Consider the following 144179-nt stretch of genomic DNA (forward strand, 5'->3'; position numbering starts at 1 on the left):
GAATTAGAAGTAGTGGTTTTGCTACAACAAAACCAGTGAAATATGCCTTCATTTCACATTGTCTAGGACAACTTCAAGCAGATAATCCCAATCTTGGAATATCTTTTCATAATGATTACTCGAGGTGACCCTGCTAACAAGAACCTGCTATAAATTAGAACTATTAAGTTGCATGTTTTCAACATGTTCTAGATGAAGATATTATAGTTGTGAAAGATATATAGTCTTAACATGAAATAATTTAAGTAAATAATAGCTGGGGGGGAAAGCCAAGTCCGTATCACCGCCATGTTCCTTGGGACCTTCCATAATAGCTCTTGAGTCTGATCTCATTTGCTCAATGGCATAGAATGTAAAAGAGATTGGGGTCTCACCACATCTTTTTATTCCATAGTCAACTGTGAATCAAAGTAGAGAAAGTAATGACACACAGTTGTCAAATTCCAGGAAGGAGAAGGCACTTGAACTATATTGAACAAATAACTATATTGGTCTTATTAGTCCACTGGGCAAGATCCTGTAAATCAACAGACATTGAGCAAAATAAAATAGATACCTGTTCTCACCTTCATTCTGCCTATAATATGTAGCCTGAAATCCTACACCAGATTATTTAGGATTAGGGCCCATTGAAGTCCATGAACTTATTTCTGTAAGTCAATTAATTGGATATATTAATATTGTTATTTAAAAATGCCCTAATGTAAGAACTTACAGTTTACCCAGGTAGAAGGTAGGCATCTCTTAGACAAGATATTCTCTTCTGTCTCTCATACAAGAGAATGTCTCCTTTATTATGCTACAGCACATTTATATATAAAGATCACAGAACAAAGTTTCTTTTTCAAAATACTGCTCTTCCTGAATGCCAAAATACATTTATTAAAATGCTTGCAACAATTCTATGGCCTCTGGAACAGTTCTCCCCTCTTCTTGCTTGCATGGCTTGGAAATCCAACAGTTGACAAGCCTTCCCAAAAGGACTTGATGTGGTTAAGCAGGGGATACATAGGAGGAGCTTTAGGTACAAAGGATATAAGCCCTTTGCCCCAGACTGGCCAAAAATATAGGACTGTTTTAGAACTGATCTACTCTTATCCTACTATTGCTTGCAGAAGAAGAAGTATGTAGTAGTAGTAGTAGTAGTAGTAGTAATAATGCCAAATCCAGTCTAAACATCTGGCTGACTGTGACCAACAATAGTAATAGTAATAATAATAAACATCTGCCTATCCCAGGCCCTTGGGAAGGACTTAATAGGTGGATAAAAATGCCAAATCCAGTCTAAACATCTGGCTGGCTGTGCAACCAACCGTAATAATAGGATAGGAATTGCACTGAATATTATCTTTCCTGGATAAGTGAGCCAAGCAGAGGGTAGAGTTTGCCAGTCACAGATAATTTGTTCTAACTTTTATGCAGTTCTAATACTGTTTACTTTAGCAGAATCTACTACTTGGTAACTATGCCAGACTACACCAAGTTTTTTACTTAGTAGTAGAAGCCCCCAAGTTTTAATAAGATTTTAAAGAATGACTGATAGATTGTGTCTTCTGTTCACTAAACACTAATCTGTGGTTGTCAGTCATGTAAGAGCATATAATGGATTTCCTAATTAAGGCTTGTTTTACTCATTTAAATTAGATTTAGCAGGCTTTGGGTCAAGCTATAAACAAAGTACTAATATAAAATAATGTTATTCAAATAAATCTTAACATTTTGCATAATCTAGGAACTGAACATCATAAACATCATCATCTTCATTCAGAAGAAAAAACAGGAGAAAGAGGTCTAAAGTAAGACTTTGGATTCGGTATAAACTCATTAAGAGTACAAAATATAGCCCTTTCTCATATTCATAAACAACAACTCACAATCATTGAAACAGAGTTCCAGAAATAGTCAATTCCTTTTAGCACATCAATTAGCAGAGAGAGCTGTCGCTCTCTTTTGTTTTCTCGGTTCTGGTATCTTTATGAAGCTGTTGACCTTTATCTTCAGTTATCTTGCCTTGATCCATAACTTTAGGCATTTGTTCTTTGGTTTTCTTCGGATTCAATAGTACCATGAATTCAGCTTGTTTTTCTGCATCAACAACCTTGTTTTTAATCCCTGCATTGCTGGATGGCCTAAAAGGCAAATGAAAAAAATAATAGTAATAAGGTTACCACATTTTAGTTGTGAATTTTTTTAATATAAAGATCAATCAGTTGGTTCCAGTCTTAACATGTGTTTGATATACTACCACAGTTTATGAGTCTTTATTTATTTATTTACCAGATTTGGCCTTCTCATACAACTTTCATCTAACTTGCCAAACTGAACAGAATGTTAACACCATCTCAAACATTTATTAACACAATATAAGAAATGATCGTTTAGTGTCAGGATGCAATATTACAGCAAAGTTTCACCATTCAATAGCTAGCTTTTCGTCATGTACATAAATCAGTGAATACAACCAACCATCTTAGTGGTCATTTTTTCCTAGCACCTAACAAAGATACTACAAGTCTGCCTATGAATTTCCGCTTAATAAAACATAAGTAGGTAGTATGCAAATATACAGAAGTTGGCAGCAGTACTGGTTATAATGTGAATTTAAAGATGGCTGGACTAGAATTGGTGGTATTCAGTTAGTTGCCATTTGTCCTGGTGCTCCAGCCAAATTTAATGTAAATCATTCATATTCCTTTATGAAGTTAGCTCCTCTGAAGACTTTATTATGCCAACTGATTATAAATAAACTCCCATCAGTATTTGATATAGGAAAATGATAAAATAATTTTTGAAAAAACAGTAAATAGAAGTAAAATTTTGGAACGCACACATTATCTAACAAGTCGATAACCAAATAATGAGAAGTTAACAATCTCTTACTGAAAAGAAAACATTTACTTTTAAACAGATTTTTGTTTTACCCCCATGGCTAAACTACCTTAGTGATGAATTATAGTATTAAGGATGCATTTCTATATACACTTATCTGAGTGTTCCAGATTACAGGAGATAAAAGTGACAACTTTTTAATTTGCAGCCCACCTTCAGAGTCAACCTTCTTCAGTGGATTTTAATAAATGGGAAATTTAATGGTTCTTCATTTAAAGACATGAAGGTCTTCCTTTTTATTTATTTTAAGAGGGGAGGGGCCATTAGCTGGTATATGGCTGAAATATTTAGCTGTTGACTATTGCCTCTATCTCTGTCTCTTTTTTGGTGCAATAGTTTTATTTATTTATTTAAAATATTTTCATGCCACTTCATTTATTTCTTTTTTCAGAAGAAACATCTCTATGTATCAACTTAAACAAATATAAAGATGGTTTCATGACTGTTTAGCACTTTAGCACATTAAAAGCTATTATATTTGACTATTATTAAAATGACATTTTAATTAGCTGAGAGATCTATATAATAAAAAATGAACAATCATATTTAAAGAATTTAGAACCCTTATTTTAAGAGAACCCAAATCTTGGATATGGCAGCAATCATATTCAGAATTTTATGTAAATTGTATATAAATAGTTTCCAGATTAACTTGAAGCCAACATCATGTAAGAAGTTTTTCACATACAGTGTGAAGCTGTTTGGGACATTTATGTGCACTTCCATAATTTAAGCTGCCATTCCTCTATTGAAGAAATTAAATGCAATTTCCAGAACAAAGCATGAAGTATTTTAGTGGCAGTTATCATATATAAAGCCAGCTCAATGTATGCTGAAAATTTTCCCTATGTAAATACGTTACATCTATATTAACCTTACCTGTCCTGTATGTAATTTTATAGAAACACACTTATATTCATACGATAGATGCAAACACTAAATAAATACATAAACCACAGAAGTTCATTGGACTATTATGACATTTTGGGCAGAAGTGTATAAGGTAATGGAACTGGATGGAACACATAAAAAGAAGGGACAGTGTTAGGAATATAATGTAGATCCTTATTCTTTCTCTAACCTCAATGGTCCAAGAATCCGTTATAATTCTGATAATGATGGTGTTAAATGTCAGAGTAAGACATCAGTCATTCATATCATGAATGAGAATGAAGGAAGATCAACCTGCTATATATTGCTGAGACTGACTGACCAGGCTGGGAGACCAGACCTCAGGGACTGCTTCCATCCATATCAAACTACCTGTCCATTAAGATCTGCTTTGGAGGCCATTCCCAGGATCCAACCAGTCAGGCAACTGATGGCGCAAGGCATTCGTCTGTTGGGACAACCAACTGAAACTTTCTTTCCAGAAAAAATGCCTGTCTGCTAACTTTTGATGCCATGTGTGAATGTTTATTTTCCTAGGTTTGTTAGCTTGCTTTCTATAGTTTGAATATTATCTGCTTTGGTGACTGTTTCAGCTGTGTTACTGTTGTGAACTTTAAATGTATTGTTTATTGTCTGTTCTGTCTTGCAAGGTGGTCTGAGAATTCTTCTTAAACAGAATACTTAATAGCCAAATACATCCTGGCTTGCAGACATGTAAGCATTATTTGCCTAAGCCTATGGCAAAATTGTAACTATAGCAAGCATCATTAAAACACCAACTAATTTGCAATTCTATTTTGAGATCCAAACAGAGATTATTTGGCCATTTTATGGGCTACATTATATAATACAGTAGTAAAGTGCAAACACTGAAAGTACAAGGATTTTTGGCAGTTGTTCCAGAAGCCAGGTAGAATAAAAATGATGCATTTTTATTTGCTTAGAACAATAAAACCTTGCAGTCTGTTAAGTGAAGTCCTGTTGTCTTCCATGAAGAATTCTATCTTACAGGGCCATGTTTCTTCAATAAAAATGAGAATGTTATGAACAGCAAAAATGTTGCTTCTCTTCTGTAATATTCATAATCCAAACTATATACCCTGCCATCTAACACTGGAGCGTGAGGCTAATTAGTTCAGAAACTGGCCTCTGACAGGTCCAGTTAGCATTTCCAGTCTGTAATTTTTCAGACCCAAATTGTGTGGAGCATTCAGCCTTGTTTTTTGTTTTCTCCTGAAAATGGAAAGGGAAATATGTTTAACGTTCTGGTGAATGAAAGTTTGGAAATGACATGACGACAAGGCAGTTATTTTAGAAAATGCTACCTCCAAAATGCTGATTGCCCCAACACTATCAAAATGGACAAAGCCATAAATGCCAAGGTCCTTTTTATTTCACTTTGGAGGTAACTATCTTTCAAATCTCAACAGCTGGACTATTTAACACAATCGAGTGAATCAGAGTCTAATTCTTCACTGGGCTCTCCATGGGAGGCCTGCATTAGTGGATGGCAGTCATCCAACAGCTGACACACAGCCAAAGTCTGTGAAGCCTCTGTCATTTAAAATAAAAATGGATAACGGAACAATCATATTTATCACCTTCAAGGACAGGAAAACGGGAGATAAAAGTCTGTCAATAGAACACAGTTTAATGGCAAACTCCAGTGATTAAGAAGTTGTTTGTTCCAGCACAAAATCAGAAATTGCCACTCAGGGTTTCTTCAGTGCTTCTTCCTCACAAATACATATATTTTACAAAACTGCTGTTATTTATTGAAGTAATAATATTGTTAAAAATCATAAAATCTGCCCAAGGACTTTACTGCTGTTTTATTACACTGTATCTTGAACTGAAATTTGGCAGAGTTATTGTTGTTGTGCAAAATAGATTTTCGAATTCTGTAACAGAGCAACAAAGCACAACTACCCTATGAAGCCTTATTACAATGAATACAAATTGAACAAGACTGGATCAGGGCGAGTTTCAGTCAGTTCTTAATTCTTTCCATAATAGTCTCAGTGGTGTTAAACTGCACTGTGCTGCTCCAGATTAAGTATTGGGCCAAATTAAAATGATTGTTGTTATGTTAAAAAAGCTACTTGTATAAGCTATTTTTACTGGGAAACCAAGGGAAAGGGAAACGATGAATTCTCTTTCAATCTGCTGCACTCTATTGCTATGAATGATCACACAGGCAACTCTACTGACCATGTATTCACTGTCGCGGTAAGTAAAGTCCTGCTGCCTTTAAAGAGTCAAACTGTTACTTCTTTAACAGTTAGGTACTGTCCTTCTTCTTGGCAGTAGTAGGATCTGTGGTTCCCTTGCTTTTGTCCTCGCTCTGAGAGTGCCAAAACAGGCACTGTCTTCAGTCACTGCCACCAGGGAAAAGGAGCTTTGCTTTCTGTTTCTGGATTCCAGCAGGATACAGGGATATAGGGTACCCAGATTCCTTCATGAAGATAACACTGGAATGAAGCCTCATTTCCGTCATCTCCAATATGCCTAACCCAACAGACTATTACTAACTGTAAGCTCTGGGATAATTCAAATGGTGACCAGGCAGCCACAAATCTCATCCTTCCCATCCCAGTGATGCCATGCTTGTTCCAAGTAACTATGTCTGCATACCACTGATGCACCACATTATATAAATCACATACTGAACAGCCATGCCAATGGCTCCCGCTGTGCTAAGAGCTGGATGACAACCTAACCCTAGCCCTGGAAGGAGACACCAGCATCAGAGTGCTTGTTCATTACCTTCGCTTGAGGAAATAGTCCTGTGAATTCTTATTCCAAGGTTACTTGGACAAGAAAGCACAGAGGTATGTCTCTGACATCGCCCAGTTTTAAAGCTGCTTTCTGCTGTAGCCAAAAGCATTCACTTCTTTTGCAGTCCGAAGGGCGGCAGGTTTTTAAAAAAGAAGATTCTAAACTTCCAGGACATCCTGTTGTATCTTTCTAATTTGTGGTTAAGCCTAATGGTCCATGTGGAGACCGCAGATGGAAAACCTTTGTAGTTGTGTCTCTCAGACTGGCCTGTTTCCTGCAGTGTCAGTAGATAATTCAGTAGTGCTAAGATTACAGCTGAGGGAAGGAGAGAAAATCCTTTAATTGTATAAAATCATCAGATTAAGCCTTACCCTGTATGTCGTTTACTCTGTTAACTGAGTCCTCCACTATATGGAATTGTTTACTAAGTCCTGAGAAAAAAGGAACAAGAGGAAGATACTCTTCTTCCATTTTTGAAAAATGCCACAAACTGTCTTAAGTTATTCCAAATAAAATAATCGTTGTTAATGCTTATTTTTTATTGTGCTAATTTTTCCCCAGTAACCACCCTGTGTGATTGGCTGGGCTGAGACATAAGAGTTAGTCCAAAATATCCAAAGAACTTTCATGGCTGTGGGTAGATTTCAGAGATGAGACTCCTTTATTAAATCTTTCAACTTAGTCTCCACTCACTCCTGTTTTCTTTTAGTCTTTCTGTCCCAAACTGCCTCCTCTGCAGATAGGAATCATCACTGAAACCAAGTTCAGTAGCGTGACCATTTTCATGGACCAATGCAGCTATGACTGCTTTTTAAGAAGCTGAGATAACCTGTAACATTTTGACACATTTGGTACATGAGTGAATATTTAAGTGTATTCACTTTTCTCTTCAAACTGAAGGAGTATTTTAGAATATGCTTTTTACAAACAAAAATAATCACAATCAGTGTCCTCGAAGGCCACTAAAATAGTACAGAAGCATTATGCAGACCTTGGCAGGAATTGCAGATGATATGGCAAAAGATTTCTTCATGCCTGTTGCTTACAAAGCAGCAGACCGTTTCTGTCTCATAGTTCTATTAAGAAGGAAGTCAACTTAATTGCCAGATCTGGTAGACACCTGGGGTGGAACATGAACAATTCCCCTTTGGTCTGTTTAGAGATTTCCATAGAATGAGAATGCACAGAGTGCTTATTTCAGTTCAACACTGCACATTTTCAATCCTCTCTGCTACCCTGCCCATAGTACAGCAGAATCTGGTGGAATTTCAACACTCTTGGTTTTTTTTACCCTTTATATGTTTCTACCTTGTATCAATGCCATAGAGACACCCTCTCCCCACAAAGGATCAAGTATTCAAGGGGTTCACTCATCTTCCTTTTAAAACACCAGAGAGAAGATTCCATAGCTTCATGGTGACGCCTCTATTGTTTTTGGAACAAGGCTTACTCCTTGTCCTTTCTGCAAGCAGCAAATGGCTTATTACCATGGGAATAATAAAGAAGGATGTTCATCATCAGCCCTTCTGAAATGACTGCATGTTGCTATTCAATCCCATGCTCTACGATAGTAATCCTATCACTTTTATTGGATTTAAGTCTGCATAAGGGCAGAAGACTGCCATTAAATCTGGCTAGTCCTTGCATTACCTTTTGCTATACATTGCATCACACTGAATTAGAAAAGCCCTATATATTGTGTTTCCATGTGTTTTAGTAAATGCATAGTTGTTTTGTTCTTTTTTTGTTTGGTTTTAAAGAGCAGCTGTTGTAATGTAGGATGGGACTCTGGCTCATGGGGTGGGGTCCTTCTTTCCATCTGCCAACTCATCTTTAATGTAAAACAACTACCAAAAAAAAGAAGGGGGGGGAATCATACAACATGAAGACCTCAGTGTAGGGCAATGTTTTGTTGAACAATCTGCTGCGAAGCCTGACTCAAATTTTGTTAAAAAGGAAATTCTATCCTATTGTGGGAAAGGGTTTCCTCTTATACATTATAACAAGCTTTTGAAGTGCCACAGAATAATGTATATTTATTGCACATCAGCTCTGCCAAAACAGAAACATTATAGTTTAATGGAACCTCCCTGCCTATTTGTATGAGAAAGCAACAGCTCACGAAAACAACCTTCTCTGTTTAACAAACTACAAAATACGTTAAAGTGATCATATCTCCTTTTTCTCATGTTCATATTGTGAAACATTTTAGAAGCAACATTTTTCTCTGCCCTAAGCAGCTTGCACATTGAATTAGCCACCTTCCTTCAGGGAACACTACTGAGGTTCAGATGCAAACAGTCACAGATCCTTAGGTGATCTGAAAACATAGCCAAAGCTATTTTTTTTTAAATGGAACTCCTTGATTTAATGACAATGACAAAGGGATCTTTACTGTTAAATTATTTGCTTTAAAAGTTAACACAGATATTATTATGTGTAATTTGTATAATGTTACGGGGTACTGATGTTTTATGCTGGTGCTTGCTTTATATCAAACTGGCATAAATCCACAACCTGTTGCAAATCTTCAAACACTGAAGAGTATGATGAGCATTACATATTAAGATTCTAGGAATCTGTGGACCTTTGAGGAGTCATTCATATTATGATCCACCATATAAAAGTAAAGAAATACAAGGAGTTGTTCTGGTGACACACCATTCCTTATCAGCAATTACACTGCATGATTTAAAAGGAATACTCTCCCTAGCCCTGTCACCTGAGATGCTTTCACTGGAAATGTAGGAACTTGAAATTTTTCACATGCAAAATAAATTCTGGGAACTCTCTATGGTCCCTTCTATGGTCATCACTATGGTCATCCCTGAGCAGCACACCTAATTGTCCTGGAAGTGGGGAACTGATGGCAGCACATTCCGGCTTCATGCATCCAAAAGGAGACCATGGATCCCTGGGAATCCTTGTCTCTCATAAAATCCTTGCCTCTCATAAAAAAAAACATCATGCCAGGAGAGTGACTAAGCTGGGCCCTTATTAAAGAAGGAAAATCTGCAAGAAACTTGCTTTACTCAGACCTCCCAGAATGAACCTTCAGAGCCTATTAAGCAGACTTTGGAACTAGAGAGCTGAAGAGCAGAACACTCTGGTGTTATTTATTGTCCAAAGGAGCAATAGCTACAAATTCTTATTCAATCAAGAGCTCCTGATCCAAAATATCAGGGCAACTTCACTACAAACAATGCTAGCATGTGGCTTACAGCTCCTTTCTGCCCTTGAAGGACCAATCTATCTCTTTCTCTACTTCCTGTCTCTTGTATCATGCATTTTTGGATTGTGATCCTAAAGGCAAGCCTTTCTTTGGTTCTTGATTTAAGTGGCCAGCTTTAGGAGGTAACAATTGTATGTAAAGGAGGCAAGCAATTCAGAAAATAAAAAACAGCGGAAATCAGTTTGGATAGACATTACCTAATGGATTTTTGCCATAATAATTTCATTTTAATTTATATGGAACAAAGGTTCAGCGTAAGAGCTTTTGTAATATTTCAGAAACCACTACAGGTTCAGGTGTAAACTTAGACATTTATACAATTGTTGAGTATGATTAGGCAACCCCAACATTATAATGTTGTCATCTCAAAGGGTATGGATTATGACATTTTTTTGTGTAATTTTTGGAAAGCAGTTAAACCCAAAAGGTTTTTTTTTTGGCTGCTGCTGAATAGGCAGGCTGTATAATAAACAAAACATCATGTCTGCTTTTACTGCATCTAACAACTATGACAGTCAACACAAGATCCTTTTCATGGTCAATTCACCACGCATTCTGGGAGACCTTGGGTCTACAATTATTTCATTTCCTCCCTTACAAATTTAATTTCCACTTAGTTTCTTAGAATAAAGATAGACAAAAAAGGTAGCAAGGGTAGCAGAATCTACTGATTAACATTATCCATTCAAAGAGATGGAAATCCACAGATGAACAATGCTGTAGTTCATAGGAAACAAAACTCAACTCGGATCAGAACTAAATTACCTTTTATATGGTTCAAAAACTGGTTAAAAATGCAACCATGTCAAATTAAAGAAATTTAATCAGAAAGCTAAAAAAGTACAGGAAATCTTTTATCAGAGGGTGCTGGTGATCAGAATGGGAGATTTTCTTTTAACACATAAATTTAGAGGCAAATAAAACCTTAAAGGCAAGAGACAGAGGAAATAACTCTCTTTTCTACAAATGATAAAAGCATTAGTAGGGAATAAAGCAGTGCACATAAATAGAAGTGAATTGAATTTCCACTTCATTTGTTGAGGTCTACCCCTTTGAACTATGAGATGCAGGCCTTGGAGAATAGGTGTTCCTTTTTCCACTGATAAAGCAGGAAATCAGAGGTTTAATTAACCATTATTAGGACATTTTGCTGATCTGATTTGTCTCACCTATTTCTTTTTTTCTCTCAGTAATAAACTGCCTGACATCCTGGAAAAAGGACCAAATGAAAACCTGAGAAGAGTTTCTTAAAAGCTGTGAATTGTTATAAAACAAACTGACCCTCAACCGGATCTATCCAAAGTATGTATTTCTGAAAAGGGATTAACTCTTTGATGATAAATCAGCACTTTGAAAGAAAATGTACAGTCAGGTAATACCTTGTCCACCCATACTAAGGATTTATTCAGTTAAACAGATGGAGGCTTCAAAGTATTGGATCCCAACAACTTCAGCTAGCTCAACCGCCTGAATCACACTGATTAAGAGTTGTTTCAACAGCTGCCTCTTAAACTGAGAAAATATTCATCTTTTTGGCAAATGTATTCTGTGCTGCCACCGATGAGATAATACTGCTAGTAAATGTCTCATTTCCATTAGAGTCATTGTATTATTTAGGGTAAGCAACCTACCATGGGCTGGGGGTGGGGATCAGTATCCTGGTAACTACAGTTGCAACTTTTCTTTCAAAGTCCTATATCTTTGATAATGACAAAAATGGTAAAGCTGAAAACCAGGTACAAACAGAAGATTTGATGATGATTTGGGGCCATTTCAACGTCCCATTTCTGGGGTTGGATACAGCTCAGAAATTCATGGCTGCTATGATGACCATGGGCATATACCAGGTCATTACAAGCTCAATCCACATATCTGGCTACATACTGGATCTTGTCTTCACATTGGGGCAGACATGACTTGGTTCTGGGGGATTTTTCTATCAGTCTCATATTGTGGACTGATCACTTTCTTGTGATAATGGGTTAATTGGAGCCACCACCCTCCACAGTGAGGTGGGACCAGGAAAGCCTACCTCAGAGCCTGATGGATTCACAAGGTTTTCAAATGGCATCAGCCCTTCGAGGTAGGCAAGGTCAAGAAATTGGCAAGGCAAGGCAAGATTCCAGGAATGCTCTTTATTCTTGTAGGGTAGAATAAAAGAACCTTGAAAGCTTGTCAGACTTTCTCTCTGCCCCATCTTATACCAAACAAAATCAAAGAGAATTTATTTTTACTTTCTTTCTCACACTTTCCTCTTTCTCAGGACTGAGTAATCTTTTCTGAAAATCCCCCCTTAAAATTTTGCTCATAACTTCCTCATTCCCAAGGCCAGGTCTACATATTTTTTACAAATGGTGCTTGAGGATTTTCCCATGCAGGTGTCTTGTTATCCTCTGAAATACAGAGCAACAATAGAGCCTGATAAGATCGCCCTGAAGCAGTCCCCCTCTGCCCACCAATCCCAGCCCCTTGGTTTTCTGGGAAGCCCTGGGAAATGAAGTGGGTGACAAGGTACCTGGAGAGATGCTAATGGGAAACGACCAGAGAGAAGTATGAGCTCATATCTGGGCTCATATCTGAGCCTACTCTGTAGTGATAAAGCAGTGCTTCCTTGTCCTTACTGCATCTGTGGAATATTGGTCAGTTATACTCTTTTGAGAGTCTAGAACTCAGTTAGGGAAGGACAGGCTGGAATTAGTGTAAGTTGTAATTGGCTGGCTGAGTATTTTATGGATAAAAGCATTTTCATTCACTCTAAGCTGAAGCCAGATGGACAGAACTTTTGAGGGAAGAGAGATTCCATTAGCTGTAAAAGAGGTGTGGGTCCACAACACCATTTAAGAAACCAGCTTTGCATCCAATGGAAATGGATAACTGTCATCCTATTTCCAACCTTCCCTTTGAAGAAGATTGCTGGGAAGGTGGGCAGGGATGTAATTACAGAATATTCTGGAGGATACAGATTATCTGGACCCATGGCTGTCAGGATTCAGTCCCAGACAAAGGCTGGAAACCACACTGGTCACTCTTATGGATGACTTGTGGAGAAACCTGACTTGGCAAAGTATGTTCATTCTTGTCTTCCTAGATGTCTTCACTGTTTTTGATACTGTTGACTATAGTATTCTTCTGGCCCACCTGCAAGGATTAGGAGTTGGAAGCACCTTGTTATAGTGGCTTTGTTTCTTCCTGAGTGCATGGGTTCAGTTGGTAGTAGCAGGGGAGTGGCTGACCTCATGGGTGCTTTGTTATAGGATTCCTCAGAGCTCCATCCCTTACCTACCCTGTTTAACATCTACCTGAAGCACTGGGAAAGGTCATCCACCAGTTTGGAATTAGCTATCACCAATATGATAATGTTACCCAGTAATATACAGTATCTCCACTCCAGACCAAATGGAATATGTAATACAAGTTTTGACCCATGCCTAGAGACTGGCTTGCCTAGGATCTAGATGAAGAGAAACAGGCTGAGACTTCACCCAAGCAAGATGAAGTGGCTGTTAATTCAGAAGCTTACTGATTATTCAATGGTACCACTTTGACTCTTGTGTGATTGTGCTTCCCCAAGAGAGAGCAAGCCCGCTACTAACTTGGAGGTCCTCCTGGACTCATAACTGCTGCTGGAAAAGCAGGTAGAAAGAGTGGCCAGGAGAACCTTTGCTCATCTTTGGCTGGTGCACCAGTTGTAGCCTTACTTGGAACAGAATGCTCTGAGGATATTCACTCAAGCTCTCATTTAGATTATTGTAATTCATTGTACATGGGACTGCCCTTGAAGACCATCAGAAATGTCAGCTGGTACAAAATGCAGCAGCATATGTGCTTACTGGTTAGTCTCAATACTGCCATATTACACCTTTGCTGTTGAAGCTACATTGGCTGCTAGTGAGTTTTCAAGTGCAATTCAAGGTGGTAGATGCTACCTTTAAAGCCTTATATGGCTTGGATCTAAGAGATGCTTTTCTAACACAGCTATACCCATCTGACCCAGACAGTCAGAGAGTGCCTGCTGAGGTACTCTCCTACCATGATTTATGTTGGGAAAAGTTCAATGGCTGGCATTTTCTGTGGGGTATCCCCTCTTTTGGACCAGCTTGCTCTCCAAGGTGAGAAGGGCCCTGACTCCCATGGCTTTCTGGAAGCTGGCAAAAACCTGGCTCTAGTCCTTTGGGGATTGACCAGCACCAGTAATAGTTGTTTTAATCATATTGTATTGTTTATTTTATACAATTGTATTACTGCTTTTATCATTTATATACCACCTACAGTCTGTCAAGATGGGGTGGCAGATAACTCTCAATCAATCCATCAGTCAAAACACTGATCTTAAAGGAAGTGTTGCACATTTTCAGGAAACAGTGCTAATATTTAGATCCGTTGGGTTAAATAACAAGTTGGGTAACATATAGCTCCACTAGTTGTACTGAAGTGAAATCTAATAGTTATATCAAAGTAAAATTTAAACCATGCTAGGTTGACACTAACAGCAATCTGGAAGAGTGTAAGAACAAAATTATATTTGATATCTTTGCACTGAACATACAGAGAGAGAGAGAAAAAAAGAAAACAGCATTTTTTAAAAAAATGGGAAAAAATTAATAGGGTTTGAAGCTGACATGGAAATGAAAATTAATTCCTTTCTTCTTTGATGCAGAAAATTCCTTTTCTGAATTTTGCCATTTGTTTGGTTGGAATTTCACACTGATATTAATAGGGAATTTCATACAATGACAGAGTATGCTTCTTTCATGCTTGCTAGAATCCTAGTGATTATTAGATCCCCAGCTGGTATTTTTTTTTTTTTTAATCTGCACTCAGTCGTTACCGACTCTGCAGTGACTGCTTGGACGAGTCCTTGCAGTTTTCAAGGCAAGGTGTTTCGGAAGTGGTTTGCCAGAGCCTCCTTCCTAGAGCAGAGCCCAGCTGGCGAGCGCAGGAGGCGGGGTTTCCATTGCTTTGCGCCCTTTTTGGGCGCGCGCGGTTTTTCGCGCTTACCGGCAACTGCTGCCGACTCCTTTTGCAAGGCACCGCCAGCATTTTTCCTCCCACCGGAGTGAGAGTACCCATTTATCTACTCACATGAGTTTTCGAACTATTGGGTTGACAGGAACTGGGGAGGTAACAGGAGCTCACCCTGTTAATGCGAAGGCTGGACTCGAACCGCTGAAGCGTCGACCATTTCTGGCTGGCAACTTTCAGCATCATTAAGCCGCTACACCACCGCGTCCCCCCAGCTGGTATAAGATACCTCTATATTAGAGGCCCAGAAAAGAACTGATACAAAACTCTAGAGAGTGACTACTTGAAGCCAGGCAACATATCTAAGATATGTTAGATAATATATGCCAATGATCTTGGAACAAAATTAATTTTTCAAAATAAATGGAACAATTATATGTAGTCTTTAAGAGGAGCTGTTGAGTATGTATTTCTGGAATTAGCTTAATATTTGGAATGTTCCCTACTATGTAAATAGTGAAGCTATGCATACTCATTTTTATTTACTTGGTAAAAGTCTTGTAATCCATAAAGAATAGTTATCAACAAAAGGAGCATCACACAAAATAAATACAAAATCAACAATTATGAAATTTTTGAAAGTTTCAAGTGCACAGAAAGTTTCAAGTGCACAGGTTCATGTCATCACTGTAATATACATGCAGACCATTATGAATTTTCATTGCCTAGAATAAGACAAGGGTTCCAAAAACTTCTAAAATCTGGTACAAATAAAATAGTTCAGAAACTATGAAGTATGTAGCATTTGGAGGCATCAACCAAAGTTACTACTTACTGAGTGGCAATCGCAGAACTTGTGCTTTTGACCATTTTATGACCCTGTTCATCCAGCCCTGAAGATTTGGTACTGAAGTCTGCTGCTAAATATTTTTTAGTCAGTTCAATGGAACCCAACACTGGCATAGATTTGGATTCAGAAGTAGCCAAAGTTCCAGTTGGATCTGAAATGAAAAAGAGTCCGGCATTTGTATTACATGTTGTTGGTATAGCTCAAATCTCTAAATACCTGTAATGCTTACATTGGGCATACAAATGCAGATCATTTATATCATTTGCAGAATTCAGATCTCCTGCTAATATACCTTTAGCCTCAGGAATAAGATAATTAATTCAACTACATAATTTACTAATTTTTGCCAAGTCTCTCGGATACACTATATAAATATTGTGGAGAGAGGAACATGCTTATTATCAAATAGAGCTGTTTCCCCAAAGTTAGAGTGATGACCATGGCTAAAGACTCAGAGTCTGGTTAAGCAGATACTTTGAAGTTTACCTACAACCAGTATCCTTTGATACTTTTTGGTCCCTACTTTTATCAACAGATACTACTTTTTAAGAGTGGCCAATGCAACTCAAATCAATGGGCCTCAAAGACCACGTTTTCTACAACAACATTTTATCAATCTGAACCACATACTTTAGGAAATATTGTTATTTGTATGAAAAAATAAGTGGTGCTGTATCAAAAAATGTCCTGAAAAAAGATTTGTTTACTTTTCTTGTAGACCAACATCCATCCAACATGCCATTTTCACTTCCCCTTTCATATTTGCATTATTTGGATATGCACAGTAATGGACCAGGGGCATGGGGGGGGGGGTTGCACTTACATCTATTATCTGAAAAAAATAGAAAACTTATTTCCTGACTACTTACCTACTTCATTTTTTTTATTTGCCATCTTTCAGAACAACATCCTCCTAAGGTGGCTTATAGAAACAACAAAAAAACTATAGAATACAACAGTTCTGCACAGCAATTTGCATAAATCAAATCAGAAGCAAATAACACCCCAGCACCACCAATTATTCATTTCAAATTCCAGTTCTAGTATTGCTTAAGTTAAAGCAAATAGAAACCCAAAGGTGTTAAGGTCTGCTTAAAAGCTAATGAAGCCAATAATACTGGAAAGGCCATGATCACATTGATTGATAACTCCTTGTGGGAAAATGAAAGAAGGAGTGCAACATTGCTGTTCCTGCTTGATCTCTCAGCAGCTTTCAATATAACTGATCGTGTATTCTCCTAGACCATCTCTGGGAGCTGGGGACTAGGGGCATGGTACTACAGTAGCTCCACTCCTATTTACACGGATGGTCTCAGAAAGTAGTACTAGATAGCTGTGCCTTTACACTCTGGCAGCTATGCTGCAGAGTGCCACAAGACATTATTTTGTCTCCAACATAATTTAAAATCTACATCAAACCATTGGGAGCAGTCATTGGAGATCTTGAAGCCATGTGTCATTAATATCTGAATCAGGAGAGATTGTGCATATTCTGAACCACTGTTTAGATGCAGCAATAGGGTAGATGAGGGCCAAAAAACTAATAATGTATCCTGACACGGGTAAGTCAGTGGCTCCTGAGTTTGGAAACTGGGAGTTTACTTGTTCTAAATGGGGTGCACTTGGAATCATAATTGTCACTGGAGATCCAAATGAGCTCTGTGGCTAGTAGTGCCTACTGCCAGCTTTGGCTGGTACACCAACTACACCTTTTCCTGACCAGAGGTAGTCTAGCTACAATTATTCTTGTACTGATAACCTCATGTTTAAATTACTGTAATGTACTCTGTACATACCTTATGCTTATACCTTATTCCTGGTTGAAAATGGTGCAAAATGTGGTCACCAGGCTGGTGAATGGGGCACCTGGCCCTGAAGACGTTACACCTTTGTTGAAGAAACTGCACCGGCTAACAACTAGCTACTAAGCCTGGTTCAATATTTTGATTAGGACATGTAGTGGGACCAGGACACCAAACAGACTGCCTATCCCAGTAGATACACAGCCTTGGTTGAGGATCCTGCTATCTGTGCTGTGAGCTTCTGAATGCCATCTGATGGCTTGTTATTAGCAGCCCTTTTCTGGAGTGCTGCTCTTTTCTTCTTCCTCTGAAATTTAAGAAGTGCTTTCCATGCTATGTTTAGGCACCTTTGAAAACTTAACCTCTCTCCAGGCCTCCCTAGTACAAATGTGGAGATTTTTTTTCCTTCTTTTCCTCCACACTTTAATGAACATATTTAGTTGAATATTGGTTTTATATTGCACTAAGTACTGTTCTATTATTTATTTTACTTCTCTTTGTATTATAAACCGCCTCAAGATATTTCAGGATAAAGATGTATTAATTAAATAATGAAAGCACAGTAAGGATACACGTGAAGGAATTTCACTGATCTTTTATTCAATAGCAGCCAATCTGACAGTATTTGATGCTAAATTTACAAAAAAGGCTTTTGAAGAGCATCTCAAGGTGAGGCACATTTGTATGGCTGCAAACAGCCCTTCAAATAACCTGCCCCAAATGATTTAGGACTAAGTTGTTTTAGAAGTCATCTTTCTAAATGTCACAAAATGTATTGATGTGCAGGCCATACTGACATCAGTTTGCTATTATGAATATGATATCCAAGTGTTAATGTATGCGCTCATCTTAGGAACTGAAAAAGGTCATATTAGTTGAAAAAGTCACAGCAGCTTTCATGTCAATGTCTAAATACTGGAGCAAGAGCTTGCTTAATTCGATGGTTTACTAACCAACACTTTGATGTTAAGAGTGCAGCTATTATGAGAACATGAATCAGCTGGAAATGTGATCAGAGCTCTGCCAGATAATGAGGACTTGAATATTCAAGTTTCACAAGAAAGTCACATGGATCTTTGGAACAGCACTGAAAATGTAACATACTTCAGTTGCAGGTTCTGAAAACATCTCCATTACTTACTGCTACTATCTTGATCAGTTGTCACTTTTCTGAGCCTCAAAATTCGTTCTAATTCTGTTTCATCACTGTATGTGTCAAGGGATTTTAAACTTCTTGAACTTGCAGATGTATTCAAAGTCTCCTGTAACAAAATATGTCAGTGAAAAATGACCAATATGAGAATCAAGAGAACTTACTGGTGATCTTAAATAAACCCCACACCATCCATTTCTAAGAAAGAATTAATTGTTGATGGCTTAGGTGTTAAGCAGCTTTAAAAAGGACTTCTTGTCTGAGAGATACCAAGATTCATGATTCCTTCTATATGCACACAAATTAATTAATTAATTAATTAAACAAACAAACAAACAAATAAACAAATAAATAAATGTCTACCAGTCTCAGAATTCAGAAGCATGATCAGCCATTGATGGCTAGGGATTATGGAAATTGATGTCCAAAACACAGATGCCACTAATTAAAAAATGAACAGGGTATAGATGGCCAAGCATCCCTCCTGAAACTTACATTTCTGACTAGTTGCAAACTGAGAATAACTCCACTGTTGACAATTTCTCTGCCCCATCTCACTCAACTTTTCAAGCTCTAGTGAGGTACAGTATGGTTTTCAAACCCTATCCCTCCTTACTCCAAATTTCTTCCAATATTATAGACCATGGTATGATGGCAGCACAAAATAAAACACCTTACACATATGCAGTTTGGATTATGCCTACATTCTGTCGAAAATGACTATGAAAGAAAATGAAAACACAGGATATAATTCTTAAAATTGGCACATCTTTAAAGACTTAAGGAAAACAGCATTTAATTCCCAATGTTTCCTCCAATTAAGTTAAATCCTGCATTTTGTTAGTTCTTTGAATTTAACAGAGCAGTCATATTATTAGCAAATCAGTCCTTGCTATTGTGCTCATGCTACAGATCTAGTAGCAAAGCAAATAACGTAAGCTGTTTTACATTGAGCTTGAAATGGAACAAATTAATATCACTTTGTTTACCACAATTATACAGAGGCCAACATAAAATGCATAATTAGCACAGTAACAACATACATATAAGTATTTTGCTTTATGTCCCCCAATCCTATTCTTCCCATCTCACTGTGCTAATGACTAGGCTTGTGAGCATGTTAGAAGTTGGTTTTATAAAGTGCTCTTTTTAGTTCCAGTACAGAAAAGATGTACAAGGAGCAGTTTGTATCTTATTATAGCTAGTACTGAGATGCTTATTCAATCTACAAGCTGAGGTCTTTACATGGAAAAGGGATACCAGGTTGTCTCTGTAAAAGCCCCACAGAAACTGATGAAATTAAGAGACACCCACAGATCTTCTGACGTCTGTTTGCATCTTTTTTTTACATATGCCAAATATAATCAAGGTTTTACAGGGGAAAAAAAATCACAGTTGGCCTCCCTGCCTCTCTCCACCCCATCTCCACCCCTACCCTGCCAGACCCCAGTCCAATTTACCAGTATTCCTTTTAGCTCTTTCATTGCATTTTCACAGGGTTTGGCCACTTCTTGCTGTAATTAAAAACAAAACACTTGTCTAGATAATCTGATTTTGCAGATGCTGAATAAAATATTCAAGAGTCAGCAAGAAATAAATCACATCTGTGGAGATAAAAATAAAAGTAGGATTCCACAAGGAAGTTCTTATTTTGAAGTATAAGATTTTGGACTACAGCAGTTGGATCTTAAGTGAATCTTAATAGTATAAAGTTGGGAAGGAAGGCAGGAAGGCAGGAAAGGGGAAAAAGGCAGGTAGACAGGTAGGCAGGCTTTTTTATTATATGTCTGTAATATTTCTGGTAAAAAAAAAGAATGTTCTAATAGCTTGTTCAAGTATGACTATATTTAACTGTAATAATACAGAATGAATCACAATGCTGGTGGTTTCCACTCTCCCCGAAACATAACAAAACTTTTCTTCACAGCCAGCCTATGGGGCAGGTGAAGAGGTTCTGAGACAGGTGAGTGACAGAATCCACAATTGTTTAAAAAGTAATATCTATACAGTTTCTAATAATAATAGTAGCCATAGATTGTTTCACTAGGCCTCCAACTGTCCATCTAGATCTCCTATTTAAATAACTGAACTCATTTTAATCATACACATATTTTCACTATACATTGCTTACTCTATATGTGCTAGGAGCTGGTCCAGCTACCAGAATCAGGACTTTGTATTCCGAGTACTAGAATCTTATTCATATCTAAGGATTCTCATATCAGAAAAGGGAAGCACATGAATCAGCTGATGCATTCTTAGTATTTTGAATATGGATGACCGTGGGATCAGGGCAGATAGGATATTAATAACAAGAAACATACAGTTATAAGAATAGTCAATTTCTATAGAAGTAACCCCCTCCCTCATTTTTTATGTAGATTATTAACTACCAACCTTTGTCCTAAAACGGTTGGTCTGATTAACAGGCCTAAGGTGAACTCCTTTTTTAATTCTATCCATCATTTCTTCCACAGCTTGTCTCTTCAGATCTGTTACTTCTCCTGTTCCCAAAATAAAGTAAAAATAAAATCAGCAAATGTGTGTACATGCAGAAAAGGTTGTGTCATGCATCATTACAAGCTGAGTTCTTTGAATACAGCTAGAGGTGGAGAATATTTCTCAGTGGTCTGAATGGACTGACCAAATCACATTAAAGAAGGCCTGTACCAATGATTCTCACTATCTAGATACAGAGTGCAGCAAAAAAAGAAAGTTAGGTGTGTGAAATATAACATAAGTGCTGTGCGGAAGGAGTTCTCTGCTACTGGATTTTGATTACAGGTAGTCCCCAGTTTAAGAATGAATTCTGCTCCCAAGGTCTGTCTGTCCTTAAGTTAAATTTGAATGTAAGCTGGAACAGTATTATTGTATAATACTGTAAAAGTAGTACTGTGTAATTAACTCAAACCATTGTGTATTTAACTCGAAATATTGTGTATTTAACTCAAATTTTGCTACAGTAGACTCTGTTCTTAACTATGTTTCATACCTAAACCAGGTGCTCTTAACCTGGGGACTATCTGTAATTAAGTGCCATCAAGTAATTAAGTGCCATTTAGCAACCACACAAATCTTCTCCAGGATGATCTGTCCCCGACCTGGCACTTCAGGTCTTTCAACAGCATATCCATCACTGGTGTAATGGAGTCCATCCACCTTGCTGCTGGTCCTCTTCTTTTTTATTATTTATTATTAAATTTATATGCTACCCATCTCCCCCTTCTTTTCTTTCCTTCCACTTTTCCCAGCATTATAAACTTCTCAAAAGAACTAGGACTTGGCATAACATAAGTTATGACTTAAGTCAGACTTCTGAATTAGTTTGTTCTATGATCCTTTTATTTGTTCTCTTAGCGACCCATGATATTCTCAGAAGTCTTCTCCAATACCAAAGTTCAAAAGTATGAATACTGTTTTGTCCTGCTTTTTCAAAGTCCAACTTTTGCTTCCATAGAGTGTCACAAGAAAAACTATTGTTTCCACAATTCTGATCTTGGTTGAGTATCGTTTCCAAGGCCTTCATTGCTACCTTACCAAGTGCTAGCCTATGGCATATTTCTTGACTGCTGTTTCCTTTATTGTTGATAAAAGGCAGAAGTTATCCATTGCTTCAATATCTTTATTGTACGTTTAATACTGATTGCTGCATGGGTTGTCATTAATTTCATCTTTATATTTAATCATAGTCTATATTTTTCACTGTGGTTTTGACATGTTAAGTCTGGAGAGCAGAGATACTGCTCCCTTTGGAGAAGCAGCAGATGCTTTCGACCCTGACTGTCTACACAAAGAAGTGGTAACTCAAAATGATACAGAAATCTAAATGCTCTTTGGGAATCCTAGGTAAATAATTATATCATTTCTTAGGAAACAGGTGCTTGAATCTAATTAGTGAAAGAGAAGAATTTCATTCAATCAGGAATAGAAGTAGACAGACAAAAGTATCAAAATCTTTTGCTCCTGGCAACTTCCAGTGTTTCCCAAAACAAAATACAAAACAAAAATGGAACCCCTGGAGCCAAGACTTCAGAGTGGTATCTAGCAAAATACAAGATTACAAACTACAAAAATACAGAGAATTGACATACCATCTCTCCTTCCCACTTTTTACCACTCTGTGGCTCCCCTTGCTCTTTCTTTATCCTTTTCAGAACCCTGTCTACACTGTCTTCCATCCTCCCTCTCTTCCCCATGGCCTTTCTTAATCTGTAGCACACCTTTTACATCCATCACATCTCTTTCCTGTCCTGCCTATTTAAAGGCCTGCAGCTCTCCAATCAGAACGGAAGTTGGGATATATAATCAAGGCTTGGTAAAAAAAACTATTAGCATAATGAAGAGTGGCACAGAGATTGTTTTCTAAGGCAAGAAAACTGGTGTGAAGACTAGACAGCCTGGCAGACACACCAGGCCTCTAGGATTGCATGTTGTTCTGTTGTGGATCCCACAATAGGAGCGCTTCTAATTTGTAATTCTATGGTCTGCCATAACACAATTGCACAGAAAGAAAGATGTTTGGAATCTGATGCTGTGATTACCTGATTGTTTATCACAAGGAATCAGTCTGAAGAAATCAGCAGGTAGAAGCAAGGTTACGCATACTGATCAAGCACAGAAACTCAGCTTGAGTATATTAGATAGGCTGTGCCTCCCAGCAGAATCTGCCCCCTTGGGATTTAGAAATGTTGTATTTTACATTTTTGGGACCACCACCACAATTATTCATAGCAAAACCCCCTGCTTGTTTGTGTTGGCTTTCAGTGAATAGGAATGTTCTTAAAATTGGTTTTATTTTATTTAAAGTGCCTAGAAGGCACAATATTGTGCAACTGCTGTGACAGAATGATTCATTTTAAATACACTATACCTGATTGTTGCTGAGACGCCTTTTCTTTTTTGGCCAGATTGCTGTTTGGATGAGACTTCTTACGAATCATTGACATCAGAGACCTTTCAGAAAGAGAAGATGGAGACAGTCACACAGCTTTCTCTTGAACATGACCCCAGTACTTACAAAAAGAGTTTTTTGGATCTTAGCCACCTATAGTCCCGCCATCACTAGAACATAAATACTTCTGGGATTGGGGCCTATTTCTATGACATGCATTGGTGAAAAGAACTGGCATTAGCCAACAAACAGCTAGTGCTTTTATTGATGAGTGTTCAAACATTGCCAGGTTGAGACAGAAATGTCACACCTCCTAAAAATACAGCCTGTGTATTATTTATTTTGCTCTTGCTGTTGACAAGGCATAGTGCAAAACACTCAAGATCTGAATATTAAAAAGGTAACATGGCACAGTGACATGTGTGACAAAATAAAGCTTTCTCACACAATAAAAAATTGAAGGGTTAGAATGTTAACGTGACACATTACTCTCCAGAGAATAATGTTACCCAGCAGGATACCTCTATAACGTCCCCTCCTTTCTACAGTATGTGTTTGTTGGAACAGGCCTACTGGTAAACAAACAAAATGAGAATGGAAAATAAAGCCCTCACAGTATCTATGCTTGCCATTCAGTCTACAAAGCATGATATTAATTTTAAACAGGCACTGCCAAGTCAATATTTAATCAAATATGAGGTGTTTGTTGTAATTTCTTTTCTTTTTTTTTAAAGGCTTTTAAAAGGGGGAAAACATTATTATTAAGTATGTGAACCAGGTTCTCTTGAGTATCATTCAAAATGTTGAATAACAAGTGAATGATGAATACATAAATCCAGAAGTTTTGAAACAATCCGAGCTGCCTGCAACATTGAGAGGATAAGTAGACTTTAGAACTGTGAGAACTCCTCCAAAGTATAAAAGTTAAATAGTGTGATGGTGTCATGCTGCTTAAATTGAAATAGACCAGCATTTTGGTTTTTTACATTAAACAATCAGGAAAGTTATGTTCTAACCATATCTTATCCTGCAAGCCAGGACAATAGCACAATATCTGTTACGTATATACTGGATAATATAATGGATGTTTCTAGTATTTAGAAAGCAACCTATGACCATTAAAGTTGCTAGAATAATGCTGGTCTGTAGCCATTGTCAATTCCATCTATAGAAATCCTTGCTGTAAAACCTTCCTGAAGTGATTTGGCTCATCTTTGACTTTTCTCCTATCTCCCCTGTTTTTAGTGTCTTGGGTACATATGACAGTTGACTGCATTTATGATTGCCTTATGTGAAGGGAGAACACTGTTACTTCCACTTCATCAACTATGTCTTGCTTAGGTTAGTATCAAATCATGGATAGCTGATCATCTTCTATGTTCTGAGGAAGAAAGTTGTCAGCAAGAAGAGTCAGGAATTTCCATACTGGACAGAGTTTGCTTCCAAATTTATGTCAAGATAATTAGTTACCCATCACTACTACTGCATGCTTCTTTAAATAAGAACTATAAACACATTCACACCTGCTTCTTGGTAGGTTGGTCAATAGTTGGCACCAACAGTAGCACTACTATCATTTGTCTCTTCACTTTTTTTTAACCTATACAGTATGTTCTCTATAGTGTTGCCAAATTCAGTCACTTGGATTTTGTTCAGGTGTGGTTACTTTTAACATACAGTGCTACTCTTACATTCTTCTATTGCATCTCTATTTTTCAATCACAGGTGTCTTCCCACTAGATGTCTACTACACCTATGACATTTGCCTTCTATACTCAAGCTGTATGATGACCAGACAGCAACAGTTGCAGTGACATATGGAGCAACTAAATGATTCAAAATTGGGAGTGTGCCAAAGTTGTACATAGTTTATTTATTTACCATAAATGCAAAATGGATTATGAAAAATGCTGTAATAGAAGAAATAGAAACTGGAATTAAAGTTGTCAGAAGAAACATCAACAATATGTTGATGATACCACAATGTGGATGGAAATGAGGAAGACTTAAGGAATCTCTTACAGAATGTAAAAGAAAACAGTGAAAAGGTTAATCTGCTGCTCAATTTTTTTAAAACTAAAATTACATCAATGGGCAATGCCAACTCAGTGTCAATTGGTAGAAGGGAAACTGAAATAGTAGCAGACTTTATGTTCCTAGGTTTAAAAAGGCTTGGTGACTGTAGCCATAAAATAAAGTAATGTCTGCTACTTAGAAAAAAGACTATTACAAATTTAGACAAGATATTAAAGAGCAGAGACATCACACTGACTATAACGGTACATGTTGTCAGGGCTATGGTTTTCCCAGTTGTAACATATATCTGTGAAAGCTGGATTATCAGAAAAGCTGAACAAAGAAAAAATGATGCCTTTGAATTGTGGTGCTGGAGAAAATTGTTGAAAATATCATAGACTGCAAGAAAAACCAGATGAAGTAAAAACAGACTACTCATTGGGAGCACTAATAATGAAACTACAGCTTAAATATTTTGGACACCTAATGCTAAGACAAGAGTCTTTGCAGGAAGTATTGGTGCTTGGAAAAATCACAGGCAATTGAAAAAAGGCCTACCAAAGACAAGGAGATTAGAAACTATCACTGACATAAGTATGAGATTGTCAAAACTCGAAGAAGCAGTTAACAGAAAAATCTGGGGAAATGACTGGGCCACAAAGAATTCAAAGTGACTGAATTACAGGGCAACTCAAGCTCGCTTTGCTTATTTCCAATACTCTACACATTAGTGTTAGATATTGAATAAGAGGAATTCTGCGAGCCAATTTTTTTAAACTGATTTTTCATTGAATCGTTGATTAACTCCTATTATAGTAACTCTCTCACTTCCTTCTTAAACATACAAGGCTTTATCTGAGACTCTTTCTTCAGAGTTTTCATCTTTAACCACCCCAGAATTCAGTTTAAAGACATCCTATCAAGTTTGCCATGCTTCAGCCAAGCACATTTTTACCACTTTTATAAGGAACAATCCTATTTTGTTCTGTCAAATTCTTGATCCATGCTCCTAGCATGGGAACATCCCTTCTGTTCTTTTTTCCTGCTCAGTACAGCAAAGAATTTATTGAAAAGACATGGTTTACCAGCAAACATTTCTCTGGCCACAAGATGCTGGTCCCAAAAGCTAAGCACCTGCTTCCATTGAAAGAATCCAATCCACAAAACCCCAGAATTTGCTGGTGGTACCACTGCTTGGTGAAATTTGAAGGCTGGTGGTATGGGAGAGAAGCTATCACTTGGAAAGAGAGGCTGTCTTTAACAGCCCAACCCAGCAAAAAGCCTTGGTTCTGGAGAAAGAAGAAAGCCCAAAAGACTATATCCTCTAGACAGCTAAGCACATTTTTCAAAATTTCTTTTTGGGATTCACACTTCTTTTCTCAATCCTTCGAAGTACTAGTGTTACAAGATGTGTTCCCCCCTCCCCCGAATATGTATTTCTAGGAGTAAGATAGCCAAGTTGCCAAGTTGTAGAGCATTCAAGTGGATCTTTTCCCATAAAAGTGTCTTTTACCACCATGGCTGGGTGATGGCCTGCTTCACTTCACCACAGATGGATCAAATAAGCATCGCTGACTTTCTTGGGCACCAGCAGGTAATGCTAGTCAAGCTGCCCCACTGTCTGGACTTCAGATGTGGATTACCAGAAGAAAAGTTTGTTCATTGCAACCTTCTGAATGATCATTCAATGAATGATCATTCAATGTTATCTATTAGGGTGGCAATAAAAACCATTGTCTGCCTGCTGTATGGAACTGCTGCTAGGATGACTTCCAAGTGTTTGGTAAATCAGTGCAGCTCTGTTCTAGCACCTAGAAAACTTCATCTAGGAGGAAGAACTTGATGTTTTGAAAACTGAAGGTGCTGAAACTCCCAACGTGATCAGCCAAGGGGCCAGCAATGAAAACCTGGGTCTTCCAAGAAAATTCCAGGGCTTAGGAAACCAAATCCATTCCACTGAAAATGCTGCAATCCTTTAAACCAAAGGCTCCCCAAAGACTCGGAACTGCTCAGCAATCTGTTGGTCCAGTTCTCTTGCACAAGGGAGAAGATGCCAAAAAAATATTCAGAAAATTTATCCAGGATTGTCAGCTGTTTGCCACATTATTTTGGCATAGCCTATGCAGCATGGGTAGGATACCAGCCTCCTGTACCAGAATAGGTCTTGACAGACCTAGTTATCCTACCTGCACTGCCAACCAGGTGCTAATCCTAAAATGCAGAAACTGGCTTTTGCCAAAGTGAGAGACATAACAGCAATGTTTCAAGCTGCTAGGATGAAGGAAAGTGAGGAAGAACAATCAATCATACGATGCCCCACTCTGCTCTTCAGGGATTCACCATCCTGTACCCTGTTTTATAATGTCTCTTTTTGTTCTCCTTACTTTGAATTTTGCCTAGAAATGGATTGCTGCTAATCAAGTTATTTTAAAAACTCAGAAACACCAGAGATGAGATGTTACCACATGCTTCAATACTTTATTTGGGGGCTCTTCCTCATTTCATGGCTCTAATCTGCCCTATTCACCCTGCTACACCCATTTATTTTTTTTTATGTACATAGACAAAAACAAGACAAACATCTCACCTAGTTTGGTTGTATCTGAACTTTTCTTTCTAATTACTGTAGCGCAGTGTAATTTCTGTCTAAATATTGTAATTTAAAGGGGAGTAGACAGCTATGGCCTCCAGAATCATAGGCAGTTCCCAAACTGATTGTTTATGAGTCCTTGGACCTGCCTACTAAAAGTTAGGCATGGGATTGTTAAAAATATTGAGGCAAAAAACACATGAAAGCTGTAGTGTAGGTCTTAAAAAGATAATGGGGCAGAAAGAGAAGAGAAAAGAAGAGTACTCCTCCAAAAAACTACATAAAAAATGGAGATCCTAGTCTTGCTCTTTGTTTGATGTGGCTCCACCCTGTTTTGCAAGCTCCTGTCCATTGAGGGCCTCAGCTTCACAAAGAGACCACCAAGTGGATGCCCACCCCAGGTTTAGAGAAAGATAAGCCTTTGATCCACCTTCTCCTGCTCTGAACATGAGAGACATTTAACTGCAAGATTGTCACTGGCCATCTCAGCTTGCCTAATGAAGACCTGAAAGGGTTTGTTTTTTTTTAAATGTGCCATGAAAAATCTTGTTATATGAGGTTTCAGAAGCAACTGTAACTACATAGTGTGGTCTAAATTAAAATACCTTTAATTTATATTCACTGAATGATATAAAATGTATCCTTTAAAAGGCCATGCTTTGCCATTTTTAATTTTATAATTTGCAATTGTATTATTGATTTGATTTCTGAAATGGCAGTCCTAGTAAAAGGCTCAGCTGATAGCCACTTGATCTGGGCACAGAAAAATTCAAAAGAGACTAAAAGTAGAGACACAATATCAGCATTAACCTTGGAAGAATTAAAGGACATGGTTTTTGTGTGAAATAAAAAGGCTTGAATATTAAGTACATGAAAATCCAGACTGATTTAAGAAGCAGAAAGAGGTACATAAAAGAACTGTTAAATAAGAAGTATCTATTAGTAGATGGCTGAAGAGGTTGAAAAGCAAGGGCAAGACTGAACCCTGAAGGAAACTGATGGGAAAATAACTTGGTTCTTTCACTTAAATCTATATACAGTGTTTATTAAAACCAAGCACTTATCAAGCTAGCACTGAAACACTTTTTCAACTTCTGTTTTGTTACCATATATGACATGGGAGGTCATGTCAAATCTTCATTAACTATAATAATACAGTGTTACTCAACAGGATTGAGATAAAATCCTACTTTTACTGCATTTTCATCGCAGAAGATGCACAGAATTGTTTCTTCTAGGTATTTTTTCTCTTGTATAGGTACGTACCTCAAAAACCGGTATCATCTTTTAAAATAATAGCTTTGCTTACAATTATATAGGTGACCATGCCCCCCAAACTTAGCAGTTTATTACTTTAACTGCAGTCCTAATAAGCGTGATCTCACTCCATCTCACTATTATGGTATTCTCTTAGTAGCAGGAAAACTATAATTGGCTTGTTGTCAACAAAACTAACTTCGTCTGTGGTGAAATAATTCTTGACTGATTGTGTTCTATGAAATCTTAATCTATCATTCAAACCTAGGCCACATTATCATTCCAATGTTTTTGGACTATAATTGCTACCATTTCTGAATATTGGCCACGCTGGCTGGTTTTTATAGTTTGTAGTCAAAAACATATAGGACAGAGGTAGCTCATTTTTGTTGTTATTGTTGCTATATATATTCTCTCGAGCCCTAATTTTGGGGGGAAACACATTTGGTAAGGCTGACTCAAGCTAAGGATGGGCTCAGAGTCAAAAGTGGGAGAGATACCAGTTCTCTTTCTGACATCCTTTTTAAAAATGTTCTCATACCCCTTTTGTCCTTCCCTCATTCTTTTGATATCCCCTTTTCTTTGTCCCAAGCCAGTTTTCTCTTTTATCAGATTGAACTGGCACACTGTGGAGAGCTAACGATTTGGCCAAGGTCACCAGAAATTAAGCACTTGATTGCCTGTCGTGTACCATCACCTTGCCTCAAACTCACTGAAAGCCACATTACATGTGAAACTTATAATCTTGTTATTCTTCTTACACTTAGAATTACCATAAGGAGCATTTACTTATGTCTAAGCAACATGTTTATATTGCAATATGTATGGTACTTACTTTATTGGATTTGGAGGAGGTGGAAGTGGAGGTGGTAGAGGTGGAGGTGGAGGTGGTACTGGATTTTCTGACTGATATATTCGTTTTTCAAGCTCATCAACTGTATAGAGAGAGAACTGAATCCTCACCTAAGGTGCTTTTATACATACATATTTTAAAATGGTAAGTACAAAGGTTTGGTAAAATAAAATAATTTTTTATCAAATAAAATCATCTGCTAATCAATGAGCTAATTGATGTTAAGACTGGGCAGCATTTTTTTTTTTTACTGAGCATCTCTACAAATTAGAGTGCCAAAGGTTTTCCATTACCTTATGCTTTTACACGATCTGTGTATATAGACATAATCCTGGAGAAGATACAACTCACCCACTCTAATAAACTGAAGAAAGATGCTGTGTGAAGCCTCTACTTGCTCTGAAGCACTTTGAATCCAAAGCACAGCACAGACTTAGTATCAGGAAACCTCCATGTTATTTTTTTGTAATTGTTTCACCTTCTGCTAAACCATACTGCTGAATTTAGAGATAATTCTAGATCATCTGATAGGATGATATACAGATAAACAGAAGCAACAGCTTTGATTCTTACAATGAAACATCTTAGTACTGATTTATTGATTTTGTGTACTCATATTTTATAAGACTCTGCTTCAGTAGACATAACAGTACTTAAAAAAAAACTCTTAAGAATCATTACTAGGTTCTTTCTACCCAGTTTTTGATTTGCTAAACAGTCACTATTTTTAGTATTCAGATCATAACTGAATTGAGAAGTCATTAAGAAATGCCATCATGTTGCAATATAGTCAGTACACATACTCAAATAATTTATTTCATGTCCTACAGTGGTCCCTGGGTGAGTCTCCTTGACAATTTCCATAGGTTTTCCACTAACCTTACAAGCCTGTGATTAATTTAACACACATCACTACAGTTTTAGGACCTTACACAAAGGCATTTGTATGTTTTTCTTTTGACATTTTCCATCCACATAATCCAGCTGCTTTAGGATAGTTAAACAGTACTTCCCCTGCTGGTAACTGTATTTTGAATTTATTAAGAAATGGCAATCTTAGATAAAGAGTAGTAAATTACAGTTTTTAGCACTTAATAGGTACGATGCTGTAAGCTGGTCAGGCACCATCCTGGTAAATAATTCTTTGGTAACAACTAAATCACAGTAGTTGATTTATACTGTATGTAGTCTAAGTGGTTTTTTCAGTGCTTCTGCTGTCTTGTTTTAGCCTATATACTGGACAAATAATAGCCAGCAACTCAGACAGCTTCAACAGTTAGATAGTGAGGGGTAAATGTTTAGCCTGATGTGCAGGGAATTAGCCACACAGTTCCCATGGATTTTAGCCATTAACACCCATGGGAGTTGCAAAGCTAATTTCTTCTGCATAGCCTTTGACAAAGCATTTACTTTTTAAAATGTCAGTCACATGAAGGCTCATAAAACAAGAGGAACAAAACCTTCACATCCATAGGAATTGTTGCTTTTCGACTGTGAAGTTCTAAATATTAATTTTAAAAAATATATTCATAATTTCCAGGGATAGAACATCATTCTGTAGTTTTTAAACCTCTTCCTGGCTTTCACTTCTGGAGTGTTCCAACTTAGGTAGCTACAGAAATGTCCTCTTTCGCTGGATGCTACCACAAATCACAATTCTATGTCAAAACATATACAAGGTCAAAACCAGGTGAATTGCACTTCAATTCCACTGAAATTAAAGGACTTGGTCATTTGTAATTTAAATCTCATTGATTTCAGTGGGAGCAAAATGCAATTAATTTAATCTGGTTAAATATCAGCCATGTACCAAAATTTACTGAAGATTCTTGATGTTTTCATTGCAAATGTAGCTTGACAATTGCCATTATGTTACAGACTGCACGTTATGAAATAACACAAAAAGTTAATGTTACGCACAAACATCTTAACTTCTGTTAAGAATGTGTTAATAATATTAGGAACATCATCAACATGTTAGAATTATTTATTTAGCTTACCTGAATGCTTTAAGTTCTTAATTTGTTCTTCAGCACTCTGACACTTCTCCTCTAATTCTTTTTTTTCTTCTTCTAGAAGTTCTAGCTGTTGTTTAAGGGACTTGATTTCTTTATGCAAAATTTCATTAGATAATTGTTCCTCTAATTCTTTAACCTAATATTGACAAATGTAAAACTACAATGAATATCTAACATATTATCTAAGCACTCCTCAAAACTCAGTATCTGATTTTTGACATAGAATTCAATGGTGTAGTACTGTATTAGTATTAAAGGAATATACTAGAAATGGGGTATATCCATGTATTCAAAACCATGTATACAGTTTTTAATTCTATCAGTGGAATAGTCAAGATTATTTTCCCTTCTACCACTAGCACCTTGGTTCTCCCAAACATGTCCCAGATCTCAAAATCCTCTAGAGATTTGGGGGCAAGGAATAAAACTGCAAGAGAGGAAAGAAAAGTCAAACTGCATGCACTGTGGAAAGACAAGCCAATATATTGTTGTTTAGAAACACTTCTTATTTAAACAAAAGACTACCATTTGGAATTCTTTGGGAAGTACTAGCTAACTTCTGTTATGGAGCTTATAAGTTCCCAGAGTGATAAAGATTTAAGAGTGGTTATGTAAACATCACTTGCAAACTTTTTTCTTATCAATGAAAAGATCTGGCAGTTCACAGAAAGCGAGTTTAAAAAAAGAAAAGAAGGCTGCACCCTAACTTCCTTTGAGGATATATTTGCTTTATAGGGAAAACAGTTCAGATGCTAGAATTCTTGTTACCCATTTTTCCTCTCAACAAACCTTGCTAAAGAGACTATGAGAATTATGCTTGGAAAAGAATAATTTTCAATTTTAAGCAGGAGCCAAAAGTCTGACATTTTAATTTGAACCTACTAGTTATAGTGACTCTAGGCAATTGGTTCCTAGTTTTATATTAAAGCATGTTAATTTCCTTGAGTAACTGCCAGTTGCTAAATGATTGAATCCATTCATTTTTAGAATATTATTATTTATTTATTATTTATTAAATCAATTTATTTAGCCGCCCATCTCACCACAGGTGACTCTGGGTGGCATACAACAAAGCTAAAAACAGTAAAATACATTAAAAAGATATAAAACAAATAAAATAGAGAATAAAAGGAAGTTAAAAATAAGGGAGCCACCTCACATTCCCCAGTCCCTTAGGGTCCCCAGACCTGCTGTCAGAACCAGGTCTTAAGGGACCTCCGGGAGCTCAACAATGACGAGGCCAACCTCACTTCAGGGGGGAGAAGATTCCACAGCACAGGCACCACAGCAGAAAAGTCCCGCTGCCTGGGGCCTGCCAGATGTAGCTCCCTAGGTGACAGAACCCGTAACATGCCCTCTCTGCTGGATCTGGTAAGACAGGCAGATGGAATCAGGGGGAGGCGGTCCCTCAGATAACTTGGCCCTATGCCATGAAGGGCTTTAAAGGTCAACACCAGCACCTCGAATTGGACCAGGAAACAAACTGGTAACCAATGCAGCTCACCAAGCAGAGGTATAACGTGTGTTCTACTAGAAACACACATAACTGCTCATGCTGCTGCATTTTGCTCCAGCTGAAGTTTATAGAATATAGTCTAATGTTGGCACAAATGGACCATCACAGTATAGGACAAACAATTTAAACATCTCCCTGAATTCAGCATATGAATAGAGATGGTTTTAAGAATCTAATGAGGATTCTGGGAGACCACCTGGGAGACTAGTCTATCTGGCATACTTCTTTCTTTAGTAGGATTTGATCCTTCAGTTTAAAATAGTGTTCAAACTAAGCAACGTCTCTTCTGAACCAAAATGTGGTTTTGCAAGTACTTTAAATAGTAAACTGTATAGATGCACAATAGTAAGCATACCCCAAACACCCTGGGATTATGTCCTGCCATGTGTTTAACATACCAGCATTCAAAACAAGAGGTTTACTCAGTTCATGGAAGGCCATGATTTACAGTGAGCAAGCTGCACTCATTCACTTATTGTGAAGGCTTGATGAAGAAATATTTGAATTCCAAAGCAACAGGGGAGCTTCCGGTGGGAAATTATGATGCGGTGATGCTCTCCAAAGGCGCAGAGAGCCACCAAGCTGAGAATGCCAGCTCGGAGGTGATGTCAGGCCCAGCCCAAGAACAACAGGCAAACAAATTCAGTTCTTTATTGCTTGTACCATATAGACAGAATCTTGCCAGACTAAATCTGTACTATGTTAACCTAATAGACTGTAAGAGAATCTAGGGAGTAGCTATCTTAAGTATCTTTTTCCACATTCCTGCTCTGGACTATGTTGCCTCTTGTCTCCTCCTTTTCCTTCCTGGAATGTGCTTCCTCCTTCCTGAGAACCTGGGTCTCTACTGCATTCCGTCACACCATCTCCTCCTTCATAGAGATTCCATCATGTAATCTCCCTGGATCAAAGGGAAATTATGAGATAAACCATGTGCGCTCCGGACAGTAGTTCCTTCTAAGTAAACAGCAGAAATGGAAACGTTTTTGTAGCCGGCTTGGGAGTTGAGCTGCAAGGAGGCCTGGAATTCTATCTATGCTCCTAACTACAGTGGAGACAATATGGACATTAAAGCCCTACTTTCTCCACTTCTTAATCAATTCGGGAAGTAATTAATTACAGATGAAGAGATATTTCCTCTGCGGCAAAGATAAGACTCCTTGCGGTGAGTTAAACCTTCTTTCGAGATTACAAAAAAAAACAAGAAAGAGAGACTTTGATTTAAAGATTCAAGAACTCTTTGCAAAAAGCTGAATTAAAAGAAGATGTAAGAAAGTTTTAAAACGGATGAGGGTACAGTCTTTTTTCCAATTTTTATTTTTATCATTTTTAATTTTGACAAAAGTGCTAGTAATTTTCACTAAGCCAGTTAAAGGAACCAGTCCAGTGTGGGAATGTTTGTTGTTTATTTTTAAAGACTGTATGTAATTGGCAGAATTTACATAACAAAAGATAAGGTAATGAACCAGACTATGATGTTTAGTTACCATGGAGATGTGATGACTGTTGTGGCTAAAGCTATCAAGAGCTATTAAAATGAAAAGGGAAAAAAAAAAAGAGAGGCTTGTTTTTTTTTTATTTTGCCTGCTTGAGACATCTTCACTTTGGATTAAAAATGGCTACTAGAAAAAATGGCTACTGGTAAGAAAGGGCAGGATGGGCTTGCTAGTGAAAGACCCAATCTCCTCTTTCCTTTGCATCTTGTAAAAATGTATTAAAAAAAAAGAATTCCAAAGCAACAGAAACTTTAATGCTTAATCTTAACCCTGTATCTTTGGGAAAAGGACTTTTTTTTTTATTATACGAAACACTCAACTTTCTAAGTAACATTCTACCTGTGTAAGATGTGTTCAGCATGATCCAATATATATCATCGGGAGATTTACTGCACTAAAATATTAAATGGCTGAGGCGGGGGCAGGCTTTCTTACCTTCTGCTGGTGTTGCAATCTCTCTTCCTCCAGCATTTGAGTCAGCTTAGCATTTTCATCTACAGCTTTTGAAAGCTGCTCATCAGGGGTGGAATTTTGCTGCAGCAGCTGACTTTGCCGTTTCAACTTATTTTGTTCAATAAACATCTACCAAACACAACCACACAAAATGTGAATCAGATTATTTGATAAATTGCAGTTATCTGAGCAGACCATATGGAAACTTCAGTTTCTTTTTGGAGCAACCTAGAAGTCCACATATGTCAGGCATCAGGAGACTGCTCTTATCATTTCATCCACTGCTTTGAAAATATCTCAAATGATCAAATGAATGTGGAATAGAGACAAGATCTAGAATAGCACCAGAAAGAAATGGGGCAAATACACTTGTCCTTCATTTCCTTGCATTTCTTGCATCAGATTTGTCAATGTGATGTATTCTATTGAAACACTGAAAAACCAGGTGAAGGAATCAAAAAGATTTCAAGGCACTGGAATTTCATTTACCCAAAGTATCTAAGGAAATTTAGAATATATGGAAATAATTAGATTACTGTGTTGGGATATTAGATACAAGGTTGCACAGAAAGAACTTTGGGCAATCAAATATATATTTGAGTGCCCCAAACTCTTTCTATATAAGAAGAATTGGGCCTCACACTGTAGGGCTTCAAAATTAATTAACAGCTTACATCCAAAAGATGTTGCCTGCATTTTAAGAAGTCTTACAACAACAAAATGTGTTGGTTTTGCTCAATGTGGTTTCACCATATATCTTGTTAATGAACAATGTATGTTAGATAATATAAACTTACTACAAATTATCAGGAAATGAAGCAATTATACTTAATATGTTAGACACATACTATACTGTATAACTATTGCCTGCTTTGTGTAAGACAGGGATCTTTTGTTTTTTACAGCTTCCCCAGTCTGACCAGGTGATTGCATATATAGTCCAACATATCTCAAGGGCACCATGTTGGACTATGCTGCTTTACTAAAAGAAAAAATAATTATTTTTAAATTACTGAAAATTGATCCAGAAAGTGGTTAAAAAAGAAATATATTTTAAGATTACTGCATCAGAAATAAAATGCCCATTATTTCTGGTCCCATGTTGCTTATTTACCAGATAAAATAATAGTCACAGCAGGTTCACTGATTCTTACCATCCCTCAATACTATGTCATTAAAAAAATCAGATACTTGTATATGTATTTATTTATACAAAAAAATCTATGTATCCCTTTGAACAATGCTCCATATACTTTCCAATCTCCTGTTTCTAGGTGGGGAAAAACAGAAGTGAATAGTAAACTTTGGCTCTTGTACTAGTCTACTTAACAGATATTTCATTGTGGTCAACATGGACCATACCAATTGCTTAAAGAAGTTGGATGAATTCCAAGCAGTAGATGCATAGCTTGCTTTTCTCTCACATTCTTAGAGGGCAATGTAACTGAAGCAAGACCAAATCTTATCTTAAATCTGATGAGGAGAGGAGGGAGGGGACAGGAGGGGAGGGAAAAGGAAAGGAGAGGAACATGAGAATAACCTGCAGTGAACAGAACTGTGCAGCACAAGAAAAGCTATTAAGACAAATAAGTGCAGAAAAGCACAGGTACACAATTCAGACTCACAAACTCTAAGGAACATTATATGCATATATGCATTCTTTCAAACAGTTTTAGACAATGTATTCTCCACTAAAACGTTCTCACATACACAAAAACACACAAATACAAAAAACATGCATACACAAAAATATATAAGGTTAGATCAAATAATGTGCATGCTGCATTCCTGCTTCTTTTCAAGTAATTTGTTTTTGTTTATTTAAGCAAGGATAGACAAGTTTGTTGGCTGAGGGTGATTCTTTTTTCTTTTGGGGTGTGTGGGTGGGAATGATGCAAAGTAGAACAAAGCAGTGTTATGCTCTGATTTTCCACTTTTTCTCAGTCTAGTGGAGGGGGGGCGGTGAAGCTGTTGTTGGCTGCTGGGGGTGGAGGATGTAGAAATATGATAACAAACCAAATCTAGGGCTTATTACCAGTTTTACTATTTCTCACATCAAAATGATGGGAAACTGCTCCCTCAGTTTTCAGCATGGCACTCCAGAGTCTGAAGAAAAAGAGGTGGGCAGATATGAAGGTTTATTGAAACTATTCTATTTTTTACCATTTCCAAATTCCTCTCATTGGAGCTAGATTCAAACTCAGTAAGGAAGACACAGGTATGCTAAACAAATTATCTTTGAATAAAAGTGCAACCAAGGAGTCATACCTGGAGTTTCCAACGAAGTATTTTACTCACAAATCTATCCCTATTTTCTCCAGGGTTTCTTGATATCAGCAATTTAATTATTTTCTGAGATTTTTTTTTTCACTCTTGCTATCTAACGCAAATTCCCGTACCTAGCTGATCTTGGCTGATCCTGAGAAGCTAAACAAGGTCAGACCAGTTAGTACTTGGATGACAGACCATCAGAAAACTGGTAGTGTCGCCAGGAAAACTTCCTGAGCATGTCCATGAAGTCACCAGGAGTGAACCTCAACTTGAAGAAAATTTTCTTTTATTGTTAAATCAGTGGGGGTCAGGCAGTCTGGCTAATCAATTGCAAATCACCCAGAGATTTATTAGTGGGCCCCAATTTAGTGGCTGTCCTAAGGTTTGTCTAGACCTGTACTGAGATATATCATTCCTTGCCTGGCTGATTGCACAAAGCTCATGGCCAGTTATAATTTTGACTGCAGCCTTCGTGACCCTTTCCCTTCCCAAATCTCATGACCACATTCTTTTATATCCTTCCTGGCAAAGTATCTTAAAAACCCATGATAAGTCGTGAAAATATTTCAAAAATTGAAAATCTCTTAGCTGATCAGTGTTTACTAATAGTAAACTCTCCTTTCCTTGACCCGGGGGAAAATCAGCAGCAGTTATTGGAAGTCAATTTCATGAACTAGTTATCATCAATAACCTTCGAGCAATGCTTCCAAACATTAACTGATTATTTGAATTAGGACAGGTTATTAGGAGAACTGAAACAGATAACCTATTACATTAGTTTCCCTGAAAATAGTTTAAAATATTAGATTGCTTTACCACTGTTATCTACCTTGGCCTTTTCCTCCGATAAGCTAAATTTTCCATTATGCTTGGCAGGTGACAGATTTAAGATTCTAAAGGTTAAATCTGTTTCCTAACCTCATCAATTCCTGCATATTACAGCTGAAGCTCTGGAATGTTACATTAATTATAGTTACATAGCAGAGGTTTTTTTTTCAAATGCAGACTAGCCTACACATAAGAACCTTTCTGTAAGTGCAGGTTTTTCTGTCCATTTAGAAAGATATTACATATTAATGGACCAGCTATTACAAAGTAACCCAAAAACCATTAATGTATCTAAATGAAGAGTTATTGTGGAGCTTATTATTAATACAGCCCATTGATATCTCCAAATCAATAGCATGCAATCTTATGAAAGGAGCAAGATTCCTATACAAGGAGGTCATGGCTGTCTGGAATTATAAGCATTTTTCTTTATAATTATAAAAAGCAGATAACAGCATTTGACCTTTCTGCATGCAAATGTTCCCTGTGGGATTTTAAACACAGTGTCTGCCAAGTATTTACTCAGGAACCTATAATGAAAAGGGCACTGTAAGTAACCAAGTTAAATATAGTCATTGTATTTTAAAACTAACCGTATTCACATAGTATGTATGGAATCTTTATTGTTACACATATAGAGAAAATTTGACTGAAATGACAGGTAAAGAAGCAAATCCTTTCTACCTTCACCTTTCTACTCCCACTCTCAGATTTCATCAGACAGTGTCCTTATTGTTTTAAGTTACACAGCCACACAGGACAGCAATTTACTCTTTATATTAAAGAAAAGTTACATTGCCAGGATATGTCATATGTGACCATCAACACAGGCCACTGATTTTCAAATAGTGTACAAATATGGATATTCACAAATACAGTATTTTCTTGTTTTCCTCCATCACTGTTAGAATGGAGGAATGAATGCCAGAGCTTATTCTTCCTTAATCCCCAAAAAATAAACACATTAAAAAAATAGTTTCACCATAAGCATAAAACAAAGTCAGTGACATTTGGATACATTTGCAGGCTTGAACAATACTGTATTTCTGCTTCCAGATGAGAATCTATAGTGGACTAGATGTCCCTGAAGAGCGGGGACATCATCGCAGCAGAGATTGGTGACCAGAAAGCTAATTCTGGCAGGCGCTATCTTTCCAGATAAAGAAGAGATTGTGAGATCTCCCACTTGCACTCCAGACAGCTGCTCCTCATAAGTAGACTGCAGGAACTAACGTTTTTGCAGTCAACTTGTGAGTTGAGTGGCTGGAAGTCAAGGGATTTCAGTCATGCCCACAGCCGTGATGCAGCCTATATGGACACAAAGTTTGAACAAGTCTCCTGCTTCTTAAATACTTTTGGATGTAAATAATTTACAGCTAAACAGAGATTGTCTGAGCAGTAGAATAACAGAATTCCACTTGGTGAGTCAACATTCTTTCTGGATTAAAAAGGAAAAAAAGTTTTAAAGATTTAAAAACTTTTGGCAAAAAGCTTAACAAGGAATAGATGTAAGAAAGTTTAAAACTGATAAAGGGGACAGGTTTTTTAAAAATATATTTTTTTTTGGTGAAAGTGCTTTTGAATAAATTGGAATTAAAACAGACAAATGAACCAGACCATCATGGGAATGTTTTTTGTTTACTATTAAAGAGTGCAGACAATTGGTAGATTTTACAAAACAAAAGCTAAAGGTAATATGAGCCAGACTGTGATGCTGACTGTAACTGTGGAATGACATTTAAGATGAAAGTATTAAGGGCACAGGAAGACAGAACAGAAAAAGTTTGAAATGGAATTGTACAAATGATGTACATGTAATTACTAAAATATATAAACTTCTATTGAATTTTGAAACAGAAGAACAAGTGAAAGAAAGTAAGATAAAGTGGGCTAAAAATGTTGGTTATAATATGCAGATGGAACAATGGGAAAATTTGTGCTTGAAAGGACTGAAACTTACACTACATTATAATTGTAAAAATAATTTTTACAAAATGATGTACCGTTATGTCACCAGAGAAATTATTTAGAATGTATAAAGGCACTTCAAATGCATGTTGGGAACATGACAAACAAAAAGGGACATTTTATCATGCCTGGTGGACATGTAAAAAAGCTAGAAAATTTTGGATTCAACTACTATACATACTGTAGACTGATTCAGAGGATTTTAAAGATTAATATACAACTGAGACCAGAGTCTTTCTTTTGGGACTGACGGCCAAACAGTGGGGAAAACGTCATGGAACTTTGTTTTGTATATGATAACTGCAGCAAGATTATTGTATGCACAAAGATGGAAAGATTCAGCAATACTTACAATGGAGGAATGGTTGGTAATGACGATGGAGCTCACTGAGATGGCTAAATTGACTTCTTTGATCAGAGAAAAGACAATATCTACATTTATTACTGACTGGAAACCCCTTATGGACTTTTGCAGAAAACAGAAAAAAAATGAACTTATGATTTATTGTTTTGATGATTTGACAGGATAGATTATAGAAAAAAGAGAGACATGTTGTAACTTTAGAGAAAGAGGTAAATTTATAACTGTAATTATAACTGCTGTAAAGAAGATTGGAAGCCATTTCCTTGTATCTTTTTTCTTTCTTTTCTATTTTTCTTCTACCTTTTTTTCCTTTCTTTTTCTTTTTGCATTTTAGCTTCCTTTTTTATTTCTTCCTTTTCCTTTTTTCTTCTTACTCTATTTTAGTTTGTATTGATTTTTACCCTTTTCAATAAAATTATATTAAAAAATAACAATACTGTATTTCTAAGGTTCTGGTACCACTTGCCTGTGTCGACGGGCAGGGAGGCAAATGATGAAATATGAGCGATGACACAAACTCTTTTTGTATGTAAGGGATGGAGCTTGAGTTGTGATATCACAGCATGTTTCATCATTCTGACAAAATCGTGGTTTGGAATAAGGCAATAATTAATGCCACTGATATGATTACTCCTAAATGTTCTCAATACAGTCATCATTCAATCAAGTCCTTTACATTACAAGGAGCTGAGGGGACAGAAAATTAGGATGATTAAAGCATAAGTACTAACAAGACTAGAAATGATTACAGTATAAACATACGTAACTACCAACCTGGAAGGAGTTTTACTTCTAATGCAAGCCTATAAACATTTAAATAAATAAATAAATACAATTAAAGAGGTATGCTTCAATTCTTGGAGAGCTACTATTAATATGATTTTTCAAAAAAAATAACCCTGAACTATATTTACTAACAATTTCTATCAGTATAAAGTGGTATTGTATGTACCATGGAGATATATTTTAAAGTCTTTATTTTGCTATAGCCACGCATATTAGTATAACAGAACTTCAAACAATGTAGTATATATTTTTAGAACTGAAATTAACCTGTCAGTTAACAAAACTGTAACTGTACTATCATCCAATATCTACTTTCCCAAAAAACAAAAAGGAAGCCAAACTATCACTTAAGGTCCAAAGCTGTGTTTAGCTTCTGCTATGATGAAATTTTACTGAGCATTGCTAGTGATGCAGAAATTCAATTCAATTTAAAAATTTTGAAAAACAATTTTATATTGATGTAAACAGAGCAAATACATTTTCAAATAAAAAAAGCAAGTGCTTCTATGATTTTGTTTAAGTGAGAGTTCATCTTTCTATAGTTAAATCTTCTACTATACCACATCATAAACCATGATCATGGTATTTATGAGTTGGCTGCTTTTCCATGGTCTGTTATGGTCAAAATTCTCCCAACTTTATAAATATATCTATTTTCCGCTGGATATTTATTTCCAAATAATTTACATTAATTTACAGGAATAGGAGTTAGGAATAATGAAATGCTGGAGAGTTTCTTGATATTTAAACCAGCTGGTGAGTTATTCAAGTTCAACCCAGCCCAGAAGCAAAATCTGATTACGTCAACACTGTTGATTTTTCTCTTTGTGAGGTATTTCATAGAAGTACTCATTCTACTGAAACTGATTCCATCTGAATGCAGATGATGTAATCATGAGGAAACTATATCTTTCAATAGGATAAAACAGCATTTCTAAGGTTAAAGGTCAATGAGAAATCAAGAAGTATGGCAGGATGAATGTAGTCCATGTTCCTGTGTGATGACTTCAATTCTATGGATCATTAGAGTACTGTAAACCACTTCAAACATTTTGGCACAAGAAACACTGGTATTTCAATTTATGAATAAATTATTGTCCATAATTAATGACCAAATGAGGAACTAAGGCACTTATTTGCCTGCCTAGCAGTCTTTCTGAGAATATACATTATTTAATGATAAAAAACAATCTAATGGAGAACTGAGTTAATTTATGAGTAAAAGAGCCAATCTAAATATAATACAGTATTTGCCACGTATGTAACCCTGGTATGAGCCCCGTCATTCTAAAAAGTAGCTTCACACACTGGCAGACAAGTTACATTTGACATTACAACACTGGCATTCAGCACACAAAGCTGGATATTGTATACTGTTAAGGAAGTATTTCCACCAAAAAGTCAGAGAAATATGGTCAAGGCCAAATTAAATAGATAGAAACTCCCCAAGTAACCATAAGAACAATCTCAATAAAATAAACAGCCGTTTACTGCAGAACTGAAGAGTTTTCACCTAAAGAGAACTTTGAAGCATGGTTTTTATTAACTTATTACTAAATCTATTTTTGTACTGCTACATAGGCTGTCTATATGAAGCATCCATTTATAAAACAGAATTAAAGAGAAAAGAGCTGAAACTGAAAAAGCCATTGTTTCTTTGGAATATTTTAAAAATATTTGCTATGGTCCATTCTCTGATCAGAAAAAGCTATGAACTTGCATACCTCTTGTGCAAAGGATTCTGCCCTCTTTCGTAAGTTTTTTTCCAGCTCAAAGTTGACTTGGAGTTCTTCATATTCTTCTACTGCTAGTACAGACACTATTTGAAACAAAAAGGAGGGGGAGGAAGAGGAATCAAGAGATAGTAGCAGCAGCAGTGGTGAAATCAAACACAACCATGAAATATGCCATGAAACAAGATTATCTAAACTGTAGCAATATGGCTGGAAGGAAGATATTTTCCTCCTTTCTACTACGGCGTTTGAAATGTTGTAAATAATTATATAAGTAACTAGACATATGTACTGAAGTGGAATGGGGGGTTTACTTCAGTGGGGATACCTCTGCTAGAAGGAAGGAGGGACATTCTTTGAATGACAGCACAATGTTCTCTTCAAAGTTAGAAAGCGAGACGGAAAAATGTTGAAAAATTACTGTAGAAATAAGTTATGATCTTGAAAAAAAGATTGTGTGAACAATGGGTACCATAGTATTACTTTCTGTACCTACATGTATACACATCTTCCACTTTACCTTAAAGAAAAAACACTTTAAATTCCTCTGAGATAGACGGAAGTCTGATGACTTTGATCCAGTGATGTCAGAGGCACCCAATAATAGATACCTAAAACAGTAAAAGAAGTGGCCAATTCTGGGCTCATCCACATTACCCCCTTCCTCCAGTGCCAAGATGGTCTGCTTACCATTTCTGGAGGAGAAGATCTCACAACATAGGCTTGATCTTGGGGCCAGCCTGCCACTATGGCCAAATCAAAGAGATTCAGCAGGAAACTACTGTTTTCCATTGGAAAATGGAACATGATGCCCTGTAGACAATATTCTATGTCACATGGAGGAGATGTCTGAGGGCAGTTGGTGACCTACAGGACTCGAACTGGCTCACTGCAAGATCTTCTCCCATTCAGCTTCAGGGATCTGTACTTGGGTTGCCATTTTTTCTTTGGCTGCTGGAGAGACCAGTACCTCTACAGCAATCGGTGCTTTTTGTTTTGTCATGAGAATTTCAACCTTCCACGAGGTTGGTATTCCAATTTGTGGCAGTATTACTAATACTACTACTGAAGTAACATTAAAAATAACCCCACAATCTGCTCTAGATCTGGCTTCTACATTTGTGTTCTTCCTACTTCTTCTCCTTGCAACAGTGCTGCCTCTGACACTTCTCTCAGCAACCACTCCAATTATTCACATAAGCCACACTGCCTGCCAGATACCAGCCAACCCAAGAGATGGCTGCTATCTAGACACCACAAGCCATTGATGAAGCCCCTGGGTCTAAAAAAGAACAGGGTAGCAGTGGGAAAGGTGGTGACAGCTACAGTAGCATGACATGGATAGCCAGGAAGCGAACAGGAGCACTTCTGGACACCCTGTACTGAGGAAGAGCAATGCCTTCCAGTTTTGGTAAAATCCCTGCCCTTAAACCATGCCTGAGGAATATGCCTAGTACGTACTGGGGAAAGTAACCCTACTGGCCTGGTGTCTGAAATACAATAAAAAGAGCCACTGTGGAGGTAGTAATTTCTCCCACCTCAACATTGCCAGGAGTGTGGGGAACAGCCCATTATCTGCAGTCCTGTCTGTGTTTTTACATCTCTGTCATTTAAATAGACCAGACTTTGATATCCAGACAAAGCTTTTCATGTATCCATGATTTTGGGCTTGTTTTTGTTACACTACTCATGTGCAAAATGGTGGCTAGAGCTTTGTGCATGCATAAAAACTATTTTTTAAGGTTAGGTTGTCTGCACAATGTACCTTTATTTGTTCCTCATTCTTGCTCTGTTATAGTGGATTTTGCCAGTTCAACCCAGTTGTGAGGCTGACGCAGTTGGAGATGGAGATTTTTATCCCACTCATGCCAAGTGGTTCACACTAGCTTCTCTGCTCTGTATGGCTCTTTCCCAATGTTGGGAGTGGGGAGAAAGGCTTCCTGGTTGCACCTCTGGATACTGGTGCTGCAGGAGAAGCACTGATGGCTCATTTCAAAGAAGGCCAGTGGCCACAAGGAATCTCATGAGCAGGCTGACCAACAAGATCAGCCATGACCAAAAAAGAGAAGGAGGAATAAATACAAGTACATTGTGCAGATGACCACTGTGGAAGGAAGAAGGAGGAAGTGCTAATAAGAAGAGGAGGTTAACCATAGGCTCTGGAACCCAACCCTTCAACTCCCACAAACTCAATGCCTTGTTATTTGTAGTTTTGCTATCCACTGTTTTGTGTTGGAATGGAACCTTTGTGAAAAATTAGGGCACCTGTATACATGATTGAACAGGAAAATCACCTTTTATTTCTCTTTTGGCTGGAAGAATAAAGTCTCCTGTCCTCTGGATTTATTGTGAAGTTTGCAAAACAATGGCATTTGCTATTAATTCTGAACACTTTTGGAATTACAACTATTCTAAAATCATTAAATGTTAACACAGCCTTATTTAAGCCTAGTGGGTTAATGTGTATATAGTTTTAGTTAAATCTTTAACTATGGATTCAGTAACCTGAAATACTAGTTTTCATAATCATGAATTCAGATTAGATTTCCCACTTCAGTTATAAATAAGTAATGATGGCATGAGTGAATGGGGGGTAGAATATTTTATGATCTAACTGCCAAGATTATAAATATATCAAGATCTTCAAAGAACATCAACAAGCAATTAACTCACTAAATCATCTTAACCTTTGTAGTTTTGATTCTTACACTTCTTGAGTAAGTTCCCATAGTTTAATTTGACTGACTTGGGCAGGGGGTAGGATTAGAAGACCTCCAAGGTTCTTCTAACCCTATGATTCTATGACTTAGATTCTTACAGCTTCTACATGTAAGTATGCTTCATTAGGCTAGGGTCTAGAAGATTATTGTCTCCCCCAACCTAACATGTGGCAGCAGGCTCCATGCAATCACCAGAAGTGAAAGGTGATGACACCTATGTAACTATACTGTACATTGTATCATCCAATGTGGGAATATAGAAACTTTTGCAGTGATAAAACAGAGTTTCTTCCAGGCAATCAGATATGGGAACTTTTGTAAATTGGCACTATTCTCTTTTAGACTGTCCTGTCACACAAATACTGCAGCATCACAGTTCACTTTAGATGTACACCTAAAAATGTGATGTATGTGCACAGGATAGCCAGGAGCTCCTCAGTTATACAGTTCCATCTAAATCAGTACTACTGTTGCCAAAAATCTATGAACAGGTATGGGAGAAAAGAAACAATCTTGCCACTATCCTCCAATGCTAAATCCACAGTTGGAACTGATTGGAGGATCTGGGAAAAAAGAAGCATATGGGCTGGTCAGCAATGCAGATCCTTCTGGACCTTGGTTTCTATCGACTGTGAATTCCATGTAGATCCTACACCCTTTACATTCCTGTCCCTTTTCTTGCTTCTCATATATAAATGTACACTGGCCTTCTTGGATTTGATTATATCTTGTGACTGTCCAGTATGTGAATCTGTCCTAAAGTCCTGTGCTAAACTTACTCTTTCGGTCTTGAGTATGCAAACTCACTCAGAGCAGGTTGTCTCTAACAGATGAGATACAAAAGATGTAGTCGTAATTTCATATTGGTTATTGTTTGTATGACATCATGGAACCACAAACTAGTGAATTACATTTTCGTTTAGCCATGTGTGCAAACCCAGGCCAAGTGATTAGTTTACAGTTTGGTATGTTGCATGAACCCAGAAAATTGTGCTCCCATATTTATACTAAATATGGCTAAGTGTGTTGTATGAACATAGCCATTATTAAATTTGAGTCCTATACTGATAGGACTATTTGAGGATGGGGAGAATTGCAAAGTACATTCAGAGTGGCAGTGCCTTCTGGAAAGTGTGACTATTGCAGAACTCTAAGCAAGAGCAGTTTTTAAACTGTATCTCAAGGCATGCCCTTGCACAATACCAATTTAATAATTTTAAACATATGAAAGTGCATCTTTTCTGTGGCATTCATAAGAAAGCAGAAAACGGAAGGACGCAATCTTCATCTTCTAGTTAAGAGAGGCTAAATCTGGTGAGATGTTGCCTGGATTTTCTGACTGACTCTGATCAACCTCTTATACATCTTCTGTAATGTAAGGATGATTTGTCAGTTTTACGGTTACAGTGCTTATTACAATCTCCACAAGAATGTGGCAGTAACTGTCACTATTAATCTTTGTCTCAGCCATAAATCTAGAAATCCTGATCAAGTGGATCAAAACTTGATTAGTACTCATCTCACAACTAGTAGCTTCCAGGATCAGATAGTAGGAATGTGGAAATTTGCAATAATAGATCTAAACTTTATAGGCTGTTCACAGGTACAGATTTTGACAGAGTTTCCATTAAAAGCCTAAGATATGCTTTGGCTAGTAGAATCTGTGAAATATTGTCCCCGTTCTAGATTTCTGTTATCTCTCTGTCTGTTCATCTCATCAGTACAACACAGCTATCAAAGTATTACCATTAAGAGTTCTTGAGAAGACAAAAAGCATACACACATACTTCGATTACATTTTTCCAACACTTTCTGATGTTTGTGAACTTCTGCTGCTAGAACTGCATTTTCTTCCTTTACTTTGTTTACCTGAGGAAAAAAAAAGAGAAAGAAATAACAAGAGATTATTGGAGAAACCAAAACACTAATAATGCTGCTATGAACACTGCATGAAGTTTTGCTTCAAATCTATCTAGCGTCCAATCCAATTATCAATTTTAAGCTAATAACTGCAAACATGGAGTGTATCAATATTTTTAATTGTTTCATTGATGTGCTAGTTTTTGTGCAAAGTTGCAAGCAACTGCTGGTTTTCCAGCTAAAGATGCAATCTGAAACAAGCTTTTCCCATTTACTTCCTAATATCTTTGGTCAAGATTATAGCCAAAATGGCATTAAAACAGTTAGAATGCTTTAAATGCTATAGTAAATGGAACTTGCCTTGAGAGGTAGCAATTAAATACTTTGCAGCTCATGCAGAGCAAAGCCCTTGCTTATGAAGAATTAGATTTAGCTAGCAAGACAGCTTGCAAAGGGACAGGATATTATTAAGATGTATAGTTAAAAATTCTTGCTTTAGCTTTGACTAGCATAATACAGTAGCACCATATATTATGATTCTACCATAAAAATCGCAGCCTCCAATTCCAGCAACTGAGAATAATCCATTCCCTCACATGGTGAACGGTTATAATCAAAAACTAGATAGAATAGCCCTGACCATTCTCAACTATCTTGCTACAATACTTACTTCTGCTACTCCTTCTGCAAATTTGCTCTTCAGGTTTTCCAGCTCAATGACAACAGTCTTCTTCTCCTCTTGAAGTGAGATAATTTGATCTCGCAGATCTTCATTTTCAAGAATGGCAGCCAGAGTTCATTTTTCATTTTGAAACAAAAAGAAACATGGTAAGTGCAGAAAAGCTGAAGAGCAAAGCATTGACTGTCTCTTGAATTATTAAGAAAGGTTTCACATGTCGATGCTCTCACAAGCTGTATTGGTTAGCTAGCCCTTTAGTTTGAGTTTCATTATGGAGATTTCCCAATTTGAAAGGGATTGTATATTATCAACTCAGTTATACAAGGTATCTCTCAATTTTAGAGTCAATTTCTTTCTAAGGAAGACATAAATTATTTGCTTATTTTGCAGTTCTACTAGCTGTTATCTCAAGTTCTATTATTCTCTGTTTCCATCAAGTGTCATCTAAATAATAAAGTAGGAAACCATAACTAGAAATCACTACCTAGAGAGATTAGCATTCAAAATTAAGACACACAAAAGTAAAAAGTTATATGCCATTTAGCACTACAAAATAATATTAAGGTACTACATTTTAATACAATTAAGATTTAAATACTCCCAGTTCATATAACCCTGTCAACGACATATAGTTAGGATAAAAGCATATAAATGTTTCAGAAAAAAAATTAAAAATCAGTATAAAACCCACAAAAACTATACTATTCAAGCAAGCAGCAAAACTAAACAGAAATAGTTTTAAAACTCTCATTTTAAAAACCTGGACTAGTTTCAAATTAATCAAGTATAATCAGAAGTATCAGAAACTTGCGTTAGCTTTGACTAGCATAATACAGTAGCACCATATATTATGATTCTACCATAAAAATCGCAGCCTCCAATTCCAGCAACTGAGAATAATCCATTCCCTCACATGGTGAATGGTTATAATCAAAAACTAGGTAGAAAAGCCCTGACCATTCTCAACTATCTTGCTACAATACTTACTTCTGCTCCTCAATAATTTAATACAATAATAATTTAATAGTAGAGAGGAAGAGAAAAAAGGAAGTGGGTATCAGTCTTCCTAGAGTTCCTGAATAGATACCAATACATAGCTTAATTCAGCATGCTATGAACTCTTTGTAAACCTCTTCCTTAAATGCATTGTTTGACATACTACATACTGCCCCCAATATCATAATCACCATTTGATGGAAGACTGCCCTACAAAAAGCAGGACATAATCTGAAACTATGAGTCTCTGGATGAGGTTTGGTTTAAGTCAGTAAACTGATTTGAGTGGATTTATGCTTCCAGCTGAATTGCAGAGATGATGCTAAACTATTCAACCTGAGTCAATTGGAGTCCCCCCCCCCCCGAATTACAGTGTGATCCAGCCATCCTTCAGCCAAAACAATGCCATCACAAATTCTGCTGTCCCACTGCTAAGCACTATTATATTTTTGCTGCTTCTGTTTCAGTTCAATGGCCAATGGTCTCATTTTGATTTGTGAGTTTGCAACTTATTCTAGGGAAGCTGCTGTCCTGTTTCAACATATGACTTCCACTAATTAGGCCTCTGCAGCAGGAATAGGCAGGCGCCATCTTCAGAATGCAACACTGTCTAATGTTTGAATTTTTTTTTTAGGCTGGTTTGCCTATCTGTCCACACACCATGTGTGTGCTGGAGGTGAAGCTGGAGGTTTCATCAAAATGTTGAAATGTGCATTGTGACATTACAATACACATTTCGACATGCTGATGAAACAAGCTCTGCCTGTTAAGTATTTGCATGCAATACTTAATGCAATTACAAAAAGGGGTGGAGTTTCGTCATCCCCCTACTGAACCCCTGTGGATGCCCATGTCTCACACCTTATCTCCCAAGCTAAAATAATATGAGATCCCATGAAATCATGGGAAGACATCAGGGTAGAAATAACCTTAGAGGGGAGTGAGGGAGACACTGTCACAAATAAGCAAGTAGCTACTGTATGTCCTGTAGAGCAGGAGAATGGAAACTAGCTACTGGACAACCAGGGTTCTTTATGGGGAGTGAGGCAACTGAAACTGGGGACCAAAGAACAAAGGCCAAGTTCAACATCTGCCATCATTTTTTGGACATTACAGTGAGGAAAAGATGTGCTCTTGATAAGTGCAGGCAACAATGCATATAACTGGTATAATAAGATGTATATACAGTACACTTCTCATAATATAATAGCCTTATCTTTCTGGTAGCCTTCAGCTGTACTGGGGTTCACCTGCCATCATTCCTAGAGAGCAGAGCAACTGCCCATGCTGATGAGGGATTAGAGGGGTTGAAATCCAACACATTTGGAACCCTTAGGTCAGTGTTGTCCAAACTTGGCCACTTTAAGATGAGTGGACTTCAACTCCCAGAATTCCCCAGCCAGCATGGCTGGCTGGGGAATTCTGGGAGTTGAAGTCCACTCATCTTAAAGTGGCCAAGTTTGGACAACACTACCTTAGGTTAAAGAATGGTACCCATTACAAGGAAACTGAATCTTCACATTTACTTTCTGAAATGACAACCCCATTATAGTCTTCAGAAAAACACTCACCTTTTATCATCTGTTGGCACTGCATTGAGTCACAGGCCCCAGGGCTACCTTCTGTGTCTGTAGATGATTCTTCATCATCAATGTTAATTTCTTCAGTCATGATGTCTGGCCCCAGTTTTGCCATATACAACATGCTGATTCTTTTCAGAGTCTTGTTCTCTTTGTTTAGCTACAAAACGTCAAGTATTTATGTTGTTGCTATGATTTCCTTATACATTTTTTCCTTCTTTAGGAAAATAAATGTCAGTTGCTATAAGGTCACCAATGAGTTTAGCTGATGAGAACAAAATTAATGGATTTTTCATTAGCCACACTTAAATTGTGGAACTCCTTGTGCTAGAAGGATTACTGACATCTTTTAGTATGACATGTTAGTGATTGTGATCTATAAAACCTCTTTATTTAAAGAAGTATGCTTCATTGTATCTGATACAATTTTATCTCCTTGATATATTTTATTTTATGGTTGTATTTTAGTGCTGGCTGCCCTAAATGATGCATAGGCCGCAAAAGAGAAAGGTACAAAGCTTCATAGAAATAAAATAGGGATAGCATTCCTTGAGACATCAGTTGGGATGTTAATAGAGCATGTATAGGCACTTTTTCAGGTTAAGATTCAACCCTGGCTTTTGTCTTGCATTTGAGGAACATGGATGATGCTGTAAAAATATTAAATGTTATTTATTTACTTCAAATTTAAGCTTAATTAAAACACCATGAATATCATATTAATTGTATCATTTATTTATTTAATCATTTCCTCCTATCTTATTAAAAAAAATAATTCAGCACAACTTTTAGAGGAATTCTGAGGGCTGCATTCAAGATTTAGAAGTTGTATACCTCCATAATACATAAAGCATAAAACATGGCTCCTGAAAGTCAGCTTCAAACATATGAAGGCTAGTATTTGGTTATATCCAAGGATACCTTTCTTCAAACTAAAAGAGCTTCTTCTGGAGAAAGACAATCTTTGGATGTAATTTAACCATTTTTTTTTCCCAGTTGTGACTTCTCCTGTTAGGGAAGAAAGGGTTTAGTTGGAGGTACCTAGGATCATCAGCTTGGCCATGAATATATGAGCAGTTAATATAAGCCATAGGCACCCCAATCTCCCAGCTTGATAAGAAGGTGGATAAATGTCTGTGTTCATCCCAAGTCTTCTCCTGTAGCTGCCTCCATTGCTGTGTGCAGCCCACATTTCTCAGTCTCAAATGCTAGCATATATCAAACAGAGATTAAAGGAGGGTTTTAGCTACACTAACAGCTGTGGTCATTTTTCCCCCTCTTTATTCAAACATATACATAGGCAACCCAGCTCAGATTGTGTCCCAAACTAAGTCTCAATCCTATTTAGGAGCCCTTCATCTGTAATTGACATTGGCAAGAAAGTATTTTGGTTGATCCAAAAAAAGCAGATCCCGCACATGTGGGAAAAACACTAGGAGGAAAAAAACCTGTTGAAAGGAGTTGGAAGCTAAGACGCTCTGGAAGAAGGAAAAGAGACGCTTGGAAACCTTGGCTTCCAACGGCTTCTGCGTGCAGTAATTTGGACAGTTCCCAAAAAATACTTAGTGGCAGTTTCTATTACAATGTGACATTCAGCTGATCAGCAGAAATCTCTTGGTTTAAACTAAATGGTCAGAACAAGTCCCAATCTATTTATCAATTTCAGCACCTCATTTGTATCTGCAGCTATAATACAAACACAAAAATTTATTTTAGAAAGTAGACATTACCAATACGATCCATGAGAAATGAAATGATTTGAACATGGAAATGTTTAACTTGCAAGAGAAATGGGTTAAAAAGGCCAACCTCTTTTTTGCCTTTAGGATATCTTGTTAGCTGTTACTTCTAAAGATATGGGGAGGGAGGACACGATATAGCTATAATTGTGAACTCTTCCCTCTCCCCGTAATTTGAGCATTTCTGGAGATCCAGGGACTACACAATAGCCCTTCCCTTCTGTAAATACACGCCATGACTTTAATCATCCATGCATATACTGTGGCTTTCATTTTGGAAATCCATAGAGTTCTAAACTTTGTACTATCAGGCTTCAATCTCAGATGGAAGCTTTTACACATAGGTCAATGCTTTTAGTTATACATATTTAATTATATCCAATGATACATGATCATCAAGTTCATATAGTGAGTTCTATACTTTAATGGATTAAGTTACAGCTCCACATAGGTAGGCACTTTCTCATCCTTCTCCTGAAATGGCACAACAGATAATGTAATTTAAAATTTTGCTCCTTGCTTCAATATATAGAAAGAAAAAAGGATACAAAAAAAGGAACAACAAAATCGAAGAGGAAGAAAAAGGAAATGGGACAAAGGCTTATAATGCATATAAATAACAGCTCCATTTCTAATTACCTTGGCCACACAGAGTAATATTGATCAGTTTTTTTCATCACGTCAATAGAAACTCAGTTCATAAGCCAAAAGACAACACATATCAACAATCCAAGATTGTAAATTGGAATAACGCTGTCTTTCCGATGCAAAAGAATAATAATTTTTGCTCTGACCATACTCAATAGATATGAGTATAAATAGTTCTTCATACAATAATAGATTCCAAATTCTGGGAATAACATTCAGAATCATATTCACACCTTTAAACTATTAATTTTTCCAAAACTATATTAACTAGCTTACAAAATAAATGAGCCTAAAGTATGGCTCCATTACAGGGAGAAAAATGATAATTACCCCAAAGAAAAATTAACTGAAGGGTCCTCTGTGTTGTAAAATTGGAAGGACATGGGTCACAGCCCACTGCAAAGTGGAACATGTAGGTGAACATAGATGCCAGCATTCTGTTTCAACAAGAGCTATACTGTCACTGGATTTGAAACAAAAACATTTTTAAAATACAGGTTAGAAATGCAGGCAGCAAGTTTTTAAAACTAAGAGCAGGCCTTAAAGTTAGATGTTTAAATTACTTCTACACTGTTTGAAACCTAGCCAAGTTCTCACTTCAAATGTAGTTTACTGCTTTAATTAAAGCAGGTATAGATGCTCTGATTCTCTGATTTTATTTTTTTAAAATAGCTTTTAAGAAAGCAAGACAAGGGGAAAAAGAAAGACCTGCAAAAAAGAAGCGGGAAAAATCCATTTTGAGAGAAGTACAGTACAACATAGAATAGAATGGCAAAGTGAAATCATCGAACTTATTTCCACACTCTCCAATCCCTTTGTTTCTTTCATTTCTGCCCTTGAATGTCCAGTTTCATTAATGAAAGGATATTGTTAGAAGGTAGTTATGATTACTGATCACTGGTAGTACTAGTGGTTATATATACACAAGCTCAAAGATGAATGAATGAATGAATGAATGAATGAATGAATGAATGAATGAATGAATGAACAGAAACTGAGAATGTTAACCCAATCTCTTGCACATCAGCATTTGATACCATTAGAATTTCAATGGTCCCATGATGTTCTGAAATATGAGACTCAAGGAGACACATTACACACCAGTTTATCTAGCCTTCAAATCAGGGTAGCACTGAGAGCCAAAACTGAAAAGGGAGCAACACACTCCGTATAAGCATGTATAATGATCCCGCAGCTTGGTGGGAAGAAGGTCATAACTGGAATGACATACAAAAATAATACCTCTGGCCCTTGCCATGAATAATTTTGCATTACAGAATGCACAACTAGCAACTTCTGTTACTAAGAAATAAACAAAAACAAAGAGAAGATCCAGAAAGTTAAAAATATTACTCCCCTTCTCCAAAACTACATGAATGATTATAAATCATCTTGAGGAAGTAAGAAATAAACTGCTCCAAGAGATGTCCTATTGGATACTGGTATGATTTCACCAAAGTGAAGTGTGGCCTGGTTTATGTTTAAAGAAGAGCCAGAGTTTGTTTGTTTGTTTTCACAATTCTAACTCATCAGGACCAAGCCAGTACATTGATGGATGCTGTCCGATCATGTATTGATGTATTTATTTATATATTTGATTGATAGATTGATATGGTCAACTTTGAACCAGTACATTGGTGCATGCTGTCCAATCATGTATTTATTTATTTATTTACTTGATATAGATATAGACATATAGCTATAGCTACAGATGATACAGATATAGATAGTCAGCTTTGTTACACCAGTCAAACAGGATGGTACCAATGTCTTACTTTAGTGTGTGTCATTCCATAAAAAAAATGGAAAGAAAAGATCCATAAATTCATGCTCTTACTGAGCTGTTCTCATCTTATAAATCCTTATGTATCGTTATGCAAACAATCAAGTAAATATCTCTAGAAAGTACATTATTAATGCATCCACATTAAAAAAAAATACTGTTGTGGAATTTCTGCCATATTTGAAGTAGTAGTTTGGGTAGGGGGAAAATTCACAAATGCACACATACACACACACTGTCATGGACCAGCCAACATTGCTAATGAAATTTGGTTCAAAATTGCTTCAATCCATTTTCTGATGATGAAGTGGTTGGAATGTGTTTTTCACAACTAAAAAAAAAAAAAAAACCTCAAAGTGATAAAAACATTCTTTAATAATAATAATGCACTTCTGATGAGATGGAATATAGAAAATTATATATTTGGCAAATTCATCAACCCAGATGCAATCAACAGAGCAGTGCAGGTCACCTTTTGCTTGCTCTGTAGTTTGCTTTCATAAACAATCACCTGAAATGTAATACTCTGCCTGACTTTTCCATTTGATTCAGACCCTGAAAAGCTCATTATTCTTTTATGTCACAGACACTCGGTGTACTTCTAAACGTGTTTATCCGTTAACCCAGATGCACAAAATACAAGGAGAAAAGGTGCCAAGGAATATGAATGAATATATATATATCACAAATTACTTCTTTGAGGGAGTACTTCTCAAATTTTAAAGGAAACCTTTAAAACCAAGTTAGGAAAAAAGTTCTATATTTCAGGAGACTGCACATATTTGTAAAATAACAATTTTCTGTTGTCCTTATATCTTCTTCTCACTTCCCAGATCCAAGCATTATATTTCAGGGCCATTTCCAATAGAAAAGATTGTCACAGAAAACATTTACAAGTAGCCACATGAGATAATAGCACTTCTATATTTGGCCAAATTTCATTTACCAGTATGTGTGTATATATTTATGTGTATGTATATATGTGCGTGTGTGTCTGTGTCTGTGTACTGGTAAATGAAATATATATATATATATATATATATATGAAATATACATATATATATGTATGTATGTATGCATACAGCAAAATGAAAGTATTTTTCATCCTAACATGCTAATTTATATATATGAAACACATAATGAACTATTCTCCATGGAAGAATTTTATCATGGACAATAAGAGTATAGCCAACAACACCAAAAAGTGGAGGATGCTGAATGCATCTACATGTTCAATGTATTGACAGTATTTTGCACAACCCCCAGTGAGCAGATATGCTATACTAAACGATCCATCTTTACTCAGGAGAAAAACCCACATACTGTTTAAGAGGATTTCTGCTAAGTAATGCACAGGTGTATCTGCATTTAGTGACACTACCCCCAAAATAAGCCTGGTTAGAATTGTAGCCTCATTCCCTGAAGTAGATGTCATAGCTTCTCCAGTGTGCAGGTAGACAAGAAGGTATTGGCAAAGCTATTGTGTGATCTGAGTCCATTCTAACCATCCTGCTACCCTAAGACTATGACTTCTGAACAGAGAACATACAAAATTGCTTCTTACCTTAGTAGCCAGAGCTTCTGCGCTTTCACGACATGTCTTTTCAATCTCAAGATGGTTCTGTATACAGCTGACTTCCTCAATAACCATGTGAGAAACTAGAGAATTAGGGGAAAACCTATGATTCGTACAGTTTCATATGAGTCAAACCTTCCCCTTATATTGCTATTCAGAAGATCATCCTATGATTATGAATATCTTCTTAGACTATCACATAATGTTTCAGCATGTATATAATTGCTTTTCATATATCACAGACACTACCATATCAAACATAATAAATTATACATTCAGGAGATTATGAAAATAAAAAACCCTAAAAACTAAAACCTAAGGATAAAGGTGATGGACAGCATTTCCTACATCTACATATCTGGAGAAACAAAATTAACCCTGATCCTGTAACTATTTCTTCAAAATGAAAGTTCATTAAAAAGGAAGGAGCAAGAAAGATTACAGCTTAAAATTCTGAGGAGAAACTATTCAACATTAACCCTCTTCCTAATTTCTTTTCCCCCCCTATTCCCATGCTCTTGGCTCCCACTCAGGAAAACCTCCCCAGTGCTCTAGTCACACAAAGGTACACCTTGATGTGCCACTTCATGCATCTGATGAGGTGAGCTGTTGCTCATGAAAGTGTATGCCTTTTGATAAAATTTATTACCCTGAACAGGTGCTACCAGACTCCTGATTTTCCTTTATTATCTGGGGTTTTTTTTAAGTTGGTATACTATTTCTTTTCCCTTTCTTTTATTTTTGAACACATCTGAAGAAGACATTTTGGTTCCTTTTAACATCCTTCCCCAATTACATCTCATTCTGAGATTTGGCCTTTCTGACACAATCTCTGCAATTCCAGGCTATCCCTACAGTATGTGCTCTTCCTTAGTGAGATCACTCTTTGTACTCCTGGATGTTTGCTTTTATTTTCAAATCTTCACTAAGGTTTCCATGCTGCCACACTGACTTCTTTTTTTTATCTTTCATTTCACTATGGGAGTTTATTTTACACCAATGTACTTGTGGCAGAAAAAAGAAAATTGCCAAGAAGACTGTAACCCATCCTTGGTCTGTTTCATCCAAGATTTCTTCCACTGACTCTTTAGACCCTGTCCTTCCTTGTTCATCATTCTCTACTCTCTATTAACCCAAAAGGCTGACCAGCTTCTGCTATCAGGAAGAGGACACTTAGGAGCAATTGAGTCATTTCTATATTCCAAAGATCTCTCAGATGCCTATGCAAAAGCGTTAACTCCTCCATTTCTTAGGCCTCATTAAATCCTCATAAAATTTAAATACTCTAACTCTGGAACCACCAGAATTTAGATCTGTCAAAAGATCTATTGTGGAATTTATCCCTATAAATTGGCTCTTGGAACGCTTTATCCATCCTGTATATAGTATATCCCTAAACAGGTTTAAACCTTGGGAGGAAACTTCTCCATATAGAGTGACTATTTTTGTCCCTTCTTCACCAACCCAAATGTAATTCTTTTTGATAGGCAAAAATCTACAGCTACAGGTCAGTCTTGCTGCCCCAACATGTCATCCAGATTATATTATTTAAACATTATTCTGTCATTTACACTGTTAGAGAGAAATTTTCTTGCAGCAGGGGTGCAAAAAATGCAGCCCAAATACAACTGTAGCCTGCTAACATCTCTTCTGCAGCATCAAAGCATCCCAAGAGTGCTCTCTCTTTCTGACCTCTTTTAAATGTGGTCAGGGGAAAACAGGACATTGTTTAGCCTTGTACAGATTTCAGACTCCTATTTTACCCTTTAAAACTCCTGTACCACTTCCCCCCCAAAGATATCCTGATTCTGCCTACTTTTAGAGTGTGGTCCTTAGCAAACTAGGTCAAGCCTAAGTAATCTCTTGGGCCATTGGAAGTTGCACATGCCTACCTGGCATGTTCAAAATCAAGTCCTTTACAGCTCCATAGGTATGGAGTAGTGCTGAAAACTGTGCCTTAAAAGCAACACAAGAGCAATGACACGCTCCGTAATTATTATTTATGCTTTGAGTTCTGTGAGCTTCTGGCACTGTACCATGACAGAGATGAAAGCAAACAGACTTAACCCAAGGAGATATACTGAGATACTGTGCATTGTGCTCCAGCTAGGCCTGGAGCACTGCCACATGGCAGTAGCTTCTTGGGTAGAAAAGGTAAAACCAAAACTGGCCAGGGAAATTCTCTATGCTGGGATCATGTAATCAAAGAATGCAGAGGCAAAAGAATTGGCACAAGCACCCATACTTTAAGAGGCTTATCTTCTATTAGGTCAGCCCAGGCCATCCATTTCTGCTGTGTGCCATGAGCCAAGAACAGGAATAAGCAATGTGTGCCATGCAGAGATACTGTCAGCAAATGGAAAGAGTGTAGAAAACATGAAAAGATGCCCCAAGTAGTCTGTGCTGCATGTTGCAAAGGAAAAATAACAGTCACCAGCCAACTTGCTTCAGACCACAATCATATACAGTTACTTGGGAGTAAAATTCTATTAAGTCATTGTAATTTACTTGAATGGACTCAGCTGCATATAGGCATAAAGGAAACTATTGCCTCTGAACTGAGAGTACGAGTGATCACTTAAGCTCAGAAAGTAAAGTGCTTTACTACACTTGACTACCATATTATTTTTAAGGTATATGTATAAAATATTTTACATTTAAAACTGAACACATAAAGCATACACCTGGCAAATATGTAGTGCAATCAGAACTAGTTATTTCTGTTTCACATACATGCAACATAAATATACTATGAAAAACACTAGGAACAGAAAAAGAATTGATTGTTCACGTGGCATATTGTTCTTACATATAAACCAATGACCAAAAAAAATTAAATGCACCCTAGTTGTTTTATCCAAGCAGCTTTGTTATTTCCTATAGTTAGCTGAGATTTTTTTTAAAAAAAATGTCCTATAAAGTTCTGAGAATAGCAGAAATAGAAAATTAACTAAACGCAAATGAAACATAAGGTTCTTTAAAAAAAAATCTATCTCCTAGAGATAACTCATGGTTCATTTAAGATTAGTTAACCTGCAATTATGATTAAATTTCCAAAGGGGAAAAATCTTTAAAAATTAAATAGAAAGAAAAAAAAGATACTACTTTGTAAGACTGTCCCAAGTTCTTCCTAGGTTGATATTAAAATTCATAAAGCAGCACTAAGTGGCCAGAACCCTCTCCAACCTCAACATTTTTTCAGGGGTAATAATAATATGCAGCAAATGCAGGCCAACCAAAAACCACTTAACTAATTAGTAGTTGCAGTCACCGAGAAAACATGAATCAACACTGTTATTACAAGTGGCACATTTGAGTGGCATCTAATTATGACTTGATGAGCGTGATACTTGCATTATCAACATTACTCCCGCATCCCATCAGGGACTAAAAGCCGCTGATGGCATTGACTGCAAGAAACTCCCACTCAATGGCACTGCAGCACCCAACAATCTCCTTGGCAGGGGCACCCTCACTAAATGGCACGTTAAGCGTAATTACTGGCCGACATTGTAAATAAACAGGATTGGAAGTGAAAATTGTACCAAGTGCATAAGACACAATCTGACACATTGGAAGTGGCAGCCTTAATTGAGAGTTTCTTTGACTGTTCAAGATCATTTCAACCGCATTTCTCGGAGGACAGTGATTATAACTGTGGAGACAGACGGCATAATGGTATCAGCACTGCTGACAGAGCAGTGAATTAAATTGTATCTGCTGTTGTGTGAAAGCCTTGATGAGAAGTACAGATCCTTAGTGGTCTTATCATTATCACACAATGGTCATGTTGTCATCAACCTTTCTGGCTCCAATTGAAAAGAAATGATTGTGTGGTGAAGCGTCCCCCTCCCCTTCCCCCACCTTCTATCTCTTGTGCTGAATAGAACCAATTTTCAGAGAGCTATGAAATCACGCTATAGGGCCTAAAATGCAGCTGCTTGGCATACAAACTGGGCCCCATTAAACAGGAATCAGGCACAATATGTGTTTATGCCGAGAGAACAAATAGAAGCTGAGCACAGGCCAAGTTTATTCACAGACACAAAGCCCATGTAGCTCTTCATCAATATAATTGCCTTTTATATTGTCATTTAAATAATGGGCTCCATTATTGCTGTAAAATCCTAATATTCCTGGCATTTATTGCTATGTTTACAAGATATGTCCTTTTTTTTTTTAAAGGAAGGTAGAAAAAAAAAAGAATCAGAAAAAAAGTGAAAAGGAAGATAAAAGAAACCTATGAGATTTTACAAAAGCAAATACTACTTTTGAATTTTAAGTCTAAGCTACTTGACATTTCCTGACTGTTTTCTGAATTGCCAATATCATAACAAACACAAATAGGCCACAAGGTATTTGTGTATGTTTACACATGATACTCATTCCCTTTCTTTTTCACAGGAATTTGACTTACAATTAGAAAATGTTTGCCACTTAGGGTGATAGCCTAAAGTTTAGGATGGTTTTGTAGGAGGCATTTCATAAATGGCCTATATATAAACTAGGGTAAACAAGAGTTGTGTAAATTCCTTTGTCAACTCCACAGTAGATGCAAGGTGCCTAGGCTTTTCTTTTTTATTAATCCAACAAAATATACTATATCAACAGACAGCTAACATAACAGGCTGTGATACTTTTGTCATCTTTCTCAAGAAGCTATTCACAAGAGCTTTTCTGCTCCCATTAGCTGTGTTTTGTTACCTTCAGACCCCACACTGGATCAATAGAAGCGTTGTCTTGTAAGGGGAAATCTGGTTATTTGGCAGGATGGGTGAGTTGTTCACATACTTATCCCTTGTGCCAGCTGAAGCCAACATCACACCTATTTTAAATCTGGTGATGCTTGATTTTACACGAAGAGAGGCTCTGAAGCTGAAGAAGTCCACAACCCTGGGCTTTTGATCCATAAGCAAATAGGGCTTCTCTGAGACAGGAAACCTGGGTGGAATTTCTTCTCCTCTCTGACTGCAAACCAATAAGTATCAAAAGAAAGTATGTACAAGTAGGTGCAAAAGGTAAACAAAACAGGACAAGGGCTCCTTTTCATTATAACCTCTTGAAAGGAATATATCATCCAGAATTTTTTTTTTAAAAAAAGAGCTTTTAGTTTTTGCTAATAAGAAAAAAATTGTTCTCTTATTGGCTATTTGGACTCTGGATGTTTTAAAAATAGGGAAGCCATTAAGCTGATAATGGATGCAAGAAAGCAAAAGCAAAAAAAAAAAAATCAAATGCTTATAATCAGTAATATATAAATTTTAATTAATTGTATGTGTAATGTTTATGCTAGGTCTTTTGGAAATAAATCACTCCTTCTTAGTCAAACCAATACTATCCAGACTAATGGAGTTTAAAACAGCATTACTCTAATTGAATTATGCAATTTGTGAGTCATGAAAGATTGGAAAGTTAGCAAAATGGAAGTAACTCCTTGGCAAGAAAATGCAAAAGGAATAAATGAACAGATCTTTAAGAAGATGAGCTGTGCCCTGTGAAAACATCAGACAGCTTTTCTGTCAGGCTGTAATATCTTAGAGAATGTATTAGTATGTTTTGACTTTACAGATACAAAAACATTTGTCTTTAATGCAGAAATCCTCTACCACCTTTTCCAAGTATACAAGAGGCAAATATTTCAAGATGAAATCCAGTGTTGAGAAAACAAAACCTTTAAATTTCTGCAAACATTTATATGTACAGGAGCCTTAGTTGGCTGCTACTTTTGCAGTAGAAAAGAAGAAATATCTCTTTTCTTTCTGAACTTACTTGGTTTGGATCAGCTCTAGCTGGATCAAGCTAGGCTGAGACTCCTAAGTCTACTCTAGTTCAAATAGGGATTCTGGACATTGTCCAGAAAATTGTGAAAAATGTGAAATCTGCATCCATAGAAGGGACAATTATAAATCTGGGAGGAATGAAGGAAAATAACTAAGAAAGTTTAAGAGAAGGCTTGATTCTATTTTCTTTCTGCCTTGAGAAAAAAACTTGGAGTAGAGTGGATAGTTTCATCTTTGCTCACCATATGCAAATACATATCTGAAAGATGCATTATATGGATGGCCAACTGTTGACAGATTGAGGTAAAGAATGCTCCACAGACTGGTTATTTCTCATGTCATTGTTCTCCCAGTGGGCTTTGTTGGTTCCCTTCCATTGGAACCCAACATAAGCCAGTCTATAGGCAACAAATTGGTAATGGTCAGGATCCCTTCCTTCTTAATTCTGGCATATTTAGGCAGGTACAGTGCCAATACTAACACAAAGTGTACCTACATAAGCTGGAGATCTAAATATGATAGCGGTAGTCCAACATTATAAAAGAAGCAAGTCATGGAAAATAAATCAGTACTAAAATGCCTGAATGAATCTACAAAGACTACCGATGGAAATTGCAAAAGCCGTTAATTAAGATTCAAATAAAGGGCAAAACTATAGTATCATCAGTATATAGTTATTATTTAAAATTACAATACCCCCTGGCAGAAATTATGATTATTAAAACTAATTCAGTAGTTTATAGCTTCTTATGTAACATTTTTTTGTCAAACGAAAATTGCATGGAGAAATGTGCTTGGGCATTTTTGTAATTTATGTTTCCACCTAAAGTTGCATGCGTCCAAGCATATCATGAAAACCTTTCTTTATGATACCAGAGTTGCTCCATTCTGCTGTCAAACAAAAATACAAAGATCCCTTTCAGTTGAACTCAACTCCTGGCAGGGTATCTTGGCAGTCTTCATGAAATTGCTTGCCATTACCTTATACCAGGACGTATTTAGGCCTCTCTAATCTAACCAACAGCTCTGGAATTCTCAGGTGGTCTTCCAATCAAGTACAGATAGTCCTCATGTAGCAACCACAATTGGGACCAGCAACTTGGTTGTTACTGTGGTCACTAATTGAAACTGCAACTGTGCTTATGATTTTACTTCAGCTTTCCTTTGCTTTATAGGCTTGCAAAGGTCATAAATGTGAGGATTGGTCATAAAGTTACTTTTTCATCACCATCGTAACTGTGAATGGTCACTAAATGAGGCAGTCACGAAACAAGGACTATCTGTATTAACCAGGGCCAGCCCTGATTATCTTCTGAGATCAACCAAAGTCTGTTGGATGCTACCATCCACTGAGCTACCCCCTAAATATCTACAGGCAACTTATCCATGACTACAGGTAATGTGAGTTTCCCTTAAGAGTGGAAATGGGTTCAAATGTTAATATTTTTCTAATGACCCTCACCAAAAGCAATAATTGTTTCTGAGCGAATTGAAAGAAAATTCTGTTCTGACCAGACACAATTATATTTATAGAAGCAGCACATCCTCAGAGAATCTATTTACATTTTTTTATTAATTGTAGTTGCAAACAAAAACAAGAACACATGTGGTTAGATACACATCCATAATTTTGTCTGTGATTGCATCCACCAACTCTGGCAAAGCAAAGAAGATATTCTGCTTAAGTGGGCAATCAAATGTTTTGTGTTTCTACTCACTTGCCCCACAACAGTGAATTTTAATCAACCTTTAGAGAGTTAAGTATCAGGTGCTACAAAAGGTAGGGAGTGGGTTTTTTTCCTTTATAATTTTTAAATTTTTTTTTTAAACTATATCCAAATTGCACACTTTGCAAAGCCCTTGGAACAGAAGTGATATGTTGGCCCAATCAAATGACTCACATTCATGTACAGAAGAATCTCACATAAAGGCAACCTTTACAATATGTAACAAATATAACAATAACTAAAATAAGATGGCCACTCCTGTCCTCTCTAGGCATCAAGACATAAAGACCTGTTTAAGAAGAAAGATCTTGAGGGTTTTCCTAAACACCAGAAGTGACTGAGGAAGCAAGCATATCTCCAATGGAGCAGACACTGCAAGGTCGAGACTACAACAGAAAAGGCTCACTTCTGGCCGTCATCCCTTGTACTTCACATGAGGATGGGACCTTAAACAGGGCCTCTCTTGATTTGACATGAGAGGCAGAATCCTTTGGCAAAAAGTGGTCCTTAAGAGAGGCAAAACTCTACATTTAATGTTTAGGGGTTCTGGGAGTAAGATTTTTTGCAGAAAATATTTTATCTGCAAAAAAAACCCCTAGAAAAATGTTGCTACTTCTCACAAAATAAGCCTGGCTTTGCCATTCCCTGCCCTCAATATTATATGTAAATAGTAACAGCTTTGGAAAAAGTCACGTCATTTTTGCTCATTTAAATTTAAATAATCCTTACCTTTCTGCAATTCTTCCAGCTGTTTGACCGCTTCATCTCTCTCTTGTTTGAATTTGTCACACTGTAGAAAAATATGTTTTTAATATTAAAACAGGAAGACTTCTTTCTCATAATGGGCAGTAAGTAAACCAAAACTTAAAACTGAAAGAACAGCTTTCACTAAGTGTAAAGAGAACTAGTGGGTGTTAGGGAACAACCTGGCATCGGGGGTCAGGGGAACAGACAGCAGTTCCCAGGCTAAACAAAATTGTTACACCAACACAGATCACTGCCTTCCAAGGCCAACACAAGAATGGCTGAGTATGCATTGATTTGGAAATGCAGGATGAAAAACCTTAGATTTCAAACACTGGAGCCTGGGCCTATATATAGGCCTTGAATTCTGTGTGCAGCAATAGGCAAATCTTGCAAATAGCTTCATTCATGTCAGTGAATCTTCTGTTAAGTAAGCCAAGTCTTGAATAAGAGCTCAGATTCTGGCCATTTATGTATACATGCTCCAGTTACACACATGCTAAGCATGTATTTTTCCATTTAAACTCAGTAGACCCATGTATGCCATATCCCAATTTCTTTCACATCCAATGTAGTTTGAATAATTTTCACATGAAAACAAAGAGCAGTCTGTTCTGTGTCTTTTATATTTTCCTGTTGTATTGTTATCCACGCTGTTTGCAGGACCGGGGTACTTCTAAGCAGAGAGTTCCATTAAAGGCAATGCAAAGCTAATCCTTCCTTCCTTCCTTCTTTCCTAAGAAAAGAAGTGGGGAAACATGAGAGGGTAATAAATAGGATGCTATATAATTCCAGGAATGTCAAGGTGATTGTCTGAATGCCTGTAAAAGCAGAAAAACCTCTGATGATATAAAAATTGTGCCTGTGACCTCATAACTATACCAGCTTACCCTGCCATTGGTGCTCTCTGCCCTGTCCATCCATCAGGGATAGATGGGCTTTCTGAAACATGTGGATTTAAGCTCATTTTCAAAGTGAGTTCTTCTTGGTCATCCCATTTTTCACTATCTCAGATAACTTATAATCACTAGCAACTCTGTATTGCACCCACTCTAACATGCAATCGGATGACTTTTGTTTAAGAACTGCCTCTGTTTCACCTACCATCACTAATAAAAAACTGCAATTGTCTAGGGCTTTCATTTTTTAAGTCTTTTCAACAGTTGACAGAACCTTTAATCAGGTAGACAAATCAAGAGAGTAGAGCTCTATTTTTAGAACCCAAGCAATGTGCCTGGAGCTGTCCCTGCTTCTGGTTTTCCTACACTGAGAATGTGGTTTAAATTCAAGTGCAGCTATAAATGCAGAGTTCCCATTGTAACTGATGATGATGATGATGATGATGATGTGCAATCTACTGTAGTTACATGGAGGTTTATAAAGACCTGACTTACAATCTAAAATATCTGGAAAGAGAGGAAAGAAGGAAATGGAGGTGTGGGTAAGCAAGAAAAATATATGTAATTATTTCAATAAATTGGCTCAATGAAGCAAGGGTTGAATATAAGCAGAAGGGGTTGCTAACAGATGTGAACATGGTCCCCCACTATGCATTCTTTATATTCATGCAAAGAAGCAAGCATTGGGCTAAAGGGTTAAATCACACTTGATGCAGGACATCCATGATAAGGATCTTCTTGATTTGTTTTTGAATATGACAACCATAGTGGGAGGAACATGAAATGAATTAGATTGTAAAAATAGTTATGGGGACATGAAGGGAACACTTTGCCTCACACTACTTTCCCTAACTGAAATACCCTGCTTAGGCTGTAATTTGCTTGGAGAGGGAAAACACAATTGCCTTCATAAACAAAGCACTTTCTGGGGCAGGGTGGTTGAAATATGAAAACAGTAAATAGTTATCCTCCCTTCATCAGGGTCGCAGTCTCAATTTGACTCAGCTGTCCTTACTTTGACCTTCTTCCTTTAACTTCAGAAATATCTATCTATCTATCTATCTATCTATCTATCTATCTATCTATCTATCTATCCATCCATCCATCCATCCATCCATCCATCCATCCATCCATCCATCCATCCATCCTGGCCATTCATCTCCCAAGCTCCATTGTACGTATCTTTAAGCTGACAGTACCACTAATACTGCAAGACAACAATCTGATAAACAAACTTCATTTGATTGAAATTATAGCTAAGACTCTTCCAGTTCACTCCAAATTCAACTGAAATTCTAGGATCACAACCTGCATCTTTCTTTATAAAAATAAAATAGAATGACATGCAATGGTGGAGAAATGTTAGAATTAAAACATTTCATTCAGAACTCAGGTAAGACTTGCATGACAATGGAAATGTCTACCATTTTTTTAAAAAAAAAAACCTTTGTATCTTAGAATAAAAATGAATCTTTGTACCTTTGTATCTTAGAATAAAAATGAACGGTCAAGGCTATCAAATCTAAAGATGTCAACTGCCATACATCCAACTTAATATTTTTTCCTCAATCTTAACTCACATGCACAAAAACATCTACACAAAGCCAAACATTTTTGAATATGGAGAAGGAAAAAAGATACCTTGTATATGTCAGGGATTCAAACTGATAGCCTGAAAGGCTTGAATACATAGACAGTTTTGCTGTAAATCAATAGTGTGTTGAATTTACTTAATGGGAAAAGTTTGCTAAAAATGTACTCTCATGTAGTGTTCTCTTCCCATCAATAGAAATAGATGGTTTCTATTAACAACAGGTGTTATCAAAATGCATACATAGTAAGTAACTTAAGATAAAGTTACAGCTCCTACTGCAAATTAGATATAATTATTTCTTGTTTACCTCTCTTAGGATACAGCTTCATGTAAAATTTCATCCACTGATCTCTTAAGCCACAGTCCTCCTATGCCTTGTCACATCAAATCAACTCAAATCAATGTTTATTACTGTAATGAACCAGCATAAGCCATGGGGAAGGAATACAGTCAATAAAAGAAGACACAGACATAAATATATATACAAAGGTGTAGGAGAACATGAAAAGTTATATCAAAGATATGGACTGAGTGTAAATTAAAGACCATAAGCTGCTAGGTTTTAAAGTGCTCCATGGTGGAGACTGGGGGCATGCCAAGAATAAGCTATAAGGTTTGGTGTTAACCATGAGCTAAATGTCATTGTATGATGAGTGCTGAGTGCTGCTGCACAGAACCTAGAAACACTGCATGTTGTGGCTGGATTGATGTCCAAAAGCAGAAGGGAAGTGCAAAATTCTCCCATGTGTCCTGGATACTTGTATAGTAGGATGAGGTTGGTGTGGATATCTGTATAAAAAGAGCACTGGAGGAAGATGTACTGTATTGCTTCTATGTGCCCATAGTCAAAGGGCATTGTTGTTCTGAGAAAGGGGTCTTCCTGTATCATTCCCCAAGCACACTTGAAAGGAGGGTGTGACATCATGCCAAAGTAATGGCCCTTGATGAGTTGAGAGTTCTAATTGTCTTGGGTATGCCATGGTGGAAGCAGGTTACCTCAGACCTCCATAGATAAAGTTTACAGCCCTGACAAAGTCAGACCAATGTTATATATTAGTTATGCACTGCATGATAAGAGCTTTGATCATAACCAAGTAGGAGAAGGATGAGATTTAAATCACAATTGCCTGGTTTCTACTTGGATTAAAAATCATTGCTCATGGTTGGGGGGGGGTGTTGGAACCAAGGGGAAAGAAATAGTCTAAGCCAATACCTAAGTAGGGCCACTCTCACCTCTACTTTCATGAGGCTTGTCCCCAGTTGCAGAGTGGCATTGGACACACAGCTAGTGACCTGAAGGACTTAAGAATTTTGATTGTACAAGCTCCAGTAAGGCAAAATTGGAAAAGGGACCCAAGTGAGCACCATGAAAAAACTGTGCTACTGGCTTGGCGTCAAACAATTTATGAGCTGCATGTATGTAATGGCCACCTTTGGAGGATGGCAGATGGGCTCCTCTGTGCAGTTTGAACAATGAAGTTCCCATTAGCTTTCTTATTGCTGACAGGGTAAAGGACTAAACTATTTGAAACAGGAAAACTGTTCAATCTTGTGGCCATCTGTACTTAATTAAATGGGTCTTGGCAAACGCCATGATTTTGGTTTCCTAGTAGTTAAGTTCCAGCAGGTCTTCCTTGCAATGTTGTCCTAGAGTCTTCAGTGCTCTTTTAAGGCCAGTAAGAGTCCTTGAGAGTATCACTGTATTGTCTGCTATAGCAGGATAGAAAAGTGTGCCTAGCAAGTTTTTCGGGAGTGAAAGTCTGGGTTGTTGAGTTAGCCCCCCACTGGAGTTAATATAAAAGTTGAATAGGAGTGGTACCAGTATGTAGCCTTACTTAATGCCCATGCAGGTTTCAGTAGTACTATGCAAGATGGCTCTGGAGGTTTCACCTTACTTTGAGCAACATGTCTTCAAGTAGCATTCATATTAAGAATAATAAGCACCAGACAATTGAGGTGACCTTCAGCTTCTCCCTCAATTTCACTCATGAGACAAAATCAAATGTTGCTTTAAAATCTATGAAGATAGCATAGGGAGAGGCCATACATTTTTCAAGGAGGGGCCAAAGTACTAGAAACTAAGTCTTTAGTCTCCCTATCTTTCCCTTTTCAACAATCCTTTGGTTGCAAGCCACTCAGAGAATGGTTTTAAGATGGCCGGCCATATAAATGTTTTAAATGAATAAATGTAGATAAATAAATAAACTTTCCCCAAACCAGAACAATTCAATTACCATACTTGTTTAAAGTTTGCAATGATGTTATTAAAAACTACAGAAAAATCCATTTATTGGAATGCATTGCAAAACTGTGCCAGAATGAAAACACAGAACTGTTACAAAAGAAATTTACATATTGATCCTGGCACTTTAAAAGCATGCTTTAACTGGTTTCTTTTAGAATTAGGGAGAATTTTCAGCAGAAAATAGGGACAACTTCCTAACCCTAACTGGGGGGACGTTCCAGATGAGTTATCCATAGCTTTTTCTTCAAAACAAAAGTTTGAACTTTCAGTGTCAGAAAAAAAATCATTGTACTTGCTTTGAACAAGTCATGTTTGCAATTAAAAATTGTTCAAAGCTAAATTGAATAACATCATAAAAACTGCAGAAAAATCCATTTATTGGAGGACATACATAATTGGGTATATCTGAAATGTTATGCAGAATTCTCACAAAAGAAATTGACAAATTGATTAGGAAATGGAATAGTATGAATAACATTTTAAAAGACAAATATACATAAAATAAACACAGGACAAAAGCTATCCATTATGTAAACAATGTACTGTAAGTGGTACATTGCAATGCTTAGGGAGAAGTACTAGTGTGATAACCTTGAGAGAGGGGATAGTTCTGCTATCCTTACGAAAGCAATGGTCCACCTCTTCCTCAAGAAGCCACCCTAGACCTGCCCATTTTGGACAGTTAGACCTTTGCTCTGCTAGCTGCACTGCCTAGCCACTCCCAATTTGCTTCTAGGTGTAATTCAAGGGATTGGTTATTACCTGTAAAGCCCTACATGGCAAGGAACATGGTATTGGAGGGTTAAATTTACTTCCATTATTTTTACCCATCCCGTTATATTGGGCAGGAAGGGCATGCACTGGGTCTCATCAACCAGGGATTGTCATCTAGCTGGACCTAAGAAGTGTGCATTTTCTGTAGCTGCACCTGCCCTCTGGAATACCATAATGCCTGAGGTTCACCTGACCCAACTCTGCACATCTTCTGGAAAGTCTTAAAGATGTGGGTGTTTTCCCAGGCACGGGGACCAGGAAAATAATTGACCCATGCTGCTGGTGTATGGTGTTTTCAGAAGCCATTTTGTTTTTTAGTTGATTGGGAAATGTATTTTTATATATTTTATTTATATTGTTTTGGGGGGGGGGGTTAAATCTTTGTTAGCTGCCCAGAGTCACATTTGAGATGGGCAGTGATATAAATCTATTTAAATTAATAAATAAATATAAAGTTAAAATGATTGGATTAGAACAATGAAGTTCTGATTTAAATCAACATTCAACCATTTTCAAGGAGATCATCAGGAATTGCTCTGAAGTCCAGGACCTCACTGATAAGGAATCAGAGGAACTGTGGAATGGACTCAGGGAAGCTGTTAAGGATGAATGTGATTCATCTCATTGTTCTCATGAGAAATCTATGCACAGGATGGGAAGCCACAGTCTGGACAGAACATGGCAATTAAGTGAGACAAGGCTGTAAACATATATGCTTATACACACACACACACACACACATACACACACACTTACATACATACACCACACTAGACAGGACCCAAGGTGCAGACTGTGCAGAGAAACCTTAGAGACAATCCAACACCCAGTGGCAGGGTGTAAGATTACACCCAGGAACAGCATATGCTGAACGACACAACCAAGTAGCTGGCATTGTGTACAGGAACATCTGCACATTGTATAAGCTAGACCCTCCCAAATCGAGATGGGCATTTCCACAGAAGGTCGTGGAGAATAACAGGGCTAAGATCCTGTGGGACTTCCGATTCAGACAGACAGGCAGGTACTAGCCAATCAACCAGACAACATGGTAGTTGACAAGGACCAGAAGACAGCGGTAGTGATAAATGTAGCAGTGCCAAGTGACAGCAGTATGAGGAAGAAGGAGTATAAGAAGCTGGAGAAGTACCAGGGCCTGAAGGAGGAACTAGAGAGAATGCGGAAAGTAAAGGCCAAAGTGGTCCCAGTGGTGGTAGGAGCACTTGAGGCTGTGACTCTTAAGCTGGGAGAGGGTTCCAACAGATCCCAAGAACAACATGAGAGCTCTCTCTCCAGAAGAGTGCAATATTAGTAATAGTCAAGATACTGCACAGAACCCTCAAACTCCCAGGCCTCTGATAGGGGACTCAAGAAGACACATACCACCCATAGAAGTGAGAGGGGTTAGTTGTTTTTTTTAAATTGAGGGAAGTGAGACTAGAGGAAGATGAGATGGTTTTCAAATTGGCAGAAGAAATATTAATAATCTGCACTATGCTTATGACACTAATCTGACAATGAAAAATACAAATGATCTACAAGCTCAAATAATGAAAGTCAGGGGGAAAAATCAGACTAGAAGACCAAACTAGCGACAACAGGTACAGTAAGCAATGAAGATACTGAAGTGATAAAGTAGTGACTAAGAGTTGATACTGACTTGATGACACATAATCAGTCAGTCAAAGCTAACAAATGAAGAAATGGATACATAAAGAAGTACTGTGCATGTGCTGAAATGTAGCTTCTAGAGAACAGATGAGTGTCCTAATGATGTTAGATTTCATCCCCTTAGATTAGCATGCCTCAGTTCAGCTATATGGGTGGCTACACATTGCCCATCCACACTCTTTCATACTGGTTTCCTTTGAACACATGAATGAATGTATTCTGAAATATTCTAGCAAAATATTTTATTTCTCACACAATATGGCTGAACAAAGAATACCTTTTTCAAATGAAATGAAAAATCTAATTTCAAATGAAATTGCTGTGTAGAAGTATTCATCTACAAAAATTATTCTCCAAGCCTTGCTAAAGATGCTAACAAGCATCACCCCCTTCTCCAAATCAAAACCCTCTACCTTAACCAACGTTCACCTGCTACTCTTTCTTAATGAACACATGCTCTGAGTTAGCCTGTAGTCTGGGATCAGCTAGAGTTCCCTACCATGTAACAACATCATTTGTATAGCCCAATATTATGTTTTCTTTGTTTGAGAAATACCTCCTTCTCCAATTCTAAAACACTATTGTTTTAGCTCTTTTAATAATTTAAAGGGGCATCCTGAAATACAAAAGTAGTAACAGATTAGTAAGAAAGTAAAAACCTATATTTATACTGCTCCACTCACAATCCAGTCATTAAAAATTGCCAATAAATTCATGCTTTGGATAGTATAAATGTGGGTCCTGGGCTGTCCTCAATAAAAAACAAGCTTACTTTTTTGTGGGGGGTGGGGACAACTCAGCTCTAATACACTTCTTCTTTAAATGTTTGTCAACTACACAGTTTTCCTCGTTTTTATTATCAGTTTAAAAGTTACCTTTTGTTGTTCTTTGCTTATTCTAATATATATTGTTATGTGTGAATTTACCCATTATGATGCAACAGTATTTACAAATCAGGCCATTATAAGTTGTCAAGAAACCAGGGTGTCCATAGGGGAGGGGGTCAAAGAAGTAAAGACGGTGCCTATGACACATGTAAAAAGGGGTGGGGCTTCAATAATTACTAACATCTTAACACACCAAAAACAAACAAACAAACAAACAAACAAACAAAGAAGGGTAAGAGAAATAAGTAATTTTCCATTTTTTATGGACACATCTTGCAAAACAACCAGGGAACACTTTCTTTTCTTGAATTTACAATTTTTTTCCTGCTTCTATAGATCTCTAGCTTCCCTTTTTATTTGTTTCTTAGATTTATATTTTCCCTTTCCTTAGGAGTTCACCTTATCATACATGGTAGGCACTCCTCCAATTTTTCTCACATACAACAGAGTCAGACTGTCTGGCTGAGGAATAGGGAATACCTTAATCATTTAGGTAATAGCCAGAGGCACCTCTTCATCAATCATGTTTAATTTTGAAAAGCTAAGCAAGATCACACCTGGTTAGTATTTCAATGGGAGATCACCACAAAATCCTAAAACATCCTAAAAGATGGAAATGGCAAACTTCTTCTATATTTTTACCAAGAAAACAATGATGTCTCCATGTCATCATTAGGAACTGAGCTCAATTCAAAGGAAACTTCATCTTTTTACAATCACTCAGCGACTTTCCATGGCCAAGTCTGAATTAGAGTCTTAGTCTGTCAGTTATAGACCAATCCATTAACCAATTTATTAATCCAGATAGCAGCAAACCACAGTTAGCACAAACTGTGATTTATATGACCTCTTTGAAGGATGATTTGATATCCTGGTTTAGAAACCTGTTGCATACCATGATTTATAAGCAAATGTAGCTTCAGACAAAATAGTTGAAAACTATGAAAAAGCCCATAGTTCAGTGTTTTATATGAAACCCTTTAACTAATTCCAACTAATCATTAAAAAACTATATGAAAATAATCCTGTTAATGGATACGTCTTCAGTTTTTGCATTAAGAGCAACATGTTTTTTAAGGGCCACTGCAGGACTGTTTGCTTAGTTAAGCTTATGATGGAGATGGAATAGGAAAGATCTAGTCATTTGCTCCATTTCTGTTCAGCTGGACCGGTATGTTAATTTGCTAGTATACCTCTAATCTTGGAGCTGCATTTTCTGCAAATAATTCTATCTCCACAGATATAATTATGTGATAAAAGTAATAAGCAAATCATCAGTATACAGAAATAAATTTTAATAGTCATGGTGGTGGTACTGCAATATTGTAAATGCTGCTTGGTATGAATAACACTTGATGGCAGAAAAGATTACATCAACTTTAGTTAAAAGACAAAATATTCAGCAAGAAGATCTGTAAAAATTAGTTAACAAATATTATAAAAATATTAAGTCATATGAAAACAAGTACAAACCTCTTCTTTTGTTTTCTTGTTTTCTTTTTTTAAATCTTCATATTCACCAATAGCTATAAAGACAAAAAGGAATTTTAGTAATACATTTGGAAAAAATGTATTAGTTTTTATAACTTCTGTAAGACTTTACTACAGTGTTAGACCAGTGTATACATATAAGATCCCTCACAGGTTGTAAACAGAGTGGTAAAGGAGGACCCAAAAAGCAACATAAAAATGAATAAAAAAGAATTTAAAAAGAAAATTGTAAGTTTTTTTTAAAAAAAACAACAACAACAATCATGTTGGATATTATTTGCTGCTGTATTCTCATAGCTGCTAGGCAAAATTTGACCACATTGTGAGTAACAATATCTATGGTCTGCTAGGAGAAAAGAGATATACCAATCATCACCTCTACCTGACAGTCTTTTTATGAAGGGCCTAATTAACATTGCACATAATTCCCTATTAAAAATACAGTTTGGCAGAACGCGTTGTACATTTTCTACAGTGTGGGAGCCCTGTGGGCAGAAATATTCCTAGTAGGGAATCTTTCACTATCTACCATCAGTGACTGCTGAACACAATACATCAAACCTGGGGAGGGTAAATGCTCTGTGATATCTATAATTTGTTAAGTGTTGAAAATAGTCAGCTGGCATGGTAGTGAAGGACAGCATCTCAGACTTATGTTGCCTTTGTGCCATACTAATATCTTGCTTGCATTCTGTAATCTGAAAATTCTCTTCTTTGATACTTTTTTGGCTTGATCATACTCCATCCTTTTAGGGCTTTACTGGAGAAGCCATATAGAACCAATTTCCTTTTGATACGTATCTTCCATGTAAATTGAAAATTATCATTGTCTATCAAAGGATCAAATTTAGCCCTGTTGGGATAAATTTACAAGTTCTTGCACATTAGAACTACGAAGACCCATTTCCAAGTCTTTTCTATTAACTAACAAATTTAGTAGTTGGCATAAAAGACATATAAGTAAGTAAATTTATTGTTGTAACTACAGATCATATAATGTACTATAAGATACAATAAATAACAGTACAATAGTAAGATTGTGAAATGAAGTAATAAAAAGAGTACTAGATTTAAGAATGTTAAAACAAGATAAAGCCGGACCTACAACTAAGAACTTAAGTATTTCCTTCTAAGTTTAAATGACAGCAGAGCAGAGGTAGCAACCTGGTTGCTAACAGTTGGAAACACATCTGCAAAAACATAGTTCAATTGTTCAAGTACCAACCCTTGAGATCATCTACCATCAATAATTTGACCCTAATCTCCTTGTAAATGGGCAGTGTAGGACATAATAATGCCCTCCACTTGACCAATACCACACAGACAGAGATGTTATTTGGCAGGACACTTGCAAAATCTCCCTTTGAGATATGCTGGGAACATGGTCTGTAGGCAAAGGGTTGTACAAGCCCTTGTCAGTAAGGCTCTGGTAATATTTACCAGGTACTGGGAAAGACTTCTATATTTTTTATAGCGATGGTACCAAGATGAAAATTTGGATGACTGTACTGCAGTGGCATCTTTCTTGGCATCCTTTTCGAAAAGCCTATCTCTAATATTTTTTCTGTCCTAAGAGCTAAGCTCTCCCAAAGGTGGTAGAAAATACATTTGTAGCATGGGTGACAAAAATTTGGTCCTTTGATTTCCAACTGCATAATGGAGAAAACAGAGTCTGGCAAGGTGGGATTCTTGAAGGATTTCTAGTTTCTTATAGTGCCCCAGAAATGCAAGATGTATTCTAATGGCGATGAAAGGTAGCCCTACCTCCATCTTTAAGCAAGCAGTGGGGGGCGCTGGGAGAAACCCAAGATCTTCCTTATGAAGTTGTTTCAGACTACTTCCAATTCGGCAATACCCTTCTCATCCCATTGCCATATCTTAGCTTCATAGAGCATCTGGGCTATCATCTTGCCCTGGAATATTTTAAATGCAAGGGCTACCATCTGCCATCCTTTAGAATAGAAAAACTTCCGAATAGTGCCCATTGTATCTTGGGCAGTTGCTAAGATAGCAGTTAAATGTGTTTTCCATGTAAGAGCTTATGAAAGAAGATACCTAGGTATTTAAAAGACGGCATTGCTCTATTCACTGGGCATCAACTTTCTATCTGTGTTTAGTATTACTTCTGCCAAAGACCACTACCTTTGTTTTATTATAATTTATCCTGTTTTTCCCTTTCACAATAATCAACTAGGCTGGCCAATAATCTTCTAAGGCCAATCTCAGTGCCATCAACATACATTAACACTGAAATTTTCCATACATTAAGTATGGAAGGGAGAAACAACTCTGTAACTTCATGACCACTGTTGTTGTTAAGTCGTGTCTGACTCTTCGTGACCCCATGAACCATATTGCGCCAGGCCTTCCTGTCCTTCACTGCCTCTCTGAGTTTGCTCAGTTTCATGGTCATTGCTTCAGTGATGCTATCTAACCATCTCATCCTCTGCCGTCCCCTTCTCCTTTTGCCTTCAATCTTTCCCAGCATCAGGGTCTTTTCCAAGGAGTCCTCTCTTTGCACTAGGTGACCAAAGTATCTGAGCTTGAGCTTCATTATCAATCCTTCCAATGAGCAGTCAGGCTTGATTTCCTTTAAGATTGATTGGTTTAACCTCCTAGCAGTCCAGGGGACTCTTAAGAGTCTTCTCCAGCACCACAGTTCAAAGGCATCAATTCTTCAGTGCTCAGCCTTCTTTATGGTCCAGCTCTCACAGCCATACATTACTACTGGAAAAACCATAGCTTTGACTATGCGGATCTTTGTCAGCAAAGTGATATCTCTGCTTTTTAATATGCTGTCTAGGTTTGCCATAGCTTTCCTCCCAAGGAGCAAGCATCTTTTAATTTCATGGCTGCAGTCTCCATCTGCAGTGATCTTGGAGCCCAAATAAATGAAGTCTGTTACTGCTTCCATTTCTACCCCTTCTATTTGCCAGGAACTGATGGGTCAAGATGCCATGATCTTAGTTTTTTTAATGTTGAGTTTCAAGCCAGCTTTTGCACTCTCCTCTTTCACCCTCATCAAGAGGCTCTTTAGTTCTTCTTCACTTTCTGCCATTAGGATGGTATTGTCTGCATATCTGAGGTTGTTGATGTTTCTCCCTGCAATCTTAATTCCGGCTTGTGATTCTTCCAGCCTGGCATTTCTCATGATGTACTCTGCATATAAGTTAAATAAGCAGGGTGACAGTATACAGCCTTGTCGTACTCCTTTCCCTATTTTGAACCAATCGGTTGTTCTGTGACCGGTTCTAACTGTTGCTTCTTGGCCCGCATACAGATTTCTCAGGAGACACGTAAGGTGGTCTGGTACCCCCATCTCTTTAAGAATTTGCCACAGTTTGTTGTGATCCACACAACTGAAGGCTTTTGCATAGTCAATGAAGCAGAAGTAGATGTTTTTTGGAACTCTCATGCTTTCTCCATGATCCAGCGAATGTTGGCAAGTTGATCTCTAGTTCCTTTGCCTCTTCAAAACCCAGCTTGTACATCCGGTAATTTCATGATTCAATATTATTAATATAAAAGTTAAATAAGAAAGGAGCAAGTAAACAGCCCTGTTTGACTCCTGTCTCTAATAAAATAGGGTCTGACAAGGATTCTTATGGACCCACTCTTCCTCTGGCTACAATGATGGTATGTAGTTCAATTATTAGTTTGAGAAGGCATCTATCAATGACTGTCCTAGCTAGTTTGTCCCATAGGCGAGACCTGTCAATTGAATCAAAGGCAGCGGTAAGGTCAATAAAGCTGACATAGAATTGCTTTGTATGTTTGTTGGTATATTTCTGAATAAGGGCCTTCATGGCACAGTGATCTAATGTGCTATGTCCTTTTTGAAATTCTGCCTGTTCTGGATGAAAAAAAAAAGTTTCTTCCTCCCAACCTTCTAATTTATTAGAAGATGTCTGGCATAAAGTTTAGAAGAAGTACCTAGCAGATTAATTGGATGATAATTGGCAGGTTTCTGCCCATTGCCCTTTTGAAGATTGAGTATATTATACTTCGTTTCCAGTGGGGATGTACAACACATGCTTTATCTATTTTGGAAAAAGTCTGGATGGAGACCCACCAGGAATTGTTCAACTCTGGAGGAATCATATCCTCTCCAGGGGCTTTTCCAAGGGCCAGGGTTGACATCAGTTTCTTACACTCAGATTCTGTCACAGCTAGTCACTCTAGTAGTATGCGTAATTCAATAGAGGCTGTTGTCAGCTCAGTATGTGGACAGCTGTAAACAGAGGAAAAATATTGCGTCCAATTTTATGCTGAAATGCATGCATGGGGCATGGGGCTGTGTATGGAAATACTATTAGCCACCAATTCCCAAAATTTCCTCGTTTTTTTTTAAATTAAACTGACGTCAAGTCTCCTCCTTTGATCCCTATGACAAAAAGACGTACCAATGGTGCCATTTATTTATTCACTCACTCATTCATTCATTCATTCATTTATTCATTCATTCATTTATGAGATTTATAGGCTACCCCATCTGTTACAACTCCACATCTAAGAGTTAACATCCTGTTATTTACTTGTATACCTTCAACATGACTATTCTAATCATATTTAGCATTTAAACTGTTCAGAAGGCAACAAGTGCATTTTTCTGGATAAATAAAAATATGACATTTTTTAAATTTTAAAATCAATTTTAAAAAAATACTGTTAATGTATTCTTAAAAGCTAAATATTCAGGAGGAAGAGTTGCACAGGAAGCCAATGAAGCTGCAACATGAGAGCACAGATGGAAGGCTAAGCAGTGCAAGACTGTCTTGAAAGGCAGAATGATAATATATGTGGAATAATAAATGTGGAAGGGTTTGTATAACAGATTGGGTAAACTATTTGTCAGGAAGTGACCCAGCATGTACAGTACAGAAGAGCTGGAGGGATACATTACATAGAGATAATATAGTTAAAATAGAGGACTTGGCTCTATAAAACTGCCAAATTCTTAAATGGTTGAACTGAAATGGCAGAAGTAGCTCAAAAAGAGAAACCTACCTTCAGAATTCCATGGGGGTTTTGGAATCATGGTCCTCCCCATTCTCAGACATTTGTAATAAAAGCACATCACATAAACATTAACAAATATTTTCTTTGTAAAAAGGATTTTGAAACCTGTACTGGATTGTGTGTACATTGGCAATAGTCAGTTGCAAATCCATGGCCGAACTAGAGATACTGTAGAAATCTTAACCCAGCATTGGGAGTCTATGGGTACAAACAAGCTCAGACTAAACTATATATCTATAGTTTGTTATATATCTCTTCTTTGGTCCACTGGTCGCTAATAGGTGTCAGAGTCCAATTGAAAGTGCTGGTTTTGATTTACAAGGCTTGGCTCCAGGCTACCGTAGGGATCTCCTCTAGGTTGAATCTGCCATGCCCATGTACTCATATAGAAAAGAGATCCTAAAGGTCATCTCAAGGAGATGTTGGCCCAAAGACAGGTCTTCTGTTTTGTAGCCTCCAAATTCTAGAAAACCTTGCCACTTAGGCATACCTGGTATCCTCCCCATCAGCTTTCTGCAAGTCAATTTAGACAGTACTGTTTATGAAGATATTCAGAGATTAGGTGTTTTTTTGTACGATTCCTGAATGACCATCTGTATTTAATTGTCAATTGTTTTAATCTTGTTTTTGATTTGTAAAATAAACTACCAGGAGTCTTAGAAGCTGGTATAACACTGTATATAATGAATAAATACATAGATAAATAACTTCTATGAAAAATATAACAGCAAAACCAATAATACATAAGCATAACATATAAAGGTAACTAAAGGCTGAGAAATGATGTAACTGTGTAGATGTGAGTATGTGCTCTTATAATGCATTGAGATATTATTGTATGAAAAGGGTTTTGTGGAGTTCAGGAGAAGCATTTCCCATGAATATTGTCACCAAATCCAATACCATTTCTATACTGTCTTTCTCCTTCTCTTCTTTTCTGATACAGTCCTGTCTGCAACATACTTAGAAGAGTTATTAATTATTTATACACTCTACATAACATACAAATGGTAATCTTAGGATGAGATCTGAATTTTAGATGTACAGAGAACTGGACAATGCATTCAGCAATGTGTTTGTCTTCACTAAACTATATGGTAAGGAAAATGCATAGTGTGTAGTAGCTCTTCTGGATTTATTTGGTTTAGTATAAGATCACCATAGCCCAATCTGGATTGGGAAGACCGGGCATGAAGAGATGGCTTCTTAATCCTTCTCTCCAGTTTCACTGCTTATAAAAAAATCCCCCACCCTCTGCAAACTGGAGTGGTATAATGGAGCCAAGAGGCATAAGGATGTTTGTGGTTGGCTGCTGCACATCCCCTCACATCTCTACACAGGTTGTATCCTCACATGTACATGGCTTCAAAACAACTGCCCCGTACCTCTTCCTCTTTTCTCACCTGTAACATTTAGAATCAAACTTATTATGATGTTATGTTTTTCCCTTGAGTTTAAGATTTTTAATTTTATTTTACAAACAGTGAACGTGCAGAGGAGGAATAGAATTCAGATGAGTACTATGGTATGGGGAGTTGGAGTATTTAATTTTTTTGCTAATCACTATTGCCTCCGTCTTGATTGTCCCCATCCTCAATATGATCTCCATCATCTCAAACGTATGCTATTTGCAGAGCTTGAAAATTCTGCTCATTGAGGGAAAGCAAAAATGTTACTTATAGGTATAAAATAACTGCCTATATGGGGCAAGCTTCTCAGCCTCTCTCTCTTAGATTTAAAATGAACTTTCTGGGTAATTACAGCAACTATCGAAAGATACCAGTTGTCAGCCAAAGAAGCAGGAAAAAACATTTTAAACAAATAAACTTCTAACAACAAATAACATTCTAACAACAATGTGCTTAGTTCCTTCCTTTCCAGTTTGTGTGGGTTTTTTTCTCATATTGGTTAATAGCAAGTTCAACCAAAGCAGCAGACCTGCTATAAAGATCGCTTTGGATTTTATAGGAAAAACAAAGAAAAATCATTAAGGTGTTATACCATATCCCACATCCCAACAAATGGAATTAGTGATACCAGAATAAATATTCAAACTTCACTGAAGAAATGCTTGCTTCAGAAGCATTCAGAAGCACCCTTTAGTTTCTCACATTTTTGACACTGGACTAATGCAGTCTACAAAGATTTGCATTTGAAGACAATAGGATTTTTATGCAGACGGTAAATTATATCAATGACCAATTCTATGTTCCTCTTCTTAAAGCCTTGTGGGCACCATTCTAATGTATACTGTTCTAAATAACTTAAATCCTATATACTTTAGTTAAGTTATTGCCATCTTCCTCCTTGTTCATTATAATTCCCAGAGTACTCCCTTAAGGAAACTGCAATTCACTTTATTGATTCATCAGATCAATTACTAGCCTAGTGAAATGCCCATAATTATAATGGGGAGGCAGTGGTGGAGGGAATGTCAGAATGTTGAATTCATCCTTCCCTAATCTGTTGCCCTCCAAGTGTGCCTACAATTTCCAGCATGCAGTCCAACACTTCTGGAATTCATCAGGTTGGGGAAATACTATTTTCCATGATATCTATCAAATCATTTTTATAGAAAAAAATAAAAATACCTGTTCAGCACAGGGCATATTTAATTTAAATCAAACTGATTTAAATCACTCTTCAGTGATTTTTAATTATTGAAATCACTATGAAGAAGATCCTTTTTAATCATTCTTTTACTAAAAGAGAGTGTATTATTATTGTCTGATACAATCTTAATACATATTTATCATTTCTCATAGATATTATTTTCATTTTTAGAATTTTTAGATGTACATGTCAAAAAGCAATTATTTATTGGGAATTTTTCAGATTCCTTTTTTGGATCATGATTTTAATTTTATTTAGTACCAAAGCAGATATGTGCTTTTTTGTAAAGTAATTAAGAAATTAACCAATTCCAGTTCAATTGCTGATGGATGGTTGAAGGCTAACTTTATTGTTATAGTTTAGGACAAGAATAGGGAACTTCTGGAGCTCCAGATCTTGCTGAATTACAATTTCCAGCAGCCATAGCCAGTATGCTTAATAATGAGAAAAGCGAGACACTGCAGTTCAGTAATATTTGGAGTCCCCTTTGATAGAAGAACCATAACTGCTATAACAAAACTGGGTTTTAAATTGCAATAGTACACTCGTTTATTCTACGTATTTTTTCTTCAACAAAATAATAACCCTGTTCAAGTGATGCTTGCACATACACATCTCAATGTGCAAGAAATGCTAAGCAGCTCTTCTAACTTGTGCTGGTGATGTTAGTGAAGAGTCAGTTTCCGTAAATATAGTGCAATTGCGGTGGGATGTCTTCATGTTTACATGAACTGGAAACATGATAGTACAGGACTCTAGTTCATGTGGAATTTTGTGTGTGCATGAAAATTCCTAGCTGCAGACAATCATGCTGGGTTTTAAATTATACTATTATACTTGTTTATTTGGCATATAAGGCTACTGTGCCTCTCCCTCACTCTCCCCTCTACCACATGACCTGGGTGCTAAACTGCTCACTGATCTTTCCAGTGCCTTCCTCCCCTTCACCTTCCTTTAGCAACTGCCCCACTTGAATTCAAGCAGGGCACACCTGCACACTTCATCCAGTCTTTCCTGCTCCTTTTTTCACCCTGCAGCCACCCACCTCCACCACCCTGTCTGCCACCATGCACATTCCTTTTCCACTTCCATCAGTGGTCTGCACCCACCCAATCCATATCTGTTACGTCTTCACTAAAACATTCTTTTCAGCTATTGCCCTGCACCCACCTCATCCTTCCATTGCTGTGCAAGCAAATCTTCTGTTTCCCCACTGCATCCCCCTTGGAACACCTGCCAGAACATATACTGTATGCTCCATATCTGTGTATGAATAACGCATGACTGCTTCAAATCACAGATACCCCCTGATCCATGCACAGAACACTCCATTCACAGAATGCTTTGCAGACTTCTATTATTCACCAGAGACTGAGACAAGGCTAATATTTCATCACCACTGTCATATATTTTTGATGGTTAAGACTAAAGTGACATTTAGAAATAAAAGCAATATCAGCTAAGTCAACTGGCTGGTACAGTTAATCGTTTTCTTCTTCACCTTTGCCTTCCTGTTTGTTCAGTGTCAGAAAAAGGTTTCTGGCTTTTCAGATCTGCTCTTTTTTCTCACCTTAGAATGAATTAGTCTAAAAGAAGAATAAAATATTTCTCCACTAACAGAAGAGAATTTTGCTGTTAAAAGTTAGATTATCATTTCAGTGGTCTCCAGTGATAGGAACTTCATATAATATTCTTGGACAAAAATGCTTTTAGAGCCTGCTAGACAGGTGTTCTCTTCAACAGTCAATGGAGAACACTTGGAATACATATTGCAGAATTGAATGAAGTTCTGTGCATTTTTTCCTTCACTTTCTGTTCTTTCCTTCTCTTGTCTCTTGCATTTATAGAGGTTCCTCCTCCCTCTGTATCTTCTCTACATGTCCTTCTGTTTCACTGACCTCCTTCATCTTTGTAACTTTAGAGGAGGGTTAGGGTTTCATTGTACAAGCTGTGCTCATACCATATCAACAGAATAGGACTAATCAGGTATGTTATCTCTTGCCTCCATACACTGCTGTTAACAAGCATGTTCATACAATATAAAAGGAACAACAATTCCTATTTATGATGATAGGTTTGAGCTAGATCCATTTTTATACAATGCTTTAAGAAAATGTTAAAATTCAATTTACACTTAAACAACCAATTTCAATAAAAGATTTGCATGTTTTTATTGTCAATTTTTATCTTTCAAGACACAGCCAGGGTGGGAACTGAAATGATCCTTGTTACCTAAACTGAAATGACACTTTATTACTACCATAGATATGGTAATAGGTCTTTCCAGTTCAACTCTGCATATTCTGTTCTGTATGTAAGACCACAAATTGTATACCATAGTTGAAATGACAGGTCCCTTTGATATCCAGTTATAGGTAGGACAAGAACAGGCCTTGCTAACTGTGTACCCAATTCATTCTACTGAAACCCAACATCTATATATCAAGCAAGATGTCTTAAAAGAGATCTACTCTTAGCCATCCTGGATTATTTATACTGCATATTCTGAAAGATCTGGACAGCACCACATGGTAAATTTTCCATAAATATATGGAATGTGTAACAGTGCCTTTTTGGCAATAGTCTTAGTAAGATATTCAATTACTAAGTGATGAAATTGTGTTTGACCAGGGTCACATCCATTAATTCTACTCAATCCCATTACATACACACCATAAGTATGGGCTGACAACTGAGATTGGGCCAAAATGATAAGCACATGGGGATATCATGACACAGACACTGCCTGTCAGTCCCACTATATACACCAAATCAAGAAATCAACTTTACTCAATAAAACTACTTTTATTAATATTGACTATAGTAACAGAACCTTACAAGCCTGACCATGCTTTACCCCCTTATAGTCATGTGTATTTGGGAGGTGTCTACCTGAGTCTTTTGCACATGCCTTCTTCTTGTCTTGGACGTAAGGCATGTTTTTCCCCTTGTTGCTTTGGTAAAGGATGTGGCCTATCTCTCTCAAGGTCATTTTCCTTACTCTCTATGCTGCTGTTATGAACTTGTGTCCTAATATTGTCCACAACTACATAAATTGTGGTTTTTGTATCATGATGTCATGACACATTTTGTCCCTTGTTCCCCTGCTAACTATCCATATGTTGAACAGTGTTCTAAAAATCATCACATAGCATTACTTGTAACTGTGTGATCAGGTTCAAATCATGCGGGAGAGGGGTATTATTATTGTCCCATTTTTTCTCCTTGAAACACACCAAGCATATTTTTTAAAATCTTCAATAAAATCTGTTAAACAAAGCCACGAGTCCCAAACAAAAAGAATAGCAACACAAGGATTAAAATAATGTTCATTTTAAAAACATAATGTAAAGAGCACGCTGGTCCTAGAGCAACTGTTTGTCTTACACGTGAGCAAGTAGATATGTCTTAAGTTGTCGTCTAAAGAAGCCAGTATGGAGGAGCCCCATACTTCCCTCAGGGAAAAGTTCCATAACTGAGGTGCTGCCACTGCTAAGATGCTTCTCCTAGCTACTGAGCTCCAAGGTAAATTCACTGGTGGGACCACAAGCAAATGGGCGTTATTGTCTAATGTTTACATCTTAAACTGGGCTTGGCACTTTACCAGCAGCCAGTGCAAGATAACTGTTATTATATATGTAGGCAGGCATAGAATAGCCTTTTACCTTTTTAAACCTGTGCTATTTTATGTATATTTTCATTTTATTTTTAATAGCTTTTCTTATTTTTATTCTTGTTAGATTAAAAATACAATACATAAAGACTCAGAGATCAGGAATGGAGGGACACTTTGGTGGGATATATATGTCCCCGGCCCCTCCCCACTTTGGACCATACATATTTAGGCTGAATGCCTCACAAGGGGTAAGGTTAGAGTAGTACCTTTAAGCAGCTTCCTTGAGAAGAGATTTAACTGACTAGAGTTTTTATTTTATTTAATTCATTACTTTATCACAATAAAGAGGTCACATTTGGAAACCTTTCAGGGCACAACCTCTTGTATTAGATTATATTAGATTATGTTCTGTTTATTAATAACCAGAAGTATTATTTGATTACAGATCTTGATGCACAGCTCCATCCATGTACAAAATCAGCATAGAAATCCCAAGGTCCCCAGAAATTGCACAAAAAATGTTTGGTGAAGTTAGAGCATCTCAACTGTTAGAGAATGCTGAATTATTGTTGGAATGGAAGCTGGCATGCTGCAAAGCAAAGCACCCAATTAAAACAATGTCTCTATGCCTGACCAAAACCTCAAAGAAAATGATGGGTGGCTACAGCCCACTATTTTCCTTGTTATCTGAAAAATGGGAGTTTTATTCTTGGCCACACCCATTATGGCAACTATTTTATGAGAATTTGCTCTCCAAATTCCAATTTAAGGACCCCTGACATAGACTGTAGCTTAGAAGAACACCAATTAGTTTGCCTGCAAAAGATCATGGTTCAATTCAAGCCATTGGAGATAAACTTTTTCACAACTTTTTAGAGTAAGGAAAGGATCTGTCTTCTCCTCTCCTCCTGTGCTGATAGGAACTCCCAAGTTATGCCTTTCCTCCTGCCCCAGAGTTTAGAAAAGGGACCTCTCTTTCAGTGCTAAGAAAACAGAAAAGGTTTATCTCCAATCTTCCCATCATTAAAAAGAGAGCTTGTTGGTGTATTGGGGAGGGAAGCTGCCCTCTCCACCTGCAAGTTTATATAGGATCAGCTGAGAATGTGGGACTAGGAAATGTTCATGAATGAGTCAGAGACAGTGTATAACTCTGTGTAAAAATTTGTATGGGGTTCATGTCAGGGCTTGGTCTAGGATTAATTAAGATTTTAGGGCAAAAATGGTTCCCATCATTGGTATTCTACATTTGTTTCACCTGCTGGATAAATGCTGTTTCCCCCAAGTGCCATCAGCAGATACACAGTTGATCAAGAAGACAACAACATGGCATCAAGTCAGAATGGTCTAACTGAAACTCATAGAGTCGTTACTGCCTTGAAGAGTTGTCTAAAAAGATCTTAACTCTCACAGGACAGCAAGAAATAAGAATAAACGCTGAAATTCCACTGGTGAATTTATCTCATTTTTACCCTGCCTTTTTTTCTAAGGAGAACATAATTTCTTTCCATTCCTTTCCAGTGCTATCCTCACAAACCATCTGAGGTGGAAGGAGCGATCAGCTGGTCTGCAGTCACACAGTTCATTTTGTGACTGAGTGGGCACTGCACAGCTGTGCTCCCTTATGGATCTGCCAGTTCCCTAAATTCCCACGTTAGGATGCTGTATTTTCACAGAGTTGTAGCCCAAAGCACTAAAGGCCAGACCACTCAAGCACAAAAACTTCTAAGCCCTAAGTTATGAGTTAAATTTAATTTCCTATCCAGGAATGTGTTGTCTACCGAGGTGCTAATTTTTGAAGCAAACTCTAAATACATCCATTTCTATTTTCTTTTTAACTGATTTCCTTGGACTTTCTCTTTTCAGTTGTGAAGGGTTTTAGTTTCATGATCAGAGAGGGAAGACTTCTTTGCAGGTAAGTGAGAAGGCTTCTCTAGATGCTATAGGATTTCATCCTGCCCCTTCCTTTCAAAAGCCAGCAATGGACTAGAATCTGTTATGACTGCAATGCCAGCTGGCACAACAAATAATACAGTTGAAGCTGATGAGGAAGTTTTGACTGAGTAAGTAAATTAAGACCAATTTGACGGTTAAATCGGCCAGAAAGGAAAATGGGTGGACTGCACATTTCCCTGCAGTGTGGGCCCACAGGAAGAGAGAGAGTGTGAAAGCCAGGCAAAAGAAAAGAAAATTAAGAAACCATCAAGAAGGGAGTAAGAAATACGGGTGGACCATATGCGTTCAGCAGGCCTCCGCGTCCGACCACGGGGGTCAACGCGGATGCCTCCTGAACAGCTGTTTTGATACGGGATCCGCACCGAGGTGATACCCCGCCCTCGGAGGCTGGTCCCCAGAGTCTCGGCCGCTTGCCTTCTGACATTCGCTTCAGCCGCTCCTCCGGCTTCAGGCCGTTCCGCAGGAAGGGGATCGTTTGCCTACAGAAGGGCGGCTGGGCGGTCCTTTTTGTTCGCTTTTCTGCGGCGCCCCGAAAATGAGGGAACGCGCGATAGCAGAAGCGAAAGCGCCGCTCCCAAGCCCGCCCGCGCTCCTCTTCTTGCGCAGCTCCTGGGCGCTGCCGGGCACGGACCGCTCGACCAAGACCGGCGGCGCCTTGCTTTTGGACCTTACCTTGCTCTTTCAGGCTGCTGATTAGCTCCAACTGTCTCTCCTCCTCGGAGCCACTCATCTTGCCTCTCTTGCCCGGGGGTGTCTTGCGGAGTGGCACCCGGAAATGCCACTTTTCCTCCGCCCCGATCGCGTCCAACTGGCGCCAGCGGCACCTGGCTGCAAGCGGAGAGGGCGAGGTTTGAGGCGGGCGCTGGGAGAGATCCCTGAGCAACCTCTGCAAGGCTACTGCACATGCCCGGGCTTCTGTTGGAGCATGTGCGAAAGCGAGTCCTTTCTTTCTTCGGCTCCTGGGCAGGCCGTTGTGGCGCTGGCGCAGAGAAGCGGGAAGGAGGCATCAGGTGGATACTGCAGTTTAAGAAGGAGGCTTCATCCAGGAGCATTAGGGTTAAGCAGCGTTATATTCCCCCGCCAACCCCCATGTTACAAAATGGGGGAGGGAGGAGGTGGTTTTGCTCTTGGGCTTCTTTTTTCCAGTATGTCCAGCCTCAGAGTAGGAAAAAAAGTGGTTCGTGAACACGAAAACTATGGTTGGATTAACTTTTCTATTCAGGGACATTTAAGTGACGATTAGAAAAATTAATTGGCAGAGTAAATGTTTGAAATATCGCCCATTTTACAAACAAGGAAAAATGAAGGGGAGTTGCTGATTTTTAACATTATAGCTGGAACATTCACGAAGTCCGTTGAATCCAGAGGGATTTATTTCTAAGAGGACAGGCTTGGGGCATGGTCTCTCAAGAGTGATTTTACTGGTTTGTAAGATTTTTTTCCACTGCAGCTCCATAGTGTACATCCACAAAGTAATACACAAGTCTAGTTAATCATTTGTTGGGATATTGATAATGAGAAGAGTCCATACCATTGATGGATAAAACCAAAGTTAAAGGCAGCACACTTTTTTTCACTCTCCAGACTTTTTCCTCTTTCCTGTTAAACTGGTTGCCATTGTGCTTCCAGGTGGGATTCAAGGTGCTGGCTATTATCTACAAAGGCCTACATGGCATAGGGGCTGGCTATATGAGAGATTGTCTGTGTTCCATGGTTTCTGCCCATCCACTATGATCCAGCAGCGTGGACATGCTCTGCGTCCCTTCAGTTAGACGATGTCATCTTTTGGGACCCAGGAAGCACCTCTTTTCTGTTGTAGCGCCTGCCCTCTGGAATGAGCCCCTCCTGAGATCCATATGACTCTCAACCAATGACATTCCAGAATGTCTTGAAAACCTGGCTGTTTTCCCAGGCCTTGAGCTAGGGTGGATGGACCTCCATGTTTGTTTATATAAAACCAAAAGTGAATAATACTTAGCCAAGCTTTTGTTTATATTATTATTTACCACTGTAATCCAAATTGGAGCACTATATAAAATTTGAGATGCAATTGAACCTGTTGCACATCGTCTACAGTGTGGAATTACACAGATAAAGGCACTCATGGAAGGGAATCTTTCAGTATTTGCCATCAATGACTCGTGAAGGTAGTGCATCAAGACTGGCTAGGGCAAATTCTTGGTAATATCTATAATTTACTGAGACTGGCAATCATCAGTTGGCATAGTACTGAAGATGCACTTCTAAGACTTACATTGCTTGAGTGCCATAGAGCCATCCAATGTCTAAAATTCTCTCCAGTACTTTTTTTTTTTTTGGCTTGATCATATCCCATTCTTTGAAATGTCTTACAAGAGAAGCCAACAAGCAGCCAATTTTATTTTGATAGGTATCTTCTACATAGATTGAAAGTTATGCTTGATTATCAGAGGAATTACCTCTGTTGGAATAAATGTTAATTCCAGCCAGTTATTAAAGATGAAAATCCAAATTTGAGTCTCTGTCCTTGTGATATCCAGTTGTAATCTTAAAGCACTGCTGGGCATACATTCAAATCCAATCAAATCTTTATTACAGTCATAGACCAACATAAGGAGGGTGGGGTACAGTCAGTTAAAAAAGCATAGAAGATACATCAGAATCTAGAAATAAATAAAAATTATGAAAAGATGGAATATATAAAAATATATTAAAACAGAAAGTATATATAAAAAACAAGAATCTAAAAGGAGGGGTAGGAGTATTACTTGGGTATAGGGAAGCATAGAGATTAGTATGTGAAAGACTATATAAAATTACACAGCACTCTAGTATGGCAAACTAGATGCTCATGAAGTCTAGTTTATGGCACAGGTCATCATTGGATGCATTTTAAGCACTGCTGCGCAGATCTTTGCAACATTGTATGTTGTAGTAGGGTTGGTAACTGAAAGCAGCAGGGAGGTCTAGAATTGTTGTGTGTGTCCTGGGTATTTATGCAGTAATGGTGAGATGACACTAGTACAAATGGCTTTGTAGAACAGGCACTGGAGAAGCAGATGCTCTGTTGTGTCTGTGTGTCCAGAGTCACGGGGACATTGTCTCTCCAGGTAAGGAATCTTCCTGTATCAGTTTTCAAGGACAGCTGAAGGGGAGGCATGACATCAGGGCACACATTAAGAACTTGCATAATTGCTCTTAAAAACTTAGATTGCACCATCTCTGCTGCAACAGAGTAAACCCCTGATTGTGCACCATACAATAGCTATGTCATTACTTTTGGCTCAAATAGCCAAAAGCGGATGGACTGTAATGCTCACCTTTAGAGAAACAGAAATAGGGATACCACTCTTTGGTGCCATCCAGGATACATGGACCAGATAAACAGAAAGAGATTCCCAAATAATTAAAACATTTAATTTGTTTTACTTGGTTGCCATTCAATAGACCAACAATTAACTTTAGGTCACTTACCAAATGTCATAATTTTTTTATATATATATAGTTTATCAGCAGTTTTTCTTCTTTACAGTACTGAGCAAAGGATTTTAGAGATCTTTTCATTCTATAGCAGACAGTGAAAGAAGAGCCATGTCATCACCATACAAGACCACTGGAATATATCTGTTAGCCAGTTTAGGTGGCTAAAAGTTATTTTTAGTAAGGTATTGTGTAATTGTGTTTATAAAACAATTGAAAAGTAATGAAGCAAGGATACAACCTTACTTTACGCCTGGTGCTGTACTAATCAAATCTGTTTCTTGCCCTTGGGAACCATACCTAACCCTCAAGTTGGTGTTGTTATAACATTTATATACTAGTTGTTGTAATATTTTATCAGTATTGGTAACCAGCAGTTTCTTCCACAGTATCTCTCTAGATACAGAAGCACAGGCAAGCCTAAGATCTACAAAATCTGCATAAAGGGTGCCTTTAGATCCACAAAGATATTTCTCTGCTAAGTATTACAGTATCATTGCTTATCTGTAGTAGGCCTTCCTGGTCTAAATCCTGCTTGTTCTTCTGCTAGAACATTATTGTCTTCTATCCAGTCATAACAGTTCTCAAACAGATGTTTAGGCTAAATTTTATTAATTACTTTTAAGAGGCTGATTAGATGATAATTAGTAGGGTCTTTCCTTTCTTATAAAGCACTTATTCATTGTGAGATACCTCCTTTGGTGCCTACCAGGCTTCCAGCTCCATCTATTTTTTTAAAAGATTCATTTCATTAAAAAAAGTTATAGGAAGCTGGCATGATGCAAGGCATAGCATGAGCCTCTAACAATGTATTTATTTGCAATAATGATTTTGGGCCATGCAAAAATCCTACTGGCATGATAAAGAGCATCTTATGGACTGAGTATACTTCTAGTGAATGAATGTTTTGTGACTGGCTATTATGACAGTATAAAGTTTCAAAGGAGCTTCATTGCAACAAACATTTGTGCAGAGCACCCTTTGAAAATGCCCCTCTTTCTAAAAGCAAAACAGCTACATTCTTTCACTTCACAGTTTATGTTGCTCAGAGAGCCCCCTCTAGCTCCTGGAATCACTGTAGGAGATGGAGTGACATGAAGCCTCTCAGCAGGACAATTGTATCACCTGTGTGTCTCACAGAGGCATGTCACCTAATCTGGGTAAAGTGTGTCTAACGTGTACACCCCTACCAGGTGCCTACTATGACAGTTTATGAATAAGCAGGCCTCCCATAACATCCATGTCATGAGGGTGCTCAAGACCTACTCTCAAAATTCCAGATGTGTCCCTGGCCCCAACAAAGTTGTGAACTGTTGACCAAATTGATCACACATGCTTTTCAGATTTTAAGGCTGGTACCTTTTTTGTACTTCTGAGTAGATAGAATTGCATTGTCAGATCACAGATATACAGAGATAAAGGATTGGAAATAACTTGTAGCCATAACAGCTGGATTTTCTGTGACCTGAGGGCTGTCTGCAATCTCCAAGTTCTTTGGTTCGCTTCATACTCTTCTCTGACCAGAGTTACTGAAAATCAGTATGATTTGAGACAGAAAATACATGGAATCTGTAGTTAGAGCCCTAAAAATAGGCTTCATATGCTTTTTTTTTTTTTAATTCCCTTAAAATCTAGGGAAGGAAAATCCTGCCCAACAGAATTACACAGCTCTGCCCCCATAGTCCACAGGCTCCCTAAAAATGTTAAATGCAGGCTCCTGCCATCAGGAGTGTGTCCACTGCTAAGCTGTGTTCTTGACTATGCTAGTATTCCTATGAAAAATAACCTTAAAGACAAGCTTCATATACATTTGTAACTGACAACATATTTTGCTGCCTTACGTGCTTTATTGATCTCTAGCTCTGGAGACAAAATGGATTGATATGTTTACAACATGGACTATTGGAGAATCAATATGTAGCAGTGTGGTGTCTATCGTACTTCATTCATGGGCATTCAAAGACACTGATTCAATCTATTCTGCTGTTATATGCAGCAAACTTTTTGGATTAACGTTTATATGCTGCATTTTAATATCTTTCTTTCAAAATTTAAGAAAGGAGGGATTCAGAAAGAGGGAAGAGAGATTTCTTCCCTTTTTAATGTGGCAAATACTGTTTTCCAAAATAAATCTTACTCAACCTAAGTCCAGATTTTGGATTTATTTTTTATTGCCATGACAGAAGATACACATTCAGATCTCCTCGGCCCTTAAAGTATTAGATAGGTTTCTTATCTTTTTTTTCCCCTCCCATTCTTCTTCCCTTCCTCAATCTGTATTTGATACATGCACACACAAAGCTTTGTAAAACAATAAGTTATCAAAGAGATAGGATGATGGAATGATAGACTTACCATAAGGAATATATGAAATGACATAATTAAAACAATTTTTTTTTTGAGATTTTAAGCTGGCCTAAAGCCTTAGTGATGCTGGGCAATCACATCTGATGGAGGACTTATGATGTCTGGCCATTACAGATAATGCTGATATTGCTCAGGATGAGGTTGCACCCAGGCTTAGCTAGTTGCCAGAGAATGTTAGCCTTTAATTGGCTGTGATGTGACTGGTTACATACATTAATATCAGTCAGGCAATAGTATGGGAGGATGGATTAAAGTGGCTGGAATGACAAGGAAAATAACACAAAATACTTGGGGAAAATAACTAAGGCCAAAGGAAAATTGCATCCCCCATTTAGGGCAGCACCACATGTTATGTTTGTGTTGCTCTCACTCTGCCCTGCACCCCAAATTTTGTGATGTGTCTTTTCAGCAGCTAAACAGATTTATTTCCACCTGAGCAGAGGTTCAACAGGGAAGATACTGAATTTAATTATCCACCAAAAGTGCTAGAGCTTTGTAGAGCATGCAGGTGGGTTGTTTCCACTGAGGTAGAGTTCCATTTTCCTGCCCCTGGACCTCTGTGTACTCCCCATCTGTCAGGCCTAGCCCAAGGAACTCCAAGAGACAATGCAAAATCAGTTCAGCTATGTTTATTAGCTACAACCTGTAGCAAGAATCTTCCCATACTGAAACCCCAGCTCCCAAGTCAGCCAGCCACAGCAGTGTGAATTCCTCAGGGAGGTGCCAGTCTCATCCTCTTGTAGTTCCCACGCTCCTGTGGCGAGCTAAGAAAATGCTTATCTCCCTGAGCCTGGCCTTCATAATTCCATTCCATCACACCATCCCATAGAAGTAAAGCCATTGTAGGTTTATAGTCTCACTTTTTTACTACTTTAATACATTGAGCCAAGGAGTGTCACTTCTATGGCTTTGCATCTAACCTGGCTATGCCAACAAAACAGACCATTGCTGGGGGGTGGGGTTGGCTAGGTGTTGATTTCTTTGTTCTTCTATTAGCAGAAGGAGTGTGGTCAATTCCATGCATTGTTTATGATCCGTAGTGATGAGGTCTGTTGCTGGGAGTTAAAGTAGGGACAGTAAAGAAAGAACCATAACAAAATTATTTCAGCACACTAGTTGGCATGCACATTAGGGCAGGATCCCCACTAATGATTCATCGCGTCTTCTATAGTCATCTAAATATTACAAGTCATTAGTGGGGAAATGTCCTAAAGGACTTGGATTAAAGAAATCTGCAAATGGGACATTAGAACTCTACCTCAGAAAGGAAGTAAGGTATGAGTATCCCTAAATAATTATTCTTTTCTTATATCACTTATAATTTTAAAAAATATTGTTTTTATTATTATTGTATTAAAAATACGGAATTATTATCTCCAAAAAACTAAAAATAATGAAAATCGCGTAACAGGTGTGACATAAGAAGTATTTAAGAAATGTTGACATACATATAGCGCAGATGTTCTGATCACTGAAAATATATGACAGTAGAACAATCTTACATACGTACATTAACTATTTAGTGCTGGACATAAAATGTTTTCAGTAGGAATTTTGTTGCTCCTTTGTATCTTTGAGCAAACCTGAAGGGATATGGAAAGGTAAAGTAGCACAAAGGAATGTATATTTGTGGCTACAAATAACAAATTAGATACTCTATGTGTGCAAAGAGCATCATTGATTGAAAACCATCCTCAGCCACAGAAGATCACTAGGTGACTTTGAGCCAATCATTCTTTCTCATTCCAATCTATCTCACAGGGTTGTTGTGGGGAAAACCAGAAAGAGGTGTAAGCCACCACTGTGTAAGCCACCTTGAGCTGAGTGAAAGGCAAGATATAAATCCAATATTTCTTATATACATACCTGATTCTCTTTATAGGAATTGCAAACACAAACCTAGCAGCAAGGTAACTTCAACTAATGCATGGTAAATTGAGCTCAAATTCTGACATAGAAAATGAAATCAGTTGTAAAAGAAACATAGATTAATGTTCCAGTTATAACAATCATATAACATTTTTTTTATGTAGGTTAAATGATTGTAATCTAGTGAGGGACCTGAGGCTGAGGAAATGATCCTGGTCTGGCTCAGGTTCTTCTCCAAGATATGTTATTGTAAAAATTTAGAACAGTGACCATAACCTATTACATTCAACCTGTAATGGAGAGTTGCTGAAAAAGCCCAACAGAGCCCAACATTTGACTTTCAAAAGAGCAGATTCTGTCATTCCACCACCCCCATGGTTGTAAAGTAGGACCAAATAAATTAATAGAAGATACAGCTGTCAATTGCTAGTGGTATTGATGGTTGTATAGCAAATCGTGAGTCACAGGCAGCATAGCTTAAATAGTGGTTGCTAGGGAACAACAGTGGAAGAGGGCTATGACCCTCATATTTGAATTTTCCCCTTCTTTGATTAGCTACTGTGAGATACAGAAGCATGGCCTGGACAATCTGTTGGCCTGATCCAGCAGAGCTGTTATGTTGGAATTGTAATTGGTCACAAAATCTATCCAGTTAAATTGGATCTCAGAAATGTAGTGTAGATCAGAAGCTGAATATAGGCCAGCAATATGATATGGCTGTCAACAAGGCAAATGCAGTTTTAGCAAGTCACAGGGAAAAATAGTCCCACTATTTTCTGAACTAATCAGCTTCTACTTCAAGTACTGTGTCTACTTTAAGGAGTATTTTTTTAAAAATAGACAAACTGGATCAGGTGCAAAGAAAGACAATGAAGATGAAAATGGACTGGAGACTGTTCTACAAAGAGAGAGTGAGGGAACTGGGTAGTTTTAGCATGGAGAAAATTATTGAAGCTTACAATAGCACTCTTCAGCTTCCTGAAAAAATGTCACACAGAACAAGATTGAAACCTGTTCTCTGTCACCTCAGATTTCAGGAAGCGAGATTCCTGTTGAATGTTAGTAATAATGTTAATAACATTAATTTTAGTATAAAATCATAACAGTAGAAGCACTTTCAGAGTGGAGCCAGTTATCCAGAGAGGTAATGGGCTTCCCTTCACTGAATGTGTTGAAGCAAAGAGTGGACAGCCATATGTCTGAAGATGGCTTTCTATACTGAGCAGAGAGTTGGACTTTGTCACCTGAACAGCCTGCTTCAACTCCATGCTTTTATGATTCTGTGTTTCTATGTAGTTAGTTGGTGCAGTAGTTGGTTTTTAATCTTCCTGATGGACTTGATAAAAAGCTAACCAGCTTAGACTAGTTGACTGTTTATTCCCAGAACTAACTAGAGTCCCAAGTACTCTGAATCATGAATGGGGAATTTGTGGTCCTTCATAAGATATTGAACTCTCATCATTCCTTGTCAGCATGGCCACTGGTGAGGGTGGATAAAAGATAAAGTTGAAGAAAACTGGAAGATCACAGATCCCTCACTTTGTTCTGGATATTATTGCAGGTCTACATATTTACTTTTGCAGTTCATGGAAATCATGGAAAACTTTGTAAAATGAGGGAATCACATAATATAACATGTATAACTTTTTGTCTGAGAGTCTAAGAGAAGGGAAATGGATTGTATATGCCACTCTAAAAAGGGACTCTGTATATCACTTTCTGCAGCATTGTTCAGCACCAGGACCTGGATAGCTCCTAGAGCTAATGCACTGTATATGGTCATCTAATGTCAGCTCTTTGAGTAGATCAGGAAGCAAACAACACAAGAAATACTAGAATTTTACTTAATTGATATAGACTACAACAGAATTGTGAAAGTCTGACAGCATGTCTCCTTCCCTCCCTCTTATACAAAAGAGAGAGTAATAGCAAGGCAATCACGACTTTCTTTATCCCATTTTCCTGGGCCAATTTCATGTTTTCCTAAGAGTTGTCACATATTTCCTTCATGGCCATCTCCATATCCCTGTACATCTAAACTGCAAGGGTCCATAAGTTCAATTCCTAATAGTGTGTGAACCCCATAGAAAAATCTGGGGATACATACACCTGAAGAGTTCCAAATATAATTGTTATGTACTGCTCCTGATAGTCAGTATAAGTAAAAACACCACACAGGAACTTCAGGGATATAGAGACATGTCTCCAATCTTGCAGGGTCTGTTTTCTTCCCCCAAACATCCAGAACCTGTTTCATTTGCAAAGGCCTGGAAAGTTCGAGCAGTGCAGAGTTTCTTCTACACCTCTTGGTTCTAGTTGTTGCTGTTATCCACTAGGTTTGTTCCTGTTGCTGTCTTCCTTATGGAAAGTAGCCTTCAAGTGAAATTTCTGCTGTACAGACACTTTTGTTTGAATTAATAAATCTACATAGTTTCTGAAGTATGGCCATTCATTGCTCCAATTGCTTGATTGTTCTTCAAGGATTGCTACAAGTTTGTGTTTGCTGCAGTATGTGTGCGCAGTCATCTTTTTCTGACATCAAATGCTATCAAAGGGCATTTGAAATATCTGAGGAAGTTATGGAGAAGGTAAGCAAATTGGGAGAAGGCAAACAATGTGACTGTTTCACATTTAGAGGGTTGCATTGTCTCATGAAGCAGCTGTTAGGGACTCCTTATCTCAGATATTGATCAAAACAACCCTCCCAAAGCTCTGCACAGTAATAACATAGATCATATCATATATATAAATTATCCATGCTATGGTTACAACATGACTTGATTATTGCAATGCCCTTTACTTGAAAAATACCCAAAAGCTTCAACTGCTGCAAAATGTGACAGCTAGGTTGCTAATTAGTGCACAAAATAGCCATATTCTGAGACCCACACTGGTTGCTAATTTCTTTCCAGGCATAATTTAAGGTGTTGATGTTAATCTTTAAAATTGTAAGTGGCTCATGGCCTATCTGAAGGATTGCCTCTCCTGTGACATACCTCTCTAGACATTAAGATCCACCATAGAAAGAGATCTTTGCAATATGCCTCAGTTTCAGGCACAATGTTGATTGAGTGCATGAGATGAACCCTTCTATTTATGATTTTAAAATCTGGTTGCTTTATATGACTTTAATAGAGACACTTTAGATATATTTTACAGTACTGTAATCATATATATATGTGTGTGTGTCTGTGTGTATGTATATATATATATACACACACACACACATACAGTATAGTTACATAACCAACATAAATATATAAATGTGTATGTGTGTGTATACTGTATGCATGTGTGTATATATATGTATACACATACACAGCCTCTCTCACACACATTTATAATGACATAGTTAGCTTCCATCAGTGTTTTATGAATGGAAAGACATGATATAAATTGAACTCATAAAGATATAATCCTGGTAAGGCCACAACAAATTCATATATTGATATCAATATAGTTTATTTATGATTGCTATTCTGTTTACTAGGTTAAATGTAGTTTTATCTTGGTTTGCTCTTAAACGTTTTTAGCTTTTTTAATGAAAATGCATTTTTCTTTTCTTATTTGCTATTATATAAGCTGCCTTCCCTGAACATTTAATGAGGTTATACCAAGAGAGAGAAATACAGGATCCTCTTTGTGGAATATGTTTAATTCAGTCATATGAGGGGATTAGTGCAAATAGGAAAACTGAGTCAGCTGACCCAAACAATTTACCATATGAGAATTAGATTTAGGCCTAAATAGCCACATGACTGTTTGGGGTTAAACTAACAGCTGTTAGTCAATCTTGTTTTCTGAACAGCCTATCAAACTCATTCCCCTTTTGTGATTAAGACAAAGTCCTAGAAAGGCCTATGAAAGCCAGGCCTATCTAGTTTTTCTTCTCTGTGGATATTACACATCCTACAATAAAAATGTAGGATATATAGCATACATAGTAGGTAGAATTCTTGTGTATGCATGTGTATGTCTCGTTTGCATGGACAAACAAGCCTTAATGCAGCACATATAATGTGTAAAATAGCAAGAACCATTTTACAGTATAATTAACATGAATACATTTGAACAGATGCATATTTTCCATCACATCAATCAAGATCAAATAAGCTCCAGCATAATATATGAAAGTAAGTATAGTTCGTGTGTCTGTCTGTGTCAAAATGAACTAATCAAAACACATTCATAATCAAAGAACATCTATGATTAAAGTCGCAGAAAATACTAAATCTTTCTTTTAAAAAAACTTAATGGTTTGATTAGAGACATTATTTTGTTCATGATTTCTCAGAAGTCAGCTACTCCCACTGTTGTGAATTTTGCCTGCCTATGCAAAGAAATTATAACCTTAATTGGAGGATTAAATGGAGCAGGGAAGCCAGAATATACACAGAATGGAATGTTTTAAAACATCTGTTGAAAGCTCAGATATGAATAATGACTGTCATAATAAGCTGTTTTCTCTTGGAATACAAATGAAAGTAAATACAGAATTGATATTATATGAATATGTACAGACCATATTAATCTATTAATTGTCATATTAACACAGACCATATTAATAAATATATTTCTCTAAGTAGCTGAAGGCAACACATATGAGTCTCTTCCTCCCCTCCCCCCATTTTTTTTCTCCATCACTGTCCTTGTGATGATAACTTAGACAATTTTGGCATCCAGCTTTCTTCAACTGCACTTGGATAATCTAACCTGGAACTCTGTTCTCGTAATTAATTAATTAATTGCATATGTAGATTGCTAAACATTGTGTCTTATGGTGGTTTACAGTAAATATAATTACAACCAAAAATAAATTGCAGCCTAGAGAAAAAAGACCCTCCACCATATTAAAATAAAAATAGTACCAATTACAGTAAGTATAGGTGCCCACTTAATATTCGTTGACATTTTCTTTCAAAAGCCCTGCTGAATAGGGTTATCAAAATTGGTACTAGTCTGATACTGTCCAGGGGAGGCTGTTCCGTAGTGAAACACCCATCTCTGGGCCCCTGCACATCTCATATCTGATATGTTGGTGATATTCAACACCCCCAACCAGGAAGAATATATTCAATATTTTGATTCTACTTGGGAGAAGGCGGTCCTGCAAGTACCAAGAAGCCAAGCCATATTGGCTTTTTAAGGTCAAAACCAACATTTTGAACTGCAACCATAAACCTACTGGAGGCCAATACAGTATCCACAATATAGATATTATATGGGTGTAGCCCCTGTCACCTACTAGCACATGGCAAGTGCATTTTGCACCAATTGTAGTTTCAGAGGAGTCTTCAAATGTAGTTGTATGTAGAATTTATTATGTTAGCGTAAACTGGAGGTGATGAAGATATAAGTTATCATAGTCCGTTTCTCTTACTCCACAACTGTTGTGTCAGCTGAAACTGGGCAAAGGCCCCACTGGTCATAAACTCTACCTGCACATCCTGCAGGAACCATGAATCTAGGAGGGCACTCGAAACATAGACCTGCTGTTTGGGGAGACTGCCACTCCACCCAGAGTTATAGTCAGAGCAGGCAGAAAGCCCACTTTCCACAGTTACTCCATTTTGTTGTGATTCAACTTCATCTTGTTTCTTATTCAGATTCCCACAGCCTCCAAGCACTAGCTCAAGACTTTGTACCTTAGGTTATCATGGATGATTGGGTATCATTGGTATGCTGGTGATAGCTCACTCTGGAAGTTCTAATGCCCTATCCTGTTCTGTATTGTTGTTACTTTATAATACAGAACAAATAATTGTGATGAATGTACAACACATTAAAAAGTAATAATACTCAAAAACAATAAAAGCTATTTTAATACATTAAAGCAACATTTAATGTACATTAAAGTAACATTTCATGTGGCTGGCTTCATCAACTTTAACAGAGTGATGGACACATTTCACTCTAAAGTGCACTGTACGTTCAAAGGTAGCTGCTGAGGCTAGTGCAGAAGCTGAATTTGATTTAAGCTAATTTACATTTATATTTATTGAACATTAAATATAATTAATTTGATTACTCTCCAGTCATGCAGTTAATTATTTTTCACTTCTGGCTTATATAGTTTGATAACCATTTTGAGTGGACTGTACTCGAGCTCTTTACTTTGAGATATGGTAGTGCAGGGTCATACTGAATAAGTCAGAGGGTTCCATCTGGTACCTTTCAGGCTGGTACCCCACGAATCCTGCATTAGGAGTGTACTTGCAAGATTTTATCAGATCAGCGTTCTCAACCTTCTCCCCAAGCTGGCTGGGGAATTCTGGACATTGAAGTCCACATATCTTAAAGCACCGAGGTTGAGAAACATTGCATTAGATCAATGTCTCCTTCCCTTTTCCATTGGCTGGCCTGGCAGCAGTATAGTTTGGGTGCTGCAACCAATTAGCATCCAGGAGGCAGATTCAGTGCTCCCAGGCCTTGGCAGTGAGCTTTGTAACAGAGGCCATGTATTATGCCACTGTCTTGTTGGGGGACTGAGTGGGCATGGCTTGATCACTGCCCCTCAGTTGACTCCATTTGGGGAATTATACAAATGGCTGATTGGGGGAAGGTAGTTTGATTTAGAGTCACCATGGTGCAGTTTGGGATTATGCCTGTTAATGTCTTTTGCCTCTACTGAATGGCCAGGGGATTCATGTGCACTGAATTGACCCTGTTCTTTCATACTTACTCAGTAACGTAGCTTTTGTTTTTTGTTTTTTTTTAATGTGGGAGGTATTCTTCTAAAAGCTTCTGTTACAGATTTTATGAAGTGGACAGGTTTGTAACAAAACAGGCAAACCCTAAAATAACCATACCCTAAAGCTTGGATTTTAAAGGGTTAAACTAGCATTTTTAATTGCAGTGGAATCATTTGACAACCAATACAAATTCTTCGATATGATGTGAGATGAGGAGGAGGAAGAGGATATCAGTTCCTGGTTAGCAACTTACTAGCTGCATTTTGCATTTTTCAGCAGTGCTTCCAGAAACTCTAAAGGGGATGGTCACACCTGGAATGCTAAATGGAGCTATCAAGGCATGTCCTTGTCACTATGACTTTCTGATAATCCAAAAAAGGGTTCAAGAAAATGGTAGCTATGAACAAATAGTAAATTTGTTCCACTTATCAGATAGGACTTTATATCAAACTGTAACTACTTTTAATCTACTAACTGATAATTTAATAAATAGTGAAGCACATGAATGGCCTCTACATCTGTTTGGTATTTTTATAATACCAAGTGACAGAAATCCAAGGTAAAAACAGAACAGCACAAGAAGCTTTTTATTTCAATAACCTTGACAAAGTCACTCTGATTTCTGAACATCTCAGCAATAGACACGCCAGTGTCCATGTTCAGTCTTTATTCCAAAACAAAGCTATCAATTTATGCCCCACATTTCCTAATGCTGCATCGGTTGAATGGATTTTCTTTCCTATGAGTAAAAAATGCAGTGGCAAACAGTCATGTTCAGAGACAAAAATTATTAACATGAATCATTTGAACATTTGTTGCAAACAGTGCTAAAATATTTCTCTTCAACGAGCTAGAACAAAATCAGATGCTGGCCTGGTTTAATAATAATGGCTGTGGTTTGTTGTTAAAGGTTTGTTGTTAAAGGAATGTATGACACTTGGGCTCCCATCTTCTATCTCCCCATCATATCTCTTTTGTACTCAATGGGAGGAAATCAGAAGCTTCTGTTTACATTTCAGAATAAATAAGATGCTGATTAAATAAGCAAATAGATACAAGACAGAGTTTACTGGATTTGGACAAAACAAGTTTGTTAAGCCAGTCTTTACAGTCTTATATAGATGGACCCTTCTATGAATAGATAATCACCTTTTTGGCAACAGTCCAGGCACAATATAGCCACAGCTCTTCATAAATAGACATATTCCAAATTTTAATAACATATAACATCTTTAAACCTTAATTTACTTCTAAGAACATGGTTCACCATAGCAATAATATCCAGCCAATAAAGAACTACCTGTGGATGTATCCAAAATATATTCACTAGCATTCCATCAAGGTTATTACATCTTCAGCATAAAAAAGATAACTGGCCTTCTTTTAACATCTGTTGGGTGGAGTTTATTTTGCTGAACTAACAGGGTTTTTGAATAATATAAAACATACTTAACATTTCTTAGAACTGAAGACCATAGAGTTTGCAGTTTAAGGTACTCCAATTCTCCATTCCAGATTTCTTGTATATTATCCAAATTTGTTTTTGTAAATCTGTAAAACTTTTGATAATATTGAATTGTTGGCTTAGCGTCTATAAAAGCCTTCTTTAGTATGCTCAAAGTTTCCAGAATATGAGAGCCTGATAAGGTATCAGGACCAAACAAGAAACATAACAAATGTTTTCTATTTATTTATTGCCATTCATCTGTTTTTGGACAATTATATTCCTTTTGTAATCTGGTAGCCCTACTTCAATCAACAACATATTTTTACCACCACCAATTCTTAAGAGGACTTTGTTTGGAAATGCTGTTGTGAAGTGAAGCAATTTTAACCAAATTGTGTGGCTTGAGGATGTATATTTTGAATTGACTGACTTCACAAGTGATTTTCTTTATCTTTTGGGAAACTGTTCAGCATATTTAATATGATGATTTTGTAGGACATTTTCCTTCCATTTTCCACAATATTTTGCACATACCCTGGCAATCAAAAAAAATAAGTCTACTGAGCTACCTGCCACTGTCATAATTCCTGACCTGAATTTAGAACCCTTGACCTGCATGGAGAATGTGGGCGAGAGCCTTAATTTACTATCATATTCATGTACTAAAATAAACAGTCACAGAAAGTATATTAACTTGTAGCAAATGCTAGGTCCTCTTTTTCTTGACTATTTGTGAATAAATGATAGAGAAAAGATTTTTTAATTGCACTTTTAATTATATCAAGTAGATTTAATGCTGGGCACACTAATTAAATCGATATAAAATATATCAGAGAGCACGGGCATCCACAGAACCTGACGATTTGGTCAAAATGATTAAACAAATTGTATGATGCAAGCTCTGCCCATCATATGGGCATGCAACATTGCAACACACATATAAAAGAAGTGGAACTTGCGTTATAATAGCACAATATTTGTTTCTTCATTTGCTTCCCTTTCCCTCCCCCTCCTGGAACTTCTGTAAAAAGATGTAACAATAGCCATACTTGCATGGACATAAACTGAATACAGCTAGATATTCCCAAGCATAAAAAGCTAGGATTAAAGACACTTAAATATGAGCAGATAAAGGGATGATATTACTGAGCTAAAATACATTGTTAAAAACTACAGGTGTCTTCCCACTTACTATCATGACAAGCTTTTAAGCAGACTTAACCTGATCTTGCTTGTCTAATTTCACCTGTACAGATGATAGACATATGTGCGCAAAAATATTTTTCTAGAATCACACACTCATTCTGTATTAATTGTGGAGGTGTAGGCTTACTGATTAACCATACTGTTTAGACCAGTGTTGTCCAAACTTGGCCACTTTAAGATGAGTGGACTTCAACTCCCAGAATTCCCCAGCCAGCCATGCTGGCTGGGGAATTCTGGGAGTTGAAGTCCATTCATCTTAAAGTGGCCAAGTTTGGACAACACTGGTTTAGACAGAGATGCTGAATCTTGTCTGGATTCTCCATGAGTAAGAACGTTTGGATCAAACCTCCCCAAGTTCATAAGATTTACTTAAGAGAAAACACGGTTAGCATCAAATATTGCATTTCATGTGCAAAATGAAACTGAAGTTACATTGAAGTTGCTAGTAAACCCAACTACGTAGATGCAGGTGCAGGGCTGTCCATTGTTCAAGGCTGTTGATAATAGTGTTCACCACAATGCCATAAACCAACCATTATGCATCTAAAATTCACTGAAAGCAAAATTTTGCCTTAATCTTCCTCATACAGCTGTGTGGAAGAATGCACATCTGGCTTTGGGAAGGGAGCAATGAACTTTTAAGGGAGGAAGGTAGACGACTCATTTCTGAGAAAGTAGAAAAAGTGAGAAAGAAACTCAGAATAATCCCACCTTGATTGATAAAGATGAGACAAAGAGAAACCCTGACAAGCTTTCAAGATGCTGTTATTCTACTCCACGATAATAAAGAGCATTCCTGGAATCCCTGCTGCTTCTGTTCCTTGACCTGGCCTACCTTGAAGGGCTGACAAGCTAGTAAACACGCTGGTCCGCCACAATGAGGACAGAATGCTATAGAATGCTGTGTCATCCCATTCTGTCCTAAATCAATTTTTAAAAATGCAGGCATCAAAACAAACATTCTGCAATGATAGCTTTCATTTGGCACTTGACAATTCATTACTCTGTTAAATTTTACACACAACTTCGTTTCTTTCTTTCTGATAGATTTAAAAGTTAATTTGTGTAACTGCTTGCTATAGGTTATAGATCAGCTACTAATCTTTTAAAATAAAAGGTTCATGTTTAGTTTCACCCTTATTGAAACTATTGCTCTTTTGAATATTAATATTGTAAATAAGTGAGTTGCATGGTGCAACTTTCTGAATTTTCTAAATATTTATAAGTTCGAGGATTCTCCACCATTATGCGGCAACTAGCCCATTTAGCATACTTTCACCAGACAGGATGTATGTATGTATGACATTTATATTCCATCACAATCATAAATAGTTCCTTGGCAGCTCACAGCTTATAACTGAACAGTGCATATTCGTAACAGTCAGGAACACAAAAACTTACAACTCAAACAGCATCTGGTGTCAACCTCTAAATGCTCTCAGCTGCTTCCAGAAGGTGACTAAAGTTGGGTAAATTTCCAGCAAGAAGCCATTCCAAAAGCCTGATTACAGAAAAACAACACTTCTGGGTTTTGTCCCGCTGCCCCGCAACATCCCAAAAATGATGGACGAGCAGCTGTTTCTCCTGGTATAACTGAAGGAGTTGGGCCAACTCCAATGCAGAGATGCAGTCCTATAGATAATCCTGCACCAAGAGCTTAAAACCAGCACTTTAAATTGCACTTGGAAGCTAATGGGAAGCCAATGTAGGGCCTGCAATATAGGCAAACACCTGTAACACTGGGGCCACTGCATTTTGCAATAATTGAAGTTTCCAGGTGATCTTTAATGGCAGCTCCATGTAGAGTGCATTGCAGTGGTCCAGGTGTGTGGTGATGAGGATGTGAGCCACAGCTGGGCAAAGGTCCCACTGGTATGGTTTCTACCTGCTAGAGAAGTATGGATGCCACCATGAGGATCATCTTCAAAGGGGTGACCCCCAAAGATGATTGCCACTTTGGGAGCCCCTTACAGAGACCAGGGACACACCACTCTGACAATTTTGTTTTCTTTGTGTCTGGGTTTGGTGGATTTTCATTGATACCATCAGCATAGGCAGATTACTTTCGTATGAAATATGTGTTAAAGCACTAGAGAATGTGATGCCCCACATTTATCATTTTCATGTCACAGAATGGTTCCTTCCACTGTTTCCAAAACCATCAGATGTCATAATTGATGTAACATGCATAATAAATGCTATTCTTCACCATTTGGTCAAATGAAAGGAAATAGTTCATCCAAGTATACATATCCAAGTATACATACGAATGCTTGTCTGGACTGGAAGTAATGGCAAAATCACTCTCTATTTTGTTTCAAAGCTCTCTGATTCTCTAAAATAAAGTCTTCTATTATTTTATCTAAGCAGTGGTTAACAAAGGTACATGGAGTCTTGAATTTGTTGACATATTTGTTGTCTTTTATGAAGACAAATATGATTGCTAGGTTATCAAAAAGATGTTTTCTGACTTTTAGGAGTACTGCGATTACAAGACTGAACACAGCAACTGCATTCCTTCAAATATATTTCCATCCTGCATCTCAGTGAGCAAAATTAACAGTTCTTTCTGTAGTTCTAAACGGTAGATATAAGCAGCACAGCTGCAGCCTCCTCTATATTTTTGAGGTTTTCATCTCCCCTAACAATCTAGCAGTTTAAATGAGCAAGAGAAAGTAAATGTATTCTTATTTGAAGCTTGTCAAACATATCCTTATCATACATATCCTGAGCTATTGTTACTTTCTTTTGCCAGTTTGTTATCCATGTCACATTTAGCAGCAGCTAAGGTACAGGGAGTTCCCAGGACACCTGATGTTCATAAAGAGTATGCTGATGTCCTGGTAAAATTAGATTTTAGTGTCTCTTGCACTTGGCAGATTGTGTCAAGGAGAAGTTAAACTGAGAGCATTTTGAGGACATATTCACTATGTAATGCTGCGAAGCAGATCACATTTATTTTCAAAGTCAAATAATTAAGAATGTCAAAAATCGATAATGTTGCATATAAATCCTATATATGAAACATGAAATTGGTCTCTGAAATCTATATACTACTAAAACTTTTGTGTCTGTAACCATCAACTGGGCAAAACAGTGCATCATAGGGCAACAATTTTTGAACCAAAGTTGGGCTCAAATGGGCTAATGTATAGAATGTGTCCAAAATCTGGGACACATTATTCCTGTGGGATTGAAATTTGGGGAATTTGTGGCTGCTTCAGCATTGTTGTGCTGCTGCACTGCTGTGGTCAGCCCAGGTCATGTGATCATCATGGGCATATCCCCAACCTCTTTCCTCCCTCCCTCCCTCTGCCCCCTGCACCCAATCAGCTGGTGGCAAGGCCAATGGGCGAGCAGTGATTGGCTGCTTTGGAACCGATGCCAAAATTTGAAATCTCTTAACAGTGTGGGCATAGAGGGAAGGACGAGGGAGCAACTTGGATGCCTGCTGGCGAGATAGGGCTGGCTGGGGGTGCCAGTGGTCAATGAGTGAGCCCTTTTCCTCCCTTGAGGGAAAGGGCCCTTGGGGACACGCCAGAATGGGGAGCAGGAGTGCAGTTTTCCTCAGGGTCCATGGCTCCCTTTGTTCCACCTCCCCCCAGCAAAATGGCAAGCAGTTCTGTGGGTCACTCAAAGAAGAGGCGGCTTCATGGGGCTTTCCTGAGAGTCATGAGGGGAAGGCAAATGGGGCAAGCCTATATTATATGTGGAGAGGGAGGGAGGGAGGGAAAGGAAGTAAGATTTCTAACACTCCCTGCCAGCTTCCTACAAGTAAAGTCAATGGAGAAGCCAGCAGCAAGTCGCAAGTCACTCCCACTCCCACTGCTTTTTTGCCTTTGATCATTCTGTTTCTCTGTTTAGGTAGGGAAATATCTCTGAAACAATGACCCAACGGGTCATGGGTTGTCTAGTTCTTTATAATAGCCCAACTCTTGAGTTCAGCTCTAGGTGACACCTAAACACACTCAAATAGTTTTCTTGGTAGCAACACTCCCAAGAAAGTAGTAGTACTGGCTTGCTTTTGCTTTCTTCTGGGAAGTTATTTTGACTTTCTACTTGACCCATACAGCCTTGGGATTTCCTGATGGTCCCCCATCCAAGTGCTAATCAGATCTGCTCCTGCTTAGCTTTTTGCAGGGAGTCAGCCAGAAGTTGGCTAGGGTTGCAATGATGCATTGTTCATCATCATTGATAGGATGACACAATATAGATTTGTCCAAGCATCTTTCCTACCTTTCACCATGGCTCTGTTATTTCTTAAAATCAAGCAGAAAAGATTCATAATCCTTCTCAGCCATTTTCAGTATCTGACAAGCAAAGTTACAGCATGCTTTTTTTTTTTTTAATGAAGAAGTGAATTGAGTGTTCAGTGTTCATTGAAAAAGCACGCCTTTTTTGCAGTTAAGTTCTCATATCCATTAATGGATCATCCAATACAAGCGGTGGTGGAACGCAATTACTATACAATTTTAAATTAGTATATTGGGATGGGTCAGCTGGAAAAACAAAGAGGGAATGTTTAGTATATAAATGTCATATTAGTAATGGCAGTTCATTGTGCCTGGCTGGATGTCTACATTCCATTAGGCCCTGAGTGGCACCTTGATGACAGTCTCTTTAGACAGGCAATGACCAAATGGAGATCAGTCTCCTCAGGGTCAGGGTTAAGTGAGGTCAGGAGCTTTCACTCCCAGTGTCCTTGCAATATGAATTTCAAGACTGAACATAATATTATAGCTACCATAACCTGCATGCAGCTCCTTTTGCAAACACTGAACAAAGAAGATTCACATGCTGTAGTTAGGGGAGCAGCCATATGCCAAATGCCTCAGGTATTTTTTTTACAGCTTAGTGGAGCAAAACTTTTCTTTAATTATTACTAGTGATAATTTAAATTCCTAGGATAATGCAGGAGACATATACCTGCTGGAAGCAGTAAACAGGTGCTGTTGTAGTGTAAATCTGATTCAACAGGAAAAATTGAATTGAAGTTTCAAAAAAGTCTTGAACAGATGCACTAAGGTCCAGTTGCTGCTGGGTAGAATGTGAAGTTCTCCTTGGATATCAGGATACAGTGGGCAAATTAGAACCCGGGTAACCATTGATTTTGTTGGACACAAAGTGACCGCTGGGAGGTGAGAGCCCCCTGCTGGTTATTAGGTAAGCTGAATTACTTGTGCCTGGCTGGCCTCAGAAGCTAAGCAGGGTCAGGCCTGGTTAATACTTGGATGGGAAACCACTAGGGAATCTCAGGGCTATAGGTTAGGCTGGGAAGTTGAAAACGAAAATGATCCCCGGCCATCTGCACCACAGCCAAACTGCATTGATATGTCCATTATTTTCACCAGGAGCTGAGCTCAACTTGAAGGCATTTTTACTTTTACCTAATAGCTCTAGTGAAATCAACTGTAAAATAATTCACTTAATGCCACCACACAATTAATCACAACATGCCTGATCTTTTAGGTGGAGTGGATTTGGCCTGGGTGCCAATTTCTGATTCAACTAATTTTCCACCTAATTTTCTTACATCAGGAACTGATAACCCTTTTGGGGGCTCCAAAGGCCACATACTCCTTGCATTCCATTCATCCCATATAGAGAGGATCAGTGAGGAAGGCTTTTGTTGCTAATCATCAAAATCATTAATTCCCCTTAGCTAATAGCCAATATCTCCCCCTTCTTACACTGCCCTTCTACCCCATTGCTCTTGTTTTAACCTTCAGTTGCTAACAAGCCCATTCAGGCCTAGGAGACATTAGCAGCCCTGCTAGCAGCTGTGCATAACCGTGGTCCAGTAAGGCCAAAGAAGTACGGGCAGGCTATTGGTGGCAGCAGGGGTGAAAGGGGGAAATTACAATAATCCACAGTGGGCAGGCCGAAGATGGACTCTGGGGAGTATAGGTTCTGAAAATCCCAACAGAAGACATGATTACATATTTATGGAACGTTGCTTGTGAAATTGGCACAGCACCTTGGCCTGCTTTGGATCTTGCACAGAAAGAAATTAAATTCTTGTCATTGAGCACACATCAGATTGTGGAAGAGAGGAAGAGAAACCAGACCATGTCAGCATCTCTGCTGAGAGTCTAGCTGTAGCTCAGTCCAATTGTCACTAGTCAGCTGTTGTTTTTCCATGTTACCTGAATTGTTTCAATCCAGCTGCTTCCATTGGTTTTCCCCGAGGATCATAAGTTAAAATAGGAAAGCTTTAACTCTTTGTCCTACATTGGAGTTCCAGTCCAGACTGGAGCCATGCAATTATATTTTGCATGGGCTATGCAAATTCAAGTGTGCAGGAATGATTTGAAAGGGGAGTGCAGCAGAGGCAGACATGAAATTCCCATATACCATGTTTGATTTCTGATGCATGTTGGTCCCCTGTGCTCCCTTTTGAGTAAAAAAGCAAAGCAATACAGATCCCTAAATCTTCAAAATAGCATGTAGTTTGACTTTTTCTACTATACTAATAGTACCTTAACATGCGAAGAGAGATCTCTTTGGAGAAGACCCTGATGCTGGGAAAGATTGAAGGCAAAAGGAGAAGAGGACGGCAGAGGATGAGATGGTTAGATAGCATCACTGAAGCAATGACCATGAAACTGAGCAAACTCAGGGAGGCAGTGAAGGACAGGAAGGCCTGGCGCAATATGGTTCATGGGGTCACGAAGAGTCGGACACGACTTAACGACTAAACAACAACAACCTTAACAAGGGTAGGTGATACTCTGTGCCTTTGGATATTTTTTCAATCTAATTATTTTTATTTATTGTAACTTTGTTTTGTAATGTACAGATTGCTGTGTAATTAATAACTGAATACAATATTATATCAATTTGTCTACCCTAGCTGAGTATTATATCAGGATGTTCAATCTGGTAGTCAGTTAGCAAAAGAGCACATGGATGGCTGAGTAAAATGGCCAGCCTATAAGGCAGTTTTGTTGCTGAATATGTAATTGTTGCAGTCAGGTTCATCAGAATTCCTGTCTCCTGAAAGGATGAAATGTAAGGACATCAAAAGTCAAAGTCAGTGATACCTTAAATGCATTTGGAGGGTAGACTTGGTCAGGACAGAAAGGATCTATGTGCTAGATACTGTATTATGACCATAGAATCATAAAGTTGGGCATAACCAACTCCCTGCCTGGTGCAGAATTTGCTAAAGCTTTTTGGACAAATAGCTAAAAAGCCTATGTTTGAAGACCTCCAGTGAACGGGAAAGTGTCACTTCATGAGGCAATTAACTGTCCACTAATTGACAGTTCTTACCATCAGGTAATTCCTCCTAATATTTAACTTGAATCTGCTTCAATTAGGGTGATTTAACCCATTGTTTCTGTCCTGCCTTCAGGATGACAGGGAGTAAGTCCCCTCTCCCCTCTACATGATGTTCCTTTAGATACCTGAAAAACTCTATTATTTCTCCCCTTAGTCATCTTTCCTTAGGTTAAACATACCCAGCACTTTTAATTGTTTCTCACAGGACTTGATTTCCAGCACCTCACCATCATGAGAGCCTCCTCCGAACTCACTCCAGTTTGTCAATCTCCTTTTTAGACCACAGTGCCCAGAACTGGACATAATGTTGGAAGTGGGGCCTGACCTAAGCAAAGTAGAGTGAGATAGTTACTCCCATGATCTACACTCCTGTTTTTTGTTTTTTGTCTGCGCTCAGTCATTGCTGACCCTGCAGTGACTGCTTGGACGAGTCCTTGCAGTTTTCAAGGCAATTGTTTCGGAAGTGGTTTGCCAGAGCCTCCTTCCTAGGGCAGAGCCCAGCTGGCGAGCGCAGGAGGCGGGGTTTCCGTTGTTTCGCACCCTTTTTGGGCGCGCGCAGTTTTTCGCGCTTACTGGCAACTGCTCCCAACTCCTTTTTGCAAGGCGCCGCCAGCATTTTTCCTCCCACTGGAGTGAGAGTACCCATTTGTCTACTCACGTGAGTTTTCGACCTGTTGGGTTGACAGGAACCAGGGAGGAAACAGGAGCTCACCCTGTTTAACGCGAAGGCTGGACTCGAACCGCTGAAGCGTAGACCATTTCTGGCCGGCAACTTTCAGCGTCATTAAGCCGCTGCGCCACCGCATCCCCCACACTCCTGTTAAAGCATCCCAAAATTGCATTAACCTTGTTAGCAGCTGTATTTCACTGTTGGCTAATGTTCAACTTGTGATCTACTACTACAGCCAGATCCTTTTCACATAGGCCAAGCCAGTAATTTCTTCCATCCTATACTTGTGCCTTTTATTTTTTTATCTCCAGATGCAGGACTTTACACTTCTCCCTTTAAATATTATCTTTTTCATTTTGACCCATTGTTCAAACATGTCTAAATCTAAATCAGAATCTTTTCTCTTCTAAAGTGTCAGCCAGTTCTCCTGGTTTTATGTCATTTGCAGAGGTGATAATCATTCTCTCAACCTCTTCATACAAGTCATTAACAAAAACATTGAATAGCACAGGACCCAGGACAAAGCTCTGCAGCGTTCTGCTTGATGCTGCTCTCCAAGATTATGTGGAACCATTTAGGACTATTTTCTGAGTGCAGTCATTCAACCAATTATGAATCCATCTGACAGCTATATCATCTAGCTTATATTTGCCTTTTATTAATGAGGAAGTTGGTAGAGATGTTGTTGTACTTGTAAATCTCATAAACATATATTATGCTGTGTGGAATGTGTTTATGAATTTATCTGATTTTCTTTTAGAAATGCAAGCTGTAGGAGGAAACCAGGCTATGGTGTTAAATATTTTCTGTTACATTGTAGAAGCTCCCCACTGCAGTTATTATTTCTATCAGGAAGGGGACTGGATTTGGTATCCACAACAGTAGCTTCCCTCTCAGTCTAGATGTTGTATTTTGGGGAAAAAGGCCAGGATCCTAGTATACGGATGCCCCTCCCCCTCCTCCCACCACCATACACAGTAGGGTTTATTCTGACTTCCTCCAATCCCCATATAATTGACAGTATTCAAAAGAACCCATGTTAAATGCATGCACACATTTAATAGACTAATTTAGTATTATTTAGCAAAGCATCTTTTCTATCATAACTACAGTTCTCAAACACAACAAAACTCAGGTTGCAGAGTCTGAGCAGTCACAATGTAATACACTTAGATGTGATATCCAAACTGGCTCAGGTGTGTGTTTTTATATGTGTAAATCACTTCTAATCTCTATTCATGGTAAACTGGGAGGAGGTAAATATTTAAAGGACCTACAGTACACATAAAAGCAAAATGTATGATTCTAACAATACTAGTAATGAAGATAGTGAAGAGAGCTATAAAAAATAAGATAATGAAAATGGCATTCAGAAATCCATTAGCAAAGGGTGATGATGCTTCAGAGGCCTGGGAAAGTATTTTAAATGTAAGCAAAGACCTTTGCATTTAAAATCCTTAATGAAGATTTTTAAAAAGGACTAAAAGCTATGGTAAAATCTTGAAAATAAGGCTAATATCTTGATTCATAATGGACTATAAGTCAATACTGTCATTCTCACTTACATTACTGCAGACTACAATTATTAGAATACATAGTGCCTTATGCTCCTTTTTTCATAGCCTGCTCTTTTTCTGTTAGGCTTGCTGCATTATTTAATTTTATTTGCCTCTGTTGTATTGTAACAAGAAGATAAATAGCAGTGTAATTGGCTTTATTTGTTTTTGCCTTGAAAAATGAAGCAGTTTCAGTGGAACCCCACCAATACTGTTTGCAGTTCAATCCTCCTGGTATAGATGGGACTTAAGAGTGCTTTAAATCTGGCTGGATCACACCAATTACAAGTTTACTGTATCAGAATTACCACTTTTTAGAAACAGACTTTAGAGTTGTGGTCCCCGCAGAACAAAGGGTAAAATCAGGAAAAAATATATTTCTGTCTATTTCTGTGCGTATGTATAGAACATGAGGAATAAATTATCAAAGTGATCTGCATCAATGATATTTAAGCTGAACTTCCTGGCAAATGAGGTCAGTGGCCTAGAACAATGAAACCCCTAAAAAAATCCTTATGTAATCAACAGTGAAATCAATTGACATAAGCACCTGAAATACCTGCTAGTATAAGAAAGGTAAGCCTGTATCTTTATGACATGAAAGAGGAATAAATGAAAGGTAGCAAGGCCTCATTCTAAGGAGGACAATAAAATACTTTCCAGAGATGTTGACCCTATTAAATTGTGTTTGAATATCAATATTTTTGTTGTTGTTGTTCAGTCGTTAAGTCGTGTCCGACTCTTCGTGACCCCATGAACCATATTGCGCCAGGCCTTCCTGTCCTTCACTGCCTCCCTGAGTTTGCTCAGTTTCATGGTCATTGCTTCAGTGATGCTATCTAACCATCTCACCCTCTGCCATCCTCTTCTCCTTTTGCCTTCAATCTTTCCCAGCATCAGGGTCTTTTCCAAAGACTCCTCCCTTCGCATTAGGTGACCAAAGTATCTGAGCTTGAGCTTCATTATCAGTCCTTCCAATGAGCAATCAGGGTTGATTTCCTTTAAGATTGACTGGTTTGACCTCCTAGCAGTCCAGGGGACTCTTAAGAGTCTTCTCCAGCACCACAGTTCAAAGGCATCAATTCTTCGGCGCTCAGCCTTCTTTATGGTCCAGCTCTCACAGCCATACATTACTACTGGGAAAGCCATAGCTTTGACTATGCGGATCTTTGTCAGCAAAGTGACGTCTCTGCTTTTTAATATGCTATCTAGGTTTGCCATAGCTTTCCTCCCAAGGAGCAAGCATCTTTTAATTTCATGGCTGCAATCTCCATCTGCGGTGATCTTGGAGCCCAAATAAATGAAGTCTGTTACTGCTTCCATTTCTACCCCTTCTATTTGCCAGGAACTGATGGGTCAAGATGCCATGATCTTAGTTTCTTTAATGTTGAGTTTCAAGCCAGCTTTCGCACTCTCCTCTTTCACCCTCATCAAGAGGCTCTTTAGTTCTTCTTCACTTTCTGCCATTAGGGTGGTATCGTCTGCATATCTGAGGTTATTGATAATTCTCCCTGCAATCTTAATTCCGGCTTGTGATTCTTCCAGCCTGGCATTTCTCATGATGTACTCTGCATATAGGTTAAATAAGCAGGGTGACAGTATACAGCCTTGTCATACTCCTTTCCCTATTTTGAACCAATCGGTTGTTCCGTGACTGGTTCTAACTGTTGCTTCTTGGCCCGCTTACAGATTTCTCAGGAGACAGGTAAGATGGTCTGGTACCCCCATCTCTTTAAGAATTTGCCACAGTTTGTTGTGATCCACACAATCGAAGGCTTTTGCATAGTCAATGAAGCAGAAGTAGATGTTTTTCTGGAACTCTCGTGCTTTCTCCATGATCCAGCGAATGTTGGCTATTTGATCTCTAGTTCCTCTGCCTCTTCGAAACCCAGCTTGTACATCCGGTAGTTCTCAGTTCACATACTGCTGAAGCCTAGCTTGTAGGATTTTGAGCATAACCTTGCTAGCATGTGAAATGAGTGCAATTGTGCGATAGTTTGAGCATTCTTTGGCATTGCCCTTCTTTGGAATTGGAACGTAAACTGACCTTTTCCAATCCCGTGGCCACTGTTGCATTTTCCAAACTTGCTGGCATATTGAGTGCAGCACTTTAACAGCATCATCTTTTAGTATTTTAAATAACTCAGCTGGAATACTGTCATCTCCACTAGCTTTGTTGTTAGCAATGCTTCCTAAGGCCCACTTGACTTCACTCTCTAGGATGTCTGGCTCAAGGTCAGTGACCAACCAGCATGGACATCAGGGACATTAAGATCTTTCTTGTATAGTTCTTCTGTGTATTCTTGCCACCTCTTCTTAATCTCTTCTGCTTCTGTTAGGTCCCTGCCTTTTTTGTCCTTTATCATGCCCATCTTTGCACTAAACGTTCCTTTGATATCTCCAATTTTCTTGAAGAGATCTCTAGTCTTCCCCATTCTATTGTTTTCCTCAATTTCTTTGCATTGTTCATTTAAGAAGGCCTTCTTATCTCTCCTTGCTATTCTCTGGAAATCTGCATTCAGTTGCTTATATCTTTCCCTTTCACCCTTGCTTTTCACATTCCTTCTTTCCACAGCTATTTGTAATGCCTCATCAGGCAGCCATTTTGCTTTCTTGCATTTCTTTTTCCTTGGGATGGTTTTAGTTGCTGCCTCCTGTACGATGTTACAGACCTCCATCCATAGTTCTTCAGGCACTCTGTCTACCAAATCTAATCCTCTAAATCTATTCATCACCTTCACTGTGTACTCACAAGGAATATGATCTAAGTCATACCTGAGTGGTCTAGTGGTTTTCCCTACATTCTTCAATTTAAGCCTAAATTTTGCAGTAAGAAGCTCATGATCTGAGCCACAGTCAGCTCCTGGTCTTGTTTTTGCTGTCTGAATAGAGCTTCTCCATCCTTGACTGCAAAGTATGTAATCAATCTGGTTTCGGTATTGGCCATCTGGTGATGTCCATGTGTAGAGTCGTCTCTTGTGTTGTTGGAAAAGAGTGTTTGCTATGACTAGCTTGTTCTCTTGACAGAATTCTATTAGCCTTTGCCCTGCTTCATTTTGTGCTCCAAGGCCAAACTTGCCTGTTATTCCGATTAATCCTTGACTTCCTACTTTAGCATTCCAATCCCCTATGATGAAAAGGACATCTTTTTTTGGTGCTAGTTCTAGAAGGTGTTGTAGGTCTTCATAGAACCGGTCAACTTCAGCTTCTTCGGCATCAGTGGTTGGGGCATAGACTTGGATTACTGTGATGTTGAATGGTTTGCCTTGGATACGCACTGAGATCATTCTGTCGTTTTTGAGGTTGTACCCCATTACTGCCTTTCCCACTCTCTTATTCACTATGAGTGCAACTCCATTTCTTCTAAGGGTTTCTTGCCCACAGTAGTAGATATAATGGTCACCCGAATTAAATTCACGCATTCCCGTCCATTTCAATTCGCTGATTCCCAAGATGTCGATGTTCAATCTTGTCATCTCATGTTTGACCACATCCAGCTTGCCTTGGTTCATAGATTTTACGTTCCAGGTACCTATACAATATTGTTCTTTACAGCATCGGACCTTCTTTTCGCTTCTAGATACATCCACAGCTGAATGTCCTTTCGGCTTTGGCCCAGCCGCTTCACTCTTTCTGGAGCTACTTGGAAATGCCCTCCGCTCTTCCCCAGTAGCATATTGTACACCTTCCGACCTGAGGGGCTCATCTTCCGGTGTCATATCTTTTAGCCTTTTAACATTGTCCATGGGGTTTTCTTGGCAAGGATACTGGAGTGGGTTGCCATTTCCTTCTCCAGTGGACCACATTTTGTCAGAACTCTCTGTCATGACCTGTCCGTCTTGGGTGGCCCTGCACGGTATAGCTCATGGCTTCACTGAGTTACGCAAGCCCCTTCACCACGACAAGGCAGTGATCCATGAAGGGGTGAATATCAATATATCTGTGATTATTTTTTTTAGTAACTAAACAATTAACCACATTTTATTTTTCTTCTACATTGAGTTCAAAATAATATGTCAATAAGCAAGCTGAGATAGAGCAGGAAACCAAAGGAAAAAATCCTGACAGGTGACAGTCCCTCCTTTCTTGAACACTTCCAATCAAGAGGAGCCTATTTCATTTCAAGGTAAACCGTTCCACATTCAAATTGCTCTATTCGTTTTCTTAACATTCAACCAAAGTCCATCTTCTTACAACTTAAGTCCATTTTTCAGGGTCCTGAATTACTGGATGAAAGACAGTAGGTCTTGACTTTTCCTTAGGATCTGAAGGATTTTATACCCCTGCTCCAGTCTTGTCTTATCATGGTGAAACATTACTTCCTTCTTAGCATTTAAGGTATTAATACAAATGTTCAAGGTACCATATACCAGGACCAAATCCTGTGGTATCCCAACTTGGTATCTCCCTCAGTTTGATGATGAACTGTTAAAGAATGCTGAGTTCTATTTCATCTATCTATCTATCTATCTATCTATCTATCTATCTATCTATCTATCTATCTATCTATCTATCTATCTCACCCCTATGGGTTGTATGTGTCTTCCTCAATCTCAAGTCCTCTACCAGAGGCCTGGGAGTTTGAGGGTTCTGCACAGTATCTTAGCTGTTTCTAGCACTGCACTCTTCTGGACAGAGAGCTCTGATGTTGTTCCTGGGATCTATTGGAGCCACTCTCCCAGCTTAGGAGTCACAGCCCCGAGTGCTCCTACCACCACTGGGACCACTTTGGCCTTTATTTTCAGAGAGCCAGTTTGGTGTAGTAGTTAAGGTGCTGGCCTAGAATTCAGGAGACTGTGAATTCTAATCCTCCCTTAGGCATGAAAGCCGGCTGAGTGACTTTGGGCAAGTCATTCTCTCTCAGCCCAGCCCACCTCATAGGACTGTTGTTGTGGGGGAAAAAGGAGGAGGAAGGAGCATTAGGTACATTTGACACCTTGAGATTTATAAAACATAATAAATAAAAGGTGGGATAAAAATCTAATAATAAATAAAAAAATAAATAAAATTTCCACATCCTCTCTAGTTCCTCATTCAGGCCCTGGTACTTCTCCAGCTTCTCATACCCCTTCTTCCTGATGTTGCTGTCACTTGGCACTGCTACATCTATCACCACTGCTGTCTTCTAGTCCTTGTCTACTACCACAATGTCTGGTTGATTGGCCAGTACCTGCCTGTCCGTCTGGATACCAAACTGATTTGTACCCTTCCTTCCTCTCAGCATCTTTGCAGACCATCAGCCATGGAACCCTTCTGGACCAGTTCAATTCTTATCTGTCAGGTAGATTTCCGGTGATGTTGCTTGGAGATAGTTGCTCCTCAAAAGCAGAATTATGTTTATATTTTTTATTTACACATTTTTAAACAACTTTGTATATTTACCAGGGATGCTTTAATTTATACTATGGATGTTTTATTAATGTATTGTTATTTTGTGAAGTGTTGGTAATCCCTAATGGATAGAGGCAGTATATAAATTCAGTGAGTGAGTGAGTGAGTGAGTGAGTGAGTGAGTGAATGAATGAATGAATGAATGAATGAATGAATGAATGAATGAATGAATGTATGAATGAATGACCAACCAACCTTCAAGGCTCCATTCCATCTCCAGTTCTTTTCCATTTCTACATGAAATCATTGGAGGAAATCATCAGGAAATTTGGAGCCAGGTTCTGTCAGTATGATGATGGCATCAGATTTATTTGTCTATGACATTTTCAGGAAATGATGTGGCCTACCTGAATGGCTGCCTGATGTCTGTAATGGGCTGGATAAGAAATAATAAATTACAGCCAAATCCAGACAAGATGGAAGTACTCGGCATGAGGGATCCTAATTCCAGAGAAGAGTTAGAACTGCCTGTTCTGAATAGCATTACACTGTGCCAGAAGGATTAGGTAAGTATTGTGGGGTGCTTTCTGACCCAAATCTCTCTCTGCTTTCCCAGATTGAGCTAACAGCCAAGATCACCTTTTATCATCTTTGGTTTATACACAACAACCCTTTGAAAAATGACTTAAAGCTGGGATGTAGTAAAGTACTCTACATGAAGCTGCCAACTTTGTGGCTAGTCTGGAAACTCCAGTTCACCCAGAAATCAGCAGCCAGGTTAGTGTGAAAAAAAGCAAAGAGAACATATTACACCTGTGCTTAAAGCACTGCACTGGCTGCCTATTTGTTTTTGAGCAAAATGCAAAGTACTGGTTATTGCCTTTCAAACTTATCACCAGGCAATTTTGAGAGAACAACTCTTTCTATACGAATTTCCAGGTTTAGATCATCTAAGAAGGTTCACCTCCAGCTGTTGTGACTTTATTTGGTGGCGACTCAAGATCAAGCCTTCTCTGTTGCTGCTCCAGCTCTTTGGAATGCACTTCTTACAGAGCTGAGTGGACAGACATCTCTATTAGCTTCTTAAAAGGCACTTAAAAGACACATTTTAGTGCAGGCGTTTAATTGCTGATTTTAACAGTTAATTGCAATTATTCTAATTCTTCTCCTTCTTTGTTTTAATTGCTGTTTTTAATTTTTGAAAGTCTTGAATTTAAATTTATTTTTTATTATAAACTGCCAAGAGACTTTAGTAGCTGATAGTATATAAATAAAATAATAAAAATAAATACATTTAAGAGCAATTGATGGAATAACCCAAGCTATTTCCTTCTTCAAGGTCCATAGGTCTACAGTAAATTTGCTAGACTTGCCAGCAGGAAAATCCCCATCAGACATCAAGAATCTGCAATGATATAAACATGAGAACAGAATTAAAGAAGGTTCTCCTGTTCTTAGAACACACTCTTCTGACCTGCACAAAATACCATGTCTATTCTGTTCCTGAATGCTGTGGAATAAATATAATTCAAAACAAACCCAGAATGTGATCATGAAGACCTGAGCTGTGTCCAACAAGGGAACGTAAGCATAGATGTTAATTTTACAAGACTTTGAAGACCACTTCCAAGGCCATTTCTATAAACTCATTAAAATAAAGTTTTCTATCCTATCATGAGTACTAAGCACCACATTGAAGCACTCATTTTGAATGGATTGTTTTACAGTGACCTGTTCACTAAACTGAAATCTCAGTTAATTTTGGTAACATTCTCTGCTCCCTCTCTTTGCCCATCTGATGAAATCAATGTTTATGATGTGCTTGGAAATCCACTGAAAATAGCTAGGATAGGTTAACATAAACATCCTTCCTAGCCTAAATATCCTTATCCTGAATGGTTTTAGTATTTATTGACTTCAACATTTACTATAGTAATGCTAATATGCCTTCATAGTGCTGAGAATTATGGATTAAAGCTGAAAGTCTGTCCACCCCAGTTGATATGAATTGGAAGAGACCTAAGTTAGTTAGATACTCAGAAGGGACCTAATATGAATTTCAGTTGGAATTTAGGAAGGGTATACAATGTCATGTGAGTTATAAAAATCAGTGTTTTAAACATTATAGAAGAAAATATTGTTCAAAGAGAAGGTGCTTTGTTTTGCTTTCTCATTATACATTATTTAAAAGATATGAGGGGTGCCTTATTTTTCGCAGTTGACTCCAATTGTTGCAGTTCAGTAATTATAAATTCTTCAAATCCTTTCTTGTTGTGCTCCTTCAGGAAATTGATTGTGTAAGGTGCTATAACTAACACATTGGCGTGATTGCTGTTGCTTGTTGCTGTTAAAAGAGAGACAAGAGCCATCCTCGTCAGGCAAACAACATCTCAGCTAATAAGGATTCATAATTTGCATATCAGCAGAAAAAGAGATAAAAATAGATTATAATTCAATAGTCTGTAATTTTAATTGCTTATAAATGTTATTAATTCTGATTGTGATGATCTGAATAGGTAATAAGGCTAAAGGCTGTCAAATTAATGAAGTACATATTCATTAAATTCAAGGTAGCGTCAGTGTCTTTTATTGCATAAATACAATTAACACTTAATCTGAATCTCAGTAAGTTACATAATCATGTGACTCAAAATAAAGGGAGGATACAACCTTGGCCTTTTACTTTTTACATGGGAAAACATTAATGATGCTGACATTGGAGACAATTAGACAGTGTCAGCCAATTGTTTTTAGTCAGCTTTCTCTCACATCTGTGGTGTCTACAAGCAAGAACAGCCATTGTTTCTGCAGGCCTCTGTCGCGCTTTGGCTTTTTGTGCTAACCGTCAATCTCTTGGTGAATATCAAAGCGGTGAGGAAATTAGAACAGACCAGCTCTACTGCAATCCACTAAAGCTTAGCAGGGTGCATCCACTATGCTACTAATTAGGCTCTGGCCAACAAAGTAACCTGTCAGTGCGTGCTTGCTATTTCCCACACACCTGCATTTCATACACTAATAAGCATACATCCAGGGAAAGAAAGGGATAACTGCTGAAGTGTGAAAAATGAACAAAACATAACAATGTTTCCATCCCCACCTAGACCACTACCAATTACCGTTAAACATGAGGTAGAATCAACATGTCAGAAGAAACACAATACAGTATCTGAAACTAAAGACAAGGAAAGGGGAGGAGGAAGTTGTGTGTGGTGATGGTGCAGGGAACCATACATTGAGAACATTTAATGTTTGCCATAAAATATCTTGCTGGAGTGGAGTTCATGGTTATTTATAAAATCCTGAGGGGGACTGTGATTGTAATGACGGGGTTTCCTATTTGCCTCAAGAGTTACAGATTCTTGTAACTCTTTCTTAAAACAAATGACTAAATGCCATGACAATGTTTTCATCCAGCTCCATGCACTTAAATGGGCTGGTTCTTCAAAGAGTCAGTGCTGTGCTCTGGGTACAGGGGTGGGGTGCAGTGGGAAGATTGAGGTTCAAGTCCACCCTCAGCCGTGGAAGAAGCTTACCAGGTGACTCTGGGCCAGCCACGCTGTCTCAGCCCAACCGCAGGGCTGTTACTGGGGGAAGAACATGAAGGGTGATCCCCATGGAAGCTTCCTTGAACTCGTGGAGTAAAGGCAGGATCGAAACCTAATAAAGCAATAAAATAAAGATATAAACTGGCTAAGTTCCATGGCATCAACAGACTTAGGCTATTTGATAACCACTGAAATCAGGTTTCCCTTCTATTATTCCTTTTTGTTTTACTGATTCCTAGTGTCTTTAAAACATCATCCTAGCACTTCTTTACATTTCAAATCTTTTTCCCTCTCAAAAATATAAGCAATGGAATGTAAATTCCAGTTTTTTTCTGATTGGATGATTATATCTATAATGAATAAAACATTGAAAAGTCTGGTTTCAAGTCAGGCTCGAAATGAAATTTCCTTCTTGCTATTTACAGAATAGTGCTATTGTGATCTTTAGCATTAGCCGTGATTTCACCTACCAGATTTGGAAGAAATTCACTATAAATATGGAGGGATAGTTTTCATTAGAGTTTATATAATATATTATAAACTACCATCCTTGATCTGGGCTTACAAATGGATTTGCCACTTTTTCCTTTTGGTCTGCTACCAAATTAGATTACTGAAAGTAATGTCAATTACAGAGAATATAGTTTAAAGAACTGTATTAGGAAAATATACACATCTATAAATGTTTTCATTCAAGTCTTTGAGTAGCATAAACAGGCACACTTCAATTAAAACCAGCTAATGATAATTTGTTCCATGTAGGGTTTTTTCCTTGCAAAAATAAACATTCTAATCACTAGATTATTTTAAAAAGCTAAAATCAAGGGCTTAATTTCCCTTCCAGATCTTTAACTATACTTTTTCACTAGGAATGACAGGAATGGTAGTCCAACACATTCTAAAAATTATTAACATGGGTAAAAATAGTTTAGGAACATGGAGTATGAAACCCAATATTATAGCATGTATATCTCTAAAAAAAAAAAAAAAATCCACAGGAAACAAGAAGGAATGAGGATGCCAATGGGGTGATTCTGTTTCTTTACCATCTTGCCATTTTTTCTCTCAAAACTTATTTTCCATGCTTTTCCATCAACAAAAATTAATACGGATATATTCAGTCCATTAAATAATATTATTGCCTAATATTATTTGCCTTCTCCCTAAATCATGTCCTTTTATTTACTGTAAAGAAAATTAAATATTACATGGAGATATATCATAATGGATACTTTGCATATGTAGTAGTAGTAGTAATAATAACACAACAACAACAACAACAAATGTCTTATAACTTAGTTACAGCAGCTCCCTGAGACTAACACATATTTCTTTAAACAAAACCTAGAGAGAAGCCCACAAACAATATGTGGCTAACTCAGTTGTTTTTCTCAACCACATTTTAAAAAATTCTGCTCCATATGCAGCATGGAATTACGATATTGTTACAGAATCCTTGATGGGAATTAATACAATAAAGGGCAATATTCAAATGATATTTGTTAGATACTTTTGAATACCACTCTGCCTTTATGCACGCATTATCCAGGAGCAGCGTTTTCAATTATAAATAAAAACTTTCTCCGCCTCTTCCCACTTGAGCTCAAGTACAGAAGGCCCTTATTTAAAATGCAGCTCCCGAACAGGCCACCAGGCTGCCTGTTCAGCTGCCAGTGGCTTTTGTGTACAGAGATGTTAATTGGTCCTAATCCCCTCCTAGAAGCTGTTTTGGTAGCCTGACCTGGCACCCCGAAGGACACCTTGGTGTGAAAAACTAAAGGGTCCATTCAAAAGAGAGTGAAAAGCTGTACTGAGCATTCCAACATATTTTAATTTCAGGAATTAAAAAGGGGAGGGCTGGGTGGAGGGGAAAGAGAGAAACATCATCGTTCAAATTCTGAACTATTCTTTTTAAAAAGCAAGCTCCTGGGACAATGAAGTCCCACAAATACTTCCTTGAAAGCAGATACTGGGGTGGGGAGTGGGACAGGAGGCTGATATCTGCGTGCATTTCAGGTATAGCAGATTTAGAATATGATCCTTGCAAGCACTTATTTTCCCCCTGCATTTTATAGTTTGACAAGAGGCAGAAAAACAAAAGCATTCTTCTAATAACCATTGCTCCGTTCTGCAAAACTAAAGTATAGTTTTATATTTAGATTTAACGTGCCTTGTTATACATCTTCTCATCCCATAATTCTGGATAAATACCATCACAAGATGATCCCAGAACAGTTCCTACAATACCAGCATACAGCAAGCTTATAATCAAGGCTGGTAAGAAAGACCTAATATAAATAATCAATGTTAGCAAGTTTTAGTTTCCTTTCTTTCCCCATCACTGTGTCATTGTACAACGTACATTTACATCTTGGGTGGCAAATTATGCTAATAGGATGCACAACCTTCAACAGTGTAATTCTGAATTTTTTGACAAAGTTCACAGATCAGCTTCATAGGTCAAAGAAGTCTGCCTCCCACAGAGTGATCAAACGGAACGATTCATGTATGTGTGTGATTATTGTAATCATGCCAAATGCCAAGTGCTTAGGTAGATTGTATGTTACCTATTTTCATCTCTGCCCTGATTTGTAGCAAATACACTAGCAATGTTTGGAGAAAAACAGGATGAAAATGCCTTTCATGACTATGAAGTTGAAGGTACTGGATATAAAAATAACATTTAGAACTGCTGCAGACTATCAAGCAAATTCTAAGCAGAGCTCCAGACACCAATTATTTAATGTTTTTGTTTTATGTGCACACCTCAAAGAGCTGTAAGAGCAGAAATATAGTATCTCTTTTCATTATATTAGAGATGTTCTTCTCTTTTGCTCCATTAAGAATTACTTCTGTCCCAATACTATGGCTAGTGCCATTAAACATAAGCTTCAGAAGGATGTGCAGTGGACATGCCATGAAAAAAGGGATCATATGTACAGCACTAATGAAAAGGCTTAAGTTGAAGGTTATAACAATTAGCTAGTGAAAACAACTGGGGCTGCAGCAACAAAGGCAAGCAAAGATTAAAGATACAGTCTACATAACATTTGTTTCTCCTGTCCAAGTCTACTGTTATAAGTAATATAAAAGCTCTATTGTGCTTTCATGCAACAATCCGTTCATTCCACAGTACCATGCACAAGAAACCTTTTGGTTTGTGTCTTTAATTCATAAATTTGTTTTATCCTTCATCATAAACTATCAATTACTTGAATAATTGAAATAATTACTTGAATAGTGGAAAGTTTTACAATTTTCAGAGATTTGCTGGTTTCCAACTCTGTGGCAAACTACAGTTGGAATTCATTAGAAATTGATTCACTTTATTTTTCCCACTGATATATTTACAGATAGGGCTGCTAAGTGACCAGAAGAAAATAATCTAATGCTCCCTCTTTTATGCCCAACACTTACTGTACAGTATCAGTGAACAGGCAGTGTTCATACTGGAATCGACCTCCAAATCTGTCCTCAAGTTATGGAGCTACAGTAACGCTGGGGTTTAACCTTGGCTTTATCCTCTGAGACCCTGCTTAGAAAGACATTGGCAGGGAAGGTAAGTGAGAAAGGAAAGAGGGAAACCTGATTAATTGATGGCATAGTGATGTGTGGACCTGATCAGAATCCAAGCCTAGTTGACCTTGGAATTCTCTTCAGATCCTTAACACTGATTTTTATAACCTCAACCTCTAATAAACATAGTTTACAGTCTATGGCATCTTAAAGAATAACACGTTACATGAGTGAACCAATCAGCTCCCCTGAGAAACTGACTCATCCTTGTGCACCAGAAATGCACAGTGGCATTGCATAATCAAAAGTGCATGATGAACCAACCAAATGGGAAACAGCCATTTTAAAATTCTCCCATCCCCAGCTAAGGAGGATGGGAAGCTACCATTTCTGTTGGGTTTTTCCCCCATTGAAAATCAATGTGTAAATATATTTTGTACTGCGGTACTCTAAATCAGGGGCAAGCAGCCTTTTTATGACCAGGATTGTTTTTGCAAATAGAAGATCTATGGGGACAGGATAACAACTGCATAATATTACACAAGTGGGTGGAATCAAACATTTCTGTTACAATTTCTTCCTTTGCTATGTTTCATCTCTGGAGGAGGGATTGTTTGTTTGGATCTTTTACAACAGAAATTGGACATTGTTCAGTGATTTACCTCTGGATTGCAATGGCCATGTCCTGCGTGGGCCTTGTTTTGGTGACTTCCAAAAAGAGGTTCAGGAGCAGTCTATGTACTAGTCCTGCTCTAAATATACTGTAGATTTTGATTGCTTTACTTTGAACCAAATACAGATGGCTTTTCCTATTTCTCTTTTTGTCTTGTTCCACTCTGTTCATTTTTTGGTCATACTAATGTGTGAAACACAAGAAAATCATTTTTGTATGATTTTCATTGATTAAGAGCAAGTTTCTTGTGCTATGAATTATACTGATTGATAAACTTTGTAGTTTCCATCTAATGAATTATTGTAATAATAACACTTTTTTTTTTTGGTGCTGCAATATTGTTCTTTAGAAGAAACTTGATGGGAACCCTCTTTTTTTAATTGTGCAAAAAAAGAAACAAATATTATAACAAGCAAGAAGAGTAAGTTCAGGTTATTATTTACTTGGAAGCCTCACTGTCATCAGTGAAATTTACACCCACTAACAATTACATTTAATCCTCCTTTTGGCTGTCTGGATGGGGCAGACATATCTATCCTGATACTTCTTCGGAAGCTTCACAGACAACTGCCACTAATGGTCCTTTCTACAAAGAAGAGTCCTCAGAGATGGGAAAGGGACAATATTGACTTTGTTGGATCCATAATTTTTCTTTTTCCCCAAGTTGTATTGAATTGGCTCTTAAGCTACTCTAAACTGAAGATGGCATAGTTCAGAGTTCTGTGATATTATCTCAGGCTTTGTATGTGGTGACAGTTGGTCACTCTACTCACTTTTCCTCCATTTAGAATTGTTCTATTCCCGAGTATAAAATTGCAGCTTCAAAACAAGAATTTCTTGTTTGCTAGATAGGTGCATAGACTTGGATGTCTAGACTTATTTTTTACTTTTCAAGTGTCATTAAATAACAAGCCTAAGGAATCTAAAGAAGATGAAAAATTTCATTTTCAAAGCTGAAATCCTGACCTGAAAGAATTTGAAGAGGAAACTGCTAAAGTTTTAAAAGCTGAAATACATTAAGAGTAGCAAACTAACCAGTGAAAGAGTAGAATTTAGAGACAAAGCTACAAAGGGAATATGGGGCAAATGAAGAATATTGCATCCAAACTACATAAATTATTTGCATTATAAATTGTTTAAGCAAATCACTGTTAAAAAAATGAAGCAGCAGGAGTAAAGGACTCAAGTCTCACTGACAAAGGAAAAAGGAAATGTTACCAGTAAGTCACTTGGGAAACCCACCCAATTAAAATTTCAAATCTAACATTTAGTATGCATACTGAAAAATTACAACCAGTTCACTCATCAGAGATTTTTGGAGAAAACTAATGCAGATTGAACAGTGGTATATTTATTTTCTGGACCAGGGAGTTGCCTGTGTTATAGTTGTTATAGAGTTGTCACATGATCATGGTATCTGCATAGAGGCCTATTTTTCAAGGTATCAGTTTGAGCAAGAGCTTCTGTTGGCATTTCTGCTTTGTGAACTATTGAAGTCACTTGTTAGTCTGCCATTTATGTCTAGAATTAAATCTGAGAAATGAAAAGATAAACTCTCACTCTTTTTTCTTTTGAAAATGTCTTTTATATCAGGTCTGTGTAATTTCTTTAGAAACATAAATGTCTATTCCCTCATTGATGAAGCAAAAGAATTACATGCATAACTTCCATTAACATTAATAGGTCTCACCTACATAAAATCAATGGCACATCAAGGGGAGAATGGGCCTTGGGTAACTGACGGTAATACAGAATCTTTTTTCTGTTTAAAGGCACAGTCTGCTTGGTATCTAGTGTAAATCAGGTCCCACTGAGCGAATGAAAGCCTTTCATCGCTCACTTCATCGTCATTTGCCTCTTTTCAGAAAACTGTCCAGGAGCAGCAGCTTAACATCATGCTTTCTTACTGTCTGCTTCTTTTTCTGCCAAAGGCAGAAGCTGATATACGGTCAAAAATTTTATTTTGTACTTTTAATAAAAGTGTTGCTACATCCTTATATCCAATTACATCACAGATAATATTGGACATAGAGGAATAAATGCACTGATATGGATTGCCATGAGAGCATCAATCAGGTGCCAGTAACTCCCATGAAGTTGGCTCCTGATCTGCCCCTCTATAAAGACACCAAAGGACCCTTTCCATTTCTGAAGACAAACAAGATCAAGTGGAGGTTTCATGCTGGAGAAGGAAGCAGGAGGTGATTTTCACTTATTCTTCTTACACACATGTGCCTCCAGCGCTATTTCCCCTGCTGTTCCAATCCTCTGGCACATCATTGCAGTGGGCATAGAAAGCTGCAGGGTGTGTAGCGTGGAGGGATCATTAAAAAAAATGCTGCCTTTTTCTTTTCCTTCAGTGTGAGTAGAACTTGGATGTAAGAGTGGGCTGTTGACATTGGTTTAAGTAAATTGAAGAATCAACAGCAAAGCACATTGTTCCTCTTAAAATAGTTTTATAAATAAAGGTATGTTCCTCTTTAACTTGGTAAATAATTGTGCTTCAGCGATACCCATTTTGGGCAAACAATTTGAGTCTTTGTGCTTATTGCTTCCTTTTTTTGTAGATCCCTTCATTGTCATATTTCCTGACAAGCAAATGTCAAGAGCTTACCAATTATTTTACAAACGTGATCCCATCAGAAACATTATTATATGGATGGATCTGCTTCCATCCATATAACTGAATACAGAAAGGCTTTTGAACTCTACCTTGTTTCTGTCTGCCAGAATATGCTGGAAGTAGTAATAACTGGTCTGCTCTGTAAGAAACACTGATTAGCAAACAAAAACAGCTGAAAACTTCAAAACAGCATAGCCTGCTCATCTTTCATCCAAAAGAGCTTTTCTGTGGGAGAACTAATTGTGTCAGCCTAGGGGAAACCACAGAATTAGGCCAGGCCATCTAAAAAGGGAGACCAAATCTTGCAAAACAGATTTCTCTCAGCTCTAGCATCACATATTTATTAGTAATAGAGATTTCAGAACTCCTAGACTCAATTTGTTGTTGTTGTTGTTCTTTCACATTTCTGACACACCAGTAAGACCAAAAGCAATATTTTAGCTTTAGTACAGCAAAAGAAAAGCTGCCACTTAAAACACTAGGCGAACAAGACTAACGTCGAACTTTGTAAATAAATGTAGGTCTCCAGGCAGAAAGATATACATTTGTGTAGCTGGCACAGGACATGAAAACACATACTAAGATGATCTTGTTTTCTAGACCTGCTACGCTGTCCTGTGGATGTCCTGTGCTAAGCATGAGGAATAGTGGGCTCTAAAAATAACAGCAGTACCACATGTGAAGTACAAAATATACTGAATGAACTAATCCCTATGTCTCCCAGTTTGGCTTCCTTATCAGTTTAAATTCATTCTTACTACCCTAAACTGGCATTTGTACAGCTTTTTACCCTGGAAGAATCCTTGAAATTATTTTCAGTTCTCAGGGAACCCCTGTATATAAATCACAAGCCATGTTTTACCACATTTACAACAACAGCAAAGTGGCAAGCTGGCAGCTGAATTGCAGCAGGTAAAAATTCCCATCATGCCTAATGCTAGGATTGCATGGTGCACACTTTTTTTAAAAATAACTTTTTTTCAGTCACAATCTCTTACGGAACCCTTAGTGACCTCTCATGGGAACCCCAGTTGAGAAAGGCTGCTCTAAACACGTTCATTTGGCAATTTTGCATTTTCTGAATGTATCTGTTTGGAAATTTTGACAGAACCATTGGTTTTAACCATCTACCTCAAATTCAGGACTACAAAGATGCAATTTGTCCATGTTCTGTGAAGGGGAAGCTCCATCTGTTGAATTTCTGTCCTTTATGGAATTGTCAGACACGGAATATTTGAGAAAATTTATAGACTCTAATAAATAATGAAAAATAAATTATGAATGGAACTTAAAGAGAAAATAATCCACTACTTTTCTTTTCTTTCTTATGAAAGTCACACAAAGGGACAGAATTAATCAGAAGTGAATAAATGATTGAAATATCTGTGAACATTATAAAATGTATGAAAAATATTAAAATAGATATAACGTCAGCAATAGAAGACTGAAGAATTTTAAAAATCCCCTGATGTTTTTTAAAGGTGAGAATAATATAGAAATGGAAACATATATCACATTTTCTATGTAATACCTTCTGTGGTAGTTTCAGAAATTTCCAACAAAAGTATTAAATACAGCAGAACTAGAAAAGAAATAACTTCCACCTGAAAGTGAGATCTACTGCCAGCTAAAATACAGCAAGACAGGCCAATCCAGAGGTAAATCCAATACTGCTATTTCATTCTAAATCAGTCTTGACCAACAAAATGTTTCCAGCCATTTGGATTTCATCACCAATTACTTCCAACTAATGGTCAGGCTGGCTGGGATTACAAGAGCTGCAGTTCAAACCACCTACCTGGCTGCTTTATATCTTCTAGCACTGAAATGATATAGTTAAATTCCAGTTCCCATCAGCCTTCGTTTATAGGCAATAATGGAAATTGCAATCCAGAAATACCTGGAGGCCAACCACAGTAGCTTTGCACATGATATAATACTCTTGGCTTGGTAACTTAGCACTGAACTATGAATGAAAAGCAATTAGTGAACAAAGATGACAGCAAGAGATATATCAAAACTTTAGCAATGAAGTGGCATCCTGAATCACTGAAGCAGTACAAGTTAATCTGTACACCTCAAGGATAGAGAAGAGGGAGATAATTCTCCCCCATCCCACCCCATTGTGGAAGTCTGAAAAGAAATATTTCTTACAATATTTTTTTAAAAATTAAAGCCTGCATTTTCTCTTTCTAAGTAATGTGAAATACTTTTAAAAGCAGTATTTTAAAATAATATGGTTACAATTTTACTGACAAAGAAATTTACTAGATCTAAGCTACAATAGTTATAATGTTAGCAATTATTTCATTTCAAATCTATTTGATAGACTTATTAAACCACAACTCTGGTGTAGAAAAATACTGCAGAACATCCTTAGGCATTTGGTCCAGCCTAGGAGAATATCTAATATATTGCTCCTACAAGATATATACAAGACCTCTACAAATGTTCATATCTTCTCCTGAACCAAAGTAAATCTGATGTTATTCACTTTTATCAACTGAATATAAATATATACATAGTGACACATTAGAGGTGGGGGTAAATGCTTCTATTTAACAATTTATACAATTGCTAATTAGGTAAATAATCTGAATAATACTCATATCCTGCTAAATTCTCTTTGTGCATTATTCTGTTTTTTTTAAGGGTGATAATTTTGACACAGGCAATGAGTTACTGAACAACTGAACTTCTCATACCTTATAACACACTCTCTACCATTATAATGGTACAATTTAGTTTTAGTGAGCTTTGGAAGAACATTTTGAATAAAAGAACTATACTTCTCTATATCTGTAATATAGATACAGATATAGAATGTTTGGGGGGGGGAAACTTTCGAATAATACATTCCAGCAAACCAGTTAATGGAGGAGTAGCTGAGGGGAAAACATTAAATTACCAATTTAGATGGACAGCACTATATAATTTGATATAACACTTTTTTCTCCAGATATCACATTATAGGGGTATAGTACTATAACTCTGTAATTATAACTTTAAAAAGTTAATAATGTAAAAAAGTGGTGATTAGAAATGTTTTTTTTCATTAATACTTTAAACATATGCATTGAACTATAGTATGTATTGTATTAAAATTTTGAGATTTTAGGAGAAATCATTCTGTGCCATTATTCATCATATTTGTTTCCTATCAGGCAGTAAACCATAAAACAATGCTTACTTTTATGTCCCCCTGTTGTACTGTAACATCATTTCTTGCAACAAAAAAATCCACCTCAATTCTGAAGCATGTAACCTTCGGAGACAAGTAAAACAACCCTTTAAAAAATTCTCAGTCAACAGAATCTTTCCCGCCCACTCCTAGTCAATATGATTACAGAACCATTTTTTCTCTTTAAGAAGCACACAACTGCTAATTCATTATAGACATACTATATGTACTAACCTCATTTTAGCAGGATAATCTCATAATGGACATCAGTGAATAGAGAATTAGTGGGAAAGGTATTAATAAAACAATTTAACAAAACCTCAGATCTTTTCTTTTGCAGGGCACACAGTCAATTTCATATTTTATTTCTAGAAGTACCCAGCCTTAGCAGCTGGAAACAAAGTCTTAGGCATCTCCACAGGTGGTGGAAGGAATTAGTTCCCATCAAACTTTTTTCAGCAGAAGAATGCATACTTTGCATTTGTGACTCTTCCTTTATGGAGACACTGGCAGATAATGAAAAAGGGGATGAATTCAGAGGGAAAAAAATGATTTCAATGTATTTGTTCTTACAACCTGTAATTTATCTAGCATTTGCTTTGGGCAAAATGCTTTGAATTCTTATTTCAGTGGCAGCCTGATGGTATGCTGGAAGAAATTCCATGGCTTCTGATTTGTGTCCTTCTCAACTAGGATGGGATTACAGTTCAGTTGTGAGTCACATCTGTCCCCAAAAGAACAACATGTGGCTGTGAAAACGGAGGATCTGTATGCAAAAGTTGAAAAAGAAAGCATCTGAGAAAGAAAACGGGAAGTTGAAGAATGATTGGGAGGGAAAGGGGACAAAGGAAAGAGAAAACAAGCAAAAAGAGATGGCAGAGACAAAGACAGAAACTAGTCAGAAGGAAAGAAAAGAAATAAAGGTGGACCAAAGTGGAAGAGGAAGAGACCCCCCCCAAACCCCCCTCCCAAAAATTCCTCATGCCATACAGGGAGAAAGTAAAGAATATTTGAATGAATGAATACTTATTAAGGTCACTGACCAGAATTGCAAACAAAAACACATTAAAATTTAAAAAAAAGTTTAAAAAAAAGAACATAATATATTATACTGGGTGGTGAGTTTGTCAGTGGATAATCAAAATCTGCCTAATTTTATAGGCAGTATAACAAAGTTTAGCTATGTTCAAAGAGACTGAATCATATTGATCTGATAACAACAGCTGTATATAAAAAGACCAGAATTTCCCAGGTGTTTTACCAGATAAGGATTTATCAGCCAGGTCCTTGAGTGTAGAGAGTACAATATAGCAGGACATGAGCTGTAGTTTCAACAGCCCCTTGTCCACAGGGACACAGCCTCAGTTCATAGGGGACTTTCTTGTATCAGCCTCCAAAACTGCTGTGGGGATAAAGAATATTCATGCTTCTCCCCAGCAAAGACAGCAATATAACAAGATCAATCAATAAATATACTTAGAGTGTTAAATTCTTACCATGTTATGAATATATTTAAAGCAGCCAAAAGAAGTTTATTAGCGAATGATAGATGGGTTATTAGTTACATAGGATATGTAATGAGTGTAATTGTATATGTGTAGATATCTAGACATCCATTACTGTTTAGCCAGCTCTGTCACCTTCTGAATAGAACTTTGCCATTACATAGCTAAGGAAATTTTTACACTGGAATTCAAGACCACTAAGTTTAAACTGAAAGAGTTTCAATATATACAGTACCTTTCTTCTATTGTATAGAAATTTCGGACAGCAATCAATAATATGTTTCAAAAGTACACTGTTGAGCATTCCTGCTGAAGATAAAACTAACTTGAACATATCCCCTTCCAACCAGTGGCTACACTTTCAATATATAAAGTGAAATCTCGCAACGATATTGTATCTATGTTTTGCTTAATGAAAAAAATCCAAATGCTTTCATATTTTTTTACTGGAGTACTCCTTTACAAGTGAAAAAAGTCATCAGCAAGAAGTATATTGACTTTGTTAACCCATGTGATATGTCACTACACATACCAAAATCATATTTTTTTAAAAATGATGCTTGTCCTAAAGCCATATAAACCTGCAGAGATAATATCCATTTTACTCAAAAAGTAGGATTTTATGTGATTAGTGTAAAGAGAAAAAAAATGTAGGAAAAATAGGACAACAAAGAGGACAACTTCATCTAAATGCTGTATCAAAAGTGAATAAGCAAAGCAAGCAATGTAAAATTATACATTGAATGAGCAGCATACAGAGTTTAATCTTAAATGTTTCATCCTTGTTCAATAAGCAAAATATTGCCATGATACAGGCCTTGATATGGGGATACACTATATTTTGCTACCAGAGGATGGCCTTAGACATACAACAATGCAGTAGAGTCCCTGGACCCAGCAAGAAAAAGGTAAAACATCTATATGAAATCCTTATGCAAATAGCTTTTATTTTTTTTAAAATGTATTATTTCTTTCAAGTTGTGATTTCTTTTTTTAAGTTGGATATGCTGAAGGCGTTGGAACAGAATGTGCATGAAACAAAATTAACACGCAAAGATTTTCTGCAATTGTGGATGGAATAGCAGCAGAGAATAAAACTCTTTTTTTTCCAGTTGCTGATGCTTTGTAATCACTATTATTTTCTGAACAGCTAAATGTATAATAAATAGAATAATTTATTGTTTATATGTCTGGAAGTAAGTATTCTTTTTCTAACAAGAAAGCTTTTGCCTCAGTGTTTAAAGCAAAGTGGGTCTAGAGGGAATTGGGGGGGGGGGCTTCCAGTGCTTCAAAAGAGTATAAAACCTTATTCTTACTGTATTTGGTTTTATAAAAACAGTGCAGTGGTAACAGTCGTGGGACAAATTGTTATTAGCGAGCTCAGCCTCACTGCCATTTTAATACTTATCAGAAGAACTTGACTCAAGAAAGAAAAGAGAATGGGGAAAGGCATTTGGCTTGTAAAAGATGAATCAAATAGAGATTTTGGGGATCAGGCCAGGAATGCCTAAATGTATTTTTGTCCTTATTTCACAGCTTACTTTAACAGGAATGTTCTCTCTTCTCCCTTTCCCAGCAATCTCAATATAGCTGAGATGGCTAGGAAGGGAATTTGGAAGATTCTTCTCCCTATTTGCCAGTCTTGCTCCTAAAGCACCAACTTGACTACCGCTGATGATTTTCTGGAATGCCTTGCAGGACCAGAGCCCAGAATCCTTTCAGTCCAGAAGACAGACCTTCGGATGCTTTGGCATCTATCCTCAAAGAGCTCTATTATCATTCAGCCTGTAGGTAGAGATTAATTTCCTTGCAAGCATTACTCACCATATAGCCTGTTCTATATAAGGGTTTGAGTATCAGATATTGGTTGCTGTTTCAAGGGGAAGGTGTGGCCACCAGGCCTTGGAAAGACTAGGTCTTCCAGACTCAACACACACTGGTAAACTGGGAGACAGCAGGCACAAGAAGAGGAGCCAGAGAACTTACAGACACTCAAAATGACCCCAGGGCTCTGTGTTGCCTACCCTGCCCTAAGACTAGCTGCTTCTGCCTATAGCCTTCTAAGCAAACCCATTTAGACCATGCCAGAAAGCACTGTTCCCACCAATTAGCTATTATTAGCTTTAATTACCTCCAATTAGGGTTTCTCACAGAAGATGCAGAATCAAACTAGATACCCTATTCAATTTTGCAGAAATCTCCTGTGGGAAAGGGTACTAACGAATCTCTATTTCTTTTTCAGTTTTATGCATGATAGAGGATTGTCTAGATGGAACCCTTCTTACATTCCAGAAAATATCTTTTCCCCAAAATCAAAGACCTCACAACATTTTTTTAAAAACAGCTTTTGTTTTAACATCCATCTCTATTTCTCCTTTCCATCCATTTTCTTTCCATCTGTTCCTCCATCTCTGCTTCTATATGTATGTATGTATACATATATCCCTTCCTTCTTCCCTCCCTTCCAATCAGTTATAGACAATGTTGAAACATTCAGCTTCACGTTTTCCTTCAGGGCCTCTACCTTGGGGCAGCTGGTCGCATAGCAGGCTCTAATGACTTTTAACATACCTTTGTCCTCCCACCAGAGGCTACTCAAGCAACTTTGGTGGCCTAGAGCCACATAAGATCTCCCAATCCATGGCTGCCACATGAAGTAATCCACCGTCTTCTTGCCCAACTCTGCATAGTGCCAATATAATTTTAAAATTCAATGTATATATTCACTAAGCTTCTTAAATATGTAATAAAAAGCATATTATTTTTATATAAGCTAGATCATTCTTGGGTTTCAGGGTCATTCTAAAATGAACAGAAAAATATGATCCCAATATACAAATCAAATATTTAAATTAGATGTCTTCATTTGATCTTTTTCTTCCAAGAAACCTTAGGTTCGCAATGTCATTGCTAATTTCTCATTGATCTGATTGTTGATCAATCTACTTATTTCCCATGACTTGGTTCTGATGTCACATTAAAAGTGGCATTTCTGTGGTAGATCTTGCTGTCCTAGCTTTGTCACAGCACTGCCAGTTACTAATATATTGGCATATAGATTTTGAAGGTTGAAATAGCACAAACTTTCCTGATTCCCATCAATGTGTTACTAGAATTTTCCCCCTTTCAGGATTCCCCACTGAAAGCACAACAATGAACCATCTATAAATCTCTCCAGTGTCCAACATATAACTGCCAGAAGAAACTTCAGTCCAAAGCACATCTGCTTTTTTTTTTCCCACTGTATTAGCAAATCAGCAGATGGTGCAGTTTCCTTTTAAGGTGCTGCTTTTCTTTCCTATCATGCACAATAAAACAGATGATGGAAGCCACACCATATTTACCCTTAAGTAGCTTTCCAAGAACAAATACGACTAGAGCAGAGAAAGCATGATACAGTCTAAGGCTGTTTGTTAAGCTGTTCTGTACTAATGGACATTTCATCATACAGATTATTTTGCATCGCAAGCTGCAATTCAGTTTGGATTGGCGTCTTTGCTTTGGTTCTCCCGTATCATTTTTATTTACTTAAAACATTTCTTTATTGCATTGATCTATTTTTTTAAAATGCTGATAGTTTATAAAAATAGTATAAACACACCATTAAATCAAAGAAGTTTAAATACTCAAGATAGGTAAATATGTGAAAAATGTTTGAGATTAATGCTTAAAATTCAGCAAGAGTGGCCCTAATCACAGGGATATATGTATTAGATTGCTGGAGTTTTATGCCGGAAAAAACTCTCTCCCATCAGCCAATGGCCAGAAAACTGTCTTTCCTGACTTGCTCCCTCTGGATGTGACAATTCCTATCATCCCTACAGCAGGTTTGTTGGATGATTGGATGATTTTCTTGCAAAAATATTGGAATAATAAATGTCAAAATCACAAAATTAATGATGGCAGTGGCATCTGTAACTATTATATATAATATTTACAAATGCCACTGCCATCATTAATTCAGTCCATGCAATATTGTTGATGCTCTTCATTGAAGTAATGACAGTCTGAACTGATTGTATCAATGCAAACTATTGTATTCACATAGTTTCTAACAGGCTATTCAGATCAAAAGAAAATGTGCCTGCAACATTTAAAAATGCATGCATTAGTCTGGTGTCAAGTATAGTCCTCTGTAAAGCATTTATGAACTGTTGGAGATCTAGTGAATCTGTTTTCAAGCAGCATTTGCTGTTCAGTAAAAATTTATCAAAAATTTGGCTGCACCAGCAGGAATTCTTGTTGCCAGTAAATTAATTTATAATACATCTCGAACATTATACTTAGAGAGAATTGATGCAAGATGTTTTACTGCTGGTTCGTTAGTCCAATCTTGATTGCTAAATGAGTAATTCCTTTTCTGTAAAATGTTGGAAAAGAAATAAACAGATTGGATCCTTCTTCCATATGTGGTGGCAATGTTGCAACGCTTAACAATACTGGAAAGTACTTCATTGTAGAATGGAACGAATGTTGAAAGTCATAATCCCATTTTATTCTGATATTTTTTATTAAACTTCACTAAAACCATATATTTCTTCAAACTTTATCGAACTGGCATTGTATATATTAACAGCTGTGAAGATTTTATATGCTATTTATTGGAAAAAAATATTTGATTTCCTCTATAGAAGAATGGGTAACCAAATTGTGGGAGTATGCTTTGATGTCTAAAACAACTTCATATTTAAAAAGTAAATCTGATATACTGTAGAACTTGATTCTATTTAGAAACATTTTTAGGTTACAATTCCAAGCATGGAACTGTGTCACATCCAAAATTTTGGTTTTAGAGTTTATGTTTTAATTTGACACATAAGCCGCATATAATTTACAATATTGTCTTAATGTATCCTTTATTGCCTAGAGTTTTTCCCTCTTCCTCCTACTGACTCCAATTAGGTTAACTAAGTATTTTAAAATTTTAATAGAGATATGTTTTGATTTAGAAATTGGGTCTGTACCATCCCATAGTACTTTAAGTTTTTAATGATGCATTGGAGTATTGTATTAGAGTGTTAATTGGGAAGTAAAATAAACTGGAAATGGAGAAGAGGAAACTCACCAGCTCAGATCCATAACTTGATTTCAGATCTTCCTTTCTAGTGCCATAAAATAAATCTTTGGGAGGTTTATTTTCCATAGATTTGAATGATTTGAAATTTTAAGCCACTAGGGTTATAATGCAGTTGCCTTGCTACAGGTCATAAGCAAAACCACTAATGCTGATAGGTAAGGTTTCTATTCTTCATTCACTTATAGACAGATAACACTTACAGATTGCAATTCTTTACACACTTTCCTGAATGTAAGCTCTGATTAATTAAATGAAACTTACTTGGGAGAGATATGAATATATAGCACAATTAAATAATATGTTTAGATTGATAGAATTGTTGGATAGATCTGTAATAATCAATCCCATTTAATTCAGTTTACAAAATGAACTCTGGATGGATAAGAACCTAGAGTTAGGGTTCAATAAATCTGTCCTTTATTTCTTGCATAGTGGCGAGCATAATATTAAGCTAGTCACTTCATCTAACATCATCACCTAATTTATCATTTTTCATATCTGTGCAAAATATTCATGGGGAATTAAAATTAATACTGATCTTAAAGTATCATGTTAAAATAAAACAGATTTTCCTTTAAAAAATTCTCACACAAATCACAGCATTTAGTATTTAGTACCTACGTATCCTGTCCCTTATTACTGATCCTTTAAATACCCCAGAAAAGATTGAAAAACTAAGTGGATATAGCTATAATTTGATTTCAGTGTCATGAATCTTATAACCATGGGTATACTGCCTTTGAGTACAGAAGTTCCTATATGAAATATTACTGCTGAATGCTACGCTGTATTTATGTACTGTTGTTGTTATTTAAAGAGGGAATATGTGCACTGGCATCACAACATCTTGTGCCAATGATTCAATAAAATGAAATGTCATGAGTAAAGAAGTACTGTATTATCTTCTGTCCATCCTATCTCCCCCCACCTTTTTAACTAGGGAGGCGTAATATGTGATTAATGTGGAGTTTTCTAATTAAATGTTTAATTTGTAGCTAATGTTAATATATTTTGAAATATAAGCAGCAAATCCTAGCCATCTTGCTAAAGTTACCAAGAAGCATGAAGCCTTGGCAGCTTTAAGATGTGTGGACTTCAACTCCCAGAATTCCCCAGCCAGTATGTCCACACATCTTAAAGTTGCTAAGGTTGAGAAACATTGCTCTATTCTCTAACAAAAGACCAGCCTCTTATTTCTTAAAATATTATTAACAGATAAGGAAGAACCACCAATTTATGATCCTCAGCAAAGTGCTGTCCAGGGTACTGATCATAATTCTTGAAGATCACATATAAACTCTTATTTACCTATTTACATTATCTATTTTATTACATGTCTATTTTGAATTATAAGACATTTTCAGGCAGCATACAAGAGGGTTCTTCTTATTTTATCCTCATAACAATTCTTTGAGGTAGATTGGGCTGAAAAATGGACTGATTCAGTTGCTCCATCATAGGGTATCAGTATACTTGGAGAAAGCAAAAATAGTTTGAATAGAATAAAACCTAATGAATGAAGAAACCAGAAATATCATCACCACTAATATAAAAATGCTCAATAGCATATTGCTGAGGGCTAAGTTACAAAACAATATTGGAGAACAAATAGTGGTTGTAATGAATTGCTCAATGGAGTAAAACAGAGTTGGCTGACTAGCACAAGCAAAGCCATAGCTGAAGCCCCCAACTCAGGTGTAATTAGGAAATTATTGTATCCCTCTTGAATTACTCTCTGTACAATTACAATAGATAGAACTGTGGGGGGGGGGGGGCGGTATTTTGCCTGGTAGACAGGCATAAAGCAGACATTCATTTGGGGTAGCATTGGTTGCCTTTGTATTTTTAGCAGGAAAGTGGAAAAGAATAAAATATTCAATATAAATAAATGATAATGACCATGTGATTAAGGAAGATGCATCCTTCCCTTTGCCAATTTTGAGTGAAAGACCAAGACAAACTGTGGGTACATGAGGACTAGCTTGTAAAGCCATTATGCTACAGGCATCCCTGGATTATGTACGTTCCATTTGAAAAACTCTGGCCTAACCTGATTATTTTGCATGTTGCAATTCACACTGCATGCATGCCTAGAAATAGTGCTGGCTTTTTTGCACATGGGCAAAATGGTGGGTATCATTTTTGCACCTCTTGGAATAATGTAATCTGAGTACTGTCTGTATACAAGGCTGATGCACTTGCAATTTTTTCCTTTTTAGAGCAATGATGAAAGTTTGATTTGAGATATAACAATTTTATTAAAATTTCTGTTATAAAAGAAACAGAACTGGACACATCATTTTAAAGCATTTTCAAATAATGTATTATTTAAGTAATCTTCCTAGGTCTGATGTGAAAGAAAACCTTGGTAAAAGAAGTATAATTAATCACTTCTCAACAGTCTGGAAATTGTACTTTAAATACTGAAAAAGAAACATATATAATGAGTTCCTTTTAAAATGTTTTTATAAATTTTTTAGAAATAATAGTGCTTCCAAAGTTGCTTAAGGAATATTAATAACTATCCGCCATGTATATTAAGTATTTTCCTATTACAGCATGGACAAGCAAACTTCCAGTGCCAGGAAACCATACTTAAAAAAATAAAACAAAGCTAGATAGCAACAGTTGTAGAGGAGATGGCAGAAACATTGTAGTATTACCAATGTGGACAAGGCCAGAATTTGTTTTTCTCTTCAGAAGTAGTATATTTCTGAGTGACAGACAACTGTGGGAAATTCTATGCATGGTGCTATTATTAGAGGGCCTGCAGCATGATTCTTTTTGCCCAGAATGTGATGTTCTGAGAAATTAATATCTTTCTCATATCTTAAAAGTAGACTAAAAAGTTCATGTCCTGGATTTGATAAATAAATAAAGTTTTTAAAAAACCTCTGAAATAATCACTAAATGCACAGTACACATATCTACATGAGTGTATCTCAGAAGTCCCCAGTCTTTTTAGACTGGTGAGCACATTTGACATATTGAGTACTGTATGTTAGGGCACTCTCAAAAAACAGATGCTGTGGTAGGCAATGCCACTGCAAAACACTAATTTACTAGAAGCCTCCCACCCCCACCCGCCACCCCCATTCTAGCTTTGTGGGATTCTCTCTATTGTTTTGGTTCACTTGTGGGTACATGGGCATAATTTCAGACAGAGCACTTAATTGCAGCCCTCTGTCATTTTGATTGTCTAATAAACTTCTCTAAGGTATATATGGACCCCAAAACTTTCTCTGAAATAAATGGTATGACTGAAGATGACACTTTACTTTGCAGCATGCTAGTTTCCCATAAATAACTAAACAAACAAACAAACAAACAATCCCAGATTAAAGCAGGTTGGGCATGGGTACCAAAGGACATGTCTGAATGCTGGAGCTTGTGGGTCCCATGTTGGCAATTCAGGCCATTCACTGATGGAATTGGAAACATTTGCTTTTTCTTTCTGAGTTGGCCCCTTTAGTCAACTATTACATTTTAAGATATTTCACTGAATTCAAGAGAAGCACACTCTGCACCAGCAGGAGGTGGAAATGGCATGGTGGAATAGGAAACAGGAAACTCAAGCCGCAAAAAGTCTAAGCCAGCTTTAAGTGAACATGTACAACATAGTCAAGCATGAGCAGGATAATCAAGAAGCTGATTGAATGGCCAAATCAACAATCCCAGTCTTGGGCAAGGTGGGGAGCATTATCTTGGAGTATCATTGTGATGGTTGGTTGGTAGTATAGTTGCTAAGGATACTGTGAATGGTGTCTCACCTCCACCCAAGCTCCTCCCCTGTAGCATTATTAATGTGCTTTTTGCCTTTTTGCCTTGACAGCTGAAAATTCTAAGATTCTAATTAGTGCTCGTATTTTGGGTTTTTTGGACCATAGGTTTGTTATGCTCAGGCCATTTTGGCACAATCATTTATATTTCGGTGATTTCTGGAAAGGACTCTTGTGATAGGGCTCTTCAGTACCCTCATATACT

At 37.5% G+C, this 144179-nt stretch overlaps 1 protein-coding gene across 1 annotated transcript; it reads right to left on the bottom strand.

The window, feature by feature from the left end:
• Positions 1–1265: 1265 nt before the first annotated feature.
• SHTN1 (shootin 1) lies at positions 1266–89023 on the bottom strand. Its single transcript, XM_007433684.4, has 17 exons — positions 88864–89023; positions 74973–75025; positions 65415–65475; positions 57167–57261; positions 51424–51592; positions 48848–48945; positions 48105–48186; positions 43589–43683; positions 35630–35776; positions 32165–32318; positions 30147–30246; positions 23428–23510; positions 20955–21061; positions 20018–20071; positions 18546–18666; positions 15588–15753; positions 1266–2129 (listed from the first exon to the last, which is right to left on the bottom strand). The coding sequence occupies exons 1-17, from the start codon at positions 88919–88921 to the stop codon at positions 1925–1927; spliced, it is 1848 nt and encodes a 615-aa protein (XP_007433746.1). The 5' UTR covers positions 88922–89023; the 3' UTR covers positions 1266–1924.
• Between the last annotated feature and the right edge of the window lie 55156 nt (positions 89024–144179).

The sequence above is a fragment of the Python bivittatus genome, unplaced genomic scaffold (assembly GCF_059951505.1).
Source record: "Python bivittatus isolate LINGU-HERP-01145 unplaced genomic scaffold, Pbiv_v1 ctg000980_np1212, whole genome shotgun sequence".
NCBI lineage: Eukaryota > Metazoa > Chordata > Lepidosauria > Squamata > Pythonidae > Python > Python bivittatus.

Coding starts and splice junctions, on each gene's coding strand:
- SHTN1 (XM_007433684.4), bottom strand. CDS start 88,921: ATGAGTGGCTCCGAGGAGGAGAGACAGTTGGAGCTAATCAGCAGCCTG. Junction 35,777..43,588: donor CAGAATCCTTTGCACAAGAG/GTATGCAAGTTC, acceptor TGTGTTTGGTAG/ATGTTTATTGAACAAAATAA. Junction 21,062..23,427: donor GGCGTCTCAGCAACAATCAG/GTATAGTGTATT, acceptor TTTTGGGAACAG/GAGAAGTAACAGATCTGAAG.